We start from the raw sequence: 144,179 nt of genomic DNA, 5'->3' as shown, positions 1-144,179 counted from the left end.
GACTGACACTCTAACTTTCTATGATTTGAACCTCTCCAGTAAGTCCAGTTTTAGATTCCAATGCTTCACTTCAGGTTTACTGCACCCCATGAACCTTCTTATTGACGATGAAACACAGAAATTGCATCGAAATTAAATACAAAAGGCACAGTGCCGAATTAAGGACAAGAGGACTGACACTCTAACTTTCTATGATTTGAAGCTCTCCTGTGAGTCAAGTTTTAGAATCCGATGCTTCACTTCAGGTTTACTGTATACCTTGAACCTTCTTATTGACGATGAAACACAGAAATTGCATCGGAAATAAATTCGAAAGGCACTATGCTGACTAATGTACAAGGGGACTGACACTCAAACTTTCTATGATTTGAACCTCTCCTGTAAGTCCAGTTTTAGATTCCGAAGCTTCACTTCAGGTTTACTGTATCCCTTGGACCTTCTTAGTGACGATGAAGCACAGAAATTGCATCCGAATTTAATTCAAAAGGCAACATGCTGACTTAAGTACAAGAGGAAAGACACTCTAACTTTATTTGATTTGAACCTCTCCTGTGAGTCCAGTTTTAGATTCCGATGCTTCACTTCAGGTTCACAGTATACCTTGGACCTTCTTATTGACGATGAAACACAGAAATTGCATCGGAATTAAATTCAAAATGCACAATGCCGACTTAAGTACAAGAGGACTGAAACTCTAACTTTCTATGATTTGAACCTCTCCTGTGAGGCCAGTTTTAGTTTCGGATGCTTCGCTTCAGGTTTACTGTATACCTTGGACCTTCTTATTGACGATGAAGCACAGAAAAGGCTTCGGAATTAAATTCAAAAGGCACAATGCCAACTTAAGTAGGAGAGGACTGACACTCTAAGTTTCTACGATTTGAACCTCTCCTGTGAGTCCAGTTTTAGATTCCGATGCTTCACTTCAGGTTTACTGTATCCCTTGGACCATCTTATTGACGATGAAACACAGAAATTGTATCGGAATTAAATTGAAAGGGCACAATGCCGACTTAAGTTCAAGAGGACTGACACTCTAACTTTCTACGATTTGAACCTCTCCCGTGAGTCCAGTTTTAGATTCCGATGCTTCAGTTCAGGTTTACTATATCCCTTTTACCTTCTAATTGACGATGAAGCACAGAAATTGCATCGGAATTAAATTCAAAAGGCACAATGCCGACATAAGTACAAGAGGACTGACACTCTAACTTTCTATGATTTGAACCTCTCCTGTGAGTCCAGTTTTAGATTCCGAAGCTTCACTTCTGGTTTACTGTATCCCTTGGACCTTCTTATTGACGATGAAACACAGAAATTGCATCCGAATTTAATACAAAAGCCACAATGATGACTTAAGTACAAGAGGACTGAAACTCTAACTTTCTGTGATTTAAACCTCTCCTGTGAGTCCAGTTTTAGATTCTGATGCTTCACTTCAGGTTTACTGTATAAATTGGACTTTCTTATTGACGATGAAACACAGAATATGCATCCGAATTTAATACAAAAGCCACAATGCAGACTTAAGTACAAGAGGACTGACACTCTAAATTCCTATGATTTGAACCCCTCCTGTGAGTCCAGTTTTAGATTCCGATGTTCACTTCATGTTTACTGTATCCCTTGGACCTTCATATTGACGATGAAACACAGAATTTGCATCGGAATTAAATTCAAAAGGCACAATGCCGACTTAAGTACAAGAGGACTGACACTCTCACTTTCTATGATTTGAACCTCTCCTGTGAGTCCAGTTTTAGATTCCGATGCTTCACTTCAGGTTCACTGTATTTCTTGGACCCTCTTATTGATGATGAAACACAGAAATTGCATCCGAATTTAATACAAAAGGCACAATGCCGACTTAATTACAAGAGGACTGACACTCTAACTTGCTGTGATTTGAACCTCTCCTGTGAGTCCAGTTTTAGATTCCGACGCTTCACTTCATGTCTACTGAATACCGTGGACCTTCTTATTGACGATGTAACACAGAAATTGCATCTGAATTTAATACAAAAGGCACAATGCAGACTTAAGTACAAGAGGACTGACACTCTATCTTTCTATGATTTGAACCTCTCCTGTGAGTCCAGTTTTAGATTCCGATGCTTTACTTCAGGTTTACTGTATCCCTTGGACCTCCTTATTGACGATGAAACACAGAAACTGCATCGGAATGAAATTCAAAGGGCACAATGCCGACTTAAGTACAGGAGGACTGATACTCTAACTTTCTATGATTTGAACCTATCCTGTGAGTCCAGTTTTAGATTCCGATGCTTCACTTCAGGTTTACTGTATATCTTGGACCATCTTATTGACGATGAAACACAGAAATTGCATCCGAATTTAATACAAAAGGCACAATGCCGACTTAAGTACAAGGGGACTGACACTCTAACTTTCTATGATTTGAACCTCTCCTGTGAGTCCAGTTTTGGATTCTGAAGCTTCACTTCAGCTTTACTGTATCCCTTGGACCTACTTATTGACGATGAAACACAGAAATTGCATCCGAATTTAATACAAAAGGCACAATGCCGACTTACGTACGAGAGGACTGACACTCTCACTTTCTATGATTTGAACATCTCCTGTGGGTCCAGTTTTAGATTCCAATGCTTCACTTCAGGTTTACTGTATCCCTTGGACCTCCTTATTGACGATGAAACACAGAAACTGCATCGGAATGAAATTCAAAGGGCACAATGCCGACTTAAGTACAAGAGGAATGATACTCTAACTTTCTATGATTTGAACCTATCCTGTGAGTCCAGTTTTAGATTCCGATGCTTCACTTCAGGTTTACTGTATATCTTGGACCATCTTATTGACGATGAAACACAGAAATTGCATCCGAATTTAATACAAAAGGCACAATGCCGACTTAAGTACAAGAGGACTGACACTCTAACTTTCTATGATTTGAACCTCTCCTGTGGGTCCAGTTTTACATTCCGATGCTACACTTCAGGTTTACTGTATACCTTGGACCTTTTTATTGACTATGAAACACAGAAATTGCATCGGAATTAAATTAGAAAGGCACATAGCCGACTTAAGTACAAGAGGACTGGCACTCTAACTTTCTATGATTTGAACCTCTCCTGTGGGTCCAGTTTTAGATGCCGATGCTTCACTTCAGGTTTACTGTATAATTTGGACCTTCTTATTGACGATGATACTCAGAAATTGCATCCGAATTTTAAAACAAAAGGCACAATGCCGACTTAAGTACAAGAGGACGGACACTCTAACTTACTATGATTTGAACCTCTCCTGTGATTCCAGTTTTAGAATCCGATGCTTCACTTCACGTTCACCATTTACCTTGGACCTTCTTATTGACGATGAAGCACAGAAATTGCATCGGCATTAAATTCAAAAGGCACAATGCCGACTTAAGTACAAGAGGACTGACACTCTAACTTTCTATGATTTGAACCTCTCCTGTGAGTCCAGATTTAGATTCCGATGCTTCACTTCAGGTTTACTGTATAATTTGGACCTTCTTATTGACGATGATACTCAGAAATTGCATCCGAAATTTAAAACAAAAGGCACAATGCCGACTTAAGTACAAGAGGACTGACACTAAAACTTTCTATGATTTGAACCTCTCCTGTGAGTCAAGTTTAAATTCCGATGCTTCACTTCAGGTTCACTGTATACCTTGGACCTTCTTATTGACGATGAACACACAGAAATTGCATCCGAATTTAATACAAAAGCACAATGCCGACTTACGTACAAGAGGTATGACACTCTAACTTTCTATGATTTGAACCTCTCCTGTGAGTCCAGTTTTAGATTCCGATGCTTCACTTCACGTTTACTGTATACCTTGGACCCTCTTATTGACGATGAAACACAGAAAATGCATCCGAATTTAATACAAAAGGCACAATGCCGACATAAGTACAAGAAGACCGACACTCTAACTTTCTATGATTTGAACCTCTCTTGTGAGTCGAGTTTTAGATTGGAATGCTTCACTTCAAGTTTACTGTATACCCTGGACCTTCTTATTGATGGTGAAACACAGATATTGCATCCGAATTTAATACAAAATGCACAATGCCGACTTAAGTACAAGAGGACTATGATTTGAACCTCTCCTGGGAGTCCAGTTTTAGATTCCGATGCTTCACTTCAGGTTTACTGTATCCCTTGGACCATCTAATTGAAGATGAAGCAAAGAAATTGCATCCGAATTTAATACAAAAGGCACAATGCCGACTTAAGTACAAGAGGACTGACACTCTAACTTACTATGATTTGAACCTCTCCTGTGAGTCCAGTTTAAGATTCCGATGCTTCACTTCAGGTTTACAGTATCCCTTGGACCTTATTATTGACGATGAAACACTGAAATTGCATCCGAATTTAATACTACAGGCACAATGCCGATGAAAGTACAAGAGGACTGACACTATAACTTTCTATGATTTGAACTTCTCCTGTGAGTCCAGTTTTAGATTCCGATGCTTCTCTTTAGGTTTACTGTATACCTTGGAACTTCTTATTGACGATGAAACACACACATTGCATCCGAATTTAATACAAAAATGCACAATGCCGACTTACGTACAAGAGAACTGACACTCTAAATTTCTATGATTTGAACCTCTCCTGTGAGACCAGTTTTAGATTCCGATGCTTGACTTCATATTTACTGTATACCTTGGACCTTCTTATTGACGATGAAACATAGAAATTGCATCTGAATTTAATAGAAAAGCACAATGCCGACTTAAGTGCAAGAGGACTGACACCCTAACTTTCTATGATTTGAACATCTTCTGTGAGTCCAGTTTTAGATTCCGAAGCTTCACTTCAGGTTTACTGTACCCCTTGGACCTTCTTATTGACGATGAAACACAGAAATTTCATCCGAATTTAATACAAAAGGCACAATGCGACTTAAGTACAAGAGGACTGACACTCTAACTCTCCATGATTTGAACCTCTCCTGTGATTCCAGTGTAAGATTCCGATGCTTCACTTCAGGTTTACTGTATATCTTCGACCTTCTTATGACAATGAAAGACAGAAATTGCATCCGAACTTAATACAAAAGGCACAATGCCGACTTGAGTACAAGAGGACTGATACTCTAACTTTCTATGATTTGAACCTATCCTGAGAGTCCAGTTTTAGATTCCGATGCTTCACTTCAGGTTTACTGTATATCTTGGACCATCTTATTGACGATGAAACACAGAAATTGCATCCGAATTTAATACAAAAGGCACAATGCCGACTTAATTACAAGAGGACTGACACTCTAACTTGCTGTGATTTGAACCTCTCCTGTGAGTCCAGTTTTAGATTCCGACGCTTCACTTCATGTCTACTGAATACCGTGGACCTTCTTATTGACGATGTAACACAGAAATTGCATCTGAATTTAATACAAAAGGCACAATGCAGACTTAAGTACAAGAGGACTGACACTCTATCTTTCTATGATTTGAACCTCTCCTGTGAGTCCAGTTTTAGATTCCGATGCTTTACTTCAGGTTTACTGTATCCCTTGGACCTCCTTATTGACGATGAAACACAGAAACTGCATCGGAATGAAATTCAAAGGGCACAATGCCGACTTAAGTACAAGAGGACTGATACTCTAACTTTCTATGATTTGAACCTATCCTGAGAGTCCAGTTTTAGATTCCGATGCTTCACTTCAGGTTTACTGTATATCTTGGACCATCTTATTGACGATGAAACACAGAAATTGCATCCGAATTTAATACAAAAGGCACAATGCCGACTTAAGTACAAGGGGACTGACACTCTAACTTTCTATGATTTGAACCTCTCCTGTGAGTCCAGTTTTGGATTCTGAAGCTTCACTTCAGCTTTACTGTATCCCTTGGACCTACTTATTGACGATGAAACACAGAAATTGCATCCGAATTTAATACAAAAGGCACAATGCCGACTTACGTACGAGAGGACTGACACTCTCACTTTCTATGATTTGAACATCTCCTGTGGGTCCAGTTTTAGATTCCAATGCTTCACTTCAGGTTTACTATATCCCTTGGACCTTCTTTTTTGACGATGAAGCACAGAAATTGCATCGGAATTAAATTGAAAAGGCACAATGCCGACTTAAGTAAAAGTGGACCGACACTCTAATTTTCTATGAGTTGAACCTCTCCTGTGAGTCGAGTTTTAGATTCCGATGCTTCACTTCAGGTTTACTGTATCCCTTGGACCTTCTTATTGACGATGAAACACAGAAATTGCATCCGAATTTAATACAAAAGCACAATGCCGACTTACGTAGAAGAGGTATGACACTCTAACTTTCTATGATCTGAACCTCTCCTGTGAGTCCAGTTTTAGATTCCGATGCTTCACTTCAGGTTTACTGTGTCCCTTGGACCTTCTTATTGACGATGAAGCACAGAAATTGCATCGGAATTAAATTCAAAAGGCACAATGCCGACTTAAGTGCAAGAGGACTGACGCTCTAACATCCTATGATCTGGACCTCTCCTGTGAGTCCAGTCTTAGCTTCCGATGCTTCACTTCAGGTTTACTGTATACCTCGGACCTTCTTATTGACGATGAAACACAGAAATTGCATCGGAATTAAATTCTAAGGGCACAATGCCGACTTAAGTACAAGAGGAGTGGCACTCTAAGTTTGTAAGATTTGAACCTCTCGTGTGGGTCCAGTTTTAGATGCCGATGCTACACTTCAGGTTTACTGTATACCATGGACCTTCTTATTGACGGTGAAGCACAGGAATTGCATCGGAATTAAATTCAAAAGGCACAATGCCGACGGAAGTACAAGAGGATGGACACTCTAACTTTCTATGATTTGAACCTCTCCTGTGAGTCCAGTTTTAGATTCCGATGCTACACTTCAGGTTTACTGTATACCATGGACGTTCTTATTGACAATGAAGCACAGAAATTGCATCGGAATGGAAATCTAAAGGCACAATGAACAATTAAGTAGAAGAGGACTGACTCTCTAACTTTCTATGATAAGAACCTCTCCTGTGAGTCCTGTTTTAGATTCCGAAGCTTCACTTCAGGTTTACTGTGTACCTTGGACCTTCATATAGACGATGAAACACAGAAATTGCATCGGAATTAAATTCAAAGGGCACAATGCCGACTTAAGTACAAGAGGACTGGCACTCGAAGTCTCTAAGATTTGAACCTCTCCTGTGGGTCCAGTTTTAGATGCCGATGCTACACTTCAGGTTTACTGTATACCATGGACATTCTTATTGACGATGAAACAGAAATTTCATCTGAATTTAATACAAAAGGCACAATGCCGGCGTAAGTACAAGGGGACTGACACTCAAAGTTTCTATGATTTGAACCTCTCCTGTTATTCCAGTTTTAGATTCTGAATCATCACTTTAGTTTTACTGTATCCCTTGGACCTTCTTTTTGACGATGAAGCACAGATATTGCATCGGCATTAAATTCAAAAGGCACAATGATGACTTAAGTACAAGAGGACAGACACTCTATCTTTCTATGATTTGAACCTCTCCTGTGAGTCCAGTTTTTGATTCCGTTGCTTCACTTCAGGTTTACTGTATCCCTTGGACCTTCTTATTGACGATGAAAAACAGAAATTGCATCCGAATTTAATACAAAAGGCACAATGCCGACTTAAGTACAAAAGGACTGACACTCTAACTTTCTATGATTTGAACCTCTCCTGTAAGTCCAGTTATAGATTCCGATGCTTCAGTTCATGTTTACTGTACCCCTTGGACCTTCTTATTGCCGATGAAATACAGATATTGCATACGAATTTACTGCAAAAGGCATTAAATTCAAAAGGCACAATGATGACTTAAGTACAAGAAGACTGACACTCTGACTTTCTATGATTTGTACCTCTCCTATAAGTCCAGTATTAGATTCTGATGCTTCACTTCAGGTTTACTGTATCCCTTGGACCTTCTTATTGACGATGAAACACAGAAATTGCGTCCGAATGTAATACAAAACGCACAAAGCCGACTTAAGTACAAGAGGACTGATACTCTAACTTTCTATGATTTGAACCTCTCCTGTAAGTCCAGTTTTAGATTCCGATGCTACACTTCAGGTTCACTGTATACCTTGGACCTTCTTATTGACGATGAAACACAGAAATTGCATCGGAATTAAATTCAAAAGGCACAATGCCGACTTAAGTACAAGAGGACTGACACGCTAACTTTCTATGTTTTTAACCTCTCCTGTGAGTCCAGTTTTAGATTCGGATGCTTCACTTCAGGTTTACTGTATAACTTGGACCTTATCATGGACGATGAAGCACAGAAATTGCTTCGGAATTAAATTCAAAAGGCACAATGCCGACTTAAGTACAAGAGGACTGACACTCTAACTTTCGATGATTTGAACCTCTCCTGTGAGTCCAGTTTTAGATTCCGATGCTTCAGTTCAGGTTTACTGTATCCCTTGGACCTTCTTATTGACGGTGAAACACAGAAATTGCATCCTAATTTAATACAAAAGGCACAATGCCGACTTAAGTACAAGAGGACTGACACTCTAACTTTCTATGATTTGAACCTCTCCAGTAAGTCCAGTTTTAGATTCCAATGCTTCACTTCAGGTTTACTGCACCCCATGAACCTTCTTATTGACGATGAAACACAGAAATTGCATCGAAATTAAATACAAAAGGCACAGTGCCGAATTAAGGACAAGAGGACTGACACTCTAACTTTCTATGATTTGAAGCTCTCCTGTGAGTCAAGTTTTAGAATCCGATGCTTCACTTCAGGTTTACTGTATACCTTGAACCTTCTTATTGACGATGAAACACAGAAATTGCATCGGAAATAAATTCGAAAGGCACTATGCTGACTAATGTACAAGGGGACTGACACTCAAACTTTCTATGATTTGAACCTCTCCTGTAAGTCCAGTTTTAGATTCCAAAGCTTCACTTCAGGTTTACTGTATCCCTTGGACCTTCTTAGTGACGATGAAGCACAGAAATTGCATCCGAATTTAATTCAAAAGGCAACATGCTGACTTAAGTACAAGAGGAAAGACACTCTAACTTTATTTGATTTGAACCTCTCCTGTGAGTCCAGTTTTAGATTCCGATGCTTCACTTCAGGTTCACAGTATACCTTGGACCTTCTTATTGACGATGAAACACAGAAATTGCATCGGAATTAAATTCAAAATGCACAATGCCGACTTAAGTACAAGAGGACTGAAACTCTAACTTTCTATGATTTGAACCTCTCCTGTGAGGCCAGTATTAGTTTCGGATGCTTCGCTTCAGGTTTACTGTATACCTTGGACCTTCTTATTGACGATGAAGCACAGAAAAGGCTTCGGAATTAAATTCAAAAGGCACAATGCCAACTTAAGTAGGAGAGGACTGACACTCTAAGTTTCTACGATTTGAACCTCTCCTGTGAGTCCAGTTTTAGATTCCGATGCTTCACTTCAGGTTTACTGTATCCCTTGGACCATCTTATTGACGATGAAACACAGAAATTGTATCGGAATTAAATTGAAAGGGCACAATGCCGACTTAAGTTCAAGAGGACTGACACTCTAACTTTCTACGATTTGAACCTCTCCCGTGAGTCCAGTTTTAGATTCCGATGCTTCACTTCAGGTTTACTATATCCCTTTTACCTTCTAATTGACGATGAAGCACAGAAATTGCATCGGAATTAAATTCAAAAGGCACAATGCCGACATAAGTACAAGAGGACTGACACTCTAACTTTCTATGATTTGAACCTCTCCTGTGAGTCCAGTTTTAGATTCCGAAGCTTCACTTCTGGTTTACTGTATCCCTTGGAACTTCTTATTGACGATGAAACACAGAAATTGCATCCGAATTTAATACAAAAGCCACAATGATGACTTAAGTACAAGAGGACTGAAACTCTAACTTTCTGTGATTTAAACCTCTCCTGTGAGTCCAGTTTTAGATTCTGATGCTTCACTTCAGGTTTACTGTATAAATTGGACTTTCTTATTGACGATGAAACACAGAATATGCATCAGAATTTAATACAAAAGCCACAATGCAGACTTAAGTACAAGAGGACTGACACTCTAAATTCCTATGATTTGAACCCCTCCTGTGAGTCCAGTTTTAGATTCCGATGTTTCACTTCATGTTTACTGTATCCCTTGGACCTTCATATTGACGATGAAACACCGAATTTGCATCGGAATTAAATTCAAAAGGCACAATGCCGACTTAAGTACAAGAGGACGAACACTCTAACTTTCAATGATTTTAACCTCTCCTGTGAGTCAAGTTTTAGATTCCGATGCTTCACTTCAGCTTTACTGTATACCTTGGACCTTCATATTGACGATGAAATGCAGAAATTGCATCGGATTTAAATTCAAAAGGCACAATGCCGACTAAAGTACAAGAGGACTGACACTCTAACTTTCTATGATTTGAACCTCTCCTGTGAGTCCAGTTTTAGATTTTGATGCTTTACTTCAGGTTTACTGTATACCTTGGACTTTCTTATTGACGATGAAACACACAAATTGCATCCGAATTTAATACAAAAAGCAAAATGCCGACTTAAGTGCAAGAGGACTGACACTCTAACTTTCTGTGATATGAACCTCTCCTGTGAGTCCAGTTTTAGATTCCGAAGCTTCACTTCTGGTTAACTGTATCCCTTGGACCTTCTTATTGACGATGAAACACAGAATTTTCATCCGAATTTAATACAAAAGGCACAATGTAGACTTAAGTACAAGAGGTCTGACACTCTAACTTTCTATGATTTGAACGTCTCCTGTGGGTCCAGTGTTAGATTCCGATGTTTCACTTCAGGTTTACTGTATCCCTTGGACCTTCTTATACACGATGAAACACAGAAATTGCATACGAATTTAATACAAAAGGCACAATGCCGACTTAAGTACAAGAGGACTGAACCTCTAACTTTCTATGATTCGAACCACTCCTGTGAGTCCAGTTTTAGATTCCGATGCTTCACATCAGGTTACTGTATACCTTGGACCTTCTAATCGACGATGAAACACAGAAATTGAATCCGAATTTAATACAAAAGGCACAATGCCGACTTAAGTACAAGAGGACTTACACTCTAACTTTCTATGATCTGAACCTCTCCTGTGAGTCCAGTTTTAGATTCCGATGCTTCACTTCAGGTTTAGTGTGTCCCTTGGACATTCTTATTGACGATGAAGCACAGAAATTGCATCGGAATTAAATTCAAAAGGCACAATGCCGACATAAGTGCAAGAGGACTGACGCTCTAACTTCCTATGATCAGGACCTCTCCTGTGAATCCGGTTTTAGCTTCCGATGCTTCACTTCAAGTTTACTGTATCCCTTGGACCTTCTTATTGACGATGAAACACAGAAATTGCATCCGAATTTAATACAAAAGGCACAATGCCGACTTAAGTACAAGAAGACTGACACTCTAACTTTCTATGATTTGAACCTCTCCTGTTATTCCAGTTTTAGATTCTGATGCATCACTTTAGATTTACTGTATCCCTTGGACCTTCATTTTGACGATGAAGCACAGATATTGCATCGGCATTAAATTCAAAAGGCACAGTGATGACTTAAGTACAAGAGGACTGACACTCTAACTTTCTATGATTTGAACCTCTAGTGTGAGTCCAGTTTTAGATTCCGATGCTCCACTTCAGGTTTACTGTATCCTTCGGACCTTCTTATTGACGTTGAAAAACTGAAATTGCATCCGAATTTAATACAAAAGGCACAATGCCGACTTAAGTACAAAGGGACTGACGCTCTAACTTTCTATGATTTGAACCTCTCCTGTAAGTCCAGTTATAGATTCCGATGCTTCAGTTCATGTTTACTGTACCCCTTGGACCTTCTTATTGCCGATGAAACACAGATATTGCATCCGAATTTAATGCAAAAGGCACAATGCCGGCTTAAGTACAAGAAGACTGACACTCTAACTTTCTATGATATGAACCTCTCCTGTAAGTCCAGTATTAGATTCTGATGCTTCACTTCAGGTTTACTGTATCCCTTGGACCTTCTTTTTGACGATGAAGCACAGAAATTACATTGGAAGTAAATTCAAAAGGCACAATGACGACTTAAGTACAAGAGGACTGACACTCTAACTTTCTATGATTTGAACCTCTCCTGTGAGTCCAGTTTTAGATTCCGATGCTGCACTTCAGGTTTACTGTATCCCTTGGACCTTCTTATTGACGATGAAACACAGAAATTGCATCCGAATTTAATACAAAATGTACAATGCCGACTTAAGTACAAGAGGACTGACACTCTAACTATCTATGGTTTGAACCTCTGCTGTGAGTCCAGTTTTAGTTTCCGATGCTTCACTTCAGGTTTACTGTATACCTTGGACCTTCTTATTGACGATGAAACACAGAAATTGCATCCGAATTTGATACAAAAAGCACAATGCAGACTTAAGTACTAGCGGACTGACACTCTAACTTCCTATGATTTGAACCCCTCCTGTGAGTCCAGTTTTAGATTCCGATGCTTCACTTCAGGTTTACTGTATCCCTTGGACCTTCTTATTGACGATGAAACACAGAAAATGCATCGGAATTAAATTCAAAAGGCACAATGCCGACTTAAGTACAAGAAGACAGATACTTTAACTTTCTATGATTTGAACCTGTCCTGTGAGTCCAGTTTTAGATTCCGATGCTTCACTTCAGATTTACTGTATACCTTGGACCTTCTTATTGACGATGAAACACAGAAATTGCATCCGAATTTAATACAAGAGGCACAATGCCGACTTAAGTACAAGAAGACTGACACTCTAACTTTCTATGATTTGAACCTCTCCTGTTATTCCAGTTTTAGATTCTGATGCATCACTTTAGTTTTACTGTATCCCTTGGACCTTCTTTTTGACGATGAAGCATGATATTGCATCGGCATTAAATTCAAAAGGCACAATGATGACTTAAGTACAAGAGGACTGACACACTAACTTTGTATGATTTGAACCTCTAGTGTGAGTCCAGTTTTAGATTCCGATGCTTCACTTCAGGTTTACTGTATCCCTTGGACCTTCTTATAGACGATGAAAAACTGAAATTGCATCCGAATTTAATACAAAAGGCACAATGCCGACTTAAGTACAAAAGGACTGACGCTCTAACTTTCTATGATTTGAACCTCTCCTGTAAGTCCAGTTATAGATTCCGATGCTTCAGTTCATGTTTACTGTACCCCTTGGACCTTCTAATTGCCGATGAAATACAGATATTGCATCCGAATTTAATGCAAAAGGCACAATGCCGGCTTAAGTACAAGAAGACTGACACTCTAACTTTCTATGATTTGAACCTCTCCTGTAAGTCCAGTATTAGATTCTGATGCTTCACTTCAGGTTTACTGTATCCCTTGGACCTTCTTTTTGACGATGAAGCACAGAAATTACATTGGAAGTAAATTCAAAAGGCACAATGACGACTTAAGTACAAGAGGACTGACACTCTAACTTTCTATGATTTGAACCTCTCCTGTGAGTCCAGTTTTAGATTCCGATGCTTTACTTCAGGTTTACTGTATACCTTGGACTTTCTTATTGACGATGAAACACACAAATTGCATCCGAATGTAATACAAAACGTACAATGCCGACTTAAGTGCAAGAGGACTGACACTCTAACTTTCTGTGATATGAACCTCTCCTGTGAGTCCAGTTTTAGATTCCGAAGCTTCACTTCTGGTTAACTGTATCCCTTGGACCTTCTTATTGACGATGAAACACAGAATTTTCATCCGAATTTAATACAAAAGGCACAATGTAGACTTAAGTACAAGAGGTCTGACACTCTAACTTTCTATGATTTGAACGTCTCCTGTGGGTCCAGTGTTAGATTCCGATGTTTCACTTCAGGATTACTGTATCCCTTGGACCTTCTTATACACGATGAAACACAGAAATTGCATACGAATTTAATACAAAAGGCACAATGCCGACTTAAGTACAAGAGGACTGAACCTCTAACTTTCTATGATTCGAACCACTCCTGTGAGTCCAGTTTTAGATTCCGATGCTTCACATCAGGTTACTGTATACCTTGGACCTTCTAATCGACGATGAAACACAGAAGTTGAATCCGAATTTAATACAAAAGGCACAATGCCGACTTAAGTGCAAGAGGACTTACACTCTAACTTTCTATGATCTGAACCTCTCCTGTGAGTCCAGTTTTAGATTCCGATGCTTCACTTCAGGTTTAGTGTGGCCCTTGGACATTCTTATTGACGATGAAGCACAGATATTGCATCGGAATTAAATTCAAAAGGCACAATGCCGACATAAGTGCAAGAGGACTGACGCTCTAACTTCCTATGATCTGGACCTCTCCTGTGAATCCGGTTTTAGCTTCCGATGCTTCACTTCAAGTTTACTGTATCCCTTGGACCTTCATATTGACGATGAAACACAGAAATTGCATCCGAATTTAATACAAAAGGCACAATGCCGACTTAAGTACAAGAAGACTGACACTCTAACTTTCTATGATTTTAACCTCTCCTGTTATTCCAGTTTTAGATTCTGATGCATCACTTTAGTTTTACTGTATCCCTTGGACCTTCATTTTGACGATGAAGCACAGATATTGCATCGGCATTAAATTCAAAAGGCACAGTGATGACTTAAGTACAAGAGGACTGACACTCTAACTTTCTATGATTTGAACCTCTAGTGTGAGTCCAGTTTTAGATTCCGATGCTCCACTTCAGGTTAACTGTATCCCTTGGACCTTCTTATTGACGATGAAAAACTGAAATTGCATCCGAATTTAATACAAAAGGCACAATGCCGACTTAAGTACAAGAGGACTGACACTCTAACTTTCTATGATTTGAACCTCTCCTGTGAGTCCAGTTTTAGATTCCGATGCTTTACTTCAGGTTTACTGTATACCTTGGACTTTCTTATTGACGATGAAACACACAAATTGCATCCGAATGTAATACAAAACGTACAATGCCGACTTAAGTGCAAGAGGACTGACACTCTAACTTTCTGTGATATGAACCTCTCCTGTGAGTCCAGTTTTAGATTCCGAAGCTTCACTTCTGGTTAACTGTATCCCTTGGACCTTCTTATTGACGATGAAACACAGAATTTTCATCCGAATTTAATACAAAAGGCACAATGTAGACTTAAGTACAAGAGGTCTGACACTCTAACTTTATATGATTTGAACGTCTCCTGTGGGTCCAGTGTTAGATTCCGATGTTTCACTTCAGGATTACTGTATCCCTTGGACCTTCTTATACACGATGAAACACAGAAATTGCATACGAATTTAATACAAAAGGCACAATGCCGACTTAAGTACAAGAGGACTGAACCTCTAACTTTCTATGATTCGAACCACTCCTGTGAGTCCAGTTTTAGATTCCGATGCTTCACATCAGGTTACTGTATACCTTGGACCTTCTAATCGACGATGAAACACAGAAATTGAATCCGAATTTAATACAAAAGGCACAATGCCGACTTAAGTACAAGAGGACTTACACTCTAACTTTCTATGATCTGAACCTCTCCTGTGAGTCCAGTTTTAGATTCCGATGCTTCACTTCAGGTTTAGTGTGTCCCTTGGACATTCTTATTGACGATGAAGCACAGAAATTGCATCGGAATTAAATTCAAAAGGCACAATGCCGACATAAGTGCAAGAGGACTGACGCTCTAACTTCCTATGATCTGGACCTCTCCTGTGAATCCGGTTTTAGCTTCCGATGCTTCACTTCAAGTTTACTGTATCCCTTGGACCTTCTTATTGACGATGAAACACAGAAATTGCATCCGAATTTAATACAAAAGGCACAATGCCGACTTAAGTACAAGAAGACAGATACTTTAACTTTCTATGATTTGAACCTATCCTGTGAGTCCAGTTTTAGATTCCGATGCTTCACTTCAGATTTACTGTATACCTTGGACCTTCTTATTGACGATAAAACACAGAAATTGCATCCGAATTTAATACAAGAGGCACAATGCCGACTTAAGTACAAGAAGACTGACACTCTAACTTTCTATGATTTGAACCTCTCCTGTTATTCCAGTTTTAGATTCTGATGCATCACTTTAGTTTTACTGTATCCCTTGGACCTTCTTTTTGACGATGAAGCATGATATTGCATCGGCATTAAATTCAAAAGGCACAATGATGACTTAAGTACAAGAGGACTGACACTCTAACTTTCTATGATTTGAACCTCTAGTGTGAGTCCAGTTTTAGATTCCGATGCTTCACTTCAGGTTTACTGTATCCCTTGGACCTTCTTATAGACGATGAAAAACTGAAATTGCATCCGAATTTAATACAAAAGGCACAATGCCGACTTAAGTACAAAAGGACTGACGCTCCAACTTTCTATGATTTGAACCTCTCCTGTAAGTCCAGTTATAGATTCCGATGCTTCAGTTCATGTTTACTGTACCCCTTGGACCTTCTAATTGCCGATGAAATACAGATATTGCATCCGAATTTAATGCAAAAGGCACAATGCCGGCTTAAGTACAAGAAGACTGACACTCTAACTTTCTATGATTTGAACCTCTCCTGTAAGTCCAGTATTAGATTCTGATGCTTCACTTCAGGTTTACTGTATCCCTTGGACCTTCTTTTTGACGATGAAGCACAGAAATTACATTGGAAGTAAATTCAAAAGGCACAATGACGACTTAAGTACAAGAGGACTGACACTCTAACTTTCTATGATTTGAACCTCTCCTGTAAGTCCAGTATTAGATTCTGATGCTTCACTTCAGGTTTACTGTAACCCTTGGACCTTCTTATTCACGATGGAACACAGAAATTGCATCCGAATTTAATACAAAAGGCACAATGCCGACTTAAGTAGGAGAGGACTGACACTCTAAGTTTCTACGATTTGAACCTCTCCTATGAGTCCAGTTTTAGATTCCGATGCTTCACTTCAGGTTTACTGTATCCCTTGGACCATCTTATTGACGATGAAACACAGAAATTGTATCGGAATTAAATTGAAAAGGCACAATGCCGACATAAGTACAAGAGGACTGACACTCTAACTTTCTATGATTTGAACCTCTCCTGTGAGTCTAGTTTTAGAATCCGATGCTTCACTTCAGGTTAACTGTATCCCTTGGACATTCTTATTGACGATGAAACACAGAAAATGCATGGGAATTAAATTCAAAGGGCACAATGCCGACTTAAGTACAGGAGGACTGACTCTCTAACTTTCTATGATTTGAACCTCTCCTGTGAGTCAAAATTTAGATTCCGATGCTTCACTTCAGGTTTACTGTATACCTTGGACCTCCTTATTGACAATGAAGCACAGAAATGGCTTCTGAATTAAATTCAAAAGGCACAATGCCGACTTAAGTAGGAGAGGACTGACACTCTAAGTTTCTATGATTTGAACCTCTCATGTGAGTCCAGTTTTAGATTCCGATGCTTGACTTCAGGTTCACTGTCTACCTTGGACCATCTTATTGACGATGAAACACAGAAATTGTATCGGAATTAAATTCAAAAGGCACAATGCCGACTTAAGTTCAAGAGGACTGACACTCTAACTTTCTACGATTTGAACCTCTCCTGTGAGTATAGTTTTAGATTCCGATGCTTCACTTCAGGTTTACTGTATTCCTTTTACCTTCTAATTGACGATGTAGCACAGAAATTGCATCGGAATTACATTCAAAAGGCACAATGCCGACATAAGTACAAGAGGACCGACACTCTAACTTTCTATGATTTGAACCTCTCCTGTGAGTCCAGTTCTAGAATCCGATGCTTCACTTCAGGTTTACTGTATCCCTTGGACATTCTTATTGACGATGAAACACAGAAATTGCATGGGAATTAAATTCAAAAGGCACAATGCCGATTTAAGTACAGGAGGACTGACACTCTAACTTTCTGCGATTTGAACCTCTCCTGTGTCCAGATTTAGATTCCGATGCTTCACTTCAGGTTTACTGTATCTCAGGGACCTTCTTATTGACGATGAAGCACAGAAATTGCATCGGAATTAAAAACAAAAGGCAGAATGCCGACTTAAGTACAAGAGGACTGACACTCTAACTTTCTATGATTTGATCCTCTCCTGTGATTCCAGTTTTAGATTCCGATGCTACACTTCAGGTTTACTGTATCCCTATGACCTTCTTATTGACGATGAAGCACAGAAATTGCAACGGTATTAAATTCAAAAGGCACAATGACGACTTAAGTACAAGAAGACTGACACTCTAACTTTCTATGGTTTGAACCTCTCCTGTGAGTCCAGTTTTAGATTCCGATGCTGCACTTCAGGATTACTGTATCCCTTGGTCCTTCATATTGACGATGAAACACAGAAATTGCATCCGAATTTAATACAAAAGGCACAATGCCGACTTAAGTACAAGAGGACTGATACTCTATTTCTCTATGATTTGAACCCCTCCTGTAAGTCCAGTTTTAGATTCCGATGCTTCACTTCAGGTTTACTGTATCCCTTAGACCTTCTTATTGACGACGAAACACAGAACGTGCATCGGAATTAAATTCAAATGGCACAGTGCCGACTTAAGTACAAGAGGACGGACACTCTAACTTTCTATGATTTGAACCTCGCCTGTGAGTCAAGTATTAGATTCCGATGCTTCACTTCAGGTTTACTGTACACCTTGGACCTGCTTATTGACGATGAAACACAGGAATTGCATCGGAATTAAATTCAAAAGGCACAATGCCGACTAAAGTACAAGAGGACTGACACTCTAATTTTCTATGATTTGAACCTCTCCGGGAGTCCAGTTTTAGATTCGGATGCTTAACTTCAGGTTTACTGTATCCCTTGGACCTTCTTATTGACGATGATGCACAGAAATTACATTGGAAGTAAATTCAAAAGGCACAATGACGACTTAAGTACAAGAAGACTGACACTCTAACTTTCTATGGTTTGAACCTCTCCTGTAAGTCCAGTTTTAGATTCCGATGCTGCACTTCAGGTTTACTGTATCCCTTGGACCTTCTTATTGACGATGAAACACAGAAATTGCATCCGAATTTAATACAAAAGGCACAATGCCGACTTAAGTACAAGAGGACTGATACTCTAACTTTCTATGATTTGAACCTCTCTAGTGAGTCCAGTTTTAGATGCATCACTTCAGCTTTACTGCATCCCTTGGACCTTTTTATTGACGATGCAGCACAGAAATGGCTTCGGAATTAAATTCAAAAGGCACAATGCCGACTTAAGTAAGAGAGGACTGACACTCTAAGTTTCTACGATTTGAACCTCTCCTGTGAGACCAGTTTTAGATTCCGATGCTTCACTTCAGGTTTACTGTATCCCTTGGACCATCTTATTGACGATGAAACACAGAAATTGTATCGGAATTATATTGAAAAGGCACAATGCCGACTTAAGTTCAAGAGGACTGACACTCTAACTTTCTACGATTTGAACCTCTCCTGTGAGTCCAGTTTTAGATTCCGATGCTTCACTTCAGGTTTACTGTATCCCTTTTACCTTCTAATTGACGATGTAGCACAGAAATTGCATCGGAATTACATTCAAAAGGCACAATGCCGACATAAGTACAAGAGGACTGACACTCTAACTTTCTATGATTTGAACCTCTCCTGTGAGTCCAGTTTTAGAATCCGATGCTTCACTTCAGGTTTACTGTATCCCTTGGACATTCTTATTGACGATGAAACACAGAAAATGCATGGGAATTAAATTCAAAAGGCACAATGCCGACATAAGTACAGGAGGACTGACACTCTAACTTTCTATGATTTGAACCTCTCCTGTGAGTCGAGATTTAGATTCCGATGCTTCACTTCAGGTTTACTGTATCTCAGGGACCTTCTTATTGACGATGAAGCACAGAAATGGCATCGGAATTAAATTCAAAATGCACAATGCAGACTTAAGTAGGAGAGGACTGACACTCTAACTTTCTATGATTTGAACCTCTCCTGTGAGGCCAGTCTTAGTTTCGGATGCTTCGCTTCAGGTTTACTGTATACCTTGGACCTTCTTATTGACAATGAGGCACAGAAATGGCTTCTGAATTAAATTCAAAAGCACAATGCCGACTTAAGTAGGAGAGGACTGACACTCTAAGTTTCTATGATTTGAACCTCTCATGTGAGTTCAGTTTTAGATTCCGATGCTGCACTTCAGGTTTACTGTATCCCTAGGACATTCTTATTGACGATGAAACACAGAAATTGCATGGGAATTAAATTCAAAAGGCACAATGCCGACTTAAGTACAGGAGGACTGACACTCTAACTTTCTACGATTTGAACCTCTCCTGTGTCCAGATTTAGATTTCGATGCTTCACTTCAGGTTTACTGTATCTCAGGGACCTTCTTATTGACGATGAAGCACAGAAATTGCATCGGAATTAAAAACAAAAGGCAGAATGCCGACTTAAGTACAAGAGGACTGACACTCTAACTTTCTATGATTTGAACCTCTCCTGTGAGTCCAGTTTTAGATTCCGATGCTTCACTTCAGGTTTACTGTATCCCTATGACCTTCTTATTGACGATGAAGCACAGAAATTGCATCGGAAATAAATTCAAAAGGCACAATGACGACTTAAGTACAAGAAGACTGACACTCTAACTTTCTATGGTTTGAACCTCTCCTGTGAGTCCAGTTTTAGATTCCGATGCTGCACTTCAGGTTTACTGTATCCCTTGGTCCCTCATATTGACGATGAAACACAGAAATTGCATCCGAATTTAATACAAAAGGCACAATGCCGACTTAAGTACAAGAGGACTGATACTCTAACTCTCTATGATTTGAACCTCTCCTGTAAGCTCAGTTTTAGATTCCGATGCTTCACTTCAGGTTTACTGTATCCCTTGGACCTTCTTATTGACGACGAAACACAGAACGTGCATCGGAATTAAATTCAAATGGCACTGTGCCGACTTAAGTACAAGAGGAGGGACACTCTAACTTTCTATGATTTGAACCTCGCCTGTGAGTCAAGTATTAGATTCCGATGCTTCACTTCAGGTTTACTATATACCTTGGACCTTCTTAATGACGATGAAGCACAGATATTGCTTCGGAATTAAATTCAAATGGCACAATGCCGACTTAAGTACAAGAGGACTGACACTCTATTTTTCTATGATTTGAACCTCTCCTGTGAGTCCAGTTTTAGATTCCGATGCTTCACTTCAGGTTTACTGTATCCCTTGGACCTTCTTATTGACGGTGAAACACAGAAATTGCATCCTAATTTAATACAAAAGGCACAATGCCGACTTAAGTACAAGAGGGCTGACACTCAAACTTTCTATGATTTGAACCTCTCCAGTAAGTCCAGTTTTAGATTCCGATGCTTCACTTCAGGTTTACTCTACCCCATGAACCTTCTTATTGACGATGAAACACAGAAATTGCATCGGAATTAAATACAAAAGGCACAGTGCCGAATTAAGGACAAGAGGACTGACACTCAAACTTTCTATGATTTGAACCTCTCCTGTGAGTCCAGTTTTAGATTCCGATGCTTCACTTCAGGTTCACTGTATACCTTGGACCTTCTTATTGACGATGAAACACAGAAATTGCATCGGAATTAAATTCAAAAGGCACAATGCCGACTTAAGTACAAGAGGACTGACACGCTAACTTTCTATGATTTGAACCTCTCCTGTGAGCCCAGTTTTAGATTCCGATGCTTCACTTCAGGTTTACTGTATACCTTGTACCTTCTTATTGACGATGAAACACAGAAATTGCATCGGAATTAAATTCGAAAGGCACTATGCTGACTAATGTACAAGGGGACTGACACTCAAACTTTCTATGATTTGAATCTCTCCTGTAAGTCCAGTTTTAGATTCCAATGCTTCACTTCAGGTTTACTGTATCCCTTGGACCTTCTTATTGACGATGAAGCACAGAAATTGCATCCGAATTTAATACAAAAGGCAACATGCTGACTTAAGTGCAAGAGGAAAGACACTCTAACTTTATGTGATTTGAACCTCTCCTGTGAGTCCAGTTTTAGATTCCGATGCTTCACTTCAGGTTCACAGTATACCTTGGACCTTCTTATTGACGATGAAACAAAGAAATTGCATCGGAATTAAATACAAAATGCACAATGCCGACTTATGTACAAGAGGACTGACACTCTAACTTTCTATGATTTGAACCTCTCCTGTGAGGCCAGTTTTAGTTTCGGATGCTTCGCTTCAGGTTTACTGTATACCTTGGACCTTCTTACTGACGATGAAGCACAGAAATGGCTTCGGAATTAAATTCAAAATGCACAATGCCGACTTAAGTAGGAGAGGGCTGACACTCTAAGTTCCTACGATTTGAACCATTGCTGTGAGTCCAGTTTTAGATTCCGATGCTTCACTTCAGGTTTACTGTATCCCTTGGACCATCTTATTGACGATGAAACTCAGAAATTGTATCGGAATTAAATTGAAAAGGCACAATGCCGACTTAAGTTCAAGAGGTCTGATACTCTAACTTTCTACGATTTGAACATCTCCTGTGAGTCCAGTTTTAGATTCCGATGCTTCACTTCAGGTTTACTGTATCCCTTTTACCTTCTAATTGACGATGAAGCACAGAAATTGCATCGGAATTAAATTCAAAAGGCACAATGCCGACATAAGTACAAGAGGACTGACACTCTAACTTTCTATGATTTGAACCTCTCCTGTGAGTCCGGTTTTAGAATCCGATGCTTCACTTCAGGTTTACTGTATCTCTTGGACATTCTTATTGACGATGAAACACAGAAAATGCTTGGGAATTAAATTCAAAAGGCACAATGCCGACTTAAGTAGGAGAGGACTGACACTCTAACTTTCTATGATTTGAACCTCTCCTGTGAGTCGAGATTTAGATTCCGATGCTTCACTTCAGGTTTACTGTATCTCAGGGACCTTCTTATTGACGATGAAGCACAGAAATGGCATCGGAATTAAATTCAAAATGCACAATGCCGAGTTAAGTAGGAGAGGACTGACACTCTAACTTTCTACGATCTGAACTTCTCCTGTGAGTCCAGTTTTAGATTCCGATGCTTCACTTCAGGTTTACTGTATCCCTTGTACCTTCTAATTGACGATGAAGCGCAGAAATTGCATCGGAATTAAATTCAAAAGGCACAATGCCGACATAAGTACAAGAGGACTGACACTCTAACTTTCTTTGATTTGAACCTCTCCTGTGAGGCCAGTCTTAGTTTCGGATGCTTCGCTTCAGGTTTACTGTATACCTTGGACCTTCTTATTGACAATGAAGCACAGAAATGGCTTCGGAATTAAATTAAAAAGGCACAATGCCGACTTAAGTAGGAGAGGACTGACACTCTAACTTTCTACGATTTGAACTTCTCCTGTGAGTCCAGTTTTAGATTCCGATGCTTCACTTCAGGTTTACTGTATCCCTTGTACCTTCTAATTGACGATGAAACACAGAAATTGTATCGGAATTAAATTCAAAAGGCACAATGCCGACTTAAGTTCAAGAGGACTGACACTCTAACTTTCCACGATTTGAACCTCTCCTGTGAGTCCAGTTTTAGATTCCGATGCTTCGCTTCAGGTTTACTGTATCCCTTTTACCTTCTAATTAACGATGAAGCACAGAAATTGCATCGGAATTAAAATCAAGAGGCACAGTGCCGAAATAAGTACAAGAGGACTGACACTCTAACTTTCTATGATTTGAACCTCTCCTGTGAGTCCAGTTTTAGAATCCGATGCTGCACTTCAGGTTTACTGTATCCCTTGGACATTCTTATTGCCGATGAAACACAGAAATTACATGGGAATTAAATTCAAAAGGCACAATGCCGACTTAAGTACAGGAGGACTGACACTCTAACTTTCTACGATTTGAACCTCTCCTGTGTCCAGATTTAGATTCCGATGCTTCACTTCTGGTTTACTGTATCTCAGGGACCTTCTTATTGACGATGAAGCACAGAAATTGCATCGGAATTAAAAACAAAAGGCAGAATGCCGACTTAAGTACAAGAGGACTGACACTCTAACTTTCTATGATTTGACTCTCTCCTGTGAGTCCAGTTTTAGATTCCGATGCTTCACTTCAGGTTTACTGTATCCCTTGTACCTTCTTATTGACGACGAAACACAGAACGTGTATCGGAATAAAATTCAAATGGCACAGTGCCGACTTAAGTAGAAGAGGACGGACACTCTAACTTTCTATGATTTGAACCTCGCCTGTGAGTCAAGTATTAGATTCCGATGCTTCACTTCAGGTTTACTGTATACCGTGGACCTGCTTATTGACGATGAAACACAGGTATTGCATCGGAATTAAATTCAAAAGGCACAATGCCGACTAAAGTACAAGAGGACTGACACTCTAACTTTCTATGGTTTGAACCTCTCCTGTGAGTCCAGTTTTACATTCGGATGCTTCACTTCAGGTTTACTGTATACCTTGGACCTTCTTATTGACGATGAAGCACAGAAATTGCTTCGGAATTAATTTCAAAAGGCACAATGCTGACTTAAGTACAAGAGGACTGACACTCTAACTTTCTATGATTTGAACCTGTCCTGTGAGTCCAGTTTTAGATTCCGATGCTTCACTTCAGGTTTACTGTATCCCTTGGACTTTCTTATTGACGATGAAACACAGATATTGCATCCTAATTTAATACAAAAGTCACAATGCCGACTTAAGTACAAGAGGACTGACACTCTAACTTTCTATGATTTGAACCTCTCCAGTAAGTCCAGTTTTAGATTCCAATGCTTCACTTCAGGTTTACTGTACCCCTTGGACCTTCTTATTGACGATGAAACACAGAAATAGCATCGGAATTAAATACAAAAGGCACAGTGCCTACTTAAGGATTAGAGGACTGACACTCTAACTTTCTATGATTTGAACCTCTCCTGTGAGACAAGTTTTAGATTCCGATGCTTCAATTCATGTGTACTGTATACCTTGAACCTTCTTATTGACGATGAAACACAGAAATTGCATCGGAATTAAATTCAAAAGGCACAATGCTGACTAATATATAAGGGGACTGACACTCTCACTTTCTATGATTTGAAACTCTCCTGTGAGTCAAGTTTTAGATTCCGATGCTTCACTTCAGGTTTACTGTATACCTTGAACCTTCTTATTGACGTTGAAACACAGAAATTGCATCGGAATTAAATTCAAAAGGCACTATGCTGACTAATGTACAAGGGGACTGACACTCTAACTTTCTATGATTTGTACCTCTCGTGTAAGTCCAGTTTTAGATTCCAATGCTTCACTTCAGGTTTACTGTATCTTTTGGACCTTCTTATTGACGATGAAGCACAGTAATTGCATCCGAATTTAATACAAAAGGCAACATGCTGACTTAAGTACAAGAGGAAAGACACTCTAACTTTATGTGATTTGAACCACTCCTGTGAGTACAGTTTTAGATTCCGATGCTTCACTTCAGGTTTACTGTATCCCTTGGACCATCTCATTGACGATGAAACACAGAAATTGTATCGGAATTAAATTCATGAGGCACAATGCCGACTTAAGTTCAAGAGGACTGACACTCTAACTTTCTACGATTTGAACCTCTCCTGTGAACCAGTTTTAGATTCCGATGCTTCACTTAATGTGTACTGTATACCTTGAACCTTCTTATTGACGATGAAACACAGAAATTGCATCGGAATTAAATTCATGAGGCACAATGCCGACTTAAGTACAAGAGGAAAGACACTCTAACTTTCTATGATTTGAACCTCTCCTGTGAGTCCAGTTTTAGAATCCGATGCTTCACTTCTGGTTTACTGTATCCCTTGGACATTCTTATTGACGATGAAACAGAGAAATTGCATGGGAATTAAATACAAAAGGCACAATGCCGACTTCAGTACAGTAGGACTGACACTCTAACTTTCTTTCATTTGAACCTCACCTGTGAGTCCTGATTTGGATTCCGATGCTTCACTTCAGGTTTACTGTATCTCAGGGAATTTCTTATTGACGATGAAGCACAGAAATTGCTTCGGAATTAATTTCAAAAGGCACAATGCTGACTTAAGTACAAGAGGACTGACACTCTAACTTTCTATGATTTGAACCTCTCCTGTGAGTCCAGTTTTAGATTCCGATGCTTCACTTCAGGTTTACTGTATCCCTTGGACTTTCTTATTGACGATGAAACACAGAAATTGCATCCTAATTTAATACAAAATTCACAATGCCGACTTAAGTACAAGAGGACTGACACTCTAACTTTCTATGATTTGAACCTCTCCAGTAAGTCCAGTTTTAGATTCCGATGCTTCACTTCAGGTTTACTGTACCCCTTGGACCCTCTTATTGACGATGAAACACAGAAATTGTATCGGAAATAAATTCAAAAGGCACAATGCTGACTAATGTATAAGGGGACTGACACTCTCACTTTCTATGATTTGAAACAATCCTGTGAGTCAAGTTTTAGATTCCGATGCTTCACTTCAGGTTTACTGTATACCTTGAACCTTCTTATTGACGATAAAACACAGAAATTGCATCGGAATTAAATTCAAAAGGCACTATGCTGACTAATGTACAAGGGGACTGACACTCTAACTTTCTATGATTTGAACCTCTCGTGTAAGTCCAGTTTTAGATTCCAATGCTTCACTTCAGGTTTACTGTATCTTTTGGACCTTCTTATTGACGATGAAGCACAGTAATTGCATCCGAATTTAATACAAAAGGCAGAATGCCGACATAAGTACAAGAGGACTGCCACACTAACTTTCTATGATTTGAACCTCTCCTGTGAGTCAAGTTTTAGATTCCAATGCTTCACCTCAGGTTTACTGTATACCTGGAACCTTCTTATTGACGATGAAACACAGAAATTGCATCGGAATTAAATTCAAAAGGCACAATGCCGACTTAAGTACAAGAGGACTGACACGCTAACATTCTATGAAGTGAACCTCTCCTGTGAGTCCAGTTTTAGATTCCGATGCTTCACTTCAGGTTTACTGTATCCCTTGGAAATTCTTAGTGACGATGAAACACTGAAATTGCATCGGGATTAAATACAAAAGGCACAGTGCTGACTTAAGGACAGGAGGACTGACACTCTAATTTTCTATGATTTTAACCTCTCCTGTGAGTCAAGTTTTAGATTCCGATGCTTCACCTCAGGTTTACTGTATACCTTGAACCTTCTTATTGACGATGATACACAGAAATTGCATCGGAATTAAATTCAAAAGGCACAATGCTGACTAATGTACAAGGGGACTGACACTCTAACTTTCTATGTTTTGAACCTCTCCTGTAAGTCCAGTTTTAGATTCCGATGCTTCACTTCAGGTTTACTGTATCCCTTGGACTTTCTTATTGACGATGAAACACAGAAATTGCATCGGAATTAAATACAAAAGGCACAGTGCCGACTTAAGGATTAGAGGACTGACACTCTAACTTTCTATGATTTGAACCTCTCCTGTGAGTCAAGTTTTAGATTCCGATGCTTCACTTCATGTGTACTGTATACCTTGAACCTTCTTATTGACGATGAAACACAGAAATTGCATCGGAATTAAATTCAAAAGGCACAATGCTGACTAATGTATAAGGGGACTGACACTCTAACTTTCTATGATTTGAAGCTCTCCTGTGAGTCAAGTTTTAGATTCCGATGCTTCACTTCAGGTTTACTGTATACCTTGAACCTTCTTATTGACGATGAAACACAGAAATTGCATCGGAATTAAATTCAAAAGGCACTATGCTGACTAATGTACAAGGGGACCGAAACTCTAACTTTCTATGATTTGAACCTCTCGTGTAAGTCCAGTTTTAGATTCCAATGCTTCACTTCAGGTTTCCTGTATCCCTTGGACCTTCTTATTGACGATGAAGCACAGTAATTGCATCCGAATTTTATACAAAAGACAACATGCTAACTTAAGTACAAGAGGAAGGACACTCAAACTTTATGTGATTTGAACCACTCCTGTGAGTACTGTTTTAGATTCCGATGCTTCACTTCAGGTTTACTGTATCACTTGGACCATCTCATTGACGATGAAACACAGAAATTGTATCGGAATTAAATTCATGAGGCACAATGCCGACTTAAGTTCAAGAGGACTGACACTCTAACTTTCTACGATTTGAACCTCTCCTGTAAGTCCAGTTTTAGATTCCGATGGTTCACTTCAGGTTTACTGTATCCCTGGGACCTTCTTATTGACGATGAAGCACAGAAATTGCATCCGAATTAAATACAAAAGGCAACATGCTGACTTAAGTACAAGAGGAAAGACACTCTAACTTTCTATGATTTGAACCTCTCCTGTGAGTCCAGTTTTAGAATCCGATGCTTCACTTCTGGTTTACTGTATCCCTTGGACATTCTTATTGACGATGAAACAGAGAAATTGCATGGGAATTAAATACAAAAGGCACAATGCCGACTTCAGTACGGTAGGACTGACACTCTAACTTTCTATCATTTGAACCTCACCTGTAAGTCCAGTTTTAGATTCCGATGCTTCACTTCAGGTTTACTGTATCCCTTGGGCTTTCTTATTGACGATGAAACACAGAAATTGCATCGGAATTAAATACAAAAGGCACAGTGCCGACTTAAGGATTAGAGGACTGACACTCTAACTTTCTATGATTTGAACCACTCCTGTGAGTCAAGTTTTAGATTCCGATGCTTCACTTCATGTGTACTGTATACCTTGAACCTTCTTATTGACGATGAAACACAGAAATTGCATCGGAATTAAATTCAAAAGGCACAATGCTGGCTAATGTATAAGGGGACTGACACTCTAACTTTCTATGATTTGAAGCTCTCCTGTGAGTCAAGTTTTAGATTCCGATGCTTCACTTCAGGTTTACTGTATACCTAGAACCTTCTTATTGACGATGAAACACAGAAATTGCATCGGAATTAAATTCAAAAGGCACTATGCTGACTAATGTACAAGGGGACCGAAACTCTAACTTTCTATGATTTGAACCTCTCGTGTAAGTCCAGTTTTAGATTCCAATGCTTCACTTCAGGTTTACTGTATCCCTTGGACCTTCTTATTGATGATGAAGCACAGAAATTGCATCCGAATTTAATACAAAAAGCAACATGCTGACTTAAGTATAAGAGGACTGACACTCTAACTTTATGTGATTTGAACCACTCCTGTGAGTACAGTTTTAGATTCCGATGCTTCACTTCAGGTTTACTGTATCCCTTGGACCATCTCATTGACGATGAAACACAGAAATTGTATCGGAATTAAATTCATAAGGCACAATGCCGACTTAAGTTCAAGAGGACTGACACTCTAACTTTCTACGATTTGAACCTCTCCTGTGAGTCCAGTTTTATATTCCGATGCTTCACTTCATGTGTACTGTATACCTTGAACCTTCTTATTGACGATGAAACACAGAAATTGCATCGGAATTAAATTCAAAAGGCACAATGCTGACTAATGTACAAGGGGACTGACACTCTAACTTTCTATGGTTTGAACCTCTCCTGTAAGTTCAGTTTTAGATTCCGATGGTTCACTTCAGGTTTACTGTATCCCTTGGACCTTCTTATTGACGATGAAGCACAGAAATTGCATCCGAATTTAATACAAAAGGAAACATGCTGACTTAAGTACAAGAGGAAAGACAATCTAACTTTCTATGATTTGAACCTCTCCTGTGAGGCCAGCTTTAGATTCGGATGCTTCGCTTCAGGTTTACTGTATACCTTGGACCTTCTTATTAACGATGAAGCACAGAAATGGCTTCGGAATTAAATTCAAAAGGCACAATGCCGACTTAAGTAGGAGAGGACTGACACTCTAAGTTTCTATGATTTGAACGTCTCCTGTGATCAAGTTTTAGATTCCGATGCTTCACTTCAGGTTTACTGTATCCCTTGGACAATCTTATTGACGATGAAACACAGAAATTGTATCGGAAATAAATTCAAAATGCACAATGCCGACTTAAGTTCAAGAGGACTGACACTCTAACTTTCTACGATTTGAACCTCTCCTGTGAGTCCAGTTTTAGATTCCGATGCTTCACTTCAGGTTTACTGTATCTCTGGGACCTTCTTATTGACGATGAAGCACAGAAATTTCTTCGGAATTAAATTCAAAAGGCACAATGCCGACGTAAGTACATTAGGAGTGACACTCTAACTTTCTATGATTTCAACCTCACCTGTGAGTCCAGTTTTAGATTCCGATGCTTCACTTCAGGTTTACTGTATCCCTTTTACCTTCTAATTGACGATGAAGCACAAAAATCGCACCGGAATTAAATTCAAAAGGCACAATGCCGACATAAGTACAAGAGGACTGACACTCTAACTTTCTATGATTTGAACCTCTCCTGTGAGTCCAGTTTTAGAATCCGATGCTTCACTTCAGGTTTACTGTATCCCTTGGACATTCTTATTGACGATGAAACAGAGAAATTGCATGGGAATTAAATTCAAAAGGCACAATGCCGACTTCAGTACAGGAGGACTGACACTCTAACTTTCTATGATTTGAACCTCACCTGTGAGTCCAGATTTGGATTCCGATGCTTCACTTCAGGTTTACTGTATCTCAGGGACCTTCTTATTGACGTTGAAGCACAGATATGGCATCGGAACTAAATTCAAAAGGCAGAATGCCGACTTAAGTACAAGACGACTGACACACTAACTTTCTATGATATGAACCTCTCCTGTGAGTCCAGTTTTAGATTCCGATGCTTCACTTCTGGTTTACTGTATCCCTTGGACCTTCTTGTTGACGATGAAACACAGGAATGGCATCGGAATTAAATTAAAAAGGCACAATGCCGACTAAAGTACAAGACGACTGACACTCTAACATTCTATGATTTGAACCTCTCCTGTGAGTCCAGTTTTAGATTCAGATGCTTCACTTCAGGTTTACTGTATCCTTTGGACCTTCTTATTGACTATGAAGCACTGAAATTGCATCCGAATTTAATACAAATGCACAATGCTGACTTAAGTACAATAGTTCTGACACTCTAACTTTCTATGATTTGAGACTCTCCTGTGACTCCAGTTATATATTCCGATGCTTCACTTCATTTTCACTGTATACCTTGGACCTTCTTATTGATGATGAAGCACAGAAATTGCATCCGAATTTAATACAAAAGGCAACATGCTGACATAAGTATAAGAGGAAAGACACTCTAACTTTCTATGATTTGAACCTCTCCTATGAGTCCAGTCTTAGATTCCGATGCTTCACTTCAGGTTTACTGTATCCCTTGGACCCTCTTATTGACGATGAAACACAGAAATTGCATGGGAATTAAATTCAAAAGGCACAATGCCGACTTAAGTACAGGAGGAATGACACACTAACATTCTATGATTTGAACCTCTCCTGTGAGTCCAGTTTTAGATTCCGATGCTTTACTTCAGGTTTACTGTATGCCTTGGACCATCTTATCGACGATGAAACACAGAAATTGTATCAAAATTAAATTCAAAAGGCACAATGCCGTTTAAGTTCAAGAGGACTGACACTCTAACTTTCCACGATTTGAACCTCTCTTGTGAGTCCAGTTTTAGATTCCGATGCTTCACTTCAGGTTTACTGTATCCCTGGGACCTTCTTATTGACGATGAAGCACAGAAATTGCTTCGGAATTAAATTCAAAAGGCACATTGCCGACTTAAGTACATGAGGACTGACACTCTAACTTTCTATGAATGGAACCTCACCTGTGAGTACAGTTTTAGATTCCGATGCTTCACTTCAGGTTTACTGTATCCCTTTTACCTTCTAATTGACGATGAAGCACAGAAATTGCATCGGAATTATATTCAAAACTCACAGTGCCGACATAAGTACAAGAGGACTGGCACACTAACTTTCTATGATTTGAACCTTTCCTGTGAATACAGTTTTGGATTCCGATGCTTCACTTCAGGTTTACTGTATCCCTTGGACCTTCATATTGACGATGAAACATAGAAATTTCATCCGAAGTTAATACAAAATGCACAATGACGACTTAAGTACAAGGGGACAGACACTCTAACTTTTTATGATTTGAACCTCTCCTGTGAGTCCAGTTTTAGATTCCGATGCTTCACTTCAGGTTTACTATATCCCTATGACCTTCTTATTGACGATGGAACACAGATATTGCCTCGGAATGAAATTCAAAAGGCACAATGCCGACTTAAGTACAAGAGGATTGACCCTCTAACTGTCTATGATTTGAACCTCTCCTGTGATATCAGTTTTAGTTTCGGATGATTCACTTCAGGTTTACTGTATACCTTGGACCTTCATATTGACGATGAAGCACAGAAATTGCATCCGAATTAAACTCAAAAGGCACAATGCCGACATAAGTACAAGAGCACTGACACTCTCACTTTCTAAGGATTTGAACCTCTTCTGTGAGTACAGTTTTACATTCCGATGCTTCACTTCAAGTGTACTGTATCCCTTGGACCTTCTTATTGACGATGAAGCACAGAAATTGCGTCCGAATTAAACTCAAAAGGCACAATGCCGACTTAAGTACAAGAGGACTGACACTCTAACTTTCTGTGATTTGAACCTCTCCTGTGAGTCCAGTTGTAGAATCCGATGCTTCACTCCAAGTTTACCATATACCTTGGACCTTCTTATTGACGATGAAACACAGAAATTGCATCCGAATATAATACAAAAGACACAATGCCGACTTAAGTACAACAGGGCTGACACTCTCACTCGCTATGATCTGAACCTCTCCTGTGAGTCCAGTTATAGAATCCGAAGCTTCACTTCATGTTTACTGTATCTCAGGGACCTTCTTATTGATGATGAAGCACAGAAATTGCATCGGAATTAAATTCAAAAGGCAGAATGCCGACTTAAGTTCAAGAGGACTGACACTCTAACTTTCTATGATTTGAACCTCTCCTGTGAGTCCAGTTTTAGATTCCGATGCTTCACGTCAGGTTTACTGCATCCCTTGGACCTTCTTATTGACGATGAAACACAGAAATTTCATCCGAATTTAATACAAAAGGCACAATGCCGACTTCAGTACTAGAGGACTGACACTCTCACTTTCTATGATTTGAACCTCACCTGTGAGTCCAGTTTTAGATTCCGATGCTTCTCTTCAGGTCTACTGTATCCCTTGGACCTTCTTATTGACGATGAAGCACAGAAATTGCATCGGAATTAAATGCAAAAGGCACAATGCCGACTTAAGTACAAGAGGACTCACACTCTAACTTTCTGTGATTTGAACCTCTCCTGTGAGTCCAGTTGTAGAATCCGATGCTTCACTCCAGGTTCACCATATACCTTGGACCTTCTTATTGACGATGAAACACAGAAATTGCATCCGAATATAATACAAAAGACACAATGCCGACTTAAGTACAAGAGGAGTGACACTCTCACTCTCTATGATCTGAACCTCTCCTGTGAGTCCAGTTATAGAATCCGAAGCTTCACTTCATGTTTACTGTATCTCAGGGACCTTCTTATTGATGATGAAGCACAGAAATTGCATCGGAATTAAATTCAAAAGGCAGAATGCCGACTTAAGTTCAAGAGGACTGACACTCTAACCTTCTATGATTTGAACCTCTCCTGTGAGTCCAGTTTTAGATTCCGATGCTTCACGTCAGGTTTACTGCATCCCTTGGACCTTCTTATTGACGATGAAACACAGAAATTTTATCCGAATTTAATACAAAAGGCACAATGCCGGCTTCAGTACCAGAGGACTGACACTCTCACTTTCTATGATTTGCACATCACCTGTGAGTCCAGTTTTAGATTCCGATGCTTCTCTTCAGGTCTACTGTATCCTTTGGACCTTCTTATTGACGATGAAGCACAGAAATTGCATCGGAAATTAACTCAAAAGGCACAATGCCGACTTAAGTACAAGAGGACTCACACTCTAACTTTGTGTGATTTGAACCTCTCCTGTGAGTCCAGTTTTAGAATCCGATGCTTCACTTCAGGTTCACCATATACCTTGGACCTTCTTATTGACGATGAAACACATAAATTGCATCCGAATTTAATACAGAAGGCACAATGACGACTTAAGTACAGAAGAACCGACACTCTAACTTTCTATGATTTGAACCTCTCCTGTGAGTCCAGTTTTAGATTCCGATGCTTCACTTCAGGTTTACTGTATCCTTTGGACCTTCTTATTGACTATGAAGCACTGAAATTGCATCCGAATTTAATACAAATGCACAATGCTGACTTACGTACAATAGTTCTGACACTCTAACTTTCTATGATTTGAGACTCTCCTGTGACTCCAGTTATATATTCCGATGCTTCACTTCATTTTCACTGTATACCTTGGACCTTCTTATTGATGATGAAGCACAGAAATTGCATCCGAATTTAATACAAAAGGCAACATGCTGACATAAGTATAAGAGGAAAGACACTCTAACTTTCTATGATTTGAACCTCTCCTATGAGTCCAGTCTTAGATTCCGATGCTTCACTTCTGGTTTACTGTATCCCTTGGACCCTCTTATTGACGATGAAACACAGAAATTGCATGGGAATTAAATTCAAAAGGCACAATGCCGACTTAAGTACAGGAGGAATGACACACTAACATTCTATGATTTGAACCTCTCCTGTGAGTCCAGTTTTAGATTCCGATGCTTTACTTCAGGTTTACTGTATCCCTTGGACCATCTTATCGACGATGAAACACAGAAATTGTATCAAAATTAAATTCAAAAGGCACAATGCCGTTTAAGTTCAAGAGGACTGACACTCTAACTTTCTACGATTTGAACCTCTCTTGTGAGTCCAGTTTTAGATTCCGATGCTTCACTTCAGGTTTACTGTATCCCTGGGACCTTCTTATTGACGATGAAGCACAGAAATTGCTTCGGAATTAAATTCAAAAGGCACATTGCCGACTTAAGTACATGAGGACTGACACTCTAACTTTCTATGAATGGAACCTCACCTGTGAGTACAGTTTTAGATTCCGATGCTTCACTTCAGGTTTACTGTATCCCTTTTACCTTCTAATTGACGATGAAGCACAGAAATTGCATCGGAATTATATTCAAAACTCACAGTGCCGACATAAGTACAAGAGGACTGGCACACTAACTTTCTATGATTTGAACCTTTCCTGTGAATACAGTTTTGGATTCCGATGCTTCACTTCAGGTTTACTGTATCCCTTGGACCTTCATATTGACGATGAAACACAGAAATTTCATCCGAAGTTAATACAAAATGCACAATGACGACTTAAGTACAAGGGGACAGACACTCTAACTTTTTATGATTTGAACCTCTCCTGTGAGTCCAGTTTTAGATTCCGATGCTTCACTTCAGGTTTACTATATCCCTATGACCTTCTTATTGACGATGGAACACAGATATTGCCTCGGAATGAAATTCAAAAGGCACAATGCCGACTTAAGTACAAGAGGATTGACACTCTAACTGTCTATGATTTGAACCTCTCCTGTGATATCAGTTTTAGTTTCGGATGATTCACTTCAGGTTTACTGTATACCTTGGACCTTCATATTGACGATGAAGCACAGAAATTGCATCCGAATTAAACTCAAAAGGCACAATGCCGACATAAGTACAAGAGCACTGACACTCTCACTTTCTAAGAATTTGAACCTCTTCTGTGAGTACAGTTTTACATTCCGATGCTTCACTTCAAGTGTACTGTATCCCTTGGACCTTCTTATTGACGATGAAGCACAGAAATTGCGTCCGAATTAAACTCAAAAGGCACAATGCCGACTTAAGTACAAGAGGACTGACACTCTAACTTTCTGTGATTTGAACCTCTCCTGTGAGTCCAGTTGTAGAATCCGATGCTTCACTCCAGGTTCACCATATACCTTGGACCTTCTTATTGACGATGAAACACAGAAATTGCATCCGAATATAATACAAAAGACACAATGCCGACTTAAGTACAAGAGGGCTGACACTCTCACTCGCTATGATCTGAACCTCTCCTGTGACTCCAGTTATAGAATCCGAAGCTTCACTTCATGTTTACTGTATCTCAGGGACCTTCTTATTGATGATGAAGCACAGAAATTGCATCGGAATTAAATTCAAAAGGCAGAATGCCGACTTAAGTTCAAGAGGACTGACACTCTAACTTTCTATGATTTGAACCTCTCCTGTGAGTCCAGTTTTAGATTCCGATGCTTCACGTCAGGTTTACTGCATCCCTTGGACCTTCTTATTGACGATGAAACACAGAAATTTCATCCGAATTTAATACAAAAGGCACAATGCCGACTTCAGTACTAGAGGACTGACACTCTCACTTTCTATGATTTGAACCTCACCTGTGAGTCCAGTTTTAGATTCCGATGCTTCTCTTCAGGTCTACTGTATCCCTTGGACCTTCTTATTGACGATGAAGCACAGAAATTGCATCGGAATTAAATGCAAAAGGCACAATGCCGACTTAAGTACAAGAGGACTCACACTCTAACTTTCTGTGATTTGACCCTCTCCTGTGAGTCCAGTTGTAGAATCCGATGCTTCACTCCAGGTTCACCATATACCTTGGACCTTCTTATTGACGATGAAACACAGAAATTGCATCCGAATATAATACAAAAGACACAATGCCGACTTAAGTACAAGAGGAGTGACACTCTCACTCTCTATGATCTGAACCTCTCCTGTGAGTCCAGTTATAGAATCCGAAGCTTCACTTCATGTTTACTGTATCTCAGGGACCTTCTTATTGATGATGAAGCACAGAAATTGCATCGGAATTAAATTCAAAAGGCAGAATGCCGACTTAAGTTCAAGAGGACTGACACTCTAACCTTCTATGATTTGAACCTCTCCTGTGAGTCCAGTTTTAGATTCCGATGCTTCACGTCAGGTTTACTGCATCCCTTGGACCTTCTTATTGACGATGAAACACAGAAATTTTATCCGAATTTAATACAAAAGGCACAATGCCGGCTTCAGTACCAGAGGACTGACACTCTCACTTTCTATGATTTGAACCTCACCTGTGAGTCCAGTTTTAGATTCCGATGCTTCTCTTCAGGTCTACTGTATCCCTTGGACCTTCTTATTGACGATGAAGCACAGAAATTGCCTCGGAAATTAACTCAAAAGGCACAATGCCGACTTAAGTACAAGAGGACTCACACTCTAACTTTGTGTGATTTGAACCTCTCCTGTGAGTCCAGTTTTAGAATCCGATGCTTCACTTCAGGTTCACCATATACCTTGGACCTTCTTATTGACGATGAAACACATAAATTGCATCCGAATTTAATACAGAAGGCACAATGACGACTTAAGTACAGAAGAACCGACACTCTAACTTTCTATGATTTGAACCTCTCCTGTGAGTCCAGTTTTAGATTCCGATGATTCACTTCAGGTTTAGTGTATCCTTTGGACCTTCTTATTGACGATGAAGCACAGAAATTGCATCGGAATTAAATTCAAAAAGCACAATGCCGACTTAAGTACAGGAGGACTGACACTCTAACTTTCTATGATTTGAACCTCTCCTGTGAGACCAGTTTTAGATTCCGATGCCTCACTTCAGATTACTGTATCTCAGGGACCTTCTTATTGACGATGAAGTACAGAAATTGCATCGGAATTAAATTCAAAAGGCACAATGCCGACTTAAGTACAAGAGGACTGACACTCTAACTGTCTATGATTTGAACCTCTCCTGTGATTCCAGTTTTAGAATCCGATGCTTCACTTCACGTTCACCATTTACCTTGGACCTTCTTATTGACGATGAAACACAGAAATTGCATCCGAATTTAATACAAAAGACACAATGCCGACTTAAGTACAAGAGAACTGACACTCTCACTTTCTATGATCTGAACCCCTCCTGTGAGTGCAGTTTTAGATTCTGATGCTTCACTTCAGGTTTACTGTATCCCTTGGACCATCTTACTGACGATGAAACACAGAAATTGCATCCGAATTTAATACAAAAGGCACAATGACGACATAAGTACAAGGGGACAGACACTCTAACTTTTTATGATTTGAACCTCTCCTGTGAGTCCAGTTTTAGATTCCGATGCTTCACTTCAGGTTTACTGTATCCCTTGGACCTTCTAATTGACGATGAAACACAGAAATTGCATCCGAAATTAATACAAAAGGCACAATGGCGACTTAAGTACAAGACGACTGACACTCTCACTTTCTATGATTTGAACCTCTCCTGTGAGTCCAGTTTTAGATTCCCATGCTTCACTTCAGGTTTACTGTATCCCTTGGACCTTCTTATTGACGATGAAGCACAGAAATTGCATCGGAATTATATTCAAAACTCACAGTGCCGACATAAGTACAAGAGGACTGGCACACTAACTTTCTATGATTTGAACCTTTCCTGTAAATACAGTTTTGGATTCCGATGCTTCACTTCAGGTTTACTGTATCCCTTGGACCTTCTTATTGACGATGAAACACAGAAATTGCATCCGAAGTTAATACAAAAGGCACAATAACGACTTAGGTACAAGAGCACTAACACTCTCACCTTCTAAGAAATTGAACCTCTTCTGTGAGTACAGTTTTAGATTCCGATGCTTCACTTCAGGTTCGCTGTATACCTTGGACCTTCTTATAGACGATGAAACACAGAAATTGCATCGGAAAGAAATTCAAAATGCACAATACCGACTTAAGTACAAGAGGACTAATACTCTAACTGTCTATGATTTGAACCTCTCCTGTGATTCCAGTTTTAGTTTCGGATGATTCACTTCAGGTTTACTGTATACTTTGGACCTTCTTATTGACGATGAAGCACAGAAATTGCATCGGAATTAAACTCAAAAGGCACAATGCCGACTTGAGTACAAGAGGACTGACACTCTAACTTTCTGTGATTTTAACCTCTCCTGTGAGTCCAGTTGTAGAATCCGATGCTTCACTTCAGGTTCACCATATGCCTTGGACCTTCTTATTGACGATGAAACACAGAAATTGCATCCGAATATAATACAAAAGACACAATGCAGACTTAAGTACAAGAGGACTGACACTCTCACTCTCTAAGATCTGAACCTCTCCTGTGAGTCCAGTTATAGAATCCGAAGCGTCACTTCAGGTTTACTGTATCTCAGGGACCTTCTTATTGATGATGAAGCACAGAAATTGCATCGGAATTAAATTCAAAAGGCAGAATGCCGACTTAAGTTCAAGAGGACTGACACTCTAACTTTCTATGATTTGAACCTCTCCTGTGAGTCCAGTTTTCGATTCCGATGCTTCACGTCAGGCTTACTGTATCCCTTGGACCTTCTTATTGACGATGAAACACAGAAATTGCATCCGAATTTAATACAAAAGGCACAATGCCGACTTGAGTACTATAGAACTGACACTCTCACTTTCTATGATTTGAACCTCTCCTGTGAGTCCAGTTTTAGAATCCCATGCTTCACGTCAGGTTCACCATATACCTTGGACCTTCTTATTGACGATGAAACACAGAAATTGCATCCGAATTTAATACAAAAGGCACAATGACGACTTAAGTACAAAAGAACTGACACTCTAACTTTCTATGATTTGAACCTCTCCTGTGAGTCCAGTTTTAGATTCCGATGCTTCACTTCAGGTTTAGTGTATCCCTTGGACCTTCTTATTGACGATGAAGCACAGAAATTGCATCTGAATTAAATTCAAAAGGCACAATGCCGACTTAAGTACAGGAGGACTGACACTCTAACTTTCTACGATTTGAACCTCTCCTGTGAGTCCAGTTTTAGATTCCGATGCTGCACTTCAGGTTTACTGTATTCCTTGGGCCTTCTTATTAACGATGAAACACAGAAATTGCATCGGAATTAAATTCAAAAGGCACAATGCCGACTTAAGTACAAGAGGACCGACACTCTAACTTTCTATGATTTGAACCTCTCCAGTGAGACCAGTTTTAGATTCCGATGCCTCACTTCAGGTTTACTGTATCTCAGGGACCTACTCATTGACGATGAAGTACAGAAATTGAATCGGAATTAAATTCAAAAGGCACAATGCCGACTTAAGTACAAGAGGACTGACACTCTAACTTTCTATGATTTGAACCTCTCCTGTGATTCCAGTTTTAGAATCCGATGCTTCACTTCACGTTCACCATTTACCTTGGACCTTCTTATTGACGATGAAACACAGAAATTGCATCCGAATTTAACACAAAAGACACAATGCCGACTTAAGTACAAGAGGACTGACACTCTCACTTTCTATGATCTGAACCTCTCCTGTGAGTGCAGTTTTAGATTCCGATGCTTCACTTCAGGTTTACTGTATCCCTTGGACCATCTTATTGACGATGAAACACAGAAATTGCATCCGAATTTAATACAAAAATGCACAATGCCGACTTAAGTGCGAGAGGACTGACACTCAAACTTTATATGATTTGAACCTCTCCTGTGAGTCCAGTTTTAGATTCCGATGCTTCACTTCAGGTTTACTGTATACCTTGGACCTTCTTATTGACGATAAAACACAGAAACTGCATTCGATTTTAATACAATAGGCACTATGCCAACATAAGTACAAGAGGACTGACACTCTAACTTTCTATGATCTGAACCTCTCTTGTGAGTCCAGTTTTAGATTACGATGCTTCACTTCAGGTTTAATGTGTCCCTTGGACCTTCTTATCGACGATGAAGCACAGAAAGTGCTTCGGAATTAAATTCAAAAAGCACAATGCCGACTTAAGTACAAGAGGACTGACACTCTAACTTCCTATGGTTTGAACCTCTCCTGTGAGTCCAGTATTAGATTCCGATGCTTAACGTCAGGTTTAGTGTATCCTTTGGACCTTCTTGTTGACGATGAAGCACAGAAATTGGATCGGAATTAAATTCAAAAGGCACAATGCCGACTTAAGTACTAGGGGACTGACACTCTAACTTTCTATTATTTGAACCTCTCCTGTGAGTCCAGTTTTAGATTGCGATGCTTCACTTCAGGTTTACTGAATCCCTTTTACCTTCTTATTGGCGAAGAAGCACAGAAATTGCATCGGAATTAATTTCAAAAGGCACAATGCCGACTTAAGTACAAGTGGACTGACACTCTAGCTTTCTATTATATGAACCGCTCCTGTGAGTTCAGTTTTAGATTCCGATGCTTCACTTCAGGTTTACTGTATCCCTATGACCTTGTTATTGACGATGAAGCACAGAAATTGCATCGGAATTAAATTCAAAAGGCACAATGCCGACTTAAGTACAAGAGGACTGACGCTCTAACTTTCTATGATTTGAACCTATCCTATGAGTCCAGTTTTAGATTCCGATGCTTCACTTCAGGTTTAGTGTGTCCCTTGGATCTTCTTATTGACGATGAAGCACAGAAATTGCATCGGAATTAAATTCAAACGGCACAATGCCGACATAAGTACAAGAGGACCGACACTCTAACTTTCTATGATTTGAACCTCTCCTGTGAGTCCAGTTTAAGGTTCCCATGCTTCACTTCAAGTTTACTGTATACCTTGGACTTTCTTATTGACGATGAAACACAGAAATTGCATCCGAATTTAGTACAGAAGCACAATGCTGACTTAAGTACAAGAGGACTGACACTCTAACTTTCTATGATTTGAACCTCTCCTGTGAGTTCAGTTTTAGATTCCGATGCTTCACTTCAGGTTTACTGTATACCTCGGACCTTCTTATTGACAATGAAACACAGAAATTGCATCCGAATTTAATACAAAAGGCACAATGCCGACTTAAGTACTATACGACTGACACTCTCACTTTCTATGATTTGAACCTCACCTATGAGTCCAGTTTTAGATTCCGATACTTCTCTTCAGGTATACTGTATCCCTTGGACCTTCTTATTGACGATGAAGCACAGAAATAGAATCCGAATTTAATACAAAAGGCACAAAGCCGACTTAAGTACAAGAGGACTGACTATCTAACTTTCTATGATTTGAACGTCTCCTGTGAGTCCAGTTTTAGAAGCCGATGCTTCACTTCAGGTTCACCATATACCTTGGACCTTCTTATTGACGATGAAACACAGAAATAGCATCCGAATATAATACAAAAGACACAATGCCGACTTAAGTACAAGAGGACTGACACTCTCACTCTCTATGATCTGCACCTCTCCTGTGAGTCCAGTTATAGAATCCGAAGAGTCACTTCAGGTTTACTGTATCTCAGGGACCTTCTTATTGATGATGAAGCACAGAAATAGCATCTGAATTAAATTCAAAAGACAGAATGCCGACTTAAGTTCAAGAGGACTGACACTCTAACCTTCTATGATTTGAACTTCTCCTGTGAGTCCAGTTTTAGAATCCGATGCTTCACTTCAGGTTCACCATATACCTTGGAACTTCTTATTGACGATGAAGCACAGAAATTGCATCGGAACTAAATTCAAAAGGCACAATGCCGACTTAAGTACAGGAGGACTGACACTCTAACTTTCTATGATTTGAACCACTCCTGTGAGTCCAGTTTTAGATTCCGATGCTTCACTTCAGGTTTACTGTATTCCTTGGGCCTTCTTATTGACGATGAAACACAGAAATTACATCGGAATTAAATTCAAAAGGCACAATGCCGACTTAAGTACAAGAGGACTGACACTCTAACTGTCTATGATTTGAAATTCTCCTGTGATCCCAGTTTTAGATTCCGATGCTTCACTTCACGTTCACCATTTGCCTTGGATCTTCTTATTGACGATGAAACACAGAAATTGCATCCGAATTTAACACAAAAGACACAATGCCGACTTAAGTACAAGAGGACTGACACTCTCACTTTCTATGATCTGAACCTCTCCTGTGAGTGCAGTTTTAGATTCCGATGCTTCACTTCAGGTTTACTGTATCCCTTGGACCATCTTATTGACGATGAAACACAGAAATTGCATCCGAATTTAATACAAAAGGCACAATGCCGACTTAAGTACGAGAGGACTGACACTCAAATTTTATATGATTTGAACCTCTCCTGTGAGTCCAGTTTTAGATTCCGATGCTTCACTTCAGGTTTACTGTATACCTTGGACCTTCTTATTGACGATAAAACACAGAACCTGCATTCGATTTTAATACAAAAGGCACCATGCCGACATAAGTACAAGAGAACTGACACTCTAACTTTCTATGTTCTGAACCTCTCCTGTGAGTCCAGTTTTAGATTACGATGCTTCACTTCAGGTTTAATGTGTCCCTTGGACCTTCTTATCGACGATGAAGCACAGAGAGTGCTTCGGAATTAAATTCAAAAGGCACAATGCCGACTTAAGTACAAGAGGACTGACACTCTAACTTCCTATGGTTTGAACCTCTCCTGTGAGTCCAGTATTAGATTCCGATGCTTCACTTCAGGTTCACTGTATACCTTGGACCTTCTTATAGGCGATGAAACACAGAAATTGCATCGGAATGAAATTCGAAAGGCACAATGCCGACTTAAGTACAAGAGGACTGACACTCTAACTGTCTATGATTTGAACCTCTCCTGTGACTCCAGTTTTAGTTTCGGATGATTCACTTCAGGTTTACTGTATACCTTGGACCTTGTTATTGACGATGAAGCACAGAAATTGCATCGGAATTAAACTCAAAAGGCACAATGCCGACTTAAGTACAAGAGGACTGACACTCTAACTTTCTGTGATTTGAACCTCTCCTGTGAGTCCAGTTGTAGAATCCGATGCTTCACTTCAGGTTCACCATATACCTTGGACCTTCTTATTGACGATGAAACACAGAAATTGCATCCGAATATAATACAAAAGACACAATGCCGACTTAAGTACAAGAGGACTGACACTCCCACTCTCTATGATCTGAACCTCTCCTGTGAGACCAGTTATAGAATCCGAAGCGTTACTTCAGGTTTACTGTATCTCAGGGATCTTCTTATTGATGATGAAGCACAGAAATTGCATCGGAATTAAATTCAAAAGGCAGAATGCCGACTTAAGTTCAAGAGGACTGACACTCTAACCTTCTATGATTTGAATCTGTCCTGTGAGTCCAGTTTTAGATTCCTTTGCTTCACGTCAGGTTTACTGTATCCCTTGGACCTTCTTATTGACGATGAAACACAGAGATTGCATCCGAATGTAATACAAAAGGCACAATGCCGACTTATGTACTATAGGACTGACACTCTCACTTTCTATGATTAGAACCTCACCTATGAGTCCAGTTTTAGATTCCGATGCTTCTCTTCAGGTCTACTGTATCCCTTGGACCTTCTTATTGACGATGATGCACAGAAATTGCATCCGAATTTAATACAAAAGGCACAATGCTGACTTAAGTACATGCGGACTGACACTCTAACTTTCTATGATTCGAACCTCTCCTGTGAGTCCAGTTTTAGATTCCGATGCTTCACATCAGGTTCACTGTATACCTTTTACCTTCTTATTGACGATGAAACACAGAAATTGCATCGGAATGAAATTCAAAAGGTACAATGCCGACTTAAGTACAAGAGGACTGACAGTCTAACTTTCTTTGATTTGAACCTCTCCTGTGATTCCAGTTTTTGGTTCCGGATGATTCACTTCAGGTTTACTGTATACTTTGGATCTTCTTATTGACGATGAAGCACAGAAATTGCATCGGAATTAAACTCAAAAGGCACAATGCCGACTTAAGTACAAGAGGACTGACACTCTAACTTTGTGTGATTTGTACCTCTCCTGTGAGTACAGTTTTAGAATCCGATGCTTCACTTCAGGTTCACCATATACCTTGGACCTTCTTAATGACGATGAAACACAGAAATTGCATCCCAACTTAATACAAAAGGCACAATGACGACTTAAGTACAAAAGAACTGACACTCTAACTTACTATGATTTGAACCTCTCCTGTGAGTCCAGTTTTAGATTCCGATGCTTCACTTCAGGTTTAGTGTATCCCTTGGACCTTCGTATTGAGATGAAGCACAGAAATTGCATCGGAATTAAATTCAAAAGGCACAATGCCGACTTACGTACAAGAAGACTGACACTCTAACTATCTATGATTTGAACCTCTCCTGTGATTCCAGTTTTAGAATCCGATGCTTCACTTCACGTTCACCATTTACCTTGGACCTTCTTATTGACGATGAAACACAGAAATTCCATCCGAATTTAATACAAAAGACACAATGCCGACTTATGTACAAGAGGACTGACACTCTCACTTTCTATGATCTGAACCTCTCCTGTGAGTGCAGTTTTAGATTCCCATGCTTCACTTCAGGTTTACTGTATCCCTTGGACCAACTTATTGACGATGAAACACAGAAATTGCATCCGAATTTAATACAAAAGGCACAATGCCGACTTAAGGACAAGAGGACTGACACTCAAACTTTATATGATTTGAACATCTTCTGTGAGTCCAGTTTTAGATTCCGATGCTTCACTTCAGGTTTAATGTGTCCCTTGGAACTTCTTATCGACGATGAAGCACAGAAAGTGCTTCGGAATGAAATTCAAAATTCACAATGCCGACATAAGTACTAGGGGACTGACAATCTAACTTTCTATTATTTGAACCTCTCCTGTGAGTCCAGTTTTAGATTGCGATGCTTCACTTCAGGTTTACTGAATCCCTTTTACCTTCTTATTGGCGAAGAAGCACAGATATTGCAGCAGAATTAAATTCAAAAAGCACATTGCCGACTTAAGTACAAGTGGACTGACATTCTAACTTTCTATTATATGAACCGCTCCTGTGAGTCCAGTTTTAGATTCCGATGCTTCACTTCAGGTTTACTGTATCCCTATGACCTTCTTATTGACGATGAAGCACAGAAATTGCAACGGAATTAAATTCAAAAGGCACAATGCCGACTTAAGTACAAGAGGACTGACGCTTCCTGTGATTCCAGTTTTAGTTTCGGATGATTCACTTCAGGTATACTGTATACCTTGGACCTTCTTATTGACAATGAAACACAGAAATTGCATCCGAATTTAATACAAAAGGCACAATGCCGACTCAAGTACAAGAGGACTGACTATCTAACTTTCTATGATTTGAACCTCATCTGTGAGTCCAGTTTCAGATTCCGATGCTTCACTTCAGGTTTACTGTATACCTTGGACATTCTTTTTGAGGAGGAAGCACAGAAATTGCATCGGAATTAAATACAAAAGGCACAATGCAGACTTAAGTGAAAGAGGACTGACACTCTAATTTTCTATAATTTGAACCTCTCCTGTGACTCCAGTTTTAGATTCCCATGCTTCACTTCAGATTTACAGTATCCCTTGGACCTTCTTATTGACGATGAAACACAGAGATTGCTTCCGAATTTAATACAAAAGGCACAATGCCGACTTAAGTACAAGAGGACTGACACTCTCACTTTCTATGATTTGAACCTCTCCTGTGAGTCCAGTTTTAGATTCCGATGCTTCCCTTCAGGTTTACTGTATACCTTGGACCTTCTTATTGACGATGAAACATAGAAATTGCATCCGAATTTAATACAAAATGGCACAATGCCGACTTAAGTACAAGTGGACTGACACTCTAACTTTCAATGATTTGAACCTCTCCTGTGAGTCCAGTTTTAGATTCCGATGCTTCACTTCAGGTTTACTGTATCCCTTGGACCTTCTTATTGACGATGAAACACAGAAATTGCATCCGAATTTAATACAAAAATCACAATGCCGACTTAAGTACAAGAGAACTGACACTCTAACTTTCTATGACTTGAACCTCTCCTGTGAGGCCAGTGTTAGATTCCGATGCTTCTCTTCGGGTTACTGTGTCCCTTGGACCTTCTTAGTGACGATGAAACACAGAAATTGCATCCGAATTTAATACAAAAGGCACAATGCCGACTTAAGTACAAGAGGACTGACTATCTAACTTTCTATGATTTGAACGTCTCCTGTGAGTCCAGTTTTAGAAGCCGATGCTTCACTTCAGGTTCACCATATACCTTGGACCTTCTTATTGACGATGAAACACAGAAATAGCATCCGAATATAATACAAAAGACACAATGCCGACTTAAGTACAAGAGGACTGACACTCTCACTCTCTATGATCTGCACCTCTCCTGTGAGTCCAGTTATAGAATCCGAAGAGTCACTTCAGGTTTACTGTATCTCAGGGACCTTCTTATTGATGATGAAGCACAGAAATAGCATCTGAATTAAATTCAAAAGACAGAATGCCGACTTAAGTTCAAGAGGACTGACACTCTAACCTTCTATGATTTGAACTTCTCCTGTGAGTCCAGTTTTAGAATCCGATGCTTCACTTCAGGTTCACCATATACCTTGGAACTTCTTATTGACGATGAAGCACAGAAATTGCATCGGAACTAAATTCAAAAGGCACAATGCCGACTTAAGTACAGGAGGACTGACACTCTAACTTTCTATGATTTGAACCACTCCTGTGAGTCCAGTTTTAGATTCCGATGCTTCACTTCAGGTTTACTGTATTCCTTGGGCCTTCTTATTGACGATGAAACACAGAAATTACATCGGAATTAAATTCAAAAGGCACAATGCCGACTTAAGTACAAGAGGACTGACACTCTAACTGTCTATGATTTGAAATTCTCCTGTGATCCCAGTTTTAGATTCCGATGCTTCACTTCACGTTCACCATTTGCCTTGGATCTTCTTATTGACGATGAAACACAGAAATTGCATCCGAATTTAACACAAAAGACACAATGCCGACTTAAGTACAAGAGGACTGACACTCTCACTTTCTATGATCTGAACCTCTCCTGTGAGTGCAGTTTTAGATTCCGATGCTTCACTTCAGGTTTACTGTATCCCTTGGACCATCTTATTGACGATGAAACACAGAAATTGCATCCGAATTTAATACAAAAGGCACAATGCCGACTTAAGTACGAGAGGACTGACACTCAAATTTTATATGATTTGAACCTCTCCTGTGAGTCCAGTTTTAGATTCCGATGCTTCACTTCAGGTTTACTGTATACCTTGGACCTTCTTATTGACGATAAAACACAGAACCTGCATTCGATTTTAATACAAAAGGCACCATGCCGACATAAGTACAAGAGAACTGACACTCTAACTTTCTATGTTCTGAACCTCTCCTGTGAGTCCAGTTTTAGATTACGATGCTTCACTTCAGGTTTAATGTGTCCCTTGGACCTTCTTATCGACGATGAAGCACAGAGAGTGCTTCGGAATTAAATTCAAAAGGCACAATGCCGACTTAAGTACAAGAGGACTGACACTCTAACTTCCTATGGTTTGAACCTCTCCTGTGAGTCCAGTATTAGATTCCGATGCTTCACTTCAGGTTCACTGTATACCTTGGACCTTCTTATAGGCGATGAAACACAGAAATTGCATCGGAATGAAATTCGAAAGGCACAATGCCGACTTAAGTACAAGAGGACTGACACTCTAACTGTCTATGATTTGAACCTCTCCTGTGACTCCAGTTTTAGTTTCGGATGATTCACTTCAGGTTTACTGTATACCTTGGACCTTGTTATTGACGATGAAGCACAGAAATTGCATCGGAATTAAACTCAAAAGGCACAATGCCGACTTAAGTACAAGAGGACTGACACTCTAACTTTCTGTGATTTGAACCTCTCCTGTGAGTCCAGTTGTAGAATCCGATGCTTCACTTCAGGTTCACCATATACCTTGGACCTTCTTATTGACGATGAAACACAGAAATTGCATCCGAATATAATACAAAAGACACAATGCCGACTTAAGTACAAGAGGACTGACACTCCCACTCTCTATGATCTGAACCTCTCCTGTGAGACCAGTTATAGAATCCGAAGCGTTACTTCAGGTTTACTGTATCTCAGGGATCTTCTTATTGATGATGAAGCACAGAAATTGCATCGGAATTAAATTCAAAAGGCAGAATGCCGACTTAAGTTCAAGAGGACTGACACTCTAACCTTCTATGATTTGAATCTGTCCTGTGAGTCCAGTTTTAGATTCCTTTGCTTCACGTCAGGTTTACTGTATCCCTTGGACCTTCTTATTGACGATGAAACACAGAGATTGCATCCGAATGTAATACAAAAGGCACAATGCCGACTTATGTACTATAGGACTGACACTCTCACTTTCTATGATTAGAACCTCACCTATGAGTCCAGTTTTAGATTCCGATGCTTCTCTTCAGGTCTACTGTATCCCTTGGACCTTCTTATTGACGATGATGCACAGAAATTGCATCCGAATTTAATACAAAAGGCACAATGCTGACTTAAGTACATGCGGACTGACACTCTAACTTTCTATGATTCGAACCTCTCCTGTGAGTCCAGTTTTAGATTCCGATGCTTCACATCAGGTTCACTGTATACCTTTTACCTTCTTATTGACGATGAAACACAGAAATTGCATCGGAATGAAATTCAAAAGGTACAATGCCGACTTAAGTACAAGAGGACTGACAGTCTAACTTTCTTTGATTTGAACCTCTCCTGTGATTCCAGTTTTTGGTTCCGGATGATTCACTTCAGGTTTACTGTATACTTTGGATCTTCTTATTGACGATGAAGCACAGAAATTGCATCGGAATTAAACTCAAAAGGCACAATGCCGACTTAAGTACAAGAGGACTGACACTCTAACTTTGTGTGATTTGTACCTCTCCTGTGAGTACAGTTTTAGAATCCGATGCTTCACTTCAGGTTCACCATATACCTTGGACCTTCTTAATGACGATGAAACACAGAAATTGCATCCCAACTTAATACAAAAGGCACAATGACGACTTAAGTACAAAAGAACTGACACTCTAACTTACTATGATTTGAACCTCTCCTGTGAGTCCAGTTTTAGATTCCGATGCTTCACTTCAGGTTTAGTGTATCCCTTGGACCTTCGTATTGAGATGAAGCACAGAAATTGCATCGGAATTAAATTCAAAAGGCACAATGCCGACTTACGTACAAGAAGACTGACACTCTAACTATCTATGATTTGAACCTCTCCTGTGATTCCAGTTTTAGAATCCGATGCTTCACTTCACGTTCACCATTTACCTTGGACCTTCTTATTGACGATGAAACACAGAAATTCCATCCGAATTTAATACAAAAGACACAATGCCGACTTATGTACAAGAGGACTGACACTCTCACTTTCTATGATCTGAACCTCTCCTGTGAGTGCAGTTTTAGATTCCCATGCTTCACTTCAGGTTTACTGTATCCCTTGGACCAACTTATTGACGATGAAACACAGAAATTGCATCCGAATTTAATACAAAAGGCACAATGCCGACTTAAGGACAAGAGGACTGACACTCAAACTTTATATGATTTGAACATCTTCTGTGAGTCCAGTTTTAGATTCCGATGCTTCACTTCAGGTTTAATGTGTCCCTTGGAACTTCTTATCGACGATGAAGCACAGAAAGTGCTTCGGAATGAAATTCAAAATTCACAATGCCGACATAAGTACTAGGGGACTGACAATCTAACTTTCTATTATTTGAACCTCTCCTGTGAGTCCAGTTTTAGATTGCGATGCTTCACTTCAGGTTTACTGAATCCCTTTTACCTTCTTATTGGCGAAGAAGCACAGATATTGCAGCAGAATTAAATTCAAAAAGCACATTGCCGACTTAAGTACAAGTGGACTGACATTCTAACTTTCTATTATATGAACCGCTCCTGTGAGTCCAGTTTTAGATTCCGATGCTTCACTTCAGGTTTACTGTATCCCTATGACCTTCTTATTGACGATGAAGCACAGAAATTGCAACGGAATTAAATTCAAAAGGCACAATGCCGACTTAAGTACAAGAGGACTGACGCTTCCTGTGATTCCAGTTTTAGTTTCGGATGATTCACTTCAGGTATACTGTATACCTTGGACCTTCTTATTGACAATGAAACACAGAAATTGCATCCGAATTTAATACAAAAGGCACAATGCCGACTCAAGTACAAGAGGACTGACTATCTAACTTTCTATGATTTGAACCTCATCTGTGAGTCCAGTTTCAGATTCCGATGCTTCACTTCAGGTTTACTGTATACCTTGGACATTCTTTTTGAGGAGGAAGCACAGAAATTGCATCGGAATTAAATACAAAAGGCACAATGCAGACTTAAGTGAAAGAGGACTGACACTCTAATTTTCTATAATTTGAACCTCTCCTGTGACTCCAGTTTTAGATTCCCATGCTTCACTTCAGATTTACAGTATCCCTTGGACCTTCTTATTGACGATGAAACACAGAGATTGCTTCCGAATTTAATACAAAAGGCACAATGCCGACTTAAGTACAAGAGGACTGACACTCTCACTTTCTATGATTTGAACCTCTCCTGTGAGTCCAGTTTTAGATTCCGATGCTTCCCTTCAGGTTTACTGTATACCTTGGACCTTCTTATTGACGATGAAACATAGAAATTGCATCCGAATTTAATACAAAATGGCACAATGCCGACTTAAGTACAAGTGGACTGACACTCTAACTTTCAATGATTTGAACCTCTCCTGTGAGTCCAGTTTTAGATTCCGATGCTTCACTTCAGGTTTACTGTATCCCTTGGACCTTCTTATTGACGATGAAACACAGAAATTGCATCCGAATTTAATACAAAAATCACAATGCCGACTTAAGTACAAGAGAACTGACACTCTAACTTTCTATGACTTGAACCTCTCCTGTGAGGCCAGTGTTAGATTCCGATGCTTCTCTTCGGGTTACTGTGTCCCTTGGACCTTCTTAGTGACGATGAAACACAGAAATTGCATCCGAATTTAATACAAAAGGCACAATGCCGACTTAAGTACAAGAGGACTGACACTCTAACTTTCTATGATTTGAACCGCTCCTGTGAGGCCAGTTTTACATTCCGATGCTTCACTTCAGGTTTACTGTATACCTTGGACCTTCTTATTGACGATGAAACATAGAAATTGCATGCGAATTTAATACAAAGGCACAATGCCGACTTAAGTACAAGAGGACTGACACTCTAACTTTGTATGATCTGAACCTCTCTTGTGAGTTCAGTTTTAGATTCCGATGCTTCACTTCAGGTTTACTGTGTTCCTTGGACCTTCCTGTCGACGATGAAGCACAGAAAGTGTTTCGGAATTAAATTCAAAAGGCACAATGCAGACTTAAGTGAAAGAGGACTGACACTCTAACTTTCTATAATTTGAACCGCTCCTGTGAGTCCAGTTTTAGATTCCCATGCTTCACTTCAGGTTTACAGTATCCCTTGGACCTTCTTATTGACGATGACGCACAGAAATTGCTTCCGAATTTAATACAAAAGACACAATGCCGACTTAAGTACAAGAGGACTGACACTCTCACTTTCTATGATTTGAACCTCTCCTGTGAGTCCAGTTTTAGATTCCGATGCTTCACTTCAGGTTTACTGTATACCTTGGACCTTCTTATTGACGATGAAACATAGAAATTGCATCCGAATTTAATACAAAATGGCACAATGCCGACTTAAGTACAGGAGGACTGACACTCTAACTTTCTATGATTTGAACCTCTCTTGTGATTCAAGTTTTTGGTTCCGGATGATTCACTTCAGGTTTACTGAATACCTTGGACCTTCTTATTGACGATGAAGCACAGAAATTGCATCGGAATTAAACTCAAAAGGCACAATGCCGACTTTAGTACAAGAGGACTGACACTCTAACTTTGTGTGATTTGAACCTCTCCTGTGAGTCCAGTTTTAGATTCCGATGCTTCACTTCAGGTTTACTGTATACCTTGGACCTTCTTATTGACGATGAAACACAGAAATTGCATCGAAATTAAATTCAAAAGGCATAATGCCGACTTAAGTACAAGAGGACTGACACTCTAACTTTCTATGATTTGAACCTCTTCTGTGAGACCAGTTTTAGATTCCAATGCCTCACTTCAGGTTTACTGTATCTCAGGGACCTTCTTATTGACGATGAAGTACAGAAATTGCATCGGAATTAAATTCAAAAGGCACAATGCCGACTTAAGTGCAAGAGGACTGACACTCAACAGTCTATGATTTGAACCTCTCCTGTGAGTCCAGTTTTAGAATCCGATGCTTCACTTCACGTTCACCATTTACCTTGGACCTTCTTATTGACGATGACACACAGAAATTGCATCCGAATTTAATACAAAAGACACAATGCCGACTTAAGTACAAGAGGACTGACACTCTCACTTTCTATGTTCGGAACCCCTCCTGTGAGTCCAGTTTTAGATTGCGATGCTTCACTTCAGGTTTACTGAATCCCTTTTACCTTCTTATTGACGAAGAAGCACAGAAATTGCATCGGATTTAAAGTCAAAAGGCACAATGCCGACTTAAGTACAAGTGGACTGACACTCTAACTTTCTATTATTTGAACCGCTCCTGTGAGTCCAGTTTTAGATTCCGATGCTTCACTTCAGGTTTACTGAATCCCTATGACCTTCTTATTGACGATGAAGCACAGAAATTGCATCGGAATTAAATTCAAAAGGCACAATGCCGCCTTAAGTACAAGAGGACTGACTATCTAACTTTCTATGATATGAACGTCTCCTATGAAGCCAGTTTTAGATTCCGATGCTTCACTTCAGGGTTACTGTATCCCTTGGATCTTCTTATTGATGATGAAGCACAGAAATTGCATCGGAATTAAATTCAAAAGGCACAATGCCGACATAAGTACAAGATGACTGACACTCTAACTTTCTATGATTTGAACATCTCCTGTGAGTCCAGTTTAAGATTCCGATGCTTCCCTTCAGGTTTACTGTATACCTTGGACCATCTTATTGACGATGAAACACAGAAATTGCATCCGAATTTTAATACAAAAGGCACAATGCCGACTTAAGTACAAGAGGACTGACACTCTAACTTTCTATGATTTGAACCTCTCCTGTGAGTCGAGTTTAAATTCCGATGCTTCACATCAGGTTTACTGTATACCTTGGACCTTCTTATTGACGATGAAACACAGAAATTGCATCCGAATTTAGTACAGAAGCACAATGCCGACTTAAGTACAAGAGGACTGACACTCTAACTTTCTATGATTTGAACCTCTCCTGTGATTTCAGTATTAGATTCCGATGCTTCACTTCAGGTTTACTGTATACCTTGGACCTTCTTATGAAACACAGAAATTGCATCCGAATTTAATACAAAAGGCACAATGCCGCCTTAAGTACAAGAGGACTGACTATCTAACTTTCTATGATATGAACGTCTCCTGTGAATCCAGTTTTAGATTCCGATGCTTCACTTCAGGTTCACTGTATACCTTGGACCTTCTTATAGACGATGAAACACAGAATTTGCATCGGAATGAAAATCAAAAGGCACAATGCGACTTAAGTACAAGTGGACTGACACACAAACTGTCTATGATTTGAACCTCTCCTGTGATTCCAGTTTTAGTTTCGGATGATTCACTTCAGGTTTACTGTATACCTTGGACCTTCTTATTGACAATGAGACACAGAAATTGCATCCGAATTTAATACAAAAGGCACAATGCCGACTTAAGTACAAGAGGATTGACTATCTACTTTTCTATGATTTGAACCTCATCTGTGAGTCCAGTTTTAGATTCCGATGCATCACTTCAGGTTTACTGTATACCTTGGACATTCTTTTTGAGGAGGAAGCACAGAAATTGCTTCGGAATTAAATTCAAAAAGCACAATGCAGACATAAGTGAAAGAGGACTGACACTCCAACTTTCTATAATTTGAACCTCTCCTGTGAATCCAGTTTTAGATTCCGATGCTTCACTTCAGGTCTACTGTATCCCTTGGACCTTCTTATTGACGATGAAACACATAAATTGCATCCGAATTCAATACAAAAGGCACAATGCCGACTTAAGTACAAGAGCACTGACATTCTCACTTTCTATGATTTGAACCTCTCCTGTGAGTGCAGTTTTAGATTCCGATGCTTCACTTCAGGTTTACTGTATACCTTGGACCTTCTTATTGACGTGAAACATAGAAATTGCATCCGAATTTAATACAAAAGGCACAATGCCGACTTATGTACAAGGGGACTGACACTCTAACTTTCTATGATCTGAACCTCTCCTGTGAGTCCAGTTTTAGATTCCGATGCTTCACTTATGTTTACTGTGTTGCTTGGACCTTCTTATCGACGATGAAGCACAGAAAGTGCTTCGGAATTAAATTCAAAAGGCACAATGCTGACTTAAGTACAAGAGGACTGACACTCTAACTGTCTATGATTTGAACCTCTCCTGTGAGTCCAGTTTTAGAATCCGATGCTTCACTTCACGTTCACCATTTTCCCTTGGACCTTCTTATTGTCGATGAAACACAGAAATTGCATCCGAATTTAATAAAAAAGGCACAATGCCGTCTTAAGTACAGGAGGACTGACACTCTAACTTTCTATGATTTGAACCTCTCCAGTGAGTACAGTTTTAGATTCCGATGCTTCACTTCAGGTTTACTGTACCCCTTGGACCTTCTTATTAACGATGAAACACAGAAATTGCATCGGAATTAAATTCAAAAGGCACAATGCCGACTTAAGTACAAGAGGACTGACACTCTAACTTTCTATGATTTGAACCTCTCGTGTGAGTCCAGTTTAAGATTCCGATGCTTCACTTCAGGTTCACTGTATACCTTGGGCCTTCCTATTGACGATGAAACACAGAAATTGCATCCGAATTTTAATGCAAAAGGCACAATGCCGGCTTAAGTACAAGAGGATTGACACTCTAACTTTCTATGATTTGAACCTCTCGTGTGAGTGCAGTTTAAATTCCGATGCTTCACTTCAGGTTTACTGTATACCTTGGACCTTCTTATTGACGATGAAACACAGAAATTGCATCCGAATTTAGTACAGAAGCACAATGCCGACTTAAGTACAAGAGGACTGACACTCTAACTTTCTATGATTGGAACCTCTCCTGTGAGTCCAGTTTTAGATTCCGATGCTTCACTTCAGGTTTACTGTATACCATGGACCTTCTTATTGACGATGAAACACAGAAATTGCATCCGAATTTAGTACAGAAGCACAATGCCGACTTAAGTACAAGAGGACAGACACTCTAACTTTCTATGATTTGAACCTCTCCAGTGAGTACAGTTTTAGATTCCGATGCTTCACGTCAGGTTTACTGTATCCCTTGGACCTTCTTATTGACGGTGAAACACAGTAATTGCATCGGAATTAAATTCAAAAGGCACAATGCCGACTTAAGTACAAGAGGACTGACACTCTAACTTTGTATGATCTGAACCTCTCCTGTGAGTTCAGTTTTAGATTCCGATGCTTCACTTCAGGTTTACTGTGTTCCTTGGACCTTCTTATCGACGATGAAGCACAGAAAGTGTTTCGGAATTATATTCAAAAGGCACAATGCAGACTTAAGTGAAAGAGGACTGACACTCTAACTTTCTATAATTTTAACCTCTCCTGTGAGTCCAGTTTTAGATTCCCATGCTTCACTTCAGGTTTACAGTATCCCTTGGACCTTCTTATTGACGATGACACACAGAAATTGCTTCCGAATTTAATACAAAAGACACAATGCCGACTTAAGTACAAGAGGACTGACACTCTCACTTTCTATGATTTGAACCTCTCCTGTGAGTCCAGTTTTAGATTCCGATGCTTCACTTCAGGTTTACTGTATACCTTGGACCTTCTTATTGACGATGAAACATTGAAATTGCATCCGAATTTAATACAAAATGGCACAATGCCGACTTAAGTACAAGAGGACTGACACTCTAACTTTCTATGATTTGAACCTCTCTTGTGATTCCAGTTTTTGGTTCCGGATGATTCACTTCAGGTTTACTGTATACCTTGGACCTTCTTATTGACGATGAAGCACAGAAATTGCATCGGAATTAAACTCAAAAGGCACAATGCCGACTTTAGTACAAGAGGACTGACACTCTAACTTTGTGTGATTTGAACCTCTCCTGTGAGTCCAGTTTTAGATTCCGATGCTTCACTTCAGGTTTACTGCATACCTTGGACCTTCTTATTGACGATGAAACACAGAAATTGCATCGAAATTAAATTCAAAGGGCATAATGCCGACTTAAGTACAAGAGGACTGACACTCTAACTTTCTATGATTTGAACCTCTTCTGTGAGACCAGTTTTAGATTCCAATGCCTCACTTCAGGTTTACTGTATCTCAGGGACCTTCTTATTGACGATGAAGTACAAAAATTGCATCGGAATTAAATTCAAAAGGCACAATGCCGACTTAAGTACAAGAGGACTGACACTCCAACAGTCTATGATTTGAACCTCTCCTGTGAGTCCAGTTTTAGAATCCGATGCTTCACTTCACGTTCACCAATTACCTTGGACCTTCTTATTGACGATGACACACAGAAATTGCATCCGAATTTAATACAAAAGACACAATGCCGACTTAAGTACAAGAGGACTGACACTCTCACTTTCTATGTTCGGAACCTCTCCTGTGAGTCCAGTTTTAGATTGCGATGCTTCACTTCAGGTTTACTGAATCCCTTTTACCTTCTTATTGACGAAGAAGCACAGAAATTGCATCGGAATTAAAGTCAAAAGGCACAATGCCGACTTAAGTACAAGTGGACTGACACTCTAACTTTCTATTATTTGAACTGCTCCTAAGAGTCCAGTTTTAGATTCCGATGCTTCACTTCAGGTTTACTGAATCCCTATGACCTTCTTATTGACGATGAAGCACAGAAATTGCATCGGAATTAAATTCAAAAGGCACAATGCCGCCTTAAGTACAAGAGGACTGACTATCTAACATTCTATGATATGAACGTCTCCTATGAATCCAGTTTTAGATTCCGATGCTTCACTTCAGGGTTACTGTATCCCTTGGAACTTCTTATTGATGATGAAGCACAGAAATTGCATCGGAATTAAATTCAAAAGGCACAATGCCGACTTAAGTACAAGAGGACTGACACTCTAACTTTCTATGATTTGAACATCTCCTGTGAGTCCAGTTTAAGATTCCGATGCTTCCCTTCTGGTTTACTGTATACCTTGGACCATCTTATTGACGATGAAACACAGAAATTGCATCCGAATTTTAATACAAAAGGCACAAAGCCGACTTAAGTACAAGAGGACTGACACTCTAACTTTCTATGATTTGAACCTCTCCTGTGAGTCGAGTTTAAATTCCGATGCTTCACATCAGGTTTACTGTATACCTTGGACCTTCTTATTGACGATGAAACACAGAAATTGCATCCGAATTTAGTACAGAAGCACAATGCCGACTTAAGTACAAGAGGACTGACACTCTAACTTTCTATGATTTGAACCTCTCCTGTGATTTCAGTTTTAGATTCCGATGCTTCACTTCAGGTTTACTGTATACCTTGGACCTTCTTATGAAACACAGAAATTGCATCCGAATTTAATACAAAAGGCACAATGCCGCCTTAAGTACAAGAGGACTGACTATCTAACTTTCTATGATATGAACGTCTCCTGTGAATCCAGTTTTAGATTCCGATGCTTCACTTCAGGTTCACTGTATACCTTGGACCTTCTTATAGACGATGAAACACAGAATTTGCATCGGAATGAAAATCAAAAGGCACAATGCGACTTAAGTACAAGAGGACTGACACACAAACTGTCTATGATTTGAACCTCTCCTGTGATTCCAGTTTTAGTTTCGGATGATTCACTTCAGGTTTACTGTATACCTTGGACCTTCTTATTGACAATGAGACACAGAAATTGCATCCGAATTTAATACAAAAGGCACAATGCCGACTTAAGTACAAGAGGACTGACACTCTAACTTTCAATGATTTGAACCTCTCCTGTGAGTCCAGTTTTAGATTCCGATGCATCACTTCAGGTTTACTGTATACCTTGGACATTCTTTTTGAGGAGGAAGCACAGAAATTGCTTCGGAATTAAATTCCAAAAGCACAATGCAGACATAAGTGAAAGAGGACTGACACTCTAACTTTCTATAATTTGAACCTCTCCTGTGACTCCAGTTTTAGATTCCCATGCTTCACTTAAGGTTTACAGTAACCCTTGGACCTTCTTATTGACGATGAAACATAGAAATTGCATTCGAATTTTATACAAAATGGCACAATGCCGACTTAAGAACAAGAGGACTGACATTCTCACTTTCTATGATTTGAACCTCTCCTGTGAGTGCAGTTTTAGATTCCGATGCTTCACTTCAGGTTTACTGTATACCTTGGACCTTCTTATTGACGATGAAACATAGAAATTGCATCCGAATTTAATACAAAAGGCACAATGCCGACTTATGTACAAGGGGACTGACACTCTAACTTTCTATGATCTGAACCTCTCCTGTGAGTCCAGTTTTAGATTCCGATGCTTCACTTCATGTTTACTGTGTTGCTTGGACCTTCTTATCGACGATGAAGCACAGAAAGTGCTTCGGAATTAAATTCAAAAGGCACAATGCTGATTTAAGTACAAGAGGACTGACACTCTAACTGTCTATGATTTGAACCTCTCCTGTGAGTCCAGTTTTAGAATCCGATGCTTCACTTCACGTTCACCATTTTCCCTTGGACCTTCTTATTGTCGATGAAACACAGAAATTGCATCCGAATTCAATACAAAAGGCACAATGCCGACTTAAGTACAAGAGGACTGACATTCTCACTTTCTATGATTTGAACCTCGCCTGTGAGTCCAGTTTTAGATTCCGATGTTTCACTTCATTTTTGCTGTATCCTTTGGATCTTCTTATTGACGATGAAGCACAGAAATTGCATCGGAATTAAATTCAAATGGCACAATGCCGACTTAAGTACAAGAGTTCTGACACTCTGACTTTCTATGATTTGAACCTCTCGTGTGAGTCCAGTTTAAATTCCGATGCTTCACTTCAGGTTTACTGTATACCTTGGGCCTTCTTATTGACGATGAAACACAGAAATTGCATCCGAATTTTAATGCAAAAGGCACAATGCCGACTTAAGTACAAGAGGACAGACACTCTAACTTTCTATGATTTGAACCTCTCCAGTGAGTACAGTTTTAGATTCCGATGCTTCACGTCAGGTTTACTGTATCCCTTGGACCTTCTTATTGACGGTGAAACACAGAAATTGCATCGGAATTAAACTCAAAAGGCACAATGCCGACTTAAGTACAAGAGGACTGACACTCTAACATTCTATGATTTGAACCTCTCGTGTGACTCCAGTTTAAGATTCCGATGCTTCACTTCAGGTTTACTGTATACCTTGGACCTTCTTATTGACGATGCAACACAGAAATTGCATCCGAATTTTAATACAAAACGCACAATGCCGACTTAAGTACAAGAGGACTGACACTCTAACTTTCTATGATTTCAACCTCTCCTGTGAGTCCAGTTTTAGATTCCGATGCTTCACTTCAGGTTTACTGTATACCTTGGACCTTCTTATTGACGATGAAACATAGAAATTGCATCCGAATTTAATACAAAATGGCACAATGCCGACTTAAGTACAAGAGGACTGACACTCTAACTTTCTATGATTTGAACCACTCCTGTGAGTCCAGTTTTAGATTCCGATGCTTCACTTCACGTTTACTGTATCCCTTGGACCTTTTGATTGACGATGATGAAACACAGAAATTGCAGCCGAATTTAATACAAAAGGCACAATGCCGACTTAATTACAAGAGGACTGACACTCTAACTTTCTATGATATGAACCTCTCCTGTAAGGCCAGTGTTAGATTCCGATGCTTCTCTTCAGGTTTACTGTATCCCTTGGACCTTCTTAGTGACGATGAAACACAGAAATTCCATCCGAATTTAATACAAAAGGCACAATGCCGACTTCATTACAAGAGGACTGACACTCTAACTTTTTATGATATGAACCTCTCCTGTGAGGCCAGTTTCACATTCCGATGCTTCACTTCAGGTTTACTGTATCCCTTGGACCATCGTATTGACGATGAAACACAGAAATTGCAACCGAATTTAATACAAGAGGCACAATGACGACTTAAGTACAAAAGGACTGACACTCTAACTTCCTATGATTAGAACCTCTCCTGTCAGTCCAGTATTAGATTCCGATGCTTTACTTCAGGTTTAGTGTATCCCTTGGACCTTCTTGTTGACGATGAAGCACAGAAATTGCATCGGAATTAAATTCAAAAGGGACAATGCCGACTTAAGTACTAGGGGACTGACACTCTAACTTTCTATGATTTGAACCTCTCCTGTGTGTCCAGTTTTAGATTGCGATGCTTCACTTCAGGTTTACTGAATCCCTTTTACCTTCTTATTGACGAAGAAACACAGAAATTGCATCGGAATTAAATTCAAAAGGCAAAATGCCAACTTAAGTACAAGTGGACTGACACTCTAACCTTCTATTATTTGAACCGCTCCTGTGAGTCCAGTTTTACATTCCGATGCTTCACTTCAGGTTTACTGTATCCCTATGACCATCTTATTGGCGATGAAGCACAGAAATTGCATCGGAATTAAATTCAAAAGGCACAATGCCGACTTAAGTACAAGAGGACTGACACTCTAACTTTCTATGATTTCAACCTTTCCTGTGAGTCTAGTTTAAGATTCCGATGCTTCACTTCAGGTTTACTGTATACCTTGGACCTTCTTATTGACGATGAAACACAGAAATTTCATCCGAATTTTAATACAAAAGGCACAATGCCGACTTAAGTACAAGAAGACTGACACTCTAACTTTCTATGATTTGAACCTCTCCTGTGAGTCCAGTTTAAATTCCGATGCTTTACGTCAGGTTTACTGTATACCTTGGACCTTCATGTTGACGATGAAACACAGAAATTTCATCCGAATTTTAATACAAAAGGCACAATGCCGACTTAAGTACAAGAGGACTGACACTCTAACTTTCTATGATTTGAACCTCTCCTGTGAGTCCAGTTTTAGATTCCGGTGCTTCACTTCAGGTTTACTGTATACCTTGGACCTTCTTTTTGAGGAGGAAGCACAGAAATTGAATCGGAATTAAATTCAAAAGGCACAATGCAGACTTAAGTGAAAGGGGATTGACACTCTAACTTTCTATAATTTGAACCTCTCCTGTGAGTCCAGTTTTAGATTCCCATGCTTCATTTCAGGTTTACAGTATCCCTTGGACCTTCTTATTGACGATGAAACACAGCAATTGCATCCGAATTTAATACAAAAGGCACAATGCCGACTTAAGTACAAGAGGACTGACACTCTCACTTTCTATGATTTTAACCTCTCCCGTGAGTCCAGTTTTAGATTCCGATGCTTCACTTCAGGTTTACTGTATACCTTGGACCTTCTTAATGACGATGAAACATAGAAATTCCATCCGAATTTAATACAAAAGGCACAATGCCTACTTAAGTACAAGAGGACTGACACTCTAACTTTCTATGATTTGAACCTCTCCTGTGAGTCCAGTTTAAATTCCGATGCCTCACTTCAGGTTAACTGTATACCTTGGACCTTCTTATTGACGATGCAACACAGAAATTGCATCCGAATTTTAATACAAAACGCACAATGCCGACTTAAGTACAAGAGGACTGACACTCTAACTTTCTATGATTTCAACCTCTCCTGTGAGTCCAGTTTTAGATTCCGATGCTTCACTTCAGGTTTACTGTATACCTTGGACCTTCTTATTGACGATGAAACATAGAAATTGCATCCGAATTTAATACAAAATGGCACAATGCCGACTTAAGTACGAGAGGACTGACACTCTAACTTTCTATGATTTGAACCACTCCTGTGAGTCCAGTTTTAGATTCCGATGCTTCACTTCACGTTTACTGTATCCCTTGGACGTTCTTATTGACGATGAAACACAGAAATTGCATCGGAATTAAATTCAAATGGCACAATGCCGACTTAAGTACAAGAGTTCTGACACTCTAACTTTCTATGATTTGAACCTCTCCTGTGAGTCCAGTTTAATATTCCGAAGCTTCACTTTAGGTTTACTGTATACCTTGGACCTCCTTATTGACGATGAGACACAGAAATTTCATCCGAATTTTAATACAAAAGGCACAATGCCGACTTAAGTACAAGAGGACTGACACTCTGACTTTCTATGATTTGAACCTCTCGTGTGAGTCCAGTTTAAATTCCGATGCTTCACTTCAGGTTTACTGTATACCTTGGACCTTCTTATTGACGATGAAACACAGAAATTGTATCCGAATTTAATACAAAAGCACAATGCCGACTTAAGTACTTGAGGACTGACACTCTAACTCTCTATGATTTGAACCTCTCCTGTGAGTCCAGTTTTAGATTGCGATGCTTCACTTCAGGTTTACTGAATCCCTTTTAATTTGTTATTGACGAAGAAGCACAGAAATTGCATCGGAATTAAATTCAAAAGGCACAATGCCGACTCAAGTACAAGTGGACTGACACACTAACTTTCTACTATTTGAACCGCTCCCGTTAGTCCAGTTTTAGATTCCGATGCTTTACTTCGGGTTTACTGTATCCCTATGACCTTCTTATTGACGATGAAGCACAGAAATTGCATCGGAATTAAATTCAAAAGGCACAATGCCGATTTAAGTACAAGAGGACTGACGCTCTAACTTTCTATGATTTGAACCTATCCTGTGAGTCCAGTTTTAGATTCCCATGCTTCACTTCAGGTATACAGTATCCCTTGGACCTTCTTATTGACGATGAAACACAGAAATTGCATCCGAACTTAATACAAAAGGCACAATGCCGACTTAAGTACAAGAGGACAGACACTCTCACTTTCTATGATTTGAAACTCTCCTGTGAGTCCAGTTTTAGATTCCAATGCTTCACTTCAGGTTTACTGTATACCTTGGACCATCTTATTGACGATGAAACATAGAAATTGCATCCGAATTTAATACAAAATGGGACAATGCCGACTTAAGTACAAGAGGACTGACACTCTAACTTTCTAAGATATGAACCTCTCCTGTGAGTCCAGTTTCAGATTCCGATGCTTCACTTCAGGTTTACTGTATCCCTTGGACCTTCTTATTGACGATGAAACACAGAAATTGCATCCGAATTTAATACAAAAGGCACAATGCCGACTTAAGTACAAGAGGACTGACATTCTCACTTACTATGATTTGAACCTCTCCTGTGAGTGCAGTTTTAGATTCCGATCCTTCACTTTAGGTTTACTGTATCCCTTGGACCTTTTGATTGACGATGATGAAACACAGAAATTGCAGCCGAATTTAATACAAAAGGCACAATGCCGACTTAATTACAAGAGGACTGACACTCTAACTTTCTATGATATGAACCTCTCCTGTAAGGCCAGCGTTAGATTCCGATGCTTCTCTTCAGGTTTACTGTATCCCTTGGACCTTCTTAGTGACGATGAAACACAGAAATTGCATCCGAATTTAATACAAAAGGCACAATGCCGACTTCATTACAAGAGGACTGACACTCTAACTTTTTATGATATGAACCTCTCCTGTGAGGCCGGTTTCACATTCCGATGCTTCACTTCAGGTTTACTGTATCCCTTGGACCATCGTATTGACGATGAAACACAGAAATTGCAACCGAATTTAATACAAGAGGCACAATGACGACTTAAGTACAAAAGGACTGACACTCTAACTTCCTATGATTAGAACCTCTCCTGTCAGTCCAGTATTAGATTCCGATGCTTTACTTCAGGTTTAGTGTATCCCTTGGACCTTCTTGTTGACGATGAAGCACAGAAATTGCATCGGAATTAAATTCAAAAGGGACAATGCCGACTTAAGTACTAGGGGACTGACACTCTAACTTTCTATGATTTGAACCTCTCCTGTGTGTCCAGTTTTAGATTGCGATGCTTCACTTCAGGTTTACTGAATCCCTTTTACCTTCTTATTGACGAAGAAACACAGAAATTGCATCGGAATTAAATTCAAAAGGCAAAATGCCAACTTAAGTACAAGTGGACTGACACTCTAACTTTCTATTATTTGAACCGCTCCTGTGAGTCCAGTTTTACATTCCGATGCTTCACTTCAGGTTTACTGTATCCCTATGACCATCTTATTGGCGATGAAGCACAGAAATTGCATCGGAATTAAATTCAAAAGGCACAATGCCGACTTAAGTACAAGAGGACTGACACTCTAACTTTCTATGATTTCAACCTTTCCTGTGAGTCTAGTTTAAGATTCCGATGCTTCACTTCAGGTTTACTGTATACCTTGGACCTTCTTATTGACGATGAAACACAGAAATTTCATCCGAATTTTAATACAAAAGGCACAATGCCGATTTAAGTACAAGAAGACTGACACTCTAACTTTCTATGATTTGAACCTCTCCTGTGAGTCCAGTTTAAATTCCGATGCTTTACGTCAGGTTTACTGTATACCTTGGACCTTCATGTTGACGATGAAACACAGAAATTTCATCCGAATTTTAATACAAAAGGCACAATGCCGACTTAAGTACAAGAGGACTGACACTCTAACTTTCTATGATTTGAACCTCTCCTGTGAGTCCAGTTTTAGATTCCGGTGCTTCACTTCAGGTTTACTGTATACCTTGGACCTTCTTTTTGAGGAGGAAGCACAGAAATTGAATCGGAATTAAATTCAAAAGGCACAATGCAGACTTAAGTGAAAGGGGATTGACACTCTAACTTTCTATAATTTGAACCTCTCCTGTGAGTCCAGTTTTAGATTCCCATGCTTCATTTCAGGTTTACAGTATCCCTTGGACATTCTTATTGACTATGAAACACAGCAATTGCATCCGAATTTAATACAAAAGGCACAATGCCGACTTAAGTACAAGAGGACTGACACTCTCACTTTCTATGATTTTAACCTCTCCCGTGAGTCCAGTTTTAGATTCCGATGCTTCACTTCAGGTTTACTGTATACCTTGGACCTTCTTAATGACGATGAAACATAGAAATTCCATCCGAATTTAATACAAAAGGCACAATGCCTACTTAAGTACAAGAGGACTGACACTCTAACTTTCTATGATTTGAACCTCTCCTGTGAGTCCAGTTTAAATTCCGATGCCTCACTTCAGGTTAACTGTATACCTTGGACCTTCTTATTGACGATGAAACACAGAAATTGCATCCGAATTTAGTACAGAAGCACAATGCCGTCTTAAGTACAAGAGGACTGACACTCTAACTTTCTATGGTTTGAACCTCCCCTGTGAGTTTAGTTTTAGATTCCGATCCTTCACTTCAGGTTTACTGTATCCCTTGGACCTTCTTATTGACGATGAAACACAGAAACTGCAGCCGTGTTTAATACAAAAGGCACAATGCCCACATAAGTACAAGAGAACTGACACTCTAACTTTCTATGATTTGAACCTCTCCTGTGAGGCCAGTGTTAGATTCCGATGCTTCTCTTCAGGTTTACTGTATCCCTTGGACCTTCTTAGTGACGATGAAACACAGAAATTGCATCCGAATTTAATACAAAAGGCACAATGCCGACTTAAGTACAAGAGGACAGACACTCTAACTTTCTATGATTTGAACCTTTCCTGTGAGGCCAGTTTTACATTCCGATGCTTCACTTCAGGTTTAGTATATACCTTGGACCTTCTTATTGACGATGAAACATAGAAATTGCATCCGAATTTAATACAAAAGGCACAATGCCGACTTATGTACAAGGTGACTGACACTCTATCTTTCTATGATCTGAACCTCTCCTGTGAGTCCAGTTATAGATTCCGATGCTTCACTTCAGGTTTACTGTGTTCCTTGGACCTTCTTATCGACGATGAAGCACAGAAAGTGCTTCGGAATTAAATTCAAAAGGCACAATGCTGACTTAAGTACAAGAGGACTGACATTCTAACTTTCTAGGATTTGAACCTCTTCTGTGAGTCCAGTTTTAGATTCCGGTGCTTCACTTCAGGTTTACTGTGTTCCTTGGACCTTCTTATCGACGATGAAGCACAGAAAGTGCTTCGGAATTAAATTCAAAAGGCACAATGCTGACTTAAGTACAAGAGGACTGACATTCTAACTTTCTAGGATTTGAACCTCTTCTGTGAGTCCAGTTTTAGATTCCGGTGCTTCACTTCAGGTTTACTGTATCCCTTGGACCATCTTATTGACGATGAAACACAGAAATTGCATCCGAATTTAATACAAGAGGCACAATGACGATTTAAGTACAAAAGGACTGACACTCTAACTCTCTATGATTAGAACGTCTCCTGTGAGTCCAGTATTGGATTCCGATGCTTCACTTCAGGTTTAGTGTATCCCTTGGACCTTCTTGTTGACGATGAAGCACAGAAATTGCATCGGAATAAAATTCAAAAGGCACAATGCCGACTTAAGTACAAGTGGACTGACACTCTAACTTTCTATTATTTGAACCGCTCCTGTGAGTCCATTTTTAGGTTCCGATGCTTCACTTCAGGTTTACTGTATCCCTATGACCTTCTTATTGGCGATGAAGCGCAGAGATTGCATCGGAATTACATTCAAAAGGCACAATGCCGACTTAAGTACAAGAGGACTGACACTCTAACTTTATATGATTTGAACCTCTCCTGTGAGTCCAGTTTTAGATTCCGATGCTTCACTTCATTTTGGCTGTATCCCTTGGATCTTCTTATTGACGATGAAGCACAGAAATTGCATCGGAATTAAATTCAAATGGCACAATGCCGACTTAAGTACAAGAGGACTGACACTCTAACTTTCTATGATTTGAACCTCTCCTGTGAGTCCAGTTTAAGATTCCGATGCTTCACTTCAGGTTTACTGTATACCCTGGACCTTCTTATTGTCGATGAAACACAGAAATTTCATCCGAATTTTAATACAAAATGCACAATGCCGACTTAAGTACAAGTGGACTGACACACTAACTTTCTATTATTTGAACCTCTCCTGTAAGTTCAGTATTAGATTCCGATGGTTCACTTCAGGTTTACTGTATCCCTTGGACCTTCTTACTGACGATGAAGCACAGAAATTGCATCCGAATTAAATTCAAAAGGCACAATGCCGAAATAAGTACAAGAGGACTGACACTCTAACTTTCTATGATTTGAACCTCTCCCGTGAGTCCAGTTTTAGATTCCGATGCTTCACTTCAGGTTTACTGTATACCTTGGACCTTCTTAATGACGATGAAACATAGAAATTCCATCCGAATTTAATACAAAAGGCACAATGCCTACTTAAGTACAAGAGGACTGACACTCTAACTTTCTATGATTTGAACCTCTCCTGTGAGTCCAGTTTAAATTCAGATGCTTCACTTCAGGTTTACTGTATACCTTGGACCTTCTTATTGACGATGAAACACAGAAATTGCATCCGAATTTAGTACAGAAGCACAATGCCGACTTAAGTACAAGAGGACTGACACACTAACTTTCTATGGTTTGAACCCCTCCTGTGAGTTTAGTTTTAGATTCCGATCCTTCACTTCAGGTTTACTGTATACCTTGGACCTTCGTATTGCCAATGAAACACAGAAATTGCATCCGAATTTAATACAAAGGCGCAATGCCGACTTAAGTACAAGAGGACTGACTATCTAACTTTCTATGATTTGAACCTCGTCTGTGAGTCCAGTTTTAGATTCCGATGCTTCACTTCAGGTTTACTGTATACCTTGGACATTCTTTTTGAGGACGAAGCACAGAAATTGCATCGGAATTAAATTCAAAAAGCACAATGCAGTCTTAAGTGAAAGAGGACTGACACTCTAACTTTCTATAATTTGAACCTCCCCTGTGACTCCAGTTTTAGTTTCCCATGCTTCACTTCAGGTTTACAGTATCCCTTGGACCTTCTTATTGACGATGAAACACAGAGATTGCTTCCGAATTTAATACAAAAGGCACAATGCCGACTTAAGTACAAGAGGACTGACACTCTCACTTTCTATGATTTGAACATCTCCTGTGAGTCCAGTTTTAGATTCCGATGCTTCACTTCAGGTTTACTGTATACCTTGGACCTTCTTATTGACGATGAAACATAGAAATTGCATCCGCATTTAATACAAAATGGCACAATGACGACATAAGTACAAGAGGACTGACACTCTAACTTTCTATGATTTGAACCACTCCTGTGAGTCCAGTTTTAGATTCCGATGCTTCACTTCAGGTTTACTGTATCCCTTGGACCTTCTTATTGACGATGAAACACAGAAATTGAATCCGAATTCAATACAAAAGGCACAATGCCGACTTAAGTACAAGAGGACTGACATTCTCACTTTCAATGATTTGAACCTCTCCTGTGAGTGCAGTTTTAGATTCCGATCCTTCACTTCAGGTTTACTGTATCCCTTGGACCTTCTTATTGACGATGAAACACAGAAACTGCAGCCGTATTTAATACAAAAGGCACAATGCCCACATAAGTACAAGAGAACTGACACTCTAACTTCCTATGATTTGAACCTCTCCTGTGAGCCCAGTGTTAGATTCCGATGCTTCTCTTCAGGTTTACTGTATCCCTTGGACCTTCTTAGTGACGATGAAGCACAGAAATTGCATCCGAATTTAATACAAAAGGCACAATGCCGACTTAAGTACAAGAGGACAGACACTCTAACTTTCTATGATTTGAACCTTTCCTGTGAGGCCAGTTTTACATTCCGATGCTTCACTTCAGGTTTAGTATATACCTTGGACCTTCTTATTGACGATGAAACATAGAAATTGCATCCGAATTTAATACAAAAGGCACAATGCCGACTTATGTACAAGGGGACTGACACTCTATTTTTCTATGATCTGAACCTCTCCTGTGAATCCAGTTAGAGATTCCGATGCTTCACTTCAGGTTTACTGTGTTCCTTGGACCTTCTTATCGACGATGAAGCACAGAAATTGCATCCGAATTAAATTCAAAAGGCACAATGCCGAAATAAGTTCAAGAGGACTGACACTCTAACTTTCTATGATTTGAACCTCTCCCGTGAGTCCAGTTTTAGATTCCGATGCTTCACTTCAGGTTTACTGTATACCTTGATCCTTCTTAATGACGATGAAACATAGAAATTCCATCCGAATTTAATACAAAAGGCACAATGCCTACTTAAGTACAAGAGGACTGACACTCTAACTTTCTATGATTTGAACCTCTCCTGTGAGTCCAGTTTAAATTCCAATGCTTCACTTCAGGTTTACTGTATACCTTGGACCTTCTTGTTGACGATGAAGCACAGAAATTGCATCGGAATTAAATTCAAAAGGCACAATGTCGACTTAAGTACAAGTGGACTGACACTCTAACTTTCTATTATTTGAACCGCTCCTGTGAGTCCAGTTTTAGGTTCCGATGCTTCACTTCAGGTTTACTGTATCCCTATGACCTACTTATTGGCGATGAAGCACAGAAATTGCATCGGAATTACATTCAAAAGGCACAATGCCGACTTAAGTACAAGAGGACTGACACTCTAACTTTCTATGATTTGAACCTCTCCTGTGAGTCCAGTTTTAGATTCCGATGCTTCACTTCATTTTTGCTGTATCCCTTGGATCTTCTTATTGACGATGAAGCACAGAAATTGCATCGGAATTAAATTCAAATGGCACAATGCCGACTTAAGTACAAGAGGACTGACATTCTAACTTTCTAGGATTTGAACCTCTTCTGTGAGTCCAGTTTTAGATTCCGGTGCTTCACTTCAGGTTTACTGTATCCCTTGGACCATCTTATTGACGATGAAACACAGAAATTGCATCCGAATTTAATACAAGAGGCACAATGACGACTTAAGTACAAAAGGACTGACACTCTAACTTTCTATGATTAGAACGTCTCCTGTGAGTCCAGTATTAGATTCCGATGCTTCACTTCAGGTTTAGTGTATCCCTTGGACCTTCTTGTTGACGACGAAGCACAGAAATTGCATCGGAATTAAATTCAAAAGGCACAATGCCGACTTAAGTACAAGTGGACTGACACTCTAACTTTCTATTATTTGAACCGCTCCTGTGAGTCCAGTTTTAGGTTCCGATGCTTCACTTCAGGTTTACTGTATCCCTATGACCTTCTTATTGGCGATGAAGCGCAGAGATTGCATCGGAATTACATTCAAAAGGCACAATGCCGACTTAAGTACAAGAGGACTGACACTCTAACTTTCTATGATTTGAACCTCTCCTGTGAGTCCAGTTTTAGATTCCGATGCTTCACTTAATTTTTGCTGTATCCCTTGGATCTTCTTATTGACGATGAAGCACAGAAATTGCATCGGAATTAAATTCAAATGGCACAATGCCGACTTAAGTACAAGAGGACTGACACTCTAACTTTCTATGATTTGAACCTCTCCTGTGAGTCCAGTTTAAGATTCCGATGCTTCACTTCAGGTTTACTGTAAACCCTGGACCTTCTTATTGTCGATGAAACACAGAAATTTCATCCGAATTTTAATACAAAATGCACAATGCCGACTTAAGTACAAGTGGACTGACACACTAACTTTCTATTATTTGAACCTCTCCTGTAAGTTCAGTATTAGATTCCGATGGTTCACTTCAGGTTTACTGTATCCCTTGGACCTTCTTATTGACGATGAAGCACAGAAATTGCATCCGAATTAAATTCAAAAGGCACATCGCCGAAATAAGTACAAGAGGACTGACACTCTAACTTTCTATGATTTGAACCACTCCTGTGAGTCCAGTTTAAATTCCGATGCTTCACTTCAGGTTTACTGTATACCTTGGACCTTCTTGTTGACGATGAAACACAGAAATTTCATCCGAATTTTAATACAAGAGGCACAATGCCGACTTAAGTACAAGAGGACTGACACTCTAACTTTCTATGATTTGAACCTCTCCTGTGAGTCCAGTTTAAACTCCGATGCTTCACTTCAGGTTTACTGTATACCTTGGACCTTATTATTGACAATGAAACACAGAAATTGCATCCGAATTTAATACAAAAGGCACAATGCCGACTTAAGTACAAGAGGACTGACTATCTAACTTTCTATGATTTGACCCTCATCTGTGTGTCCAGTTTTAGATTCCGGTGCTTCACTTCAGGTTTACTGTATACCTTGGACCTTCTTTTTGAGGAGGAAGCACAGAAATTGCATCGGAATTAAATTCAAATGGCACAATGCAGACTTAAGTGAAAGGGGATTGACACTCTAACTTTCTATAATTTGAACCTCTCCTGTGAGTCCAGTTTTAGATTCCCATGCTTCATTTCAGGTTTACAGCATCCCTTGGACCTTCTTATTGACGATGAAACACAGAAATTGCATCCGAATTTAATACAAAAGGCACAATGCCGACTTAAGTACAAGAGGACTGACACTCTCACTTTCTATGATTTGAACCTCTCCTGTGAGTCCAGTTTTAGATTCCGATGCTTCACTTCAGGTTTACTGTATACCTTGGACATTCTTTTTGAGGACGAAGCACAGAAATTGCATCGGAATTAAATTCAAGAAGCACAATGCAGACTTAAGTGAAAGAGGACTGACACTCTAACTTTCTATAATTTGAACCACTCCTGTGACTCCAGTTTTAGTTTCCCATGCTTCACTTCAGGTTTACAGTATCCCTTGGACCTTCTTATTGACGATGAAACACAGAGATTGCTTCCGAATTTAATACAAAAGGGACAATGCCGACTTAAGTACAAGTGGACTGACACTCTCACTTTCTATGATTTGAACCTCTCCTGTGAGTCCAGTTTTAGATTCCGATGCTTCACTTCAGGTTTACTGTATACCTTGGACCTTCTTACTGACGATGAAACATAGTAATTGCATCCGCATTTAATACAAAATGGCACAATGCCGACTTAAGTACAAGAGGACTGACACTCTAACTTTCTATGATTTGAACCACTCCTGTGAGTCCACTTTTAGATTCCGATGCTTCACCTCAGGTTTACTGTATCCCTTGGACGTTCTTATTGACGATGAAACACAGAAATTGCATCCGAATTCAATACAAAAGGCACAATGCCGACTTAAGTACAAGAGGACTGACATTCTCACTTTCAATGATTTGAACCTCTCCTGGGAGTGCAATTTTAGATTCCGATCCTTCACTTCAGGTTTACTGTATCCCTTGGACCTTCTTATTGACGATGATACACAGAAACTGCAGCCGTATTTAATACAAGAGGCACAATGCCGACATAAGTACAAGAGAACTGACACTCTAACTTTCTATGATTTGAATCTCTCCTGTGAGGCCAGTGTGAGATTCCGATGCTTCTCTTCAGGTTTACTGTATCCCTTGGACCTTCTTAGTGACGATGAAACACAGAAATTGCATCCGAATTTAATACAAAAATCACAATACCGACTTAAGTACAAGATTACAGACACTCTAACTTTCTATGATTTCAACCTTTCCTGTGAGGAAAGTTTTACATTCCGATGCTTCACTTCAGGTTTAGTATATACCTTGGACCTTCTTATTGACGATGAAACATAGAAATTGCATCCGAATTTAATACAAAAGGCACAATGCCGACTTATGTACAAGGGGACTGACACTCTATCTTTCTATGATCTGAACCTCTCCTGTGAGTCCAGTTTTAGATTCCGATGCTTCACTTCAGGTTTACTGTGTTCCTTGGACCTTCTTATCGACGATGAAGCACAGAAAGTGCTTCGGAATTAAATTCAAAAGGCACAATGCTGACTTAAGTACAAGAGGACTGACACTCTCACTTTCTATGATTTGAACCTCTCCTGTGAGTCCAGTTTAATTTCCGATGCTTCACTTCAGGTTTACTGTATACTTTGGACCTTCTTGTTGACGATGAAACACAGAAATTTCATCCGAATTTAATACAAAAGGCACAATGCCGACTTAAGTACAAGAGGACTGACAATCTAACTTTCTATGATTTGACCCTCATCTGTGAGTCCAGTTTTAGATTCCGGTGCTTCACTTCAGGTTTACTGTATACCTTGGACCTTCTTTTTGAGGAGGAAGCACAGAAATTGCATTGGAATTAAATTCAAAAGGCACAATGCAGACTTAAGTGAAAGGGGATTGACACTCTAACTTTCTATAATTTGAACCTTTCCTGTGAGTCCAGTTTTAAATTCCCATGCTTCATTTCAGGTTTACAGTATCCCTTGGACCTTCTTATTGACGATGAAACACAGAAATTGCATCCGAATTTAATACAAAAGGCACAATGCCGACTTAAGTACAAGAGGACTGACACTCTCACTTTCTATGATTTGAATCTCTCCTGTGAGTCCAGTTTTAGATTCGGATGCTTCACTTCAGGTTTACTGTATACCTTGGACCTTCTTATTGACGATGAAACATAGAAATTCCATCCGAATTTAATGCAAAAGGCACAATGCCTACTTAAGTACAAGAGGAATGACACTCTAACTTCCTATGATTTGAACCACTCCTGTGAGTCCAGTTTTAGATTCCGATGCTTCACTTCAGGTTTACTGTATCCCTTGGACCTTCTTATTGACGATGAAACACAGAAATTGCGTCCGAATTCAATACAAAAGGCACAATGCCGACTTAAGTACAAGAGAACTGACACTCTAACTTTCTATGATTTGAACCTCTCCTGTGAGGCCAGTGTTAGATTCCGATGCTTCTCTTCAGGTTTACTGTATCCCTTGGACCTTCTTAGTGACGATGAAACACAGAAATTGCATCTGAATTTAATACAAAAGGCACAATGCCGACTTAAGTACAAGAGGACAGACACACTAACTTTCTATGATTTGAACCTTTCCTGTGAGGCCAGTTTTACATTCCGATGCTTCACTTCAGGTTTAGTATATACCTTGGACCTTCTTATTGACGATGAAACATAGAAATTGCATCCGAATTTAATACAAAAGGCACAATGCCGACTTATGTACAAGGGTACTGACACTCTATTTGTCTATGATCAGAACCTCTCCTGTGAGTCCAGTTTTAGATTCCGATGCTTCACTTCAGGTTTACTGTGTTCCTTGGACCTTCTTATCGACGATGAAGCACAGAAAGTGCTTCGGAATTAAATTCAAAAGGCACAATGCTGACTTAAGTACAAGTGGACTGACACTCTAACTTTCTAGGATTTGAACCTCTTCTGTGAGTCCAGTTTTAGATTCCGATGCTTCACTTCAGGTTTACTGTATCCCTTGGACCATCTTATTGACGATGAAACACACAAATTGCATCCGAATTTAATACAAGAGGCACAATGACGACTTAAGTACAAAAGGACTGACACTCTAACTTTCTATGATTAGAACGTCTCCTGTGAGTCCAGTATTAGATTCCGATGCTTCACTTCAGGTTTAGTGTATCCCTTGGACCTTCTTGTTGACGATGAAGCACAGAAATTGCATCGGAATTAAATTCAAAAGGCACAATGCCGACTTAAGTACAAGTGGACTGACACTCAGACTTTCTATTATTTGAACCGCTCCTGTGAGTCCAGTTTTAGATTCCGATGCTTCACTTCAGGTTTACTGTATCCCTATGACCTTCTTATTGGCGATGAAGCGCAGAAATTGCATCGGAATTAAATTCAAAAGGCACAATGCCGACTTAAGTACAAGAGGACTGACACTCTAACTTCCTATGATTTGAACCTCTCCTGTGAGTCCAGTATTAGATTCCGATGCTTCACTTCATTTTTGCTGTATCCCTTGGATCTTCTTATTGACGATTAAGCACAGAAAATGCATCGGAATTAAATTCAAATGGCACAATGCCGACTTAAGTACAAGAGGACTGACACTCTAACTTTCTATGATTTGAACCTCTCCTGTGAGTCCAGTTTAAGATTCCGATGCTTCACTTCAGGTTTACTGTATACCCTGGACCTTCTTATTGACGATGAAACACAGAAATTTCATCCGAATTTTAATACAAAAGGCACAATGCCGACTTAAGTACAAATGGACTGACACACTAACTTTCTATTATTTGAACCTCTCCTGTGAGTCCAGATTAAATTCCGATCCTTCACTTCAGGTTTACTGTATACCTTGGACCTTCTTATTGACAATGAAACACAGAAATTGCATCCGAATTTAATACAAAAGGGACAATGCCGACTTAAGTACAAGAGGACTGACTATCTAACTTTCTATGATTTGAAACTTATCTGTGAGTCCAGTTTTAGATTCCGATGCTTCACTTCAGGTTTACAGTATACCTTGGACATTCTTTTTGAGGAGGAAGCAAAGAAATTGCATCGGATTAAATTCAAAAGGCACAATGCAGACTTAAGTGAAAGAGGGCTGACACTCTAACTTTCTATAATTTGAACCTCTCCTGTGAGTCCAGTTTTAGATTCCGATGCTTCACTTCAGGTTTACAGTATCCCTTGGACCTTCTTATTGACGATGAAACACAGAAATTGCATCCGAATGTAATACAAAGGGCACAATGCCGACTTAAGTACAAGAGGACTGACACTCTCACTTTCTATGATTTGAACCTCTCCTGTGAGTCCAGTTTTAGATTCCGATGCTTCACTTCAGGTTTACTGTATACCTTGGACCATCTTATTGACGATGAAACATAGAAATTGCTTCCGAACTTAATACAAAATGGGACAATGCCGACTTAAGTACAAGAGGACTGACACTCTAAATTTCTATGATATGAACCTCTCCTGTGAGTCCAGTTTTAGATTCCGATGCTTCACTTCAGGTTTACTGTATCCCTTGGACCTTCTTATTGACGAAGAAGCACAGAAATTGCATCCGAATTTAATACAAGAGGCACAATGACGACTTAAGTACAAAAGGACTGACACTCTAATTTCCTATGATTAGAACCTCTCCTGTCGGTCCAGTATTTGATTCTGATGCTTCACTTCAGGTTTAGTGTATCCCTTGGACCTTCTTGTTGACGATGCAGCACAGAAATTGCTACGGAATTAAATTCAAAAGGCACAATGCCAACTTAAGTACTAGGGGACTGACACTCTAACTTTCTATGATTTCAACCTCTCCTGTGTGTCCAGTTTTAGATTGCGATGCTTCACTTCAGGTTTACTGAATCCCTTTTACCTTCTTATTGACGAAGAAACACAGAAATTGCATCGGAATTAAATTCAAAATGCACAATGCCGACTTAAGTACAAGTGGACTGACACTCTAACTTTCTATTATTTTAACCGCTCCTGTGAGTCCAGTTTTAGATTCCGATGCTTCACTTCAGGTTTACTGTATCCCTATGACCTTCTTATTGGCGATGAAGCACAGAAATTGCATCGGAATTAAATTCAAAAGGCACAATGCCGACATAAGTACAAGAGGACTGACACTCTAACAATCTATGATTTGAACCTATCCTGTGAGTCCAGTTTTAGATCCGATGCTTCACTTCAGGTTTACTGAATCCCTTCGATCTTCGTATTGACGATGAAGCACAGAAATTGCATCGGAATTACATTCAAAAGGCACAATGCCGACTTAAGTACAAGAGGACTGACACTCTAACTTTCTATGATTTCAACCTTTCCTGTGAGTCCAGTTTAAGATTCCGATGCTACACTTCAGGTTTACTGTATACCTTGGACCTTCTTATTGACGATGAAACACAGAAATTTCATCCGAATTTTAATACAAAAGGCACAATGCCGACTTAAGTACAAGAGGACTGACACTCTAACTTTCTATGATTTGACCCTCATCTGTGAGTCCAGTTTTAGATTCCGGTGCTTCACTTCAGGTTTACTGTATACCTTGGACCTTCTTTTTGAGGAGGATGCACAGAAATTGCATCGGAATTAAATTCAAAAGGCACAATGCAGACTTAAGTGAAAGAGGACTGACACTCTAACTCTCTATAATTTGAACCTCTCCTGTGAGTCCAGTTTTAGGTTCCCATGCTTCACTTCAGGTTTACAGTATCCCTTGGACCTTCTTATTGACGATGAAACACAGAAATTGCATCCGAATTTAATACAAAAGGCACAATGCCGACTTAAGTACAAGAGGACTGACACTTTCACTTTCTATGATTTGAACCTCTCCTGTGAGTCCAGTTTTAGATTCCGATGTTTCACTTCAGGTTTACTGTATACCTTGGACCTTCTTATTGACGATGAAACATAGAAATTGCATCCGAATTCAATGCAAAAGGCACAATGCCGACTTAAGTACAAGAGGACTGACACTCTAACTTTCTATGATTTGAACCTCTCCTGTGAGTCCAGTTTTAGATTCCGATGCTTCGCTTCTGGTTTACAGGATCCCTTGGAAATTCTTATTGACGATGAAACACAGAAAGTGCATCCGAATTTAATACAAAAGGCAAAATGGCGACTTAAGTACAAGAGGACTGACACTCTCACTTTCTATGATTTGAACCTCTCCTGTGAGTGCAGTTTTAGATTCCGATCCTTCACTTCAGGTTTGCTGTATCCCTTGGACCTTCTTATTGACGATGAAACACAGAAAGTGCAGCCGAATTTAATACAAAAGGCACAATGCCGACTTAAGTACAAGAGGACTGACACTCTCAATTTCTATGATTTCAACCTCTCCTGTGAGGCCAGTGTTAGATTCCGATGCTTCTCTTCAGGTTTACTGTATCCCTTGGACCTTCTTATCGACGATGAAGCACAGAAAGTGCTTCGGAATTAAATTCAAAAGGCACAATGCTGACTTAAGTACAAAAGGACTGACTCTCTAACTTTCTAGGATTTGAACCTCTTCTGTGAGTCCAGTTTTAGATTCCGATGCTTCACTTCAGATTTACTGTATCCCTTGGACCATCTTATTGTCGATGAAACACAGAAATTGCATCCGAATTTAATACAAAAGGCACAATGACGACTTAAGTACAAAAGGACTGACACTCTAACTTTCTATGATTTGAACCTCTCCTGTGAGGCCAGTGTTAGATTCCGATGCTTCTCTTCAGGTTTACTGTATCCCTTGGACCTTCTTAGTGACGATGGAACACAGAAATTGCATCCGAATTTAATACAAAAGGCACAATGCCGACTTAAGTACAAGAGGACAGACACTCTAACTTTCTATGATTTGAACGTTTCCTGTGAGGCCAGTTTTACATTCCGATGCTTCACTTCAGGTTTAGTATATACCTTGGACCTTCTTATTGATGATGAAACATAGAAATTGCATCCGAATTTAATACAAAGGGCACAATGCCGACTTATGTACAAGGGTACTGACACTCTATCTTTCTATGATCTGAACCTCTCCTGTGAGTCCAGTTTTAGATTCCGATGCTTCACTTCAGGTTTACTGTGTTCCTTGGACCTTCTTATCGACGATGAAGCACAGAAAGTGCTTCGGAATTAAATTCAAAAGGCACAATGCTGACTTATGTACAAGAGGACTGACACTCTAACTTTCTAGGATTTGAACCTCTTCTGTGAGTCCAGTTTTAGATCCCGATGCTTCACTTCAGGTTTACTGTATCCCTTGGACCATCTTATTGACGATGAAACACACAGATTGCATCCGAATTTAATACAAGAGGCACAATGACGACTTAAGTACAAAAGGACTGACACTCTAACTTTCTATGATTAGAACGTCTCCTGTGAGTCCAGTATTAGTTTCCGATGCTTCACTTCAGGTTTAGTGTATCCCTTGGACCTTCTTGTTGACGATGAAGCACAGAAATTGCATCGGAATTAAATTCAAAAGGCACAATGCCGACTTAAGTACAAGTGGACTGACACTCAAACTTTCTATTGTTTGAACCGCTCCTGTGAGTCCATTTTTAGATTCCGATGCTTCACTTCAGGTTTACTGTATCCCTATGACCTTCTTATTGGCGATGAAGCGCAGAAATTGCATCGGAATTAAATTCAAAAGGCACAATGCCGACTTAAGTACAAGAGGACTGACACTCTAACTTCCTATGATTTGAACCTCTCCTGTGAGTCCAGTATTAGATTCCGATGCTTCACTTCATTTTTGCTGTATCCCTTGGATCTTCTTAATGACGATGAAGCACAGAAAATGCATCGGAATTAAATTCAAATGGCACAATGCCGACTTAAGTACAAGAGGACTGACACTCTAACTTTCTATGATTTGAACCTCTCCTGTGAGTCCAGTTTAAGATTCCGATGCTTCACTTCAGGTTTACTGTATACCCTGGAACTTCTTATTGACGATGAAACACAGAAATTTCATCCGAATTTTAATACAAAAGGCACAATGCCGACTTAAGTACAAGTGGACTGACACACTAACTTTCTATTATTTGAACCTCTCCTGTGAGTCCAGATTAAATTCCGATGCTTCACTTCAGGTTTACTGTATACCTTGGACCTTCTTATTGACGATGAAACACAGAAATTGCATCCGAATTTAGTACAGAAGCACAATGCCGACTTAAGTACAAGAGGACTGACACTCTAACTTTCTTTGATTTGAACCTCTCCTGTGAGTTTAGTTTTAGATTCCGATCCTTCACTTCAGGTTTACTGTATACCTTGGACCTTCTTATTGACAATGAAACACAGAAATTGCATCCGAACTTAATACAAAAGGGACAATGCCGATTTAAGTACAAGAGGACTGACTATCTAACTTTCTATGATTTGAAACTTATCTGTGAGTCCAGTTTTAGATTCCGATGCTTCACTTCAGGTTTACAGTATACCTTGGACATTCTTTTTGAGGAGGAAGCACAGAAATTGCATCGGAATTAAATTCAAAATGCACAATGCAGACTTAAGTGAAAGGGGGCTGACACTCTAACTTTCAATATTTTGAACCTCTCCTGTGAGTCCAGTTTTAGATTCCGATGCTTCACTTCAGGTTTACAGTATCCCTTGGACCTTCTTATTGACGATGAAACACAGAAATTGCATCCGAATTTAATACAAAGGGCACAATGCCGACTTAAGTACAAGAGGACTGACACTCTCACTTTCTATGATTTGAACCTCTCCTGTGAGTCCAGTTTTAGATTCCGATGCTTCACTTCAGGTTTACTGTATACCTTGGACCATCTTATTGACGATGAAACATAGAAATTGCATCCGAACTTAATACAAAATGGGACAATGCCGACTTAAGTACAAGAGGACTGACACTCTAAATTTCTATGGTATGAACCTCTCCTGTGAGTCCAGTTTTAAATTCCGATGCTTCACTTCAGGCTTACTGTATCCCTTGGACCTTCTTAATGACGAAGAAGCACAGAAATAGCATCCGAATTTAATACAAGAGGCACAATGACGACTTAAGTACAAAAGGACTGACACTCTAACTTCCTATGATTAGAACCTCTCCTGTCAGTCCAGTATTAGATTCCGATGCTTCACTTCAGGTTTAGTGTATCCCTTGGACCTTCTTGTTGACGATGAAGCACAGAAATTGCATCGGAATTAAATTCAAAATGCACAATGCAGACTTAAGTGAAAGGGGGCTGACACTCTAACTTTCTATGATTTGAACCTCTCCTGTGTGTCCAGTTTTAGATTGCGATGCTTCACTTCAGGTTTACTGAATCCCTTTTACCTTCTTATTGACGAAGAAACACAGAAATTGCATCGGAATTAAATTCAAAATGCACAATGCCGACTTAAGTACAAGTGGACTGACACTCTAACTTTCTATTATTTGAACCGCTCCTGTGAGTCCAGTTTTAGATTCCGATGCTTCACTTCAGGTTTACTGTATCCCTATGACCTTCTTATTGGCGATGAAGCACAGAAATTGCATCGGAATTAAATTCAAAAGGCACAATGCCGACTTAAGTACAAGAGGACTGACACTCTAACTTTCTATGATTTCAACCTTTCCTCTGAGTCCAGTTTAAGATTCCGATGCTACACTTCAGGTTTACTGTATACCTTGGACCTTCTTATTGACGATGAAACACATAAATTTCATCCGAATTTTAATACAAAAGGCACAATGCCGACTTAAGTACAGGAGGACTGACACTCTAACTTTCTATGATTTGAACCTCTCCTGTGAGTCCAGTTTAAATTCCGATGCTTCACTTCAGGTTTACTGTATACCTTGGACCTTATTATTGACAATGAAACACAGAAATTGCATCCGAATTTAATACAAAAGGCACAATGCCGACTTAAGTACAAGAGGACTGACACTCTCACTTTCTATGATTTGAACCTCTCCTGTGAGTCCAGTGTTAGATTCCGATGTTTCCCTTCAGGTTTCCTGTATACCTTGGACCATCTTATTGACGATGAGACATAGAAATTGCATCCGAATTTAATACAAAACGCACAATGCCGACATAAGTACAAGAGGACTGACACTCTAACTTTCTATGATTTGAACCTCTCCTGTGAGTCCAGTTTTAGATTCCGATGCTTCGCTTCTGGTTTACAGTATCCCTTGGAAATTCTTATTGACGATGAAACACAGAAAGTGCATCCGAATTTAATACAAAAGGCACAAGGGCGACTTAAGTACAAGAGGACTGACACTCTCACTTTCTATGATTTGAACCTCTCCTGTGAGTGCAGTTTTAGATTCCGATCCTTCACTTCAGGTTTGCTGTATCCCTTGGACCTTCTTATTGACGATGAGACACAGAAAGTGCAGCCGAATTTAATACAAAAGGCACAATGCCGACTTAAGTACAAGAGGACTGACACTCTCAATATCTATGATTTCAACCTCTCCTGTGAGGCCAGTGTTAGATTCCGATGCTTCTCTTCAGGTTTACTGTATCCCTTGGACCTTCTTATCGACGATGAAGCACAGAAAGTGCTTCGGAATTAAATTCAAAAGGCACAATGCTGACTTAAGTACAAAAGGACTGACTCTCTAACTTTCTAGGATTTGAACCTCTTCTGTGAGTACAGTTTTAGATTCCGATGCTTCACTTCAGATTTACAGTATCCCTTGGACCATCTTATTGTCGATGAAACACAGAAATTGCATCCGAATTTAATACAAAAGGCACAATGACGACTTATGTACAAAAGGACTGACACTCTAACTTTCTATGATTTGAACCCGTCCTGTGAGTCCAGTTTTAGATTCCAATGCTTCACTTCAGGTTTACTGTATCCCTACGACCTTATTGACGATGAAGCACAGAAATTGCATCGGAATTAAATTCAAAAGGCACAATGCCGACTTAAGTACTTGAGGACTGACACTCTAACTTTCAATGATTTGAACCTCTCCTGTGAGTCCAGTTTAAGATTCCGATGCTTCGCTTCAGGTTTACTGTATACCTTGGACCTTCTTGTTGACGAAGAAGCACAGAAATTGCATCGGAATTAAATTCAAATGGCACAATGCCGACTTAAGTACAAGTGGACTGACACTCTAACTTTCTATGATTTGAACCTCTCCTGTGAGTCCAGTTTTAGATTGCGATGCTTTACATCAGGTTTACTGAATCCCTTTTACCTTCTTATTGACGAAGAAGCACAGAAATTGCATCGGAATTAAATTCAAATGGCACAATGCCGACTTAAGTACAAGTGGACTGACACTCTAACTTTCTATTATTTGAACCGCTCCTGTGAGTCCAGTTTTAGATTCCGATGCTTCACTTCAGGTTTACTGTATCCCTATGACCTTCTTATTGACGATGAGGCAGAGAAATTGGATCGGAATTAAATTCAAAAGGCACAATGCCGACTTAAGTACAAGAGGACTGACGCTCTAACTTTCTATGATTTGAACCTATCCTGTGAGTCCAGTTTTAGATTCCGATGCTTCACTTCAGGTTTACTGTATCCCTAGGATCTTCTTATTGACGATGAGGCACAGAAATTGCATTGGAATTAAATTCAAAAGGCACAATGCTGACTTAAGTACAAGAGGACTGACACTCTAACTTTCTATGATTTGAACCTCTCCTGTGAGTCCAGTTTAAGATTCCGATGCTTCACTTCAGGTTTACTGTATACCTTGGACCTTCTTATTGACGAAGAAGCACAGAAATTGCATCGGAATTAAATTCAAATGGCACAATGCCGACTTAAGTACAAGTGGACTGACACTCTAACTTTCTATGATTTGAACCTCTCCTGTGAGTCCAGTTTTAGATTGCGATGCTTTACTTCAGGTTTACTGTATCCCTATGACCTTCTTATTGGCGATGAAGCACAGAAATTGCATCGGAATTAAATTCAAAAGGCACAATGCCGACTTAAGTACAAGAGGACTGACACTCTAACAATCTATGATTTGAACCTATCCTGTGAGTCCAGTTTTAGATTCCGATGCTTCACTTCAGGTTTACTGAATCCCTTGGATCTTCGTATTGACGATGAAGCACAGAAATTGCATCGGAATTACATTCAAAAGGCACAATGCCGACTTAAGTACAAGAGGACTGACACTCTAACTTTCTATGATTTCAACCTTTCCTGTGAGTCCAGTTTAAGATTCCGATGCTACACTTCAGGTTTACTGTATACCTTGGACCTTCTTATTGACGATGAAACACAGAAATTTCATCCGAATTTTAATACATAAGGCACAATGCCGACTTAAGTACAAGAGGACTGACACTCTAACTTTCTATGATTTGAACCTCTCCTGTGAGTCCAGTTTAAATTCCGATGCTTCACTTCAGATTTACTGTATACCTTGGACCTTCTTGTTGACGATGAAACACAGAAATTTCATCCGAATTTTAATACAAAAGGCACAATGCCGACTTAAGTACAAGAGGACTGACACTCTAACTTACTATGATTTGAACCTCTCCTGTGAGTCCAGTTTAAATTCCGATGCTTCACTTCAGGTTTACTGTATACCTTGGACCTTATTATTGACAATGAAACACAGAAATTGCATCCGAATTTAATACAAAAGGCACAATGCCGACTTAAGTACAAGAGGACTGACTATCTAACTTTCTATGATTTGACCCTCATCTGTGAGTCCAGTTTTAGATTCCGGTGCTTCACTTCAGGTTTACTGTATACCTTGGACCTTCTTTTTGAGGAGGATGCACAGAAATTGCATCGGAATTAAATTCAAAAGGCACAATGCAGACTTAAGTGAAAGAGGACTGACACTCTAACTCTCTATAATTTGAACCTCTCCTGTGAGTCCAGTTTTAGATTCCCATGCTTCACTTCAGGTTTACAGTATCCCTTGGACCTTCTTATTGACGATGAAACACAGAAATTGCATCCGAATTTAATACAAAGGGCACAATGCCGACTTAAGTACAAGAGGACTGACACTCTCACTTTCTATGATTTGAACCTCTCCTGTGAGTCCAGTGTTAGATTCCGATGTTTCACTTCAGGTTTCCTGTATACCTTGGACCTTCTTATTGACGATGAAACATAGAAATTGCATCCGAATTTAATACAAAAGGCACAATGCCGACTTAAGTACAAGAGGACTGACACTCTAACTTTCTATGATTTGAACCTCTCCTGTGAGTCCAGTTTTAGATTCCGATGCTTCGCTTCTGGTTTACAGTATCCCTTGGAAATTCTTATTGACGATGAAACACAGAAAGTGCATCCGAATTTAATACAAAAGGCACAATGGCGACTTAAGTACAAGAGGACTGACACTCTCACTTTCTATGATTTGAACCTCTCCTGTGAGTGCAGTTTTAGATTCCGATCCTTCACTTCAGGTTTGCTGTATCCCTTGGACCTTCTTATTGACGATGAGACACAGAAAGTGCAGCCGAATTTAATACAAAAGGCACAATGCCGACTTAAGTACAAGAGGACTGACACTCTCAATATCTATGATTTCAACCTCTCCTGTGAGGCCAGTGTTAGATTCCGATGCTTCTCTTCAGGTTTACTGTATCCCTTGGACCTTCTTATCGACGATGAAGCACAGAAAGTGCTTCGGAATTAAATTCAAAAGGCACAATGCTGACTTAAGTACAAAAGGACTGACTCTCTAACTTTCTAGGATTTGAACCTCTTCTGTGAGTCCAGTTTTAGATTCCGAAGCTTCACTTCAGATTTACTGTATCCCTTGGACCATCTTATTGTCGATGAAACACAGAAATTGCATCCGAATTTAATACAAAAGGCACAATGACGACTTAAGTACAAAAGGACTGACACTCTAACTTTCTATGATTTGAACCTGTCCTGTGAGTCCAGTTTTAGATTCCGATGCTTCACTTCAGGTTTACTGTATCCCTACGACCTTATTGACGATGAAGCACAGAAATTGCATCGGAATTAAATTCAAATGGCACAATGCCGACTTAAGTACTTGAGGACTGACACTCTAACTTTCTATGATTTGAACCTCTCCTGTGAGTCCAGTTTTAGATTGCGATGCTTTACTTCAGGTTTACTGAATCCCTTTTACCTTCTTATTGACGAAGAAGCACAGAAATTGCATCGGAATTAAATTCAAATGGCACAATGCCGACTTAAGTACAAGTGGACTGACACTCTAACTTTCTATTATTTGAACCGCTCCTGTGAGTCCAGTTTTAGATTCCGATGCTTCACTTCAGGTTTACTGTATCCCTATGACCTTCTTATTGACGATGAAGCAGAGAAATTGGATCGGAATTAAATTCAAAAGGCACAATGCCGACTTAAGTACAAGAGGACTGACGCTCTAACTTTCTATGATTTGAACCTATCCTGTGAGTCCAGTTTTAGATTCCGATGCTTCACTTCAGGTTTACTGTATCCCTTGGATCTTCTTATTGACGATGAAGCACAGAAATTGCATCGGAATTAAATTCAAAAGGCACAATGCCGACTTAAGTACAAGAGGACTGACACTCTCAATATCTATGATTTCAACCTCTCCTGTGAGGCCAGTTTTAGATTCCGATGCATCACTTCAGGTTCACTGTATACCTTGGACCTTCTTATTGACGTTGAAACACAGAAATTGCATCCGAATTTAGTACAGAAGCACAATGACGACTTAAGTACAAGAGGACTGACACTCTAACTTTCTATGATTTAGACCTCTCCTGTGAGTTCAGTTTTAGATTCCGATCCTTTACTTCAGGTTTACTGTATACCTTGGACCTTCTTATTGACAATGAAACACAGAAATTGCATCCGAATTTAATACAAAAGGGACAATGCCGACTTAAGTACAAGAGGACTGACTATCCAACTTTCTATGATTTGAACCTCATCTGTGAGTCCAGTTTTAGATTCCGATGCTTCACTTCAGGTTTACAGTATACCTTGGACATTCTTTTTGAGGAGGAAGCACAGAAATTGCATCAAAATTAAATTCAAAATGCACAATGCAGACTTAAGTAAAAAGAAGACTGACACTCTAACTTTCTATAATTTGAACCTCTCCTGTGAGTCCAGTTTTAGATTCCCATGCTTCACTTCAGGTTTACAGTATCCCCTGGACCCTTTTATTGGCGATGAAACACAGATATTGCATCCGAATTTAATACAACAGGCACAATGACGTCTTAGGTACAAGAGGACTGACACTCTCACTTTCTATGATTTCAACCTCTCCTGTGAGTGCAGTTTTAGATTCCGATCCTTCACTTCAGGTTTACTGAATCCCTTGGACCTTTTTATTGACGATGGTGAAACTCAGAAATTGCAGCCGAATTTAATACAAAAGGCACAATGCCGACTTAAGTACAAGAGAACTGACACTCTAACTTTCTATGATTTGAACCTCTCCTGTAAGGCCAGTGTTAGATTCCGATGCTTCTCTTCAGGTTTACTGTATCCCTTGGACCTTCTTAGTGACGATGAAACACAGAAATTGCATCCGAATTTAATACAAAAGGCACAATGCCGACTTAAATACAAGAGGACTGACACTCTAACTTTCTATGATATGAACCTCTCCTGTGAGGCCAGTTTTACATTCCGATGCTTCACTTCAGGTTTACTGTATACCTTGGACCTTCTTATTGACGATGAAACATAGAAATTGCATCCGAATTTAATACAAAAGGTATAATGCAGACTTATGTACAAGAGGACTGACACTTTAACTTTCTATGATCAGAACCTCTCCTGTGAGTCCATTTTTAGATTCCGATGCTTCACTTCAGGTTTACTGTGTTCCTTGAACTTTCTTATCGACGATGAAGCACAGAAAGTGCTTCGGAATTAAATTCAAAAGGCACAATGCTGACTTAGGTACAAGAGGACTGACACTCTAACTTTCTAGCATTTGAACCTCTTCTGTGAGTCCAGTTTTAGATTCCGATGCTTCACTTCGGGTTTACTGTAATCCTTGGACCATCGTATTGACGATGAAACCCAGAAATTGCATGCGAATTTAATACAAGAGGCACAATGACGACGTAAGTACAAAAGGACTGACACACTAACTTTCTATGATTAGAACCTCTCCTGTCATTCCAGTATTAGATTCCGATGCTTCACTTCAGGTTTAGTGTATCCCTTGGACCTTCTTGTTGACGATGAAGCACAGAAATTGCATCGGAATTAAATTCAAAAGGCACATGCCGACTTAAGTACTAGGGGACTGACACTCTAACTTTCTATGATTTGAACCTCTCCTGTGTGTCCAGTTTTAGATGGCGATGCTTCACTTCAGGTTTACTGAATCCCTTTTACTTTCTTATTGACGAAGAAGCACAGAAATTGCATCGGAATTAAATTCAAAAGGCACAATGCCGACTGAAGTACAAGTGGACTGACACACTAACTTTCTATTATTTGAACCGCTCCTGTTAGTCCAGTTTTAGATTCCGATGCTTTACTTCAGGTTTACTGTATCCCTATGACCTTCTTATTGACGATGAAGCACAGAAATTGCATCGGAATTAAATTCAAAAGGCACAATGCCGATTTAAGTACAAGAGGACTGACGCTCTAACTTTCTATGATTTGAACCTATCCTGTGAGTCCAGTTTTAGATTCCGATGCTTCACTTCAGGTTTACTGTATCCCTTGGATCTTCTTATTGACGATGAAGCACAGAAATTGCATCGGAATTAAATTCAAAAGGCACAATGCCGACTTAAGTACAAGAGGACTGACACTCTAACTTTCTATGATTTGAACCTCTCCTGTGAGTCCAGTTTAAGATTCCGATGCTTCACTTCAGGTTTACTGTATACCTTGGACCATCTTATTGACGATGAAACACAGAAATCGCATCCGAATTTTAATACAAAAGGCACAATGCCAACTTAAGTACAAGAGGACTGACACTCTAACTTTCTATGATTTGAACCTCTCCTGTGAGTCCAGTTTAAATGCCGATGCTTCACTTCAGGTTCACTGTATACCTTGGACCTTCTTATTGACGTTGAAACACAGAAATTGCATCCGAATTTAGTACAGAAGCACAATGACGACTTAAGTACAAGAGGACTGACACTCTAACTTTATATGATTTGAACCTCTCCTGTGAGTTCAGTTTTAGATTCCGATCCTTCACTTCAGGTTTACTGTATACCTTGGTCCTTCTTATTGACAATGAAACACAGAAATTGCATCCGAATTTAATACAAAAGGGACAATGCCGACTTAAGTACAAGAGGACTGACTATCTAACTTTCTATGATTTGAACCTCATCTGTGAGTCCAGTTTTAGATTCCGATGCTTCACTTCAGGTTTACAGTATACCTTGGACATTCTTTTTGAGGAGGAAGCACAGAAATTGCATCAAAATTAAATTCAAAATGCACAATGCAGACTTAAGTAAAAAGAAGACTGACACTCTAACTTTCTATAATTTGAACCTCTCCTGTGAGTCCAGTTTTAGATTCCCATGCTTCACTTCAGGTTTACAGTATCCCCTGGACCTTTTTATTGACGATGAAACACAGAAATTGCATCCGAATTTAATACAAAAGGCACAATGACGTCTTAGGTACAAGAGGACTGACACTCTCACTAACTATGATTTCAACCTCTCCTGTGAGTGCAGTTTTAGATTCCGATCCTTCACTTCAGGTTTACTGAATCCCTTGGACCTTTTTATTGACGATGGTGAAACTCAGAAATTGCAGCCGAATTTAATACAAAAGGCACAATGCCGACTTAAGTACAAGAGAACTGACACTCTAACTTTCTATGATTTGAACCTCTCCTGTAAGGCCAGTGTTAGATTCCGATGCTTCTCTTCAGGTTTACTGTATCCCTTGGACCTTCTTAGTGACGATGAAACACAGAAATTGCATCCGAATTTAATACAAAAGGCACAATGCCGACTTAAATACAAGAGGACTGACACTCTAACTTTCTATGATATGAACCTCTCCTGTGAGGCCAGTTTTACATTCCGATGCTTCACTTCAGGTTTACTGTATACCTTGGACCTTCTTATTGACGATGAAACATAGAAATTGCATCCGAATTTAATACAAAAGGTATAATGCAGACTTATGTACAAGAGGACTGACACTTTAACTTTCTATGATCAGAACCTCTCCTGTGAGTCCAGTTTTAGATTCCAATGCTTCACTTCAGGTTTACTGTGTTCCTTGAACTTTCTTATCGACGATGAAGCACAGAAAGTGCTTCGGAATTAAATTCAAAAGGCACAATGCTGACTTAGGTACAAGAGGACTGACACTCTAACTTTCTAGCATTTGAACCTCTTCTGTGAGTCCAGTTTTAGATTCCGATGCTTCACTTCGGGTTTACTGTAATCCTTGGACCATCGTATTGACGATGAAACCCAGAAATTGCATGCGAATTTAATACAAGAGGCACAATGACGACTTAAGTACAAAAGGACTGACACTCTAACTTTCTATGATTAGAACCTCTCCTGTCAGTCCAGTATTAGATTCCGATGCTTCACTTCAGGTTTAGTGTATCCCTTGGACCTTCTTGTTGACGATGAAGCACAGAAATTGCATCGGAATTAAATTCAAAAGGCACATGCCGACTTAAGTACTAGGGGACTGACACTCTAACTTTCTATGATTTGAACCTCTCCTGTGTGTCCAGTTTTAGATTGCGATGCTTCACTTCAGGTTTACTGAATCCCTTTTACTTTCTTATTGACGAAGAAGCACAGAAATTGCATCGGAATTAAATTCAAAAGGCACAATGCCGACTCAAGTACAAGTGGACTGACACACTAACTTTCTATTATTTGACCCGCTCCTGTTAGTCCAGTTTTAGATTCCGATGCTTTACTTCAGGTTTACTGTATCCCTATGACCTTCTTATTGACGATGAAGCACAGAAATTGCATCGGAATTAAATTCAAAAGGCACAATGCAGATTTAAGTACAAGAGGACTGACACTCTAACTTTCTATGATTTGAACCTATCCTGTGAGTCCAGTTTTAGATTCCGATGCTTCACTTCAGGTTTACTGTATCCCTTGGATCTTCTTATTGACGATGAAGCACAGAAATTGCATCGGAATTAAATTCAAAAGGCACAATGCCGACTTAAGTACAAGAGGACTGACACTCTAACTTTCTATGATTTGAACCTCTCCTGTGAGTCCAGTTTAAGATTCCGATGCTTCACTTCAGGTTTACTGTATACCTCGGACCTTCTTATTGACGATGAAACACAGAAATCGAAATCCGAATTTTAATACAAAAGGCACAATGCCGACTTAAGTACAAGAGGACTGACACTTTAACTTTCTATGATTTGAACCTCTCCTGTGAGTCCAGTTTAAATTCCGATGCTTCACTTCAGGTTTACTGTATACCTTGGACCTTCTTATTGACGATGAAACACAGAAATTGCATCCGAATTTAGTACAGAAGCACAATGCCGACTTAAGTACAAGAGGACTGACACCCTAACTTTCTATGATTTGAACCTCTCCTGTGAGTTTAGTTTTAGATTCCGATCCTTCACTTCAGGTTTACTGTATCCCTTGGACCTTCTTATTGACGATGATGAAACACAGAAATTGCAGCCGAATTTAATACAAAAGGCACAATGCCGACTTAATTACAAGAGGACTGACACTCTAACTTTCTATGATATGAGCCTCATCTGTGAGTCCAGTTTTAGATTCCGATGCTTTACTTCAGGTTTACAGTATACCTTGGACATTCTTTTTGAGGAGGAAGCACAGAAATTGCATCGGAATTAAATTCAAAAGGCACAATGCAGACTTAAGTGAATGAAGGCTGACACTCTAACTTTCTATAATTTGAACCTCTCCTGTGAGTCCAGTTTTAGATTCCCATGCTTCACTTAAGGTATACAGTATCCCTTGGACCTTCTTATTGACGATGAAACACAGAAATTGCATCCGAATTTAATACAAAAGGCACAATGCCGACTTAAGTACAAGAGGACTGACACTCTCACTTTCTATGATTTGAACCTCTCCTGTGAGTCCAGTTTTAGATTCCAATGCTTCACTTCAGGTTTACTGTATACCTTGGACCATCTTATTGACGATGAAACATAGAAATTGCATCCGAATTTAATACAAAATGGGACAATGCCGACTTAAGTACAAGAGGACTGACACTCTAACTTTCTAAGATATGAACCTCTCCTGTGAGTTCAGTTTCAGATTCCGATGCTTCACTTCAGGTTTACTGTATCCCTTGGACCTTCTTATTGACGATGAAACACAGATATTGCATCCGAATTTAATACAAAAGGCAAAATGCCGACTTAAGTACAAGAGAACTGACACTCTAACTTTCTATGATTTGAACCTCTCCTGTGTGTCCAGTTTTAGATTGCGATGCTTCACTTCAGGTTTACTGAATCCCTTTTACTTTCTTATTGACGAAGAAGCACAGAAATTGCATCGGAATTAAATTCAAAAGGCACAATGCCGACTCAAGTACAAGTAGACTGACACACTAACTTTCTATTATTTGAACCGCTCCTGTTAGTCCAGTTTTAGATTCCGATGCTTTACTTCAGGTTTACTGTATCCCTATGACCTTCTTATTGACGATGAAGCACAGAAATTGCATCGGAATTAAATTCAAAAGGCACAATGCCGATTTAAGTACAAGAGGACTGACGCTCTAACTTTCTATGATTTGAACCTATCCTGTGAGTCCAGTTTTAGATTCCGATGCTTCACTTCAGGTTTACTGTATCCCTTGGATCTTCTTATTGACGATGAAGCACTGAAATTGCATCGGAATTAAATTCAAAAAGCACAATGCCGACTTAAGTACAAGAGGACTCACACTCTAACTTTCTATGATTTGAACCTCTCCTGTGAGTCCAGTTTAAGATTCCGATGCTTCACTTCAGGTTTACTGTATACCTTGGACCTTCTTATTGACGTTGAAACACAGAAATTGCATCCGAATTTAGTACAGAAGCACAATGACGACTTAAGTACAAGAGGACTGACACTCTAACTTTCTATGATTTGAACCTCTCCTGTGAGTTCAGTTTTAGATTCCGATCCTTCACTTCAGGTTTACTGTATACCTTGGACCTTCTTATTGACAACGAAACACAGAAATTGCATCCGAATTTAATACAAAAGGGACAATGCCGACTTAAGTACAAGAGGACTGACTATCTAACTTTCTATGATTTGAACCTCATCTGTGAGTCCAGTTTTAGATTCCGATGCTTCACTTCAGGTTTACAGTATACCTTGGACATTCTTTTTGAGGAGGAAGCACAGAAATTGCATCAAAATTAAATTCAAAATGCACAATGCAGACTTAAGTAAAAAGAAGACTGACACTCTAACTTTCTATAATTTGAACCTCTCCTGTGAGTCCAGTTTTAGATTCCCATGCTTCACTTCAGGTTTACAGTATCCCCTGGACCTTTTTATTGACGATGAAACACAGAAATTGCATCCGAATTTAATACAAAAGGCACAACGACGTCTTAGGTACAAGAGGACTGACACTCTCACTATCTATGATTTCAACCTCTCCTGTGAGTGCAGTTTTAGATTCCGATCCTTCACTTCAGGTTTACTGAATCCCTTGGACCTTTTTATTGACGATGGTGAAACTCAGAAATTGCAGCCGAATTTAATACAAAAGGCACAATGCCGACTTAAGTACAAGAGAACTGACACTCTAACTTTCTATGATTTGAACCTCTCCTGTAAGGCCAGTGTTAGATTCCGATGCCTCTCTTCAGGTTTACTGTATCCCTTGGACCTTCTTAGTGACGATGAAACACAGAAATTGCATCCGAATTTAATACAAAAGGCACAATGCCGACTTAAATACAAGAGGACTGACACTCTAACTTTCTATGATATGAACCTCTCCTGTGAGGCCAGTTTTACATTCCGATGCTTCACTTCAGGTTTACTGTATACCTTGGACCTTCTTATTGACGATGAAACATAGAAATTGCATCCGAATTTAATACAAAAGGTATAATGCAGACTTATGTACAAGAGGACTGACACTTTAACTTTCTATGATCAGAACCTCTCCTGTGAGTCCAGTTTTAGATTCCGATGCTTCACTTCAGGTTTACTGTGTTCCTTGAACTTTCTTATCGACGATGAAGCACAGAAAGTGCTTCGGAATTAAATTCAAAAGGCACAATGCTGACTTAGGTACAAGAGGACTGACACTCTAACTTTCTAGCATTTGAACCTCTTCTGTGAGTCCAGTTTCAGATTCCGATGCTTCACTTCGGGTTTACTGTAATCCTTGGACCATCGTATTGACGATGAAACCCAGAAATTGCATGCGAATTTAATACAAGAGGCACAATGACGACTTAAGTACAAAAGGACTGACACTCTAACTTTCTATGATTAGAACCTCTCCTGTCAGTCCAGTATTAGATTCCGATGCTTTACTTCAGGTTTAGTGTATCCCTTGGACCTTCTTGTTGACGATGAAGCACAGAAATTGCATCGGAATTAAATTCAAAAGGCACATGCCGACTTAAGTACTAGGGGACTGACACTCTAACTTTCTATGATTTGAACCTCTCCTGTGTGTCCAGTTTTAGATTGCGATGCTTCACTTCAGGTTTACTGAATCATTTTTACTTTCTTATTGACGAAGAAGCACAGAAATTGCATCGGAATTAAATTCAAAAATCACAATGCCGACTCAAGTACAAGTGGACTGACACACTAACTTTCTATTATTTGACCCGCTCCTGTTAGTCCAGTTTTAGATTCCGATGCTTTACTTCAGGTTTACTGTATCCCTATGACCTTCTTATTGACGATGAAGCACGGAAATTGCATCGGAATTAAATTCAAAAGGCACAATGCAGATTTAAGTACAAGAGGACTGACACTCTAACTTTCTATGATTTGAACCTATCCTGTGAGTCCAGTTTTAGATTCCGATGCTTCACTTCAGGTTTACTGTATCCCTTGGATCTTCTTATTGACGATGAAGCACAGAAATTGCATCGGAATTAAATTCAAAAGGCACAATGCCGACTTAAGTACAAGAGGACTGACACTCTAACTTTCTATGATTTGAACCTCTCCTGTGAGTCCAGTTTAAGATTCCGATGCTTCACTTCAGGTTTACTGTATACCTTGGACCTTCTTATTGACGATGAAACACAGAAATCGCATCCGAATTTTAATACAAAAGGCACAATGCCGACTTAAGTACAAGAGGACTGACACTTTAACTTTCTATGATTTGAACCTCTCCTGTGAGTCCAGTTTAAATTCCGATGCTTCACTTCAGGTTTACTGTATACCTTGGACCTTCTTATTGACGATGAAACACAGAAATTGCATCCGAATTTAGTACAGAAGCACAATGCCGACTTAAGTACAAGAGGACTGACACTCTAACTTTCTATGATTTGAACCTCTCCTGTGAGTTTAGTTTTAGATTCCGATCCTTCACTTCAGGTTTACTGTATCCCTTGGACCTTCTTATTGACGATGATGAAACACAGAAATTGCAGCCGAATTTAATACAAAAGGCACAATGCCAACTTAATTACAAGAGGACTGACACTCTAACTTTCTATGATATGAGCCTCATCTGTGAGTCCAGTTTTAGATTCCGATGCTTCACTTCAGGTTTACAGTATACCTTGGACATTCTTTTTGAGGAGGAAGCACAGAAATTGCATCGGAATTAAATTCAAAAGGCACAATGCAGACTTAAGTGAAAGAGGGCTGACACTCTAACTTTCTATAATTTGAACCTCTCCTGTGAGTCCAGTTTTAGATTCCCATGCTTCACTTCAGGTATACAGTATCCCTTGGACCTTCTTATTGACGATGAAACACAGAAATTGCATCCGAATTTAATACAAAAGGCACAATGCCGACTTAAGTACAAGAGGACTGACACTCTCACTTTCTATGATTTGAACCTCTCCTGTGAGTCCAGTTTTAGATTCCAATGCTTCACTTCAGGTTTACTGTATACCTTGGACCATCTTATTGACGATGAAACATAGAAATTGCATCCGAATTTAATACAAAATGGGACAATGCCGACTTAAGTACAAGAGGACTGACACTCTAACTTTCTAAGATATGAACCTCTCCTGTGAGTCCAGTTTCAGATTCCGATGCTTCACTTCAGGTTTACTGTATCCCTTTGACCTTCTTATTGACGATGAAACACAGAAATTGCATCCGAATTTAATACAAAAGGCACAATGCCGACTTAAGTACAAGAGAACTGACACTCTAACTTTCTATGATTTGAATCTCTCCTGTGTGTCCAGTTTTAGATTGCGATGCTTCACTTCAGGTTTACTGAATCCCTTTTACTTTCTTATTGACGAAGAAGCACAGAAATTGCATCGGAATTAAATTCAAAAGGCACAATGCCGTCTCAAGTACAAGTAGACTGACACACTAACTTTCTATTATTTGAACCGCTCCTGTTAGTCCAGTTTTAGATTCCGATGCTTTTTCTTCAGGTTTACTGTATCCCTATGACCTTCTTATTGACGATGAAGCACAGAAATTGCATCGGAATTAAATTCAAAAGGCACAATGCCGATTTAAGTACAAGAGGACTGACGCTCTAACTTTCTATGATTTGAACCTATCCTGTGAGTCCAGTTTTAGATTCCGATGCTTCACTTCAGGTTTACTGTATCCCTTGGATCTTCTTATTGACGATGAAGCACTGAAATTGCATCGGAATTAAATTCAAAAAGCACAATGCCGACTTAAGTACAAGAGGACTGACACTCTAACTTTCTATGATTTGAACCTCTCCTGTGAGTCCAGTTTAAGATTCCGATGCTTCACTTCAGGTTTACTGTATACCTTGGACCTTCTTATTGACGATGAAACACAGAAATCGCATCCGAATTTTAATACAAAAGGCACAATGCCGACTTAAGTACAAGAGGACTGACACTCTAACTTTCTATGATTTGAACCTCTCCTGTGAGTCCAGTTTAAATTCCGATGCTTCATTTCAGGTTTACTGTATACCTTGGACCTTCTTATTGACGATGAAACACAGAAATTGCATCCGAATTTAGTACAGAAGCACAATGCCGACTTAAGTACAAGAGGACTGACACTCTAACTTTCTATGATTTGAACCTCTCCTGTGAGTTTAGTTTTAGATTCCGATCCTTCACTTCAGGTTTACTGTATCCCTTGGACCTTCTTATTGACGATGATGAAACACAGAAATTGCAGCCGAATTTAATACAAAAGGCACAATGCCGACTTAATTACAAGAGGACTGACACTCTAACTTTCTATGATATGAACCTCATCTGTGAGTCCAGTTTTAGATTCCGATGCTTCACTTCAGGTTTACAGTATACCTTGGACATTCTTTTTGAGGAGGAAGCACAGAAATTGCATCGGAATTAAATTCAAAAGGCACAATGCAGACTTAAGTGAAAGAGGGCTGACACTCTAACTTTCTATAATTTGAATCTCTCCTGTGAGTCCAGTTTTAGATTCCCATGCTTCACTTCAGGTATACAGTATCCCTTGGACCTTCTTATTGACGATGAAACACAGAAATTGCATCCGAATTTAATACAAAAGGCACAATGCCGACTTAAGTGCAAGAGGACTGACACTCTCACTTTCTATGATTTGAACCTCTCCTGTGAGTCCAGTTTTAGATTCCAATGCTTCACTTCAGGTTTACTGTATACCTTGGACCATCTTATTGACGATGAAACATAGAAATTGCATCCGAATTTAATACACAATGGGACAATGCCGACTTAAGTACAAGAGGACTGACACTCTAACTTTCTAAGATATGAACCTCTCCTGTGAGTCCAGTTTCAGATTCCGATGCTTCACTTCAGGTTTACTGTATCCCTTGGACCTTCATATTGACGATGAAACACAGAAATTGCATCCGAATTTAATACAAAAGGCACAATGCCGACTTAAGTACAAGAGGACTGACATTCTCACTTACTATGATTTGAACCTCTCCTGTGAGTGCAGTTTTAGATTCCGATCCTTCACTTCAGGTTTACTGTATCCCTTGGACCTTTTGATTGACGATGATGAAACACAGAAATTGCAGCCGAATTTAATACAAAAGGCACAATGCCGACTTAAATACAAGAGGACTGACACTCTAACTTTCTATGATATGAACCTCTCCTGTGAGGCCAGTTTTACATTCCGATGCTTCACTTCAGGTTTAGTGTATCCCTTGGACCTTCTTGTTGACGATGAAGCACAGAAATTGCATCCTAATTAAATTCAAAAGGCACATGCCGACTTAAGTACTAGGGGACTGACACTCTCACTTACTATGATTTGAACCTCTCCTGTGAGTGCAGTTTTAGATTCCGATCCTTCACTTCAGGTTTACTGTATCCCTTGGACCTTTTGATTGACGATGATGAAACACAGAAATTGCAGCCGAATTTAATACAAAAGGCACAATGCCGACTTACATACAAGAGGACTGACACTCTAACTTTCTATGATATGAACCTCTCCTGTGAGGCCAGTTTTACATTCCGATGCTTCACTTCAGGTTTACTGTATACCTTGGACCTTCTTATTGACGATGAAACATAGAAATTGCATCCGAATTTAATACAAAAGGTATAATGCAGACTTATGTACAAGAGGACTGACACTTTAACTTACTATGATCAGAACCTCTCCTGTGAGTCCAGTTTTAGATTCCGATGCTTCACTTCAGGTTTACTGTGTTCCTTGAACCTTCTTATCGACGATGAAGCACAGAAAGTGCTTCGGAATTAAATTCAAAAGGCACAATGCTGACTTAGGTACAAGAGGACTGACACTCTAACTTTCTAGGATTTGAACCTCTTCTGTGAGTCCAGTTTTAGATTCCGATGCTTCACTTCGGGTTTACTGTAATCCTTGGACCATCGTATTGACGATGAAACCCAGAAATTGCATGCGAATTTAATACAAGAGGCACAATGACGACTTAAGTACAAAAGGACTGACACTCTAACTTTCTATGATTAGAACCTCTCCTGTCGGTCCAGTATTAGATTCCGATGCTTCACTTCAGGTTTAGTGTATCCCTTGGACCTTCTTGTTGACGATGAAGCACAGAAATTGCATCGGAATTAAATATAAAAGGCACATGCCGACTTAAGTACTAGGGGACTGACACTCTAACTTTCTATGATTTGAACCTCTCCTGTGTGTCCAGTTTTAGATTGCGATGCTTCACTTCAGGTTTACTGAATCCCTTTTACTTTCTTATTGACGAAGAAGCACAGAAATTGCATCGGAATTAAATTCAAAAGGCACAATGCCGACTCAAGTACAAGTGGACTGACACACTAACTTGCTGTTATTTGAACCGCTCCTGTTAGTCCAGTTTCAGATTCCGATGCTTTACTTCAGGTTTACTGTATCCCTATGACCTTCTTATTGACGATGAGGCACAGAAATTGCATCGGAATTAAATTCAAAAGGCACAATGCAGATTTAAGTACAAGAGGACTGACACTCTAACTTTCTATGATTTGAACCTCTCCTGTGAGTCCAGTTTAAGATTCCGATGCTTCACTTCAGGTTTACTGTATACCTTGGACCTTCTTATTGACGATGAAACACAGAAATCGCATCCGAATTTTAATACAAAAGGCACAATGCCGACTTAAGTACAAGAGGACTGACACATTAACTTTCTATGATTTGAACCTCTCCTGTGAGTCCAGTTTAAATTCCGATGCTTCACTTCAGGTTTACTGTATACCTTGGACCTTCTTATTGACGATGAAACACAGAAATTGCATCCGAATTTAGTACAGAAGCACAATGCCGACTTAAGTACAAGAGGACTGACACTCTAACTTTCTATGATTTGAACCTCTCCTGTGAGTTTACTTTTAGATTCCGATCCTTCACTTCAGGTTTACTGTATCCCTTGGACCTTCTTATTGACGATGATGAAACACAGAAATTGCAGCCGAATTTAATACAAAAGGCACAATGCCGACTTAATTACAAGAGGACTGACACTCTAACATTCTATGATATTTGCCTCATCTGTGAGTCCAGTTTTAGATTCCGATGCTTCACTTCAGGTTTACTGTATCCCTTGGATCTTCTTATTGACGATGAAGCACTGAAATTGCATCGGAATTAAATTCAAAAAGCACAATGCCGACTTAAGTACAAGAGGACTGACACTCTAACTTTCTATGATTTGAACCTCTCCTGTGAGTCCAGTTTAAGATTCCGATGCTTCACTTCAGGTTTACTGTATACCTTGGACCTTCTTATTGACGATGAAACACAGAAATCGCATCCGAATTTTAATACAAAAGGCACAATGCCGACTTAAGTACAAGAGGACTGACACTCTAACTTTCTATGATTTGAACCTCTCCTGTGAGTCCAGTTTAAATTCCGACGCTTCACTTCAGGTTTACTGTATACCTTGGACCTTCTTATTGACGATGAAACACAGAAATTGCATCCGAATTTAGTACAGAAGCACAATGCCGACTTAAGTACAAGAGGACTGACACTCTAACTTTCTATGATTTGAACCTCTCCTGTGAGTTTAGTTTTAGATTCCGATCCTTCACTTCAGGTTTACTGTATCCCTTGGACCTTCTTATTGACGATGATGAAACACAGAAATTGCAGCCGAATTTAATACAAAAGGCACAATGCCGACTTAATTACAAGAGGACTGACACTCTAACTTTCTATGATATGAACCTCATCTGTGAGTCCAGTTTTAGATTCCGATGCTTCACTTCAGGTTTACAGTATACCTTGGACATTCTTTTTGAGGAGGAAGCACAGAAATTGCATCGGAATTAAATTCAAAAGGCACAATGCAGACTTAAGTGAAAGAGGGCTGACACTCTAACTTTCTATAATTTGAATCTCTCCTGTGAGTCCAGTTTTAGATTCCCATGCTTCACTTCAGGTATACAGTATCCCTTGGACCTTCTTATTGACGATGAAACACAGAAATTGCATCCGAATTTAATACAAAAGGCACAATGCCGACTTAAGTACAAGAGGACTGACACTCTCACTTTCTATGATTTGAACCTCTCCTGTGAGTCCAGTTTTAGATTCCAATGCTTCACTTCAGGTTTACTGTATACCTTGTACCATCTAATTGACGATGAAACATAGAAATTGCATCCGAATTTAATACACAATGGGACAATGCCGACTTAAGTACAAGAGGACTGACACTCTAACTTTCTAAGATATGAACCTCTCCTGTGAGTCCAGTTTCAGATTCCGATGCTTCACTTCAGGTTTACTGTATCCCTTGGACCTTCATATTGACGATGAAACACAGAAATTGCATCCGAATTTAATACAAGAGGCACAATGCCGACTTAAGTACAAGAGGACTGACATTCTCACTTACTATGATTTGAACCTCTCCTGTGAGTGCAGTTTTAGATTCCGATCCTTCACTTCAGGTTTACTGTATCCCTTGGACCTTTTGATTGACGATGATGAAACACAGAAATTGCAGCCGAATTTAATACAAAAGGCACAATGTCGACTTAAATACAAGAGGACTGACACTCTAACTTTCTATGATATGAACCTCTCCTGTGAGGCCAGTTTTACATTCCGATGCTTCACTTCAGGTTTAGTGTATCCCTTGGACCTTCTTGTTGACGATGAAGCACAGAAATTGCATCCTAATTAAATTCAAAAGGCACATGCCGACTTAAGTACTAGGGGACTGACACTCTCACTTACTGTGATTTGAACCTCTCCTGTGAGTGCAGTTTTAGATTCCGATCCTTCACTTCAGGTTTGCTGTATCCCTTGGACCTTTTGATTGACGATGATGAAACACAGAAATTGCAGCCGAATTTAATACAAAAGGCACAATGCCGACTTAAATACAAGAGGACTGACACTCTAACTTTCTATGATATGAACCTCTCCTGTGAGGCCAGTTTTACATTCCGATGCTTCACTTCAGGTTTACTGTATACCTTGGACCTTCTTATTGACGATGAAACATAGAAATTGCATCCGAATTTAATACAAAAGGTATAATGCAGACTTATGTACAAGAGGACTGACACTTTAACTTACTATGATCAGAACCTCTCCTGTGAGTCCAGTTTTAGATTCCGTTGCTTCACTTCAGGTTTACTGTGTTCCTTGAACCTTCTTATCGACGATGAAGCACAGAAAGTGCTTCGGAATTAAATTCAAAAGGCACAATGCTGACTTAGGTACAAGAGGACTGACACTCTAACTTTCTAGGATTTGAACCTCTTCTGTGAGTCCAGTTTTAGATTCCGATGCTTCACTTCGGGTTTACTGTAATCCTTGGACCATCGTATTGACGATGAAACCCAGAAATTGCATGCGAATTTAATACAAGAGGCACAATGACGACTTAAGTACAAAAGGACTGACACTCTAACTTTCTATGATTAGAACCTCTCCTGTCGGTCCAGTATTAGATTCCGATGCTTCACTTCAGGTTTAGTGTATCCCTTGGACCTTCTTGTTGACGATGAAGCACAGAAATTGCATCGGAATTAAATATAAAAGGCACATGCCGACTTAAGTACTAGGGGACTGACACTCTAACTTTCTATGATTTGAACCTCTCCTGTGTGTCCAGTTTTAGATTGCGATGCTTCACTTCAGGTTTACTGAATCCCTTTTACTTTCTTATTGACGAAGAAGCACAGAAATTGCATCGGAATTAAATTCAAAAGGCACAATGCCGACTCAAGTACAAGTGGACTGACACACTAACTTGCTGTTATTTGAACCGCTCCTGTTAGTCCAGTTTCAGATTCCGATGCTTTACTTCAGGTTTACTGTATCCCTATGACCTTCTTATTGACGATGAAGCACAGAAATTGCATCGGAATTAAATTCAAAAGGCACAATGCAGATTTAAGTACAAGAGGACTGACACTCTAACTTTCTATGATTTGAACCTATCCTGTGAGTCCAGTTTTAGATTCCGATGCTTCACTTCAGGTTTACTGTATCCCTTGGATCTTCTTATTGACGATGAAGCACAGAAATTGCATCGGAATTAAATTCAAAAGGCTCAATGCCGACTTAAGTACAAGAGGACTGACACTCTAACTTTCTATGATTTGAACCTCTCCTGTGAGTCCAGTTTAAGATTCCGATGCTTCACTTCAGGTTTACTGTATACCTTGGACCTTCTTATTGACGATGAAACACAGAAATCGCATCCGAATTTTAATACAAAAGGCACAATGCCGACTTAAGTGCAAGAGGACTGACACTTTAACTTTCTATGATTTGAACCTCTCCTGTGAGTCCAGTTTAAATTCCGATGCTTCACTTCAGGTTTACTGTATACCTTGGACCTTCTTATTGACGATGAAACACAGAAATTGCATCCGAATTTAGTACAGAAGCACAATGCCGACTTAAGTACAAGAGGACTGACACTGTAACTTTCTATGATTTGAACCTCTCCTGTGAGTTTAGTTTTAGATTCCGATCCTTCAGTTCAGGTTTACTGTATCCCTTGGACCTTCTTATTGACGATGATGAAACACAGAAATTGCAGCCGAATTTAATACAAAAGGCACAATGCCGACTTAATTACAAGAGGACTGACACTCTAACATTCTATGATATGAGCCTCATCTGTGAGTCCAGTTTTAGATTCCGATGCTTCACTTCAGCTTTACAGTATACCTTGGACATTCTTTTTGAGGAGGAAGCACAGAAATTGCATCGGAATTAAATTCAAAAGGCACAATGCAGACTTAAGTGAAAGAGGGCTGACACTCTAACTTTCTATAATTTGAACCTCTCCTGTGAGTCCAGTTTTAGATTCCCATGCTTCACTTCAGGTATACAGTATCCCTTGGACCTTCTTATTGACGATGAAACACAGAAATTGCATCCGAATTTAATACAAAAGGCACAATGCCGACTTAAGTACAAGAGGACTGACACTCTCACTTTCTATGATTTGAACCTCTCCTGTGAGTCCAGTTTTAGATTCCAATGCTTCACTTCAGGTTTACTGTATACCTTGGACCATCTTATTGACGATGAAACATAGAAATTGCATCCGAATTTAATACAAAATGGGACAATGCCGACTTATGTACAAGAGGACTGACACTCTAACTTTCTTAGATATGAACCTCTCCTGTGAGTCCAGTTTCAGATTCCGATGCTTCACTTCAGGTTTACTGTATCCCTTGGACCTTCTTATTGACGATGAAACACAGAAACTGCATCCGAATTTAATACAAAAGGCACAATGCCGACTTAACTACAAGAGAACTGACACTCTAACTTTCTATGATTTGAATCTCTCCTGTGTGTCCAGTTTTAGATTGCGATGCTTCACTTCAGGTTTACTGAATCCCTTTTACTTTCTTATTGACGAAGAAGCACAGAAATTGCATCGGAATTAAATTCAAAAGGCACAATGCCGACTCAAGTACAAGTAGACTGACACACTAACTTTCTATTATTTGAACCGCTCCTGTTAGTCCAGTTTTAGATTCCGATGCTTTACTTCAGGTTTACTGTATCCCTATGACCTTCTTACTGACGATGAAGCACAGAAATTGCATCGGAATTAAATTCAAAAGGCACAATGCCGATTTAAGTACAAGAGGACTGACGCTCTAACTTTCTATGATTTGAACCTATCCTGTGAGTCCAGTTTTAGATTCCGATGCTTCACTTCAGGTTTACTGTATCCCTTGGATCTTCTTATTGACGATGAAGCACTGAAATTGCATCGGAATTAAATTCAAAAAGCACAATGCCGACTTAAGTACAAGAGGACTGACACTCTAACTTTCTATGATTTGAAGCTCTCCTGTGAGTCCAGTTTAAGATTCCGATGCTTCACTTCAGGTTTACTGTATACCTTGGACCTTCTTATTGACGATGAAACACAGAAATCGCATCCGAATTTTAATACAAAAGGCACAATGCCGACTTAAGTACAAGAGGACTGACACTCTAACTTTCTATGATTTGAACCTCTCCTGTGAGTCCAGTTTAAATTCCGATGCTTCACTTCAGGTTTACTGTATACCTTGGACCTTCTTATTGACGATGAAACACAGAAATTGCATCCGAATTTAGTACAGAAGCACAATGCCGACTTAAGTACAAGAGGACTGACACTCTAACTTTCTATGATTTGAACCTCTCCTGTGAGTTTAGTTTTAGATTCCGATCCTTCACTTCAGGTTTACTGTATCCCTTGGACCTTCTTATTGACGATGATGAAACACAGAAATTGCAGCCGAATTTAATACAAAAGGCACAATGCCGACTTAATTACAAGAGGACTGACACTCTAACTTTCTATGATATGAACCTCATCTGTGAGTCCAGTTTTAGATTCCGATGCTTCACTTCAGGTTTACAGTATACCTTGGACATTCTTTTTGAGGAGGAAGCACAGAAATTGCATCGGAATTAAATTCAAAAGGCACAATGCAGACTTAAGTGAAAGAGGGCTGACACTCTAACTTTCTATAATTTGAATCTCTCCTGTGAGTCCAGTTTTAGATTCCCATGCTTCACTTCAGGTATACAGTATCTCTTGGACCTTCTTATTGACGATGAAACACAGAAATTGCATCCGAATTTAATACAAAAGGCACAATGCCGACTTAAGTACAAGAGGACTGACACTCTCACTTTCTATGATTTGAACCTCTCCTGTGAGTCCAGTTTTAGATTCCAATGCTTCACTTCAGGTTTACTGTATACCTTGGACCATCTTATTGACGATGAAACATAGAAATTGCATCCGAATTTAATACACAATGGGACAATGCCGACTTAAGTACAAGAGGACTGACACTCTAACTTTCTAAGATATGAACCTCTCCTGTGAGTCCAGTTTCAGATTCCGATGCTTCACTTCAGGTTTACTGTATCCCTTGGACCTTCTTATTGACGATGAAACACAGAAATTGCATCCGAATTTAATACAAAAGGCACAATGCCGACTTAAGTACAAGAGGACTGACATTCTCACTTACTATGATTTGAACCTCTCCTGTGAGTGCAGTTTTAGATTCCGATCCTTCACTTCAGGTTTACTGTATCCCTTGGACCTTTTGATTGACGATGATGAAACACAGAAATTGCAGCCGAATTTAATACAAAAGGCACAATGCCGACTTAAATACAAGAGGACTGACACTCTAACTTTCTATGATATGAACCTCTCCTGTGAGGCCAGTTTTACATTCCGATGCTTCACTTCAGGTTTAGTGTATCCCTTGGACCTTCTTGTTGACGATGAAGCACAGAAATTGCATCGGAATTACATATAAAAGGCACATGCCGACTTAAGTACTAGGGGACTGACACTCTAACTTTCTATGATTTGAACCTCTCCTGTGTGTCCAGTTTTAGATTGCGATGCTTCACTTCAGGTTTACTGAATCCCTTTTACTTTCTTATTGACGAAGAAGCACAGAAATTGCATCGGAATTAAATTCAAAAGGCACAATGCCGACTCAAGTACAAGTGGACTGACACACTAACTTTCTATTATTTGAACCGCTCCTGTTAGTCCAGTTTCAGATTCCGATGCTTTACTTCAGGTTTACTGTATCCCTATGACCTTCTTATTGACGATGAAGCACAGAAATTGCATCGGAATTAAATTCAAAAGGCACAATGCCGATTTAAGTACAAGAGGACTGACGCTCTAACTTTCTATGATTTGAACCTATCCTGTGAGTCCAGTTTTAGATTCCGATGCTTCACTTCAGGTTTACTGTATCCCTCGGATCTTCTTATTGACGATGAAGCACAGAAATTGCATCGGAATTAAATTCAAAAGGCACAATGCCGACTTAAGTACAAGAGGGCTGACACTCTAACTTTCTATGATTTGAACCTCTCCTGTGAGTCCAGTTTAAGATTCCGATGCTTCACTTCAGGTTTACTGTATACCTTGGACCTTCTTATTGACGATGAAACACAGAAATCGCATCCGAATTTTAATACAAAAAGCACAATGCCGACTTAAGTACAAGAGGACTGACACTCTAACTTTCTATGATTTGAACCTCTCCTGTGAGTCCAGTTTAAATTCCGATGCTTCACTTCAGGTTTACTGTATACCTTGGACCTTCTTATTGACGATGAAACACAGAAAATTCATCCGAATTTAGTACAGAAGCACAGTGCCGACTTAAGTACAAGAGGACTGACACTCTAACTTTCTATGATTTGAACCTCTCCTGTGAGTTTAGTTTTAGATTCCGATCCTTCACTTCAGGTTTACTGTATCCCTTGGACCTTCTTATTGACGATGATGAAACACAGAAATTGCAGCCGAATTTAATACAAAAGGCACAATGCCGACTTAATTACAAGAGGACTGACACTCTAACTTTCTATGATATGAACCTCATCTGTGAGTCCAGTTTTAGATTCCGATGCTTCACTTCAGGTTTACAGTATACCTTGGACATTCTTTTTGAGGAGGAAGCACAGAAATTGCATCGGAATTAAATTCAAAAAGCACAATGCAGACTTAAGTGAAAGAGGGCTGTCACTCTAACTTTCTATAATTTGAACCTCTCCTGTGAGTCCAGTTTTAGATTCCCATGCTTCACTTCAGGTATACAGTATCCCTTGGACCTTCTTATTGACGATGAAACACAGAAATTGCATCCGAATTTAATACAAAAGGCACAATGCCGACTTAAGTACAAGAGGACTGACACTCTCACTTTCTATGATTTGAACCTCTCCTGTGAGTCCAGTTTTAGATTCCAATGCTTCACTTCAGGTTTACTGTATACCTTGGACCATCTTATTGACGATGAAACATAGAAATTGCATCCGAATTTAATACAAAATGGGACAATGCCGACTTAAGTACAAGAGGACTGACACTCTAACTTTCTAAGATATGAACCTCTCCTGTGAGTCCAGTTTCAGATTCCGATGCTTCACTTCAGGTTTACTGTATCCCTTGGACCTTCTTATTGACGATGAAACACAGAAATTGCATCCGAATTTAATACAAAAGGCACAATGCCGACTTAAGTACAAGAGGACTGACATTCTCACTTACTATGATTTGAACCTCTCCTGTGAGTGCAGTTTTAGATTCCGATCCTTCACTTCAGGTTTACTGTATCCCTTGGACCTTTTGATTGACGATGATGAAACACAGAAATTGCAGCCGAATTTAATACAAAAGGCACAATGCCGACTTAATTACAAGAGGACTGACACTCTAACTTTCTATGATATGAACCTCTCCTGTAAGGCCAGTGTTAGATTCCGATGCTTCTCTTCAGGTTTACTGCATCCCTTGGACCTTCTTAGTGACGATGAAACACAGAAATTGCATCCGAATTTAATACAAAAGCCACAATGCCGAATTCATTACAAGAGGACTGACACTCTAACTTTTTATGATATGAACCTCTCCTGTGAGGCCAGTTTTACATTCCGATGCTTCACTTCAGTTTTACTGTATCCCTTGGACCATCGTATTGACGATGAAACACAGAAATTGCAACCGAATTTAATACAAGAGGCACAATGACGACTTAAGTACAAAAGGACTGACACTCTAACTTCCTATGATTAGAACCTCTCCTGTCAGTCCAGTATTAGATTCCGATGCTTCACTTCAGGTTTAGTGTATCCCGTGGACCTTCTTGTTGACGATGAAGCACAGAAATTGCATCGGAATTAAATTCAAAAGGCACAATGCCGACTTAAGTACTAGGGGACTGACACTCTAACTTTCTATGATTTGAACCTCTCCTGTGTGTCCAGTTTTACATTGCGATGCTTCACTTCAGGTTTACTGAATCCCTTTTACCTTCTTATTGACGAAGAAACACAGAAATTGCATCGGAATTAAATTCAAAAGGCACAATGCCAACTTAAGTACAAGTGGACTGACACTCTAACTTTCTATTATTTGAACCGCTCCTGTGAGTCCAGTTTTACATTCCGATGCTTCACTTCAGGTTTACTGTATCCCTATGACCTTCTTATTGGCGATGAAGCACAGAAATTGCATCGGAATTAAATTCAAAAGGCACAATGCCGACTTAAGTACAAGAGGACTGACACTCTAACTTTCTATGATTTCAACCTTTCCTGTGAGTCTAGTTTAAGATTCCGATGCTTCACTTCAGGTTTAGTGTATACCTTGGACCTTCTTATTGACGATGAAACACAGAAATTTCATCCGAATTTTAATACAAAAGGCACAATGCTGACTTAAGTACAAGAGGACTGACACTCTAACTTTCTATGATTTGAACCTCTCCTGTGAGTCCAGTTTAAATTCCGATGCTTTACGTCAGGTTTACTGTATACCTTGGACCTTCTTGTTGACGATGAAACACAGAAATTTCATCCGAATTTTAATACAAAAGGCACAATGCCGACTTAAGTACAAGAGGACTGACACTCTAACTTTCTATGATTTGAACCTCTCCAGTGAGTCCAGTTTTAGATTCCGGTGCTTCACTTCAGGTTTACTGTATACCTTGGACCTTCTTTTTGTGGAGGAAGCACAGAAATTGCATCGGAATTAAATTCAAAAGGCACAATGCAGACTTCAGTGAAAGGGGATTGACACTCTAACTTTCTATAATTTGAACCTCTCCTGTGAGTCCAGTTTTAGATTCCCATGCTTCATTTCAGGTTTACAGTATCCCTTGGACATTCTTATTGACGATGAAACACAGAAATTGCATCCGAATTTAATACAAAAGGCACAATGCCGACTTAGGTACAAGAGGACTGACACTCTCACTTTCTATGATTTGAACCTCTCCCGTGAGTCCAGTTTTAGATTCCGATGCTTCACTTCAGGTTTACTGTATACCTTGGACCTTCTTATTGACGATGAAACATAGAAATTCCATCCGAATTTAATACAAAAGGCACAATGCCTACTTAAGTACAAGAGGACTGACACTCTAACTTTCTATGATTTGAACCTCTCCTGTGAGTCCAGTTTAAATTCCGATGCTTCACTTCAGGTTTACTGTATACCTTGGACCTTCTTATTGACGATGAAACACAGAAACTGCATCCGAATTTAGTACAGAAGCACAATGCCGACTTAAGTACAAGAGGACTGACACTCTAACTTTCTATGGTTTAAACCTCTCCTGTGAGTTTAGTTTTAGATTCCAATCCTTCACTTCAGGTTTACTGTATACGTTGGACATTCTTTTTGAGGACGAAGCACAGAACTTGCATCGGAATTAAATTCAAAAAGCACAATGCAGACTTAAGTGAAAGAGGACTGACACTCTAACTTTCTATAATTTGAACCTCTCCTGTGACTCCAGTTTTAGTTTCCCATGCTTCACTTCAGGTTTACAGTATCCCTTGGACCTTCTTATTGACGATGAAACACAGAGATTGCTTCCGAATTTAATACAAAAGACACAAAGCCGACTTAAGTACAAGAGGACTGACACTCTCACTTTCTATGATTTGAACCTCTCCTGTGAGTCCAGTTTTAGATTCCGATGCTTCACTTCAGGTTTACTGTATCCCTTGGACCTTCTTATTGACGATGAAACACAGAAATTGCATCTGAATTCAGTACAAAAAGCACAATGCCGACTTAAGTACAAGAGGACTGACATTCTCACTTTCAATGATTTGAACCTCTCCTGTGAGTGCAGTTTTAGATTCCGATCCTTCACTACAGGTTTACTGTATCCCTTGGACCTTCTTATTGAAGATGAAACACAGAAACTGCAGCCGTATTTAATACAAAAGGCACAATGCCCACATAAGTACAAGAGAACTGACACTCTAACTTTCTATGATTTGAACCTCTCCTGTGAGGCCAGTGTTAGATTCCGATGCTTCTCTTCAGGTTTACTGTATCCCTTGGACCTCCTTAGTGACGATGAAACACAGAAATTGCATCCGAATTTAATACAAAAGGCACAATGCCGACTTAAGTACAAGAGGACAGACACTCTAACTTTCTATGATTTGAACCTTTCCTGTGAGGCCAGTTTTACATTCCGATGCTTCACTTCAGGTTTAGTATATACCTTGGACCTTCTTATTTACGATGAAACATAGAAATTGCATCCGAATTTAATACAAAAGGCACAATGCCGACTTATGTACAAGGGGACTGACACTCTATCATTCTATGATCTGAACCTCTCCTGTGAGTCCAGTTATAGATTCCGATGCTTCACTTCAGGTTTAGTGTATCCCTTGGACCTTCTTGTTGACGATGAAGCACAGAAATTGCATCGGAATTAAATTCAAAAGGCACAATGCCGACTTAAGTACAAGTGGACTGACACTCTAACTTTCTATTATTTGAACCGCTCCTGTGAGTCCAGTTTTAGGTTCCGATGCTTCACGTCAGGTTTACTGTATCCCTATGACCTTCTTATTGGCGATGAAGCGCAGAAATTGCATCGGAACTACATTCAAAAGGCACAATGCAGACTTAAGTACAAGAGGACTGACACTCTAACTTTCTATGATTTGAACCTCTCCTGTGAGTCCAGTTTTAGATTCCGATGCTTCACTTCATTTTTGCTGTATCCCTTGGATCTTCTTATTGACGATGAAGCACAGGAATTGCATCGGAATTAAATTCAAATGGCACAATGCCGACTTAAGCACAAGAGGACTGACACTCTAACTTTCTATGATTTGAACCTCTCCTGTGAGTCCAGTTTAAACTCCGATGCTTCACTTCAGGTTTACTGTATACCTTGGACCTTATTATTGACAATGAAACACAGAAATTGCATCCGAATTTAATACAAAAGGCACAATGCCGACTTAAGTACAAGAGGACTGACTATCTAACTTTCTATGATTTGACCCTCATCTGTGAGTCCAGTTTTAGATTCCGGTGCTTCACTTCAGGTTTACTGTATACCTTGGACCTTCTTTTTGAGGAGGAAGCACAGAAATTGCATCGGAATTAAATTCAAATGGCACAATGCAGACTTAAGTGAAAGGGGATTGACACTCTAACTTTCTATAATTTGAACCTCTCCTATGAGTCCAGTTTTAGATTCCCATGCTTAATTTCAGGTTTACAGTATCCCTTGGACCTTCTTATTGACGATGAAACACAGAAATTGCATCCGAATTTAATACAAAAGGCACAATGCCGACTTAAGTACAAGAGGACTGACACTCTCACTTTCTATGATTTGAACCTCTCCTGTGAGTCCAGTTTTAGATTCCGATGCTTCACTTCAGGTTTACTGTATACCTTGGACCTTCTTATTGACGATGAAACATAGAAATTCCATCCGAATGTAATACAAAAGGCACAATGCGTACTTAAGTACAAGAGGACTGACACTCTAACTTTCTATGATTTGAACCTCTCCTGTGACTCCAGTTTAAATTCCGATGCTTCACTTCAGGTTTACTGTATACCTTGGATCTTCTTATTGACGATGAAACACAGAAATTGCATCCGAATTTAGTACAGAAGCACAATGCCGACTTAAGTACAAGAGGACTGACACTCTAACTTTCTATTATTTGAACCTCTCCTGTGAGTTTAGTTTTAGATTCCGATCCTTCACTTCAGGTTTACTGTATACCTTGGACCTTCTTATTGACAATGAAACACAGAAATTGCATCCGAATTTAATACAAAGGCACAATGTCGACTTAAGTACAAGAGGACTGACACTCTAACTTTCTAGGATTTGAACCTCTTCTGTGAGTCCAGTTTTAGATTCCGGTGCTTCACTTCAGGTTTACTGTATCCCTTGCACCATCTTATTGACGATGAAACACAGAAATTGCATCCGAATTTAATACAAGAGGCACAATGACGACTTAAGTACAAAAGGACTGACACTCTAACTTTCTATGATTAGAATGTCTCCTGTGAGTCCAGTATTAGATTCCGATGCTTCACTTCAGGTTTAGTGTATCCCTTGGACCTTCTTGTTGACGATGAAGCACAGAAATTGCATCGGAATTAAATTCAAAAGGCACAATGCCGACTTAAGTACAAGTGGACAGACACTCAAACTTTCTATTATTTGAACCGCTCCTGTGAGTCCAGTTTAAATTCCGATGCTTCACTTCAGGTTTACTGTATACCTTGGACCTTCTTGTTGACGATGAAACACAGAAATTTCATCCGAATTTTAATACAAGAGGCACAATGCCGACTTAAGTACAAGAGGACTGACACTCTAACTTTCTATGATTTGAACCTCTCCTGTGAGTCCAGTTTAAACTCCGATGCTTCACTTCAGGTTTACTGTATACCTTGGACCTTATTATTGACAATGAAACACAGAAATTGCATCCGAATTTAATACAAAAGGCACAATGCCGACTTAAGTACAAGAGGACTGACTATCTAACTTTCTATGATTTGACCCTCATCTGTGAGTCCAGTTTTAGATTCCGGTGCTTCACTTCAGGTTTACTGTATACCTTGGACCTTCTCTTTGAGGAGGAAGCACAGAAATTGCATCGGAATTAAATTCAAATGGCACAATGCAGACTTAAGTGAAAGGGGATTGACACTCTAACTTTCTATAATTTGAACCTCTCCCTTGAGTCCAGTTTTAGATTACCATGCTTCATTTCAGGTTTACAGTATCCCTTGGACCTTCTTATTGACGATGAAACACAGAAATTGCATCCGAATTTAATACAAAAGGCACAATGCCGACTTAAGTACAAGTGGACTGACACTCTCACTTTCTATGATTTGAACCTCTCCTGTGAGTCCAGTTTTAGATTCCGATGCTTCACTTCAGGTTTACTGTATACCTTGGACCTTCTTTTTGACGATGAAACATAGAAATTCCATCCGAATGTAATACAAAAGGCACAATGCCTACTTAAGTACAAGAGGACTGACACTCTAACTTTCTATGATTTGAACCTCTCCTGTGACTCCAGTTTAAATTCCGATGCTTCACTTCAGGTTTACTGTATACCTTGGACCTTCTTATTGACGATGAAACACAGAAATTGCATCCGAATTTAGTACAGAAGCACAATGCCGACTTAAGTACAAGAGGACTGACACTCTAACTTTCTATGATTTGAACCTCTTCTGTGAGTTTAGTTTTAGATTCCGATCCTTCACTTCAGGTTTACTGTATACCTTGGACCTTCTTATTGACAATGAAACACAGAAATTGCATCCGAATTTAATACAAAGCCACAATGCCGACTTAAGTACAAGAGGACTGACTATCTAACTTTCTATGATTTGAACCTCATCTGTGAGTCCAGTTTTAAATTCCGATGCTTCACTTCAGGTTTACTGTATACCTTGGACATTCTTTTTGAGGACGAAGCACAGAAATTGCATCGGAATTAAATTAAAGAAGCACAATGCAGACTTAAGTGAAAGAGGACTGACACTCTAACTTTCTATAATTTGAACCACTCCTGTGACTCCAGTTTTAGTTTCCCATGCTTCACTTCAGGTTTACAGTATCCCTTGGACCTTCTTATTGACGATGAAACACAGAGATTGCTTCCGAATTTAATACAAAAGGGACAATGCCGACTTAAGTACAAGTGGACTGACACTCACACTTTCTATGATTTGAACCTCTCCTGTGAGTCCAGTTTTAGATTCCGATGCTTCACTTCAGGTTTACTGTATACCTTGGACCTTCTTATTGACGATGAAACATAGTAATTGCATCCGCATTTAATACAAAATGGCACAATGCCGACTTAAGTACAAGAGGACTGACACTCTAACTTTCTATGATTTGAACCACTCCTGTGAGTCCAGTTTTAGATTCCGATGCTTCACTTCAGGTTAACTGTATGCCTTGGACCTTCTTATTGACGATGAAACACAGAAATTGCATCCGAATTCAATACAAAAGGCACAATGCCGACTTAAGTACAAGAGGACTGACATTCTCACTTTCAATGATTTGAACCTCTCCTGGGAGTGCAGTTTTAGATTCCGATCCTTCACTTCAGGTTTACTGTATCCCTTGGACCTTCTTATTGACGATGAAACACAGAAACTGCAGCCGTATTTAATACAAAAGGCACAATGCCGACATAAGTACAAGAGAACTGACACTCTAACTTTCTATGATTTGAACCTCTCCTGTGAGGCCAGTGTGAGATTCCAATGCTTCTCTTCAGGTTTACTGTATCCCTTGGACCTTCTTAGTGACGATGAAACACAGAAATTGCATCCGAATTTAATACAAAACGCACAATGCCGACTTAAGTACAAGAGGACAGACACTCTAACTTTCTATGATTTGAATGTTTCCTGTGAGGAAAGTTTTACATTCCGATGCTTCACTTCAGGTTTAGTATATACCTTGGACCTTCTTATTGACGATGAAACATAGAAATTGCATCCGAATTTAATACAAAAGGCACAATGCCGACTTATGTACAAGGGGACTGACACTCTATCTTTCTATGATCTGAACCTCTCCTGTGAGTCCAGTTTTAGATTCCGATGCTTCACTTCAGGTTTACTGTGTTCCTTGGACCTTCTTATCGACGATGAAGCACAGAAAGTGCTTCGGAATTAAATTCAAAAGGCACAATGCTGACTTAAGTACAAGAGGACTGACACTCTAACTTTCTAGGATTTGAACCTCTTCTGTGAGTCCAGTTTTAGATTCCGATGCTTCACTTCAGGTTTACTGTATACCTTGGACCTTCTTATTGACGATGAAACACAGAAATTGCATCCCAATTTTGTACAGAAGCACAATGCCGACTTAAGTACAAGAGGACTGACACTCTAACTTTCTATTATTTGAACCTCTCCTGTGAGTCCAGTTTTAGATTCCGATGCTTCACTTCATTTTTGCTGTATCCCTTGGATCGTCTTATTGACGATGAAGCACAGAAATTGCATCGGAATTAAATTCAAAAGGCACAATGCCGAAATAAGTACAAGAGGACTGACACTCTAACTTTCTATGATTAGAACGTCTCCTGTGAGTCCAGTATTAGATTCCGATGCTTCACTTCAGGTTTAGTGTATCCCTTGGACCTTCTTATTGACGATGAAGCACTGAAGTTGCATCCGAATTAAATTCAAAAGGCACAATGCCGAAATAAGTACAAGAGGACTGACACTCTAACTTTCTATGATTTGAACCTCTCCTGTGAGTCCAGTTTAAATTCCGATGCTTCACTTCAGGTGTACTGTATACTTTGAACCTTCTTGTTGACGATGAAACACAGAAATTTCATCCGAATTTTAATACAAAAGGCACAATGCCGACTTAAGTACAAGAGGACCGACATTCTAACTTTCTATAATTTGAACCTCTCCTGTGAGTCCAGTTTTAGATTCCGATGCTTCACTTCAGGTTTACTGTATACCTTGGACCTTCTTATTGACGATGAAACACAGAAATTGCATCCCAATTTTGTACAGAAGCACAATGCCGACTTAAGTACAAGAGGACTGACACTCTAACTTTCTATGATTTGAACCTCTCCTGTGAGTTTAGTTTTAGATTCCGATCCTTCACTTCAGGTTTACTGTATACCTTGGACCTTCTTATTGACAATGAAACACAGAAATTGCATCCGAATTTAATACAAAGGCACAATGCCGACTTAAGTACAAGAGGACTGACTATCTAACTTTCTATGATTTGAACCTCATGTGTGAGTCCAGTTTTAAATTCCGATGCTTCACTTCATGTTTACTGTATACCTTGGACATTCTTTTTGAGGACGAAGCACAGAAATTGCATCGGAATTAAATTCAAGAAGCACAATGCAGACTTAAGTGAAAGAGGACTGACACTCCAACTTTCTATAATTTGAACCACTCCTGTGACCCCAGTTTTAGTTTCCCATGCTTCGCTTCAGGTTTACAGTATCCCTTGGACCTTCTTATTGACGATGAAACACAGAGATTGCTTCCGAATTTAATACAAAAGGGACAATGCCGACTTAAGTACAAGTGGACTGACACTCTCACTTTCTATGATTTGAACCTCTCCTGTGAGTCCAGTTTTAGATTCCGATGCTTCACTTCAGGTTTACTGTATACCTTGGACCTTCTTATTGACGATGAAACATAGTAATTGCATCCGCATTTAATACAAAATGGCACAGTGCCGACTTAAGTACAAGAGGACTGACACTCTAACTTTCTATGATTTGAACCACTCCTGTGAGTCCAGTTTTAGATTCCGATGCTTCACTTCAGGTTTACTGTATCCCTTGGACCTTCTTATTGACGATGAAACACAGAAATTGCATCCGAATTCAATACAAAAGGCACAATGCCGACTTAAGTACAAGAGGACTGACATTCTCACTTTCAATGATTTGAACCTCTCCTGGGAGTGCTGTTTTAGATTACGATCCTTCACTTCAGGTTTACTGTATCCCTTGGACCTTCTTATTGACGATGAAACACAGAAACTGCAGCCGTATTTAATACAAAAGGCACAATGCCGACATAAGTACAAGAGAACTGACACTCTAACTTTCTATGATTTGAACCTCTCCTGGGAGGCCAGTGTGAGATTCCGATGCTTCTCTTCAGGTTTACTGTATCCCTTGGACCTTCTTAGTGACGATGAAACACAGAAATTGCATCCAAATTTAATACAAAAGGCACAATGCCGACTTAAGTACAAGAGGACTGACACACTAACTTTCTAGGATTTGAACCTCTTCTGTGAGTCCAGTTTTAGATTCCGATGCTTCACTTCAGGTTTACTGTATCCCTTGGACCATCTTATTGACGATCAAACACAGAAATTGCATCCGAATCTAATACAAGAGGCACAATGACGACTTAAGTACAAAAGGACTGACACTCTAACTTTCTATGATTAGAACGTCTCCTGTGAGTCCAGTATTAGATTCCGATGCTTCACTGCAGGTTTAGTGTATCCCTTGGACCTTCTTATTGACGATGAAGCACAGAAATTGCATCGGAATTAAATTCAAAAGGCACAATGCCGACTTAAGTACAAGAGGACTGACACTCTAACAATCTATGATTTGAACGTATCCTGTGAGTCCAGTTTTAGATTCCGATGCTTCACTTCAGGTTTACTGAATCCCTTGGATCTTCGTATTGACGATGAAGAACAGAAATTGCATCGGAATTACATTCAAAAGGCACAATGCCGACTTAAGTACAAGAGGACTGACACTCTAACTTTCTATGATTTCAACCTTTCCTGTGAGTCCAGTTTATGATTCCGATGCTACACTTCAGGTTTACTGTATACCTTGGACCTTCTTATTGACGATGAAACACAGAAATTTCATCCGAATTTTAATACAAAAGGCACAATGCCGACTTAAGTACAAGAGGACTGACACTCTAACTTTCTATGATTTGAACCTCTCCTGTGAGTCCAGTTTAAATTCCGATGCTTCACTTCAGATTTACTGTATACCTTGGACCTTCTTGTTGACGATGAAACACAGAAATATCATCCGAATTTTAATACAAAAGGCACAATGCCGACTTAAGTACAAGAGGACTGACACTCTAACTTTCTATGATTTGAACCTCTCCTGTGAGTCCAGTTTAAATTCCGATGCTTCACTTCAGGTTTACTGTATACCTTGGACCTTATTATTGACAATGAAACACAGAAATTGCATCCGAATTTAATACAAAAGGCACAATGCCGACTTAAGTACAAGAGGACTCACTATCTAACTTTCTATGATTTGACCCTCATCTGTGAGTCCAGTTTTAGATTCCGGTGCTTCACTTCAGGTTTACTGTATACCTTGGACCTTCTTTTTGAGGAGGATGCACAGAAATTGCATCGGATTTAAATTCTAAAGGCACATTGCAGACTTAAGTGAAAGACGACTGACACTCTAACTCTCTATAATTTGAACCTCTCCTGTGAGTCCAGTTTTAGATTCCCATGCTTCACTTCAGGTTTACAGTATCCCTTGGACCTTCTTATTGACGATGAAACACAGAAATTGCATCCGAATTTAATACAAAAGGCACAATGCCGACTTAAGTACAAGAGGACTGACACTCTCACTTTCTATGATTTGAACCTCTCCTGTGAGTCCAGTTTTAGATTCCGATGTTTCACTTCAGGTTTACTGTATACCTTGGACCATCTTATTGACGATGAAACATAGAAATTGCATCCGAATTTAATACAAAAGGCACAATGCCGACTTAAGTACAAGAGGACTGACACTCTAACTTTCTATGATTTGAACCTCTCCTGTGAGTCCAGTTTTAGATTCCGATGCTTCGCTTCTGGTTTACAGTATCCCTTGGAAATTCTTATTGACGATGAAACACAGAAAGTGCATCCGAATTGAATACAAAAGGCACAATGGCGACTTAAGTACAAGAGGACTGACACTCTCACTTTCTATGATTTGAACCTCTCCTGTGAGTGCAGTTTTAGATTCCGATCCTTCACTTCAGGTTTGCTGTATCCCTTGGACCTTCTTATTGACGATGAAACACAGAAAGTGCAGCCGAATTTAATACAAAAGGCACAATGCCGACTTAAGTACAAGAGGACTGACACTCTCAATTTCTATGATTTCAACCTCTCCTGTGAGGCCAGTGTTAGATTCCGATGCTTCTCTTCAGGTTTACTGTATCCCTTGGACCTTCTTATCGACGATGAAGCACAGAAAGTGCTTCGGAATTAAATTCAAAAGGCACAATGCTGACTTAAGTACAAAAGGACTGACTCTCTAACTTTCTAGTATTTGAACCTCTTCTGTGAGTCCAGTTTTAGATTCCGATACTTCACTTCAGTTTTACTGTATCCCTTGGACCATCTTATTGTCGATGAAACACAGAAATTGCATCCGAATTTGATACAAAAGGCACAATGACGACTTAAGTACAAAAGGACTGACACTCTAATTTTCTATGATTTGAACCTGTCCTGTGAGTCCAGTTTTAGATTCCGATGCTTCACTTCAGGTTTACTGTATCCCTATGACCTTATTGACGATGAAGCACAGAAATTGCATCGGAATTAAATTCAAAAGGCACAATGCCGACTTAAGTACTTGAGGACTGACACTCTAACTTTCTATGATTTGAACCTCTCCTGTGAGTCCAGTTTTAAATTGCGATGCTTGACTTCAGGTTTACTGAATCCCTTTTACCTTCTTATTGACGAAGAAGCACAGAAATTGCATCGGAATTAAATTCAAATGGCACAATGCCGACTTAAGTACAAGTGGACTGACACTCTAACTTTCTATTATTTGAACCGCTCCTGTGAGTCCAGTTTTAGATTCCGATGCTTCACTTCAGGTTTACTGTATCCCTTGGATCTTCTTATTGACGATGAAGCACAGAAATTGCATTGGAATTAAATTCAAAAGGCACAATGCTGACTTAAGTACAAGAGGACTGACACTCTAACTTTCTATGATTTGAACCTCTCCTGTGAGTCCAGTTTAAGATTCCGATGCTTCACATCAGGTTTACTGTATACCTTGGACCTTCGTATTGACGATGAAACACAGAAATCGCATCCGAATTTTAATACAAAAGGCACAATGCCGACTTAAGTACAAGAGGACTGGCACTCTAACTTTCTATGATTTGAACCTCTCGTGTGAGTCCAGTTTAAATTTCGATGCTTCACTTCAGGTTCACTGTATACCTTGGACCTTCTTATTGACGATGAAACACAGAAATTGCATCCGAATTTAGTACAGAAGCACAATGACGACTTAAGTACAAGAGGACTGACACTCTAACTTTCTATGATTTGAACCTCTCCTGTGAGTCCAGTTTTAGATTCCCATGCTTCACTTCAGGTTTACAGTATCCCCTGGACCTTTTTATTGACGATGAAACGCAGAAATTGCATCCGAATTTAATACAAAAGGCACAATGACGTCTTAGGTACAAGAGGACTGACACTCTCACTTTCTATGATTTCAACCTCTCCTGTGAGTCCAGTTTCAGATACCGATGCTTCACTTCAGGTTTACTGTATCCCTTGGACCTTCTTATTGCCGATGAAACACAGAAATTGCATCCGAATTTAATACAAAAGGCACAATGCTGACTTAAGTACAAGAGGACTGACATTTTCACTTTCTATGATTTGAACCTCTCCTGTGAGTGCAGTTTTAGATTCCGATCCTTCACTTCAGGTTTACTGAATCCCTTGGACCTTTTTATTGACGATGATGAAACTCAGAAATTGCAGCCGAATTTAATACAAAAGGCACAATGCCGACTTAAGTACAAGAGAACTGACACTCTAACTTTCTATGATTTGAACCTCTCCTGTAAGGCCAGTGTTAGATTCCGATGCTTCTCTTCAGGTTTACTGTATCCCTTGGACCTTCTTAGTGACGATGAAACACAGAAATTGCATCCGAATTTAATACAAAAGGCACAATGACGTCTTAGGTACAAGAGGACTGACACTCTCACTTTCTATGATTTCAACCTCTCCTGGGAGTCCAGTTTTAGATTCCGATGCTTCACTTCAGGTTTACTGTGTTCCTTGAACCTTCTTATCGACGATGAAGCACAGAAAGTGATTCGGAATTAAATTCAAAAGGCACAATGCTGACTTAGGTACAAGAGGACTGACACTCTAACTTTCTAGGATTTGAACCTCTTCTGTGATTCCAGTTTTAGATTCCAATGCTTCACTTCGGGTTTACTGTAATCCTTGGACCATCGTATTGACGATGAAACCCAGAAATTGCATGCGAATTTAATACAAGAGGCACAATGACGACTTAAGTACAAAAGGACTGACACTCTAACTTTCTATGATTAGAACCTCTCCTGTCAGTCCAGTATTAGATTCCGATGCTTCACTTCAGGTTTAGTGTATCCCTTGGACCTTCTTGTTGACGATGAAGCACAGAAATTGCAACGGAAATAAATTCAAAAGGCACATGCCGACTTAAGTACTAGGGGACTGGCACTCTAACTTTCAATGATTTGAACCTCTCCAATGGGTCCAGTTTTAGATGCTGATGCTACACTTCAGGTTTACTGTAAACCAATGACCCTCTTATTGACGATGAAGCACAGAGATTGCATCGGAATTAAAATCAAAAGGCACAATGTCGACTTAAGTACAAGAGGACTGGCACTCTAACTTTCTATGATTTGAACGTCTCCTGTGTGTCCAGTATTAGATTGCGATGCTTCACTTCAGGTTTACTGAATCCCTTTTACCTTCTTATTGACGGAGAAACACAGAAATTGCATCGGAATTAAATTCAAAAGGCACAATGCCGACTTAAGTACAAGTGGACTGACACTCTAAATTTCTATTATTCGAACCGCTCCTGTGAGTCAAGTTTTAGATTCCGATGCTTCACTTCAGGTTTACTGTATCCCTATGAACTTCTTATTGGTGATGAAGCACAGAAATTGCATCTGAATTAAATTCAAAAGGCACAATGCCGACTTAAGTATAAGAGGACTGACACACTAACTTTCTATGATTTGAACCTATTCTGTGAGTCCTGTTTTAGATTCCGATGCTTCACTTCATGTTTACTGTATCCCTTGGATCTTCTTATTGACGATGAAGCACAGAAATTGCATCGGAAATAAATTCAAAAGGCGCAATGCCGACTTAAGTACAAGAGGACTGACACTCTAACTTTCTATGATTTGAACCTCTCCTGTGAGTCCAGTTTAAGATTCCGATGCTTCACTTCAGGTTTACTGTATACCTTGGACCTTCTTATTGACGATGAAACACAGAAATTTCATCCGAATTTTAATACAAAAGGCACAATGCCGACTTAAGTACAAGAGGACTGACACTCTAACTTTCTATGATTTGAACCTCTCCTGTGAGTCCAGTTTCAATTCCGATGCTTCACTTCAGGTTTACTGTATACCTTGGACCTTATTATTGACAATGAAACACAGAAATTGCATCCGAATTTAATACAAAAGGCACAATGAGACTTAAGTACAAGAGGACTGACTATCTAACTTTCTATGATTTGAACCTCATCTGTGAGTCCAGTTTTAGATTCCGGTGCTTCACTTCAGGTCTACTGTATACCTTGGACCTTCTTTTTGAGGAGGAAGCACAGAAATTGCATCGGAATTAAATTCAAAAGGCACAATGCAGACTTAAGTGAAAGAGGACTGACACTCTAACTTTCTATAAATTGAACCTCTCCTGTGAGTCCAGTTTCAGATTACCATGCTTCACTTCAGGTTTACAGTAACCCTTGGACCTTCCTATTGACGATGAAACATAGAAATTGCATCAGAATTTAATACAATAGGCACAATGACGACTTAAGTACAAGAAGACTGACACTCTAACATTCTATGACTTGAACCTCTCCTGTGAGTCCAGTTTTAGATTCCGATGCTTCACTTCAGGTTTACAGTATCCCTTGGACCTTCTTATTGACGATGAAACACAGAAATTGCATCCGAATTTAATACAAAAGGCACACTGCCGACTTAAGTAAAAGAGGACAGACACTCTCACTTTCTATGATTTGAACCTCTCCTCTGAGTGCATTTTTAGATTCCGATCCTTCACTTCAGGCTTACTGTATCCCTTGGACCTTCTTATTGACGATGAAACACAGAAATTGCAGCCGAATTTAATACAAAAGGCACAATGCCGACTTAAGTACAAAAGGACTGACACTCTCACTTTCTATGATTTGAACCTCTCCTGTGAGTCCAGTTTTAGATTCCGATGCTTCACTTAAGGTTTACTGTATACCTTGGACCTTCTTATTGACGATGAAACATAGAAATTGCATCCGAATTTAATACAAAATGGGACAATGCCGACTTAAGTACAAGAGGACTGACACTCTAACTTTCTATGACTTGAACCTCTCCTGTGAGTCAGGTTTTAGATTCCGATGCTTCACTTCAGGTTTACTGCATCCCTTGGACCTTCTTATTGACGATGAAACACAGAAATTGCATCCGAATTTAATACAATAGGCACAATGCCGACTTAAGTACAAGAGGACTGACATTTTCACCTTCTATGATTTGAACCTCTCCTGTGAGTGCAGTTTTAGATTCCGATCCTTCACTTCAGGTTTACTGTATCCCTTGGACCTTCTTAGTGACGATGAAACACAGAAATTGCATCCGAATTTAATACAAAAGGCACAATGCCGACTTAAATACAAGAGGACTGACACTCTAACTTTCTATGATATGAACCTCTCCTGTGAGGCCAGTGCTAGATTCCGATGCTTCACTTCAGGTTTACTGTATACCTTGGACCTTCTTATTGACGATGAAACATAGAAATTGCATTAGAATTTAATACAAAAGGCACAATGCAGACTTATGTACAAGAGGACTGACACTTTAACTTTCTATGATCTGAACCTCTCCTGTGAGTCCAGTTTTAGATTCCGATGCTTCACTTCAGGTTGACTGTCTTCCTTGGACCTTTTTATCGACGATGAAGCACAGAAAGTGCTTCGGAATTAAATTCAAATGGCACAATGATGACTTAAGTACAAGAGGACTGACACTCTAACTTTCTAGGATTTGTACCTCTTTTGTGAGTCCAGTTTTAGAATCCGATGCTTCACTTTAGGTTTACTGTATACCTTGGACCTTCTTATTGACGATGAAACACAGAAATTTCATCCGAATTTTAATACAAATGGCACAATGCCGACTTAAGTACAAGAGGACTGACACTCTTACTTTCTATGATTTGAACCTCTCCTGTGAGTCCAGTTTAAATTCCGATGCTTCACTTCAGGTTTACTGTATACCTTGGACCTTATTATTGACAATGAAACACTGAAATTGCATCCGAATTTAATACAAAAGGCACAATGAGACTTAAGTACAAGAGGACTGACTATCTAACTTTCTATGATTTAAGCCTCATCTGTGAGTCCAGTTTTAGATTCCGGTGCTTCACTTCAGGTTTACTGTATACCTTGGACCTTCGTTTTGAGGAGGAAGCACAGAAATTGCATCGGAATTAAATTCAAAAAGCACATGCCGACTTACTTACTAGGGGACTGACACTCTAACTTTCTATGATTTGAACCTCTCCTGTGAGTCCAGTTTAAATTCCGATGCTTCACTTCAGGTTTACTGTATACCTTGGACCTTCTTATTGACGATGAAACACAGAAATTTCATCCGATTTTTAATACAAAAGGCACAATGCCGACTTAAGTACAATAGGACTGACACTCTAACTTTCTATGATTTGAACCTCTCCTGCGAGTCCTGTTTAAATTCCGATGCTTCACTTCAGGTTTACTGTATACCTTGGACCTTATTATTGACAATGAAACACAGAAATTGCATCCGAGTTTAATACAAAAGGCACAATGAGACTTAAGTACAAGAGATCTGAATATCTAACTTCCTATGATTTGAACCTCATCTGTGAGTCCAGTTTTAGATTCCGGTGCTTCACTTCAGGTTTACTGTATACCTTGGACCTTCTTTTTGAGGAGGAAGCACAGAAATTGCATCGGAATTAAATTCAAAAGGCACAATGCAGACTTAAGTGAAAGAGGACTGACACTCTAACTTTCTATAAATTGAACCTCTCCAGATTCCCATGCTTCACTTCAGGTTTACAGTATCCCTTGGACCTTCTTATTGACGATGATACACAGAAATTGCATCCGAATTTATTACAAAAGGCACAGTGCCGACTTAAGTACAAGAGGACTGACACTCTCACTTTCTATGATTTGAACCTCTCCTGTGAGTCCAGTTTTAGATTCCGATGCTTCACTTCAGGTTTACTGTATACCTTGGACCTTCTTATTGACGATGAAACATAGAAATTGCATCAGAAATTAATACAAAAGGCACAATGCCGACTTAAGTACAAGAGGACTGACACTCTCACTTTCTATGATTTGAACCTCTCCTGCGAGTCCAGTTTTAGATTCCGATGCTTCACTTCAGGTTTACTGTATACCTTGGACCTTCTTATTGACGATGAAACATAGAAATTGCATCAGAAATTAATACAAAAGGCACAATGCCGACTTAAGTACAAGAGGACTGACACTCTAACTTTCTGTGATTTGAACCTCTCCTGTGAGTCCAGTTTTAGATTCCGATGCTTCACTTCAGGTTTACAGTATCCCTTGGACCTTCTTATTGACGATGAAACACAGAAATTGCATCCGAATTTAATACAAAAGGCACACTGCCGACTTAAGTAAAAGAGGACTGACACTCTCACTTTCTATGATTTGAACCTCTCCTGTGAGTGCAGTTTTAGATTCCGATCCTTCACTTCAGGTTTACTGTATCCCTTGGACGTTCTTATTGACGATGAAACACAGAAATTGCAGCCGAATTTAATACAAAAGGCACAATGCCGACTTAAGTACAAGAGGACTGACACTCTCACTTTCTATGATTTGAACCTCTCTTGTGACGCCAGTGTTAGATTCCGATGCTTCTCTTCAGGTTTACTGTATCCCTTGGACCTTCTTACCGACGATGAAGCACAGACAGTGCTTCGGAATTAAATTCAAATGGCACCATGCTGACTTAAGTACAAGAGGACTGACACTCTAACTTTCTATGATTTGAACCTCTTCTGTGAGTCCAGTTTTAGATTCCGATGCTTCACTTCAGGTTTACTGTATCCCTTGGACCATCTTATTGACGATGAAACACAGATATTGCATCCGAATTTAATACAAAGGGACAATGCCGACTTAAGTACAAGAGGACTGACTATCTAACTTTCTATGATTTGAACCTCATCTGTGAGTCCAGTTTTAGATTCCGATCCTTCGCTTCAGGTTTACTGTATACCTTGGACTTCTTATTGACACTGAAACACAGAAATTGCATCCGAATTAAATACAAAAGGGACAATGCCGACTTAAGTACAAGAGGACACACTATCTAACTTTCTATGATTTGAACCTCATCTGTGAGTCCAGTTTTAGATTCCGATGCTTCACTTCAGGTTTACAGTATACCTTGGACATTCGTTTTGAGGAGGAAGCACAGAAATTGCATCGGAATTAAATTCAAAAGGCACAATGCAGACTTAAGTGAAAGAGGACTGACACTCTAACTTTCTATAATTTGAACCTCTCCTGTGAGTCCAGTTTTAGATTCCCATGCTTCACGTCAGGTTTACAGTATCCCTGGACCTTCTTATTGACGATGAAACACAGAAATTGCATCCGAATTTAATACAATAGGCACATTGCCGACTTAAGTACAAGAGGACTGACATTTTCACTTTCTATGATTTGAACCTCTCCTGTGAGTGCAGTTTTAGATTCCGATCCTTCACCTCAGGTTTACTGTATACCCTTGGACCTTCTTATTGATGATGATGAAACACAAAAATTGCAGCCGAATTTAATACAAAAGTCACAATGCCGACGTAAGTACAAGAGAACTGACACTCTAACTTTCTATGATATGAACCTCTCCTGTAAGGCCAGTGTTAGATTCCGATGCTTCTCTTCAGGTTTACTGTATCCCTTGGACCTTCTTAGTGACGATGAAACACAGAAATTGCATCCGAATTTAATACAAAAGGCACAATGCCGACTTAAATACAAGAGGACTGACACTCTAACTTTCTATGATATGAACCTCTCCTGTGAGGCCAGTTTTGCATTCCGATGCTTCACTTCAGGTTTACTGTATACCTTGGACCTTCTTATTGACGATGAAACATAGAAATTGCATCCGAATTTAATACAAAAGGCACAATGCAGACTTATGTACAAGAGGACTGACAATTTAACTTTCTATGATCTGAACCTCTCCTGTGAGTCCAGTTTTAGATTCCGATGCTTCACTTCAGGTTTACTGTGTTCCTTGGACCTTCTTATCGACGATGAAGCATAGAAAGAGCTTCGGAATTAAATTCAAAAGGCACAATGATGACTTAAGTACAAGACGACTGACACTCTAACTTTCTAGGATTTGAACCTCTTTTGTGAGTCCAGTTTTAGATTCCGATGCTTCACTTCAGGTTTACTGTATCCCTTGGACCATCGTATTGACGATGAAACACAGAAATTGCATGCGAATTTAATACAAGAGGCACAATGACGACTTAAGTACAAAAGGACTGACACTCTAACTTTCTATGATTAGAACCTCTCCTGTCAGTCCAGTATTAGATTCCGATGCTTCACTTCAGGTTTAGTGTATCGCTTGGACCTTGTTGTTGACGATGAAGCACAGAAATTACATCGGAATTAAATTCAAAAGGCACATGCCGACTTACTTACTAGGGGACTGACACTCTAACTTTCTATGATTTGAACCTCTCCTGTGTGTCCAGTTTTAGATTGCGATGCTTCACTTCAGGTTTACTGAATGCCTTTTACCTTCTTATTGACGGAGAAACACAGAAATTGCATCGGAATTAAATACAAAGGGCACAATGCCGACTTAAGTACAAGTGGACTGAAACTCTAAATTTCTATTATTTGAACCGTTCCTGTGAGTCCAGTTTTAGATTCCGATGCTTCACTTCAGGTTTAGTGTATCCCTTGGACCTTCGTGTTGACGATGAAGCACAGAAATTGCATCGGAATTAAATTCAAAAGGCACAATGCCGACTTAAGTACAAGAGGACTGACACACTAACTTTCTATGATTTGAACCTATGCTGTGAGTCTAGTGTTAGATTCCGATGCTTCACTTCGGGTTTACTGTATCCCTTGGATCTTCTTATTGACGATGAAGCACAGAAATTGCATCGGAATTAAATTCAAAAGGCACAATGCCGACTTAAGTACAAGAGGACTGACACTCTAACTTTCTATGCTTTGAACCTCTCCTGTGAGTCCAGTTTCAGATTCCGATGCTTCACTTCAGGTTTACTGTATACCTTGGACCTTCTTATTGACGATGAAACACAGATATTTCATCCGAATTTTAATACAAAAGGCGCAATGCCGACTTAAGTACAAGAGGAGTGACACTCTAACTTTCTATGATTTGAACCACTCCTGTGAGTCCAGTTTAAATTCCGATGCTTCACTTCAGGTTTACTGTATACCTTGGACCTTATTATTGACAATGAAACACAGATATTGCATCCGAATTTAATACAAAAGGCGCAATGAGACTTAAGTACAAGAGGACTGACTATCTAACTTTCTATGATTTGAACCTCATCTGTGAGTCCAGTTTTAGATTCCGGTGCTTCACTTCAGGTTTGCTGTATACCTTCGACCTTCTTTTTGAGGAGGAAGCACAGAAATTGCATCGGAATTAAATTCAAAAGGCACAATGCAGACTTAAGTGAAAGAGGACTGACACTCTAACTTTCTATAATCTGAACCTCTCCTGTGAGTCCAGTTTTAGATTCCCATGCTTCACTTCAGGTTTACAGTATCCCTTGGACCTTCTTATTGCCTATGAAACACAGAAATTGCACCCGAATTTAATACAAAAGGCACAATGCCGACTTAAGTACAAGAGGACTGACACTCTCACTTTCTATGATTTGAACGTCTCCTGTGAGTCCAGTTTTAGATTCCGATGCTTCACTTCAGGTTTACTGTATACCTTGGACCTTCTTATTGACGATGAAACATAGAAATTGCATCCGAATTTAATACAAAAGGCACAATGCCGACTTAAGTACAAGAGGACTGACACTCTAACTTTCTATGATTTGAACCTCTCCTGTGAGTCCAGTTTTAGATTCCGATGCCTCACTTCAGGTTTACAGTATCCCTTGGACCTTCTTATTGACGATGAAACACAGAAAATGCATCCGAATTTAACACAAAAGGCACACTGCCGACTTAAGTAGAAGAGGACTGACACTCTCACTTTCTATGATTTGAACCTCTCCTGTGAGTGCAGTTTTAGATTCCGATCCTTCACTTCAGGTTTACTGTATCCCTTGGACCATCTTATTGACGATGAAACACAGAAATTGCAGCCGAATTTAATACAAAAGGCACAATGCCGACTTAAGTACAAGAGGACTGACACTCTCACTTTCTATGATTTGAACCTCTCCTGTGAGGCCAGTGTTAGATTCCGATGCTTCTCTTCAGGTTTACTGTATCCCTTGGACCTTCTTAACGACGATGAAGCACAGAAAGTGCTTCGGAATTAAATTCAAAAGGCACAATGCTGACTTAAGTACAAGAGGACTGACACTCTAACTTTCTAGGATTTGAACCTCTTCTGTGAGTCCAGTATTAGATTCCGATGCTTCACTTCAGGTTTACTGTATCCCTTGGACCATCTTATTGACGATGAAACGCAGAAATTGCATCCGAATTTAATACAAAAGGCACAATGACGACTTAAGTACAAAAGGACTGACACTCTAACTTTCTATGACTTGAACCTGTCCTGTGAGTCCAGTTTTAGATTCCGATGCTTCACTTCAGGTTTACTGTATCCCTATGACCTTATTGACGATGAAGCACAGAAATTGCATCGGAGTTAAATTCAAAAAGCACAATGCCGACTTAAGTACAAGAGGACTGACGCTCCAACTTTCTATGATTTGAACCTATCCTGTGAGTTCAGTTTTAGATTCCGATGTTTCACCTCAGGTTTACTGCATCCCTTGGACCTTCTTATTGACGATGAAACACAGAAATTGCATCCGAATTTAACACAGATGGCCCAATGCAGACATAAGTACAAGAGGACTGACACTCTAAATTGTCCAGTTTTAGATTCCGATGCTTCACTTCAGGTTTACTGTATCCCTTGGACCTTCTTATTGACGATGAAGCAAAGAAATTGCATCGGAATTAAATTCAAAAGGCACAATGCCGACTTAAGTACAAGAGGACTGACACTCTAACTTTCTATGATTTGAACCTCTCCTGTGAGTCCAGTTTAAATTCGGATGCTTCACTTGAGGTTAACTGTATACCTTGGACCTTCTTATTGACGATGAAACACAGAAATTGCATCCGAATTTAATACAAAAGCACAATGCCGACTTAAGTACAAGAGGACTGACACTCTAACTTTCTGTGATTTGATTCTCTTCTGAGAGTTCAGTTTTAGATTCCGATGCTTCACTTCAGGTTTACTGTATACCATGGACCTTCTCATTGACAATGAAACACAGAAATTGCATCCGAATATAATACAAAAGGCACAATGCCGACTTAAGTACAAGAGGACTGACACTCTAACTTTCTATGATTTGAACCTCTCCTGTGATACCACTGTCAGCTTCCGATGCTTCACTTCAGGTTTACTGTATCCCTTCGACCTTCTTATTGACGATGAAACACAGAAATTGCATCCGAATTTAATACAAAAGGCACAATGCCGACTGAAGTACAAGAGGACTGACACTCTAACTTTCTATGATCTGAACCTCTCCTGTAAGTCCAGTTTAAATTCCGATGCTTCACTTCAGGTTTACTGTGTCCCTTGGACCTTCTTATTGACGATGAAGCACAGAAATTGCATCGGAATTAAATTCAAAAGGCACAATGCCGACTTAAGTACAAGAGGACTGACACTCTAACTTTCTATGATTTGAACCTCTCCTGAGAGTTCAGTTTTAGATTCCGATGCTTCACTTCAGGTTTACTGTATACCATGGACCTTCTCAATGACGATGAAACTCAGAAATTGCATCCGAATTTAATACAAAAGGCACAATGCTGACTTAAGTACAAGAGGACTGACACTCTAACTTTCTATGATATGAACCTCTCCTGTGAGGCCAGTTTTACATTCCGATGCTTCACTTCAGGTTTACAGTATACCTTGGACCTTCTTATTGACGATGAAACATAGAAATTGCATCCGAATGTAATACAAAAGGCACAATGCAGACTTATGTACAAGAGGACTGACACTCTAACTTTCTATGATTTGAACCTGTCCTGTGAGTCAAGTTTTAGATTCCGATGCTTCACTTCAGGTTTACAGTGTACCTTGGACATTCGTTTTGAGGAGGAAGCACAGAAATTGCATCGGAATTAAAATCAAAAGGCACAATGCAGACTTAAGTGAAAGAGGACTGACACTCTAACTTTCTATAATTTGAACCTCTCCTGTGAGTCCAGTTTTTAATTCCCATGCTTCACTTCAGGTTTACAGTATCCCTGGACCTTCTTATTGACGATGAAACACAGAAATTGCATCCGAATTTAAAAAAAAGGCACAATGCCGACTTAAGTACAAGAGGACTGACACTCTAACTTTCTATGATATGAACCTCTCCTGTGAGGCCAGTTTTACATTCCGATGCTTCACTTCAGGTTTACAGTATACCTTGGACCTTCTTATTGACGATGAAACATAGAAATTGCATCCGAATGTAATACAAAAGGCACAATGCAGACTTATGTACAAGAGGACTGACACTTTAACTTTCTATGATCTGAACCACTCCTGTGAGTCCAGTTTTAGATTCCGATGCTTCACTTCAGGTTTACTCTGTTCCTTGGACCTTCTTATCGACGATGAAGCACAGAAAGTGGTTCGGAGTTAAATTCAAAAGGCACAATGCCGACTTAAGTACAAGTGGACTGACACTCTAACTTTCTATGATTTGAACCTATGCTGTGAGTCTAGTGTTAGATTCCGATGCTGCACTTCAGGTTTACTGTATCCCTTGATCTTCTTATTGACGATGAAGCACAGAAATTGCTCCGGAATTAAATTCAAAAGGCACAATGCCGACTTAAGTACAAGAGGACTGACGCTCTAACTTTCTATGCTTTGAACCTCTCCTTTGAGTCCAGTTTCAGATTCCGATGCTTCACTTCAGGTTTACTGTATACCTTGGACCTTCTTATTGACGATCAAACACAGAAATTTCATCCAAATTTTAATACAAAAGGTGCAATGCCGACTTAAGTACAAGAGGACTGACACTCTAACTTTCTATGATTTGAACCTCTCCTGTGAGTCCAGTTTAAATTCCGATGCTTCACTTCAGGTTTACTGTGTACCTTGGACCTTATTTTTGACAATGAAGCACAGAAATTGCATCCGAATTTAATACAAAAGGCACAATGAGACGTAAGTACAAGAGGACTGACTATCTAATTTTCTATGATTTGAACCTCATCTGTGAGTCCAGTTTTAGATTCCGGTGCTTCACTTCAGGTTTGCTGTATACCTTGGACCTTCTTTTTGAGGAGGAAGCACAGAAATTGCATCGGAATGAAATTCAAAAGGCACAATGCCGAATTAAGTACAAGAGGACTGACACACTCACTTTCTAAGATTTGAACGTCTCCTGTGAGTCCAGTTTTAGATTCCGATGCTTCACTGCAGGTTTACTGTATACCTTGGACCTTCTTATTGACGATGAAACATAGAAATTGCATCCGAATTTAATACAAAAGGCACAATGCCGACTTAAGTACAAGAGGACTGACACTCTAACTTTCTATGATTTGAACCTCTCCTGTGAGTCCAGTTTTAGATTCCGATGCCTCACTTCAGGTTTACAGTATCCCTTGGACCTTCTTATTGACGATGAAACACAGAAAATGCATCCGAATTTAACACAAAAGGCACACTGCCGACTTAAGTACAAGAGGACTGACAGTCTCACTTTCTATGATTTGAACCTCTCCTGTGAGTGCAGTTTTAGATTCCGATCCTTCACTTCAGGTTTACTGTATCCCTTGGACCTTCTTATTGACGATGAAACACAGAAATTGCAGCCGAATTTAATACAAAAGGCACAATGCCCACTTAAGTACAAGAGGACTGACACTCTCACTTTCTATGATTTGAACCTCTCCTGTGAGGCCAGTGTTAGATTCCGATGCTTCTCTTCAGGTTTACTGTATCCCTTCGACCTTCTTATTGACGATGAAACACAGAAATTGCATCCGAATTTAATACAAAAGGCACAATGCCGACTGAAGTACAAGAGGACTGACACTCTAATTTTCTATGATCTGAACCTCTCCTGTGAGTCCAGTTTAAATTCCGATGCTTCACTTCAGGTTTACTGTGTCTCTTGGACCTTCTTATTGACGATGAAGCACAGAAACTGCATCGGAATTTAATTCAAAAGGCACAATGCCGACTTAAGTACAAGAGGACTGACACTCTAACCTTCCATGATTTGAACCTCTCCTGAGAGTTCAGTTTTAGATTCCGATGCTTCACATCAGGTTTACTGAATACCATGGACCTTCTCAATGACGATGAAACTCAAAAATTGCATCCGAATTTAATACAAAAGGCACAATGCCGACTTAAGTACAAGAGGAGTGACACTTTAACTTTCTACGATTTGAACCTCTCTTGTGAGTCAAGTTTTAGATTCCGATGCTTCACTTCAGGTTTACTGTATCTCTTGGACCTTCTTATTGACGATGAAACACAGATATTGCATAGGAATTAAATTCAAATGGCACAGTGCCGACTTAAGTACAAGAGGACGGACACTCTAAATTTCTATGATTTGAACCTGTCCTGTGAGTCAAGTTTTAGATTCCGATGCTTCACTTCAGGTTTACAGTGTACCTTGGACATTCGTTTTGAGGAGGAAGCACAGAAATTGCATCGGAATTCAATTCAAAAGGCACAATGCAGACTTAAGTGAAAGAGGACTGACACTCTAACTTTCTATAATTTGAACCTCTCCTGTGAGTCCAGTTTTAGATTCCCATGATTCACTTCAGGTTTACAGTATCCCTGGACCTTCTTATTGACGATGAAACACAGAAATTGCTTCCGAATTTAATACAAAAGGCACAATGCCGACTTAAGTACAAGAGAACTGACACTCTAACTTGCTATGATTTGAACCACTCCTGTAAGGCCAGTGTTCGATTCCGATGCTTCTCTTCAGGTTTACAGTATACCTTGGACCTTCTTATTGACGATGAAACATAGAAATTGCATCCGAATTTAATACAAAAGGCACAATGCAGACTTATGTACAAGAGGACTGACACTTTAAATTTCTATGATCTGAACCTCTCCTGTGAGTCCAGTTTTAGATTCCGATCCTTCACTTCAGGTTTACTGTATCCCTTGGACCTTCTTATTGAAGAAGAAACACTGAAATTGCAGCCGAATTTAATACAAAAGGCACAATGCCGACTTAAGTACAAGAGGACTGACACTCTCACTTTCTATGATTTGAACCTCTCCTGTGAGGCCAGTGTTAGATTCCGATGCTTCTCTTCAGGTTTACTGTATCCCTTGGACCTTCTTATCGACGATGAAGCACAGAAAGTGCTTTGGAATTAAATTCAAAAAGCACAATGCTGACTTAAGTACAAGAGGACTGACACTCTAACTTTCTAGGATTTGAACCTCTTCTGTGAGTCCAGTTTTAGATTCCGTTGCATCACTTCAGGTTTACTGTATCCCTTGGACCATCTTATTGACGATGAAACGCAGAAATTGCATCCGAATTTAATACAAAAGGCACAATGACGACTTAAGTACAAAAGGACTGACACTCTAACTATCTATGATTTGAACCTGTCCTGTGAGTCCAGTTTTAGATTCCGATGCTTCACTTCAGGTTTACTGTATCCCTATGACCTTATTGACGATGAAGCACAGAAATTGCATCGGAGTTAAATTCAAAAGGCACAATGCCGACTTAAGTACAAGAGGACTGACGCTCCAACTTTCTATGATTTGAACCTATCCTGTGAGTTCAGTTTTAGATTCCGATGCTTCACTTCAGGTTTACTGCATCCCTTGGACCTTCTTATTGACGATGAAACACAGAAATTGCATCCGAATTTAACACAGACGGCCCAATGCAGACATAAGTACAAGGGGACTGACACTCTAAATTTCTATGATTTCAACCTCTCCTGTTAGTCCAGTTTTAGATTCCGATGCTTCACTTCAGGTTTACTGTATACCTTGGACCTTCTTATTGACGATGAAGCAAAGAAATTGCATCGGAATTAAATTCAAAAGGCACAATGCCGACTTAAGTACAAGAGGACTGACACTCTAACTTTCTGTGATTTGAACCTCTCCTGAGAGTTCAGTTTTAGAATCCGATGCTTCGCTTCAGGTTTACTGTATACCATGGACCTTCTCATTGACAATGAAACACAGAAATTGCATCCGAATTTAATACAAAAATCTCAATGCCGACTTAAGTACAAGAGGACTGACACTCTAACTTTCTATGATTTGAACCTCTCCTGTGATACCACAGTCAGCTTCCGATGCTTCACTTCAGGTTTACTGTATCCCTTCGACCTTCTTACTGACGATGAAACACAGAAATTGCATCCGAATTTAATACAAAAGGCACAATGCCGACTTAAGTACAAGAGGACTGACACTCTAATTTTCTATCATCTGAACCTCTCCTGTGAGTCCAGTTTAAATTCCGATGCTTCACTTCAGATTTACTGTGTCCCTTGGACCTTCTTATTGACGATGAGGCACAGAAATTGCATCGGAATTAAATTCAAAAGGCACAATGCCGACTTAAGTACAAGAGGACTGACACTCTAACTTTCTATGATTTGAACCTCTCCTGAGAGTTCAGTTTTAGATTCCGATGCTTCACTTCAGGTTTACTGTATACCATGGACCTTCTCAATGACGATGAAACTCAGAAATTGCATCCGAATTTAATACAAAAGGCACAATGCTGACTTAAGTACAAGAGGACTGACACTCTAACTTTCTATGATATGAACCTCTCCTGTGAGGCCAGTTTTACATTCCGATGCTTCACTTCAGGTTTACAGTATACCTTGGACCTTCTTATTGACGATGAAACATAGAAATTGCATCCGAATGTAATACAAAAGGCACAATGCAGACTTATGTACAAGAGGACTGACACTCTAACTTTCTATGATTTGAACCTGTCCTGTGAGTCAAGTTTTAGATTCCGATGCTTCACTTCAGGTTTACAGTGTACCTTGGACATTCGTTTTGAGGAGGAAGCACAGAAATTGCATCGGAATTAAAATCAAAAGGCACAATGCAGACTTAAGTGAAAGAGGACTGACACTCTAACTTTCTATAATTTGAACCTCTCCTGTGAGTCCAGTTTTTAATTCCCATGCTTCACTTCAGGTTTACAGTATCCCTGGACCTTCTTATTGACGATGAAACACAGAAATTGCATCCGAATTTAAAAAAAAGGCACAATGCCGACTTAAGTACAAGAGGACTGACACTCTAACTTTCTATGATATGAACCTCTCCTGTGAGGCCAGTTTTACATTCCGATGCTTCACTTCAGGTTTACAGTATACCTTGGACCTTCTTATTGACGATGAAACATAGAAATTGCATCCGAATGTAATACAAAAGGCACAATGCAGACTTATGTACAAGAGGACTGACACTTTAACTTTCTATGATCTGAACCACTCCTGTGAGTCCAGTTTTAGATTCCGATGCTTCACTTCAGGTTTACTCTGTTCCTTGGACCTTCTTATCGACGATGAAGCACAGAAAGTGGTTCGGAGTTAAATTCAAAAGGCACAATGCCGACTTAAGTACAAGTGGACTGACACTCTAACTTTCTATGATTTGAACCTATGCTGTGAGTCTAGTGTTAGATTCCGATGCTGCACTTCAGGTTTACTGTATCCCTTGATCTTCTTATTGACGATGAAGCACAGAAATTGCTCCGGAATTAAATTCAAAAGGCACAATGCCGACTTAAGTACAAGAGGACTGACGCTCTAACTTTCTATGCTTTGAACCTCTCCTTTGAGTCCAGTTTCAGATTCCGATGCTTCACTTCAGGTTTACTGTATACCTTGGGCCTTCTTATTGACGATCAAACACAGAAATTTCATCCAAATTTTAATACAAAAGGTGCAATGCCGACTTAAGTACAAGAGGACTGACACTCTAACTTTCTATGATTTGAACCTCTCCTGTGAGTCCAGTTTAAATTCCGATGCTTCACTTCAGGTTTACTGTGTACCTTGGACCTTATTTTTGACAATGAAGCACAGAAATTGCATCCGAATTTAATACAAAAGGCACAATGAGACGTAAGTACAAGAGGACTGACTATCTAATTTTCTATGATTTGAACCTCATCTGTGAGTCCAGTTTTAGATTCCGGTGCTTCACTTCAGGTTTGCTGTATACCTTGGACCTTCTTTTTGAGGAGGAAGCACAGAAATTGCATCGGAATGAAATTCAAAAGGCACAATGCCGAATTAAGTACAAGAGGACTGACACACTCACTTTCTAAGATTTGAACGTCTCCTGTGAGTCCAGTTTTAGATTCCGATGCTTCACTGCAGGTTTACTGTATACCTTGGACCTTCTTATTGACGATGAAACATAGAAATTGCATCCGAATTTAATACAAAAGGCACAATGCCGACTTAAGTACAAGAGGACTGACACTCTAACTTTCTATGATTTGAACCTCTCCTGTGAGTCCAGTTTTAGATTCCGATGCCTCACTTCAGGTTTACAGTATCCCTTGGACCTTCTTATTGACGATGAAACACAGAAAATGCATCCGAATTTAACACAAAAGGCACACTGCCGACTTAAGTACAAGAGGACTGACAGTCTCACTTTCTATGATTTGAACCTCTCCTGTGAGTGCAGTTTTAGATTCCGATCCTTCACTTCAGGTTTACTGTATCCCTTGGACCTTCTTATTGACGATGAAACACAGAAATTGCAGCCGAATTTAATACAAAAGGCACAATGCCCACTTAAGTACAAGAGGACTGACACTCTCACTTTCTATGATTTGAACCTCTCCTGTGAGGCCAGTGTTAGATTCCGATGCTTCTCTTCAGGTTTACTGTATCCCTTCGACCTTCTTATTGACGATGAAACACAGAAATTGCATCCGAATTTAATACAAAAGGCACAATGCCGACTGAAGTACAAGAGGACTGACACTCTAATTTTCTATGATCTGAACCTCTCCTGTGAGTCCAGTTTAAATTCCGATGCTTCACTTCAGGTTTACTGTGTCTCTTGGACCTTCTTATTGACGATGAAGCACAGAAACTGCATCGGAATTTAATTCAAAAGGCACAATGCCGACTTAAGTACAAGAGGACTGACACTCTAACCTTCCATGATTTGAACCTCTCCTGAGAGTTCAGTTTTAGATTCCGATGCTTCACATCAGGTTTACTGAATACCATGGACCTTCTCAATGACGATGAAACTCAAAAATTGCATCCGAATTTATTACAAAAGGCACAATGCCGACTTAAGTACAAGAGGAGTGACACTTTAACTTTCTACGATTTGAACCTCTCTTGTGAGTCAAGTTTTAGATTCCGATGCTTCACTTCAGGTTTACTGTATCTCTTGGACCTTCTTATTGACGATGAAACACAGATATTGCATAGGAATTAAATTCAAATGGCACAGTGCCGACTTAAGTACAAGAGGACGGACACTCTAAATTTCTATGATTTGAACCTGTCCTGTGAGTCAAGTTTTAGATTCCGATGCTTCACTTCAGGTTTACAGTGTACCTTGGACATTCGTTTTGAGGAGGAAGCACAGAAATTGCATCGGAATTAAATTCAAAAGGCACAATGCAGACTTAAGTGAAAGAGGACTGACACTCTAACTTTCTATAATTTGAACCTCTCCTGTGAGTCCAGTTTTAGATTCCCATGATTCACTTCAGGTTTACAGTATCCCTGGACCTTCTTATTGACGATGAAACACAGAAATTGCTTCCGAATTTAATACAAAAGGCACAATGCCGACTTAAGTACAAGAGAACTGACACTCTAACTTGCTATGATTTGAACCACTCCTGTAAGGCCAGTGTTCGATTCCGATGCTTCTCTTCAGGTTTACAGTATACCTTGGACCTTCTTATTGACGATGAAACATAGAAATTGCATCCGAATTTAATACAAAAGGCACAATGCAGACTTATGTACAAGAGGACTGACACTTTAAATTTCTATGATCTGAACCTCTCCTGTGAGTCCAGTTTTAGATTCCGATCCTTCACTTCAGGTTTACTGTATCCCTTGGACCTTCTTATTGAAGAAGAAACACTGAAATTGCAGCCGAATTTAATACAAAAGGCACAATGCCGACTTAAGTACAAGAGGACTGACACTCTCACTTTCTATGATTTGAACCTCTCCTGTGAGGCCAGTGTTAGATTCCGATGCTTCTCTTCAGGTTTACTGTATCCCTTGGACCTTCTTATCGACGATGAAGCACAGAAAGTGCTTTGGAATTAAATTCAAAAAGCACAATGCTGACTTAAGTACAAGAGGACTGACACTCTAACTTTCTAGGATTTGAACCTCTTCTGTGAGTCCAGTTTTAGATTCCGTTGCATCACTTCAGGTTTACTGTATCCCTTGGACCATCTTATTGACGATGAAACGCAGAAATTGCATCCGAATTTAATACAAAAGGCACAATGACGACTTAAGTACAAAAGGACTGACACTCTAACTATCTATGATTTGAACCTGTCCTGTGAGTCCAGTTTTAGATTCCGATGCTTCACTTCAGGTTTACTGTATCCCTATGACCTTATTGACGATGAAGCACAGAAATTGCATCGGAGTTAAATTCAAAAGGCACAATGCCGACTTAAGTACAAGAGGACTGACGCTCCAACTTTCTATGATTTGAACCTATCCTGTGAGTTCAGTTTTAGATTCCGATGCTTCACTTCAGGTTTACTGCATCCCTTGGACCTTCTTATTGACGATGAAACACAGAAATTGCATCCGAATTTAACACAGACGGCCCAATGCAGACATAAGTACAAGGGGACTGACACTCTAAATTTCTATGATTTCAACCTCTCCTGTTAGTCCAGTTTTAGATTCCGATGCTTCACTTCAGGTTTACTGTATACCTTGGACCTTCTTATTGACGATGAAGCAAAGAAATTGCATCGGAATTAAATTCAAAAGGCACAATGCCGACTTAAGTACAAGAGGACTGACACACTAACTTTCTAAGATTTGAACCCCTCCTGTGAGACCAGTTTTAGATTACGATGCTTCACTTCAGGTTTATTGTATCCCTGTACCTTCTTATTGACGATGAAACACAGAAATTGCATCCGAATTTAATCCAAAAGCACAATGAGACTTAAGTACAAGAGGACTGACTATCTAACTTTCTATGATTTGAACCTCATCTGTGAGTCCAGTTTAAATTCGGATGCCTCACTTGAGGTTAACTGTATAACTTGGACCCTCTTATTGACGATGAAACACAGAAATTGCATCCGAATTTAATACAAAAGCACAATGCCGACTTAAGTACAAGAGGACTGACACTCTAACTTTCTGTGATTTGAACCTCTCCTGAGAGTTCAGTTTTAGAATCCGATGCTTCGCTTCAGGTTTACTGTATACCATGGACCTTCTCATTGACAATGAAACACAGAAATTGCATCCGAATTTAATACAAAAATCTCAATGCCGACTTAAGTACAAGAGGACTGACACTCTAACTTTCTATGATTTGAACCTCTCCTGTGATACCACAGTCAGCTTCCGATGCTTCACTTCAGGTTTACTGTATCCCTTCGACCTTCTTACTGACGATGAAACACAGAAATTGCATCCGAATTTAATACAAAAGGCACAATGCCGACTTAAGTACAAGAGGACTGACACTCTAATTTTCTATCATCTGAACCTCTCCTGTGAGTCCAGTTTAAATTCCGATGCTTCACTTCAGATTTACTGTGTCCCTTGGACCTTCTTATTGACGATGAGGCACAGAAATTGCATCGGAATTAAATTCAAAAGGCACAATGCCGACTTAAGTACAAGAGGACTGACACTCTAACTTTCTATGATTTGAACCTCTCGTGAGAGTTCAGTTTTAGATTCCGATGCTTCACTTCAGGTTTACTGTATACCATGGATCTTATCAATGACGATGAAACTCAGAAATTGCATCCGAATTTAATACAAAGAGCACAATGCCGACTTAAGTACAAGAGGACTGACACTCTAACTTTCTATGATCTGAACCTCACCTGTGAGTCCAGTTTTAGATTCCGATGCTTCACTTCAGGTTTACTGTGTCCCTTGGACCTTCTTATAGACGATGAAGCACAGAAATTGCATCGGAATTAAATTCAAAAGGCACAATGACGACTTAACTACAAGAGGACTGACACTTCAACTTTCTACGATTTGAACCTCCCTTGTGAGTCAAGTTTTAGATTCCGATGCTTCACTTCAGGTTTACTGTATCTCTTGGACCTTCTTATTGACGATGAAACACAGATATTGCATAGGAATTAAATTCAAATGGCACAGTGCCGCCTTAAGTACAAGAGGACGGACACTCTAACTTTCTATGATTTGAACCTGTCCTGTGAGTCAAGTTTTAGATTCCGATGCTTCACTTCAGGTTTACTGTATCCCTTGCACCTTCTTATTGACGATGAAACATAGAAATTGCATGCGAATTTAATAGAAAAGGCACAATGCCGGCTTAAGAGCAAGAGGAATGACACTCTAACCTTCTATGATTTGAACCCCTCCTGTGAGTCCAGTTTAGGATTCCGTTGCTTCAATTCAGGTTTACTGTATTCCTTGGACCTTCTTATTGACGATGAAACACAGAAAATGCATCGGATTTAAATTCAAAATGCACAATGCCGACTTAAGTACAAGAGGACTGACTCTCTAACTTCCTATGATCTGGACCACTCCTGTGAGTCCAGTTTTAGATTCCGATGCTTCACTTCAGGTTTACTGTATACCTTGGACCTTCTTATTGACGATGAAACACAGAAATTACTTCCGAATATAATACAAAAGGCACAATGCCGACTTAAGTACAAGAGGACTTACACTCTAACTATCTATGATTTGAACCTCTCCCGTGAGTCCAGTTTTAGATTCCGATGCTTCACTTCAGGTTTACTGTATACCTTGGACCTTCTTATTGACGATGAAAGACAGAAATTGCATCCGAATTTAATACAAAAGACACAATGCCGACTTAAGTACAAGAGGACTGAAACTCTAACTTTCTATGATTTGAACCTCTCCTGTGAGTCCAGTTTTAGTTTCCGATGATTCACTTCAGGTTTACTGTATAACTTGAACCTTCTTATTGACGATGAAACACAGAAATTGCATCCGAAATTAATACAAAAGGCACAATGTCGACTTAAGTACAAGAGGACTGACACTCTAACTTTCTATGATTTGAACCCCTATTGTGAGTCCAGTGTTTTATTCCGATGTTTTTCTTCAGGTTTACTGTATCCCTTGGACATTCGTATTGACGATGAAACACAGAAATTGCATCCGAATGTAATACAAAAGGGACAAAGCCGACTTAAGTACAAGAAAACTGAACCTCAAACTTTCTATGATCTGAACCTTTCCTGTGGGTCCACTTTTAGATTCCGATGCTTCACTTCAGGTTTACTGTGTCCCTTGGACCTTCTTATTGACGATGAAGCACAGAAATTGCATCGGAATTAAATTGAAAATGCACAATGCCGACTTAAGTACAAGAGGACTGACACTCTAATTTCCTAAGATCTGGACCACTCCTGTGAGTCCAGTTTTAGATTCCGATGCTTCACTTCAGGTTTACTGTATCCCTTGGACATTCTTATTGACGATGAAGCACAGAAATTGCATCCGAATTTAATACAAAAGGCAACATGCTGACTGAAGTTCAAGAGGAAAGTTACCTTAACTTTATGTGATTTGAACCACTCCTGTGAGTCCAGTTTTAGATTCCGATGCTTCACTTCAGGTTCACTGTATACCTTGGACCATCTTATTGACGATGAAACACAGAAATTGCATCCGAATTTAATACAAAAGACACAATGCCGACTTAAGTACAAGAGGACTGAAACTCTAACTTTCTATGATTTAAACCTCTCCTGTGAGTCCAGTTTTAGATTCTGATGCTTCACTTCAGGTTTACTGTATACCTTGGACCTTCTTATTGACGATGAAACACAGAAATTGCATCCGAATTTAATACAAAAGGCACAATGCCGACTTA

This window comes from Schistocerca americana, chromosome X (assembly GCF_021461395.2).
Source record: "Schistocerca americana isolate TAMUIC-IGC-003095 chromosome X, iqSchAmer2.1, whole genome shotgun sequence".
In the NCBI taxonomy this organism is placed as follows: Eukaryota; Metazoa; Arthropoda; class Insecta; order Orthoptera; family Acrididae; genus Schistocerca; species Schistocerca americana.
This window is presented reverse-complemented; position numbering follows the sequence as displayed.